The sequence below is a fragment of the Ambystoma mexicanum genome, chromosome 14 (assembly GCF_040938575.1).
Source record: "Ambystoma mexicanum isolate Mex_15411 chromosome 14, UKY_AmexF1_1, whole genome shotgun sequence".
NCBI lineage: Eukaryota > Metazoa > Chordata > Amphibia > Caudata > Ambystomatidae > Ambystoma > Ambystoma mexicanum.
Window position 1 is genome coordinate 587,299,220 of NC_090940.1, and position 144,179 is coordinate 587,443,398.

A 144,179-nucleotide genomic window follows, 5' to 3' on the forward strand; every position below is an offset into this window, starting at 1 on the left:
AATGGAGGGGGTGATTCTGTAGTGATAATGGCACGATTTTATCCAACTAAGCTTCTCTCTATTCTCATGTATGGAGCCAAGAGTTGTTTTTTTTTGTTGTAATAACCATCCCGACGAAGACATTTGTTGTTTCTACTGGAGTGAACTCTGTTCTTAAGCCAGGAAGAGCTGGAACAGTTTATTTCTTGGTGAAACCAGAAGTTGTGATACCCACACTGAAAAACACATGTGTTGTCTCGACCAAAGTGAACCCTGTTCTTACTCCTGGAAGAGCTGGAACAGTCAATTTCCTTTTTGAACTCGAAGTGTGGTAACCATCTTGACACTTGTTATTTCTACAAAGGTGAAACCTGTTCTTACTCTAGGAAGAGTGGGAATAGTTTGTTTCTTTCGGAAGCCAAAACATTGTGACAATTATCCTGACAAACACAGAGGCTGTTGCTGGCTTGAAGGAGACAAATGTGAAATGGTTCTTATTCCCAGAGGAGTGGGAACTTGTGATTTCTTGAAGCACTTTAATGAAGCAACAGAACTGTGTGTGATTGAGTATCAAACTTTAAAATCTGTGTTGGAACTTTTCCTTGTTTCCTTTGGACTGCAGGGAAAACCCTTTGGTTCAGATCTGGGGAAGGGAAACTCTCCCAGGTTATGATAAGGGATATTGATTCTATAATGATTCAGATCACATGTAATACATTGCTATTGAATTGAATTGCCATATATTTCCTTTTTGCTTTATTTGTTGTACTAGTTTGAGAGGGTGTCCAGACATTTGGTCGACCTAAAACTGGTCGAATGACATTTGGTCGACGCAATTTGGTCGAAAACCAAATGGTCGAATTTTTTTTTGTAATTATATATTTATTTTTCGGGTTTTCGTTTTTTACAAAAATGGGTTTTTAGAAAAAAGGGGGTTGGGGAGGACCCCTCCCCCCCAAAAAAAAGGTGAAAATAAAAAAATAAAAAAATTCGACCATTTGGTTTTCGACCAAATGTCTGGTAACTGTTTGAGAGTTAGATATCCCTTTGTCAGAGTGTTTCCTTTAGTTTATTTTAGGCAGGGAAATCCTCGGCAGGATAGCGATAGTGAGGCGTTTATTCAACCTGTTTGTTTAATAAAATGGCTACAGTTGAAAACTCTTTACAAAGTTGTCTGCCTCATCTCTCTAACCCATTGTAGAGGAGCAGGTGGATATGTCATCCCTAGTGCCTGCCCCCTCACCTCCATCATACTGGAATAGCAGGAAAAGAGCCCTACGTGGGACACCAGGTATCATCCCAGTACCCCATGGAGTGAATGAGAGACGATATGCACTCAGACAACTGTATTGAATCTACCCTCACATTGAAAGGGTGTTAGGATGTCAGCATGTACCATTGGACATCATAGAACTATAAGTGAAATCTGACAAGGGCAAAGTGACGTCACAAAGGAAAGATACTGAGACATACAGAAACAATATAAAAATACTAAAGAATAAAGATGAAACTGAAGTAACAAGAGAAACATGTCATCAAATAGGAAGAAATTATATATTTAAAGAAGAGAAGTAACCTGCTGCCTAATAAGTGTATATATGCAGTAACACAAGGTAGACAACACATATAGAAGCTTGATGCAGAGGATAACTTAACGTGGGTAGAGTGGCCATGATGGAAAGATGGATGCCGGACTCGAATTAAAACCAATCCAATTACCTCAGAGACAGACCAGGGATGCAGAGTCAGGAGACACTGGCAAAACAGTTTTGTGTGAGGAATAAAAAGGAGTCTACTGGCCTGGGATCAAACATGCTACTTCAAGGAATAATTGCAAGGCATTAGGGGAGTCAAAATGATAAGCGATGCATGTAAGACATATTTCTCTTAGATTAAGCAAAGAGGAAAACATTAGTAAAAGCCAAATATTGGACCATTAATGATGCACAAAGCCTATGCAAGGTGGTGTGAGCAAGTCTCTGCAGGCCGAGAAGAGTAATGACACTGTGTACATTTGAATCAAATAGCAGTAAATATAAGGTTGAGATGGAAAAATTCATGGTCCCTTCACACGTGATTCAGAAGTCGAAAACAAGGGCTATTCATTAGGCTCTGGACGAAGATAATGGTGTACCTACACGCCTTTAAAAAATCCCAGAAAAGATAACAGGCTGCACAGTCTACTACAAAGGAGAAGCCTTTGATTAGGGCTGGACCGATGAGAGATGATGGACTAATTGGGAAAGTGGGGAGTGGTCTTACATTAATCTTAGCCCCTGGCGTGCATTTTGCTTACATGCTGCTAACAAGCCGAAAGTACATGGTTGGGAAAGCATGCCAATCAATCAGAGGGTCTATGTAACAACATGCTATACAATGGTACTAACACCAACCTGCTGCCATTTTTCCGCTATAATCAGTATTATATGTACTTATTTAGGGGTAGTTCGAGGAGTGCCTAACAGAAAAGGGGCAGCCAATGAAGTTATTAAAAGTTATACATACTATAAGTATATATGTTCCTTTAAACAATCCCTCCCTTCAGTAGGTCTTACAGTTTGCCACGTAGGATGACATCAAAGCTGATGTACATTGAAAAATCTTAGTATAATCAAATGTGTGTGTGAGTGTGTGGACTACCGCTTGTTGTTCACCAGATTGCACTATTTTATTTTTGCGCTGATAATAAAGTAGTACTCTACCATATTCTTTGAGTATGTCCGGTTATTTAGGTCTGAGATTGTTATTGTTAATTCCATCTAGCACATGAGATGCTTCAAGGTGCTAGAGCACATTTTGGTAGCAGAGGATGGTTTTGGTCTAATCGACCCAGGCCCAGATCGAGACTCTCGGACTCTCTGTTGCTTCCCCCATTACCCAGAAGACCGTGGAGCTTCCTGTGGAGATCGGCGCAAAAACACACATGTGAAAAGAATTGGTTGGCAGGTGCCCCGATGATGAAATTCCTGTCTGGCCCCACTGGTACCATGCGGACTAAAGTCAAACTGGTCTAATGGGGCAGAGTCAATGCCGAGGGACTAGAGCTCAGTCACAGAAGTAAGTAGAACATGTAAAGTGGAAAAAATAGAGGGAGGGACTGTATTGTAAATATATATATATATATATATATATATATATATATATATATATATATATATATATATATATATATATATATATATATATATATGTATATAGCAGTAACGAGATTCTGGGGGATTAGAAAGAAGAGAAATAGGTACCTCGTTTTCCTGGTTCCAAGAGGGGCGGAAGGGTATGCACTAACAAAATTCCAAGTAGGAGTATTGAGGATTCCTGTGGCTGGACCAAAAAGAAGAGTGTGTATCAAACTCCAAAATGCGGTAAAAAGTGAGATGAGATACATTTACTAGAGATAGTAAAGGAAGGCGTACACAGAAAATTTAAAAGTGCGCATGTGTATGGGGTTCTAAATATGTCAGTATGCCATTTATATTGTGTTTCGATTAGGAGTTATAAAACGATAGTAAAAAATTAAGGTGATCATCAGATTTTTTAATCAGGAGGGTAAAAATCAAAGGAGAATAATAAATAAATAAATAAATAAATAAATAAGAGATTTGTAAAATATCAATAATAAAACAACGAGACTGATAAAATTGACATAAAATGTAAACGAAGGAACAAAAAGAACATCATTGCATGGATTTTAAAAGTGGTTAAAACATTTTCTTTTTTAATAATATGCAACAATTGATGGTGCCTGCTCAAATTAATCAATGTGGTATAATTGATAAAACAAATAAAGGAATAAAAGATCTGGTAAGTATTGACAGTCGAGATTGGCTTGTCATCATGGGGGACTCTCCTATTTTACACCTATGTGGGACACTGCCAAGATATACACCCAAGATAAGACAGTATCACCTGGAGTCGGTTAGAGACACGACTAATAAAAGACTCATGCCGTGGCCTCAAGAGGGCTTATTGTCAAAAACAATATTGTGACATATGACAACAAATTTGCATGCTACAAAGATCAACAATGAATCAGCGTAAAGAGGATGATACAATGCCTTCAGCTTCTCTTCCCACTTCTGAAAAAACTCCTCTTTCCCCCTCTGAAAACAAGAGCGCAGATACTGAGGAGCAGGAATTTTATCCTTTAAAGGAATTGAAAGCAGCAGCAGGCTATGTTAATGCGACATATGAGCCCCCCGCTTATAACAGTGAAGATAATGCGGAAGAAAGCAAAAGTAGAGAACACAAATATATATCGACAGGCAAAAAAAAGTATACAGCATTATGAGAAAAAGGACAGACAGATGGAGATATAGGAAGAAGCAAGGAGACAAAGGGAAGTGAAAGGCAAGTCTAAGGGAGCAACAATAGTACAGAATTAATGGATGGGAGGTGTTAAGGATTTCAATCAGGCAATACACCTGGGTCTCGCCTAGCATGTAATGCAGAGATAAAATACTTATTTATTGGGTCTATAGGTTCAATATTCTGAGTGATACCACTCATATCACACCCTTCTCAGAATACCCCCCAGGTCAGACTGGACCAGGAATCAGTCTGGTTGGTAAAGGTACATTTTTATTTATTTATTTAAAATTCAAATCAAACACAAATTTTAATATATGTATATGGGACAGTAATTACCAATGTGGTGACAAAACAATTCAGAAAGTAAGTAAAGCAATTGAATTCACTTATAGTAATACAGAATAGAAAACACAGGAAAAATAACAGTTTTGGTTTGTGAAAAATAGCGCTTAGGTTAAGGTTTCCCCTGCCAAGTCCTTAATTCACAAATGAACAATTCTACACAGATGTAAGTAAGCAGCAGGTATTCAGGAATAAAAACAGAGTACAGTGTTTGAATATACTCTTCCCTCCCCAAACAAGAGAGAAAAGCGTGTTTGGGATATTTACACTTTTTAAAATGACAGTTGAAAATGGCTTTGTGAAACAATGAAAAGTGTGCAAAAATCCTTAATTTGATAGAAATTCCTATGGGAGCAATACTGAACAGGTTCTAACAAACATAAGCTACAATATGAGCAACAGAACACCCTTTAAATTAGAATGGAAGTTTAAGAAATACTTTGAATGGGATGCGACAAGTGTAAAACATTTGCAAAAATGCAAATTTGCGCATACATTTCACCATGCGATTTTTAATAAAAATACATGCGGTTTTTGATTGTGGATGTAGCTACCGGTCTTAGGTTTAAGTGAGAGTTGAAATTAAGTCTCTAGCTATAAAATTGAAGACGTCATGTAAGTTTTAATGAGAGGCGTTTTTAAAAAAAATAGAACAGAGAAAAGCCGAAATTTGGTTTTAAAATGACAGATTGGTTTTATTTAAACTATATTAATGACTAAGAAAAAAAGAATGCCACCCATGAATCTCCACAGTTACGCATGGCTGATTGTAACACTTTACGTGGCGTATACTCTGTTTTTCAGGATGGGAATGTCTTTATTTAATCCTAATCACTAATGGCTTATGGTCTAGTAAAACAAATGAGAAAAATCAGCGCTGATACTAGGGATTACAAACAGGGTTGCGGAAATGGTTCTAACAATATTAGAGGTGCTTAAGTTAAAGAGAGGATGGGATATAGCTTGGGATAGGACAAGGCTAATCTAATATGAGTTATTATGATTCCTGTTGATACTCGGGGGGGTAATTCATAGAATTCAGCGCACAAGTGGTGCACGCGGCTGGCGCACAGTGTGCGCGTGCGTATCCCTGCACCAGCCGCGTGCGCTAAAATACATTTCCGCGCACAGCGTATTCATGGATTCCAGCCACCAAAACCAGCCGTGGCGCACAGTGGTGCAGCGAGCCTGCAGTAGCGCCAGTTACGCCCCCAAGGACGCCCCTTGCGCAGGGAAAAGCCATCAAAATCCCCAATCCAGCGCAAAGGGCTGCGCTAACCCTGTACCAGCACGGAGGCGCCAGTTACGCCCCCAACAATGCCCCTTGCGAAGGGAAAAGCCATCAAAATCCCCAATCCAGCGCAAAGGGCTGCGCTAACCTTGTACCAGCACGGCAAGCAGGGTACGTGTATCACTGGGGTGCGCGGGAAGTTTCTCATGTGATTTCAGCTGGGTACGTGTATTACTGGGGTGCGCGGGAAGTTTCACACGAGATTGGTCCGGTGCGAGCGGGGTACGTGTATTACTGGGGTGCGCGGGAAGTTTCACACGCAAATTCAGCAGGGTACGTGTATTTCAGGGGTGCGCGGGAAGTTTCAACGCGATTCCATCAGGGTACGTGTATTTCAGGGGTGCGCGGGAAGTTCCACATGCGATTCCATCAGGGTACATGTATGTCAGGGGTGCGCGGGAAGTTTCACACGCGATTTCAGCTGGGTACGTGTATTTCAGGGGTGCGCGGGAAGTTCCACATGCGAATGTCCTGGGTACGTGTATTTCGGGGTGCGCGGGAAGTTACACACGCGAATTCAGCAGGGTACGTGTATTTCAGGGGTGCGCAGGAAGTTCCACATGCGATTCCATCAGGGTACGTGTATATCAGGGGTGCGCGGGAAGTTCCACACGCGAATGTCCTGTGCACGTGTATTTCGGGGTGCGCGGGAAATTTCACACGCAATTTCAGCAGGGTATGTGTATTTCAGGGGTTCCGTGGAGTACTACACGTGAATTGGCCGTGTGGGTCCTCCCAGGTGTTCGCTCTACAACCTCCACGGCCCCAGCAGGCAGCCCACACCACAGAGGACTACCCTGCACCCCTGCTCATGTCCCGCAGGCAGCCCATCCACCATGGGCATGCCCCCCAGCCAAGCCACATGTCACCTTGCACTACTGATCAACAATGCATGTCTCCCAGCACCCCCACCCCCCAGCAGTGCAGGGCACCCTCCACCAGGCCCCCACACATGTCTCCCAGCACCCCCACCCCCCAGCAGTGCAGGGCACCCTCCACCAGGCCCCCACTCCTGTCTCCCTGCACCCCCACCCCCCACCAGTCAGGGGCACCCTCCACCAGGACCCCACTCCTGTCTCCCAGCACCCCCACCCCCCACCAGTCAGGGGCACCCTCCACCAACCAGGCCCCCACTCCTGTCTCCCTGCACCCCCACCCCCCACCAGTCAGGGGCACCCTCCACCAGGCCCCTACTCCTGTCTCCCTGCACCCCCACCCCCCACAAGTCAGGGGCACCCTGCACCAGGCCCCCACACATGTCTCCCAGCACCCCCACCCCCCAGCATTGCGAGGCACCTGCCAGCAGGCCCCCACTCCTGTCTCCCAGCACCCCCACCCCCCAGCATTGCGAGGCACCTGCCAGAAGGCCCCCACTCATGTCCCACTCATGTCCCCCTGCACCCCCACCCCCCAACATTGCGAGGCACCTGCCAGCAGGCCCCCATTCATGTCCCACTCATGTCCTCCTGCACCCCCACCCCAGAGCATTGCGAGGCACCTGCCAGCAGGCCCCCACACATGTCTCCCAGCACCCCCACCCCCCAGCATTGCGAGGCACCTGCCAGCAGGCCCCCACACATGTCTCCCAGCACCCCGATCCCCCAGCATTGCGAGGCACCTGCCAGCAGGCCCCCACTCATGTCCCACTCATGTCCCCCAGCACCCCCACACTCCAGCAGTGCAGGGCACCCTCCACCAGGCCCCCACTCCTGTCTCCCTGCACCCCCACCTCCCAGCAGTCAGGGGCACCCTCCACCAGGCCCCCACTCCTGTCTCCCGGCACCCCCACCCCCCACCAGTGAGGGGCACCCTCCACCAGGCCCCCACTCCTGTCTCCCAGCACCCCCACCCCCACCAGTCAGGGGCACCCTCCACCAGGCCCCCACTCCTGTCTCCCTGCATCCCCACCCCCACCAGTCAGGGGCACCCTCCACCAGGCCCCCACTCCTGTCTCCCTGCACCCCCACCCCCACCAGTCAGGGGACCCTCCACCAGGCCCCCACTCCTGTCTCCCTGCACCCCCACCCACCACCAGTCAGGGGCACCCTCCACCAGGCCCCCACACATGTCTCCCAGCACCCCCACCCCCCAGCATTGCGAGGCACCTGCCAGCAGGCCCCCACTCCTGTCTCCCAGCACCCCCACCCCCCAGCATTGCGAAGCACCTGCCAGCAGGCCCCCACTCATGTCCCACTCATGTCCCCCTGCACCCCCACCCCCCAGCATTGCGAGGCACCTGCCAGCAGGCCCCCACTCATGTCCCACTCATGTCCCCCTGCACCCCCACCCCCCAGCATTGCGAGGCCCCACACATGTCTCCCAGCACCCCCACCCCCAGCATTGCGAGGCACCTGCCAGCAGGCCCCCACACATGTCTCCCAGCACCCCCACCCCCCAGCATTGCGAGGCACCTGCCAGCAGGCCCCCACTCATGTCCCACTCATGTCAGCCTGCACCCCCACCCCCCAGCATTGCGAGGCACCTGCCAGCAGGCCCCCACTCATATCCCACTCATGTCCCCCTGCACCCGCACCCCCCAGCATTGCGAGGCACCTGCCAGCAGGCCCCCACTCATGTCCCACTCATGTCCCCCTGCACCCCCAACCCCCAGCATTGCGAGGCACCTGCCAGCAGGCCCCCACACATGTCTGCCAGCACCCCCACCCCCAGCATTGCGAGGCACCTGCCAGCAGGACCCCACACATGTCTCCCAGCACCCCCACCCCCCAGCATTGTGAGGCACCTGCCAGCAGGCCCTGACACATGTCCCCCAGCCAACACGTCATCCCTGGCCCTTATGGGCAGCCTCCACATGCCAAACACCCACCCAAGTATTGCATCCACCCACTCAGAATTGCCAATTACATGATACAACCCCAATGGCAAGTATGTAAATGAACACATGTCCCTCACATACACAAAATGGGTGTAAGTGAATGTCAAAACCCATATCATGACATGTATGAAACCAATGATATGATACTACACATTGAAGTTTGATGGAAAAAATGTATTAAAAGCAACATAAATGGGATTAAAAATAAACAAACGACAATGGGAATTAAAATCAAAAAAGCAGCATGTCCGTAAAATAATGAAAAACCACAAATCATAATCCAAAGGAAAGGTGTCCAAAGTCACAGTTAAAAAAAGTACATCCAAGGGAAAAACAAAACCAAAAACCATTGCTCCATGGGTAAATCAAAAAAAAATCCATAATCCAACAGTCAACTATATACAGATAAACAATCCAGGGTCCATGATCCCAACTGAAGAAATGAAACCTATCTAAAAATACTACGTAATAAAAAAACTATATACAAAAATGTTGGCCATTGTCCAAAAGGTCCAAAATCAAGAAAAAAGCAAAGGAAACCTAACACTAACTACATAACTATTTACAAGGGCAGCGGGCTAGTCCAACGGCTCACTGGATGTTGTCATGGGCCAGGGCATCATCAAACTCCTGTCAATGGCTTGGAGGCGGGCATTTTCCCTGGCCCCGAGGTCTCGCAGGGATAAAGCAGTGTCCAACTCCAACTCCCTGCGAAGACCCTCGAGGCACTCAGCCCGCCTCAGCGCCCTCCGCATGGAGTTCTCCACCCTGACCATTGTGAGCCGTTCATCCTCTGCCCGCTGCCGCTCCGCACCTATCTGCTGGCCCAACCGCTCCCACACAGAAGCCACTCCCATTCCAGGGTTCTCCTGCCCTCTGGCCGATGCCTGCACCCCTGATGTTGATGGCCCCGAGCCATGATGCCTCCCACGTCGAGCCTGCCGCTGCCTCCGACGCAACTGCCTGTGATGGAATCCACCGACGCCGTCGTGCACGTGCCCTGCCCGATGATGCCGTCACATCCTCCATCTGTTGGGGTCCAGTTGCTGGTGTGTCCAACCCTGCTGGACCTACGACTCTCGACTGTGGCAGGGATGGGATCCCCACCGAGTTGGCTGCATTGGTCGGGGCAGGTCCACAGGGGGCCCTGGTGGCATCTGGGCCGGAAGACGGCATGGAGAACGACTGGCGCATAGCCTCCACAGAGGAGGAGAGGGTCGCCAAAGTGCCCGACACATGTATGAGAACCCCGACCACGACCGCTCCCAACTGGGCCACGTTGGCACGGTGCTCTTCTTGATGACGTGCGTGCTCCCCCCGGGAAGCACGCACCTCATCACGAATGACACCCGTGCGCAATGCGACACCAATCAGGACCTTCTCCATACGGCCAGGGGTCCCCTCGTCCGCAGGTGGAGGGGAGTCAGATGACATGGATATCCCCCCTACCTGTGGACGGGCCTGGGATGGGGCATCCCTGCTGGTGCATGGTGGTGCAGTCACAGTGTCAGGGACAGTGACATGCACAGGCACCTCCACGGCGACCTGTGCTGCCTCCTGCCCCTGCCCCTGGACTGCACCACTTGCACCAGCAGGGATGCCCCCACCAGGCCCCATATGCGGCTCAGTAGCGGCCTCCTCCTCCTCTGTGGAAACCACCAACCTGGATGGCTCCACACCGTCTTCCGCCGTTGCAAGACCCTGTGGGGGCTCACCCACCCCTTCCGCTGCAGCCGTGGGGGCATCCCCACCGCTTGGCTCCACAGCGCCGTCTCCGCCCTCTTCTTCACTTTGCGCTGCGTAGAGGGAGACATAGAACACAGGCATCAGGATACTGTACAATGGTCCCCTAGACAGGAAGAAATAGCAGATGAGTGGCACTGTCAAAGATCACTTCCATCATGTCCCTCCACAACACATGGGTTAGTGCAGGCAAAACACATGCAGGAACAGGCATGGCGCATTCTATGGACATAAGCAAACATGTCCAAGGGACTCTTGAAACATACAATGTTGTTTTTGAACTCACATGCATCATGGGTCATGCCTATCACATTCACACACTTCACCGTACTTTCATCCATCTGGACTCGTACACCCCAGACACAGTGGATGCAAGGATCGCTAGGCTGCATCAGTGGATCTGAACATTGACACAGACATGTGTCATGCATGCATGGCATTCACAAGTCACAGACACGCAGGTCAGACACACAGACATGGACAGCATACATGTACATGGCATCAGCACCCATCCCTCACCCATGTCCAGGAACAGAGACTGGCATGTTCTCATGTGTCCATTCCGCATAGGGCTCCCATGTAGCATTTAAACACATACACCAACCGTGTGCTTCACACATTACTGGTCTCACATGCATGACCATGATGTCCCTGCACACACACACGCGTACATGGACTATGTCACACATACAGGCAAGTGTCAGACAACCAGCACACTACAACATGCCCTGTCTCACACAGCAATGCCTGGCCACTTACCGCTCGACTCCAGACGGGTCTGCCTCTCAAGGACCTGGACGTGGAGCGCTGGGGATATGCGTTCCAGGACCCTCATCTGATCTTCCGACAAGTGGCCCCGGCGCCCCTTAGCATCCTCTGCCTTCAAGAGGCGCCGGGCCTTGTTGAGGGTCCTGGACCTGAGGTCCTCCCAGCGCTTCTTGACATGTTCGAAGTCACGGACTGCCACCCCCTCTGCGTTGATGGCAGTCACGATGTCCGTCCAGATCCTGTCCCGTCCATCCTTGTCGGCGCATGATGATCCGAAGAGGGCATCATAATGCCCCAGGACATGCTCCACCAGGACACCAACTTCCTTCTGACTGAAGCTTGTGGCCCTCTGCCCCTCTGGCTGGGGGTCGCCAGTGGTCTCGGATGGTGTTTGCCCCGACATGGCGACCCACAAGGCAGGCGTGGGTGGGCAACTGGGTCCTGGGGCTGGGCTGTGGAGCGATGGTATCCCAGTCGGGAGTCTTCTGTTCCAGCAGGGGTGGACACAGCAACTGGACCCCTGCAGATGGCTGATGTGCAGGCACCAAATGGCAGGGCACGGTGGCAGCAGGCAGACAGGCAGGCAGCAGCAGATGGCTCGTGGGAGTCTGCTCGGGGCTCTGGGGGGCAGTAATTCGGCCTTTTGGGCAGGAGCATGGTCTTCCGTGTGCTTACGCGTGGCCAGCTTGATACGGAGTGATTTGGCACGTGAAAATTCTGCATGTCAGCGTGTAATTCGAGGAAAGGCCCTTAGCCCGTAAGCGCGTCTGCACGTATATGCAATTTCATTGGACAGAAGGCCCTTCAAGCGCAAGCGCCTCTGTGACGTGACGCGCACAGGCATACATGGGCGTTTCAGCGCGCGTGAGAAACTGCATGTCCGCGTGTAAGCCGAGGAAAGGGCCCATGCGTGTAAGTGACGTGACGCGCACAGGCGTTTCCCTCAGCACAGGTTAAAGGTGAGCGGGGCCAGAAGTTCGCTGTACGTGCCTTTCGTGGAGACCGACGTGTGTTGCTGCTTCCTGTTGTTTCGCGCGCCATCACAACTTCACAGCTATCAAGGACGTATCTCTTCTTTTGGCGGGGGTATTGGCTACGCGTGTTTTTCTGCATCGCGCTAGTCAGACGGTGAGTCGCACACGCTATTTTTCCCACTGCGGGTGCCCCTGTGTATCGCACCCATTTTCGATGCCATAGTAGCCTGCGTGTCCCACGCGTATGCGTTATTAGTGTTACTGGGTGCCATCGCGTACTGCGGGAGGTTGATTCCACGCACGTAGGCTGCAGGGTTGCGTGCAAGGTTTTACTGCAGTTTTGGGGTGCCTGAGCATTGCGTGACCCGTCACTACATCACCGGGGTCACATACAGCCTTGCAGGTGCAGGGGGGCTGTTAACATCTTGCTTCCCACCCCCTTCACTCCAATTGCCCAGGTCAATTGTGGTGTACACCTCCCATTGGCACTACTCCATCTGTGCCGGCACCTCTACATCTGTGCCATGGTTGGGAGGACACCAAAGGTGAGGGGCGCCTCAGCTGGGCGTACTCCTCGTGGCAGGCGTGGTCGGGGACGTGGCCGTGGTGACCAGGGAGTAGGGGGACTCCAGGGTGTCCAGGGCGGCCACAGAGGGGGAAGAGGCAGGGGTGCGCCACTTGAGCACAATGTTGTGCCATGTGTCGGTGCAGTCATGCTTCCACCCCCTGTGGTTCCGGGGATGCAGCTTCTGCATCTGGCACTGGCGCCCGTGTGACCCGGTAGTCCGTTCAATCGACTGCCACAGGCCCAAGGGTAGTGGTAGCTGCAGGTGCAGCTGTGGACACTGCCACCCAGGCTCAGGGTCTCCCAGCGCAGGCTGCGTTGGCACTTGAGGATCCCTTGGTAGATTTCCAACAGGCCAGGAGGGAAACCATAGGGGCAGGCAGGGCTGCTCAGACCAAGACACGTGTCCCTGGGGCAGTTATGTCATCTGCTGCCCCGAACAGCCGGGTGTTGGCAAGTGCAGGGGCAGATGCACCCAACAACACCCCGGTTGTGAGTCTGCCAACCAGGACCGTTGCGGTCAATGACCCTGCCACAGCTGATGTTGCTGCGCAGGGTCCATTAGAGGGCACCCAGATGCCACTGACACAAGTCAGGCCTTTGGTCGTCCCTCCACCTGCCACTCCCTTGGCTCAATCCACCAAACCCACTGGCCATACTGGTCAGGGCGGCATTAGCCAGCCAGGGTCTGCGCCACAGTCCAAGAGGAGGAAGGTTGCACCTGTAGCACAGGCTGGGACCCCACACACAGCCACGACCTCCTGCACATCGAGTAAGAAGCCTTTCTGCAAGCAGGAACTGGACTTCCTCGTGGGCTACGTGCGGGGCCACAGCCGTGACATGCTAGTGGGTGCCAATAGTCAGACTACGGCTGCCCAACGTGACACCCACGGGAAGCATGTTGCGGAACATGTCAGTTCATTCGGCCATGAGGTGCGCACGGCGCAAGAGTGCAAAAAGCGTTGGAATGACATCAAACGCAGCACTAAGGCTAAGCGTGCCTCTAATTACAACTTGACTCTGGAGACTGCGGTGGGCCTGCACCAGAGGAGGAAGAGCTCACTCCGCATGAGGCACTCGTTGCGGAGTTCATACCACCTGAATTGGTCAAAGGAGTGGGAGAGATGCTGGACTCTGATGCCCAGTCCAGTGAGTGTTGATGTGTGTTTGTTGAGGATGTGTGTGTTTCACTTGTGGGATGTGTTGTGCATGATTGTCACTACATGTGACGTGTACATGGTTCTGATGTGTAAGTAATGCAATGCTTCCGTGATGCATGTCTGCTCTGCTGGATGGTGGACATGTGGAGCAGACGGGGACTGTCCGCATCACCACTATTGCACCCTAAAGACATGCTGGTTACAAGTATGCCCCTACGGTCCATGTTCCAGCTCACTGGCCCTTCTGCATGTGGCGTGGCGTGACCTTCCTCTCAGCCCAGGCACAATGTCATTGCATGACTGACGTGCATGTCTCCACTGCCTTCATGCGGGGACTCCATGTAGGCATGCTCCCTTGCCCCTCCTCCGCCACTCTGCACCCCAGTTCCACCTTTGCACTGGCCTGCTTCAATCTTGCCAATGTGTACTTTCCTGTTCATGCATCCTGTGTAGATGCTAACTTCCAGCGTACAATCTGCCAGACATATGCCGTGTGGTACAGCCTTAGTACTTGATGCAGGGTATCTCACTTGTACTGTGCATAGATCAGATGTCCCGCAGGGACATGAGTGCCCATTCATGCTCCATGTGCATTGCACGCATTCCCCTATGTGTCCTTGACTGGATGATCACTGTAATACAAGTCCTGGGTGACATACATTGCATGGCATCTCATCAGCCTTCCCATGTCAACTGTGGGTCAGTACTGCGTTGCACACATGTTTAGGGTCTGACAATCTGTGTGGCTCACAGGCCTCAGCCTGTTCAATGGCCAATGACTCTGTCAAACTGTTGTTGTGTCTTCTTCACACGTAGGCGGCCTCCAGAGTTTTCATCATGTGTCCTGCTTACTGTCCCATTATCATTTGCAGTGTTGTCACTTGAATCACATTAAGCTGTTGATGCCAGTCAACACTGCCTGTCAATACACAGGTGTATGGTCAGCCTTTTGATACCATGCTAGGCATCCCTGCTTTTGTACTTGGGTCGAGGGGTGCTTGGTTTCTAGATATGGTACACATTGAATGCACAATGCACGTGATGCCTGAATTTGACCTTGCACTGCCTTCACATTTCCTGACACACACCATGGAGTCCTTGTACATGTAGGTAGTGAGTGGCGTACACATTTTCTGCACTGCATAGACCCACTTCCATGTAAACTGCCACCTTTCAACAGGTCTGATCACAGAAGCAATTCAAAGTTGACCCAGCATGCATGCCAGGTTATATGTTGTGTGTCACATGTCTGCCTGATGCGTTTGTTGTCGGTGTGTGTGTGTGTTGTGTGCTTCTGACATGTGTAGTGACCTTTTTTCTCTCTGTTTTTCAGGTGATGACGCAATGGAGGCGGAGGATGGTGTTGTCATGCCAGACACAGGGTTGTTACCACTACATCAACCCGGCAAAAGTGGGGGTCGTGGGGTGGTAGGCCACGAAAACCCCCAAGTGCTACAGTCCATCTTGTCTCTGGCTGCCTATGAGTCCAGCCTTGATGACGACTCTGACGTCCATGTTGAGTTGGATGAGCATCAAGTCCATGTGTCAGGGGTGAGTGATTCTGATGTGGACACTCCTCTGTCCGCGACACCTGCACTGAGGGATCAGACAGTCTTGGTTCCTCTGCCCGTGGTGGATCGGGACGCAGGAACCACTGTAGATCATAAAGTTCAGAGGCCATGCCCACTCGGAGAGAGGCAAGGCGATGTGTCCCAAAAAGTATCTTAGTGGAAATGCATTCGAGTCTTTGTAGCAAATTGTTATCGGCAGATTGGACCAGTTCAGAACAACACGCTAGAGAAAGCTTGGAGGCGACCCTATGGAGAGGCGAGGATTAAGACACCTCACTCTATCCGGCAACAAGGGAAGCCAGGCGGACACAGTACCTTGATTGTGGAGAGACAGCTCCGGCGGGGGCAGTTGTTCCTGGTGTGGATGCACGTCCGGTCTTTGCCAAGAGAAGAGATGATCTCGTCATCGAAGGAAAGTTGAAGATCGTTGCACCACCAGGGAAGAGACCAGCCGCGGAGTGCTCCGTCACAAGGCACCACCTTTTGGTCGCGGTACAGGGGTAGTGGCTATCCGGTTGCCGAGGTGCTCTGCACGGGCAATTCGACCACTGCGTCCTGAGGTGAAGAAAAAGCAAAGGGGACTGGTTGTTCCCACCAGTCAGGGGAAGAGACTCTCCGGCAGGGAGATCTCCTCTGTCGTCGGGAAGTGGTGAGTCGGTTCAGCAGGGCTCCACCGGAGGTGTCGTCGTTGCAGGTCGGCTCAGCTTTACCCTCGTCGGATTCTTAGGTCCTGTGGCGACTTCTGAAAATCCAGTCCCAAAAGCCCTGCTTTTATGCAGAAAACCCCCATTCATTCAGCCTAGCTGTCACTCATAACATGCTAAGTGGTGAGCGGGGAGGCTCACCACTTGGGCCAATCACACCAGAGTGCGACCGGAGTTGGCAAGGCAACTCGGTCCAGGGTGCCTAAACCCCCTCCCACACCCCCTGTGGTAACCCAGACAGAATGGCACCACTTTGGAGGGTCCCTGTGCATGAGCCCGCCAAAAGTGGAACAAAGGGCTCAACCTTTGGTTTAGGAGTCACAGAGACGAACACAGACGCCATTTTAGAAAAGCAGAGTTCTGGCAGAAGATACCATCCGATAGACTTATTTAAGATAAGTAGACCGGTGGTATGTTAGAGATTAACGGGAAAAAGTATCAATCTCCAACAATGGGACGAATTCCATAGGGTTACATTCGGGGTCGAATATAACAAGTAGTTTCCACTGCCACCAGCCAAAACTCGACGAGGGGGGACGGGACAGTGCCCCCTCGAATAACAGACCCAGGAGTAATCGAATTACCCCTACTAGTACGTCCACAATAGGATGGTTTATACTAGTTCTGTTAGTAAATTTAGGTCTAGTAAAGCCAATGGTGACTTTACATGCCCGGGGAGACAGTAGTCGGTCCCCGGGTATGGAGTCCATGAGGGAGGTCCGCTAGGACGCCCCAGTGCTACGGCATGGAGGGTGCGGTGTAACACACAGAGCAAAACAAATGAGACCCTATGGAGTAAAAGACACCATAGCCCATAGAACACATTGACATTCAAAGGAATTACACACATTCATGTCCAAGAGTGGGAGAAAAAGAGTCTCATTCTTGGCAGGATGGAAACAACAAACTCCAGAAATCCAGCAAAGCTGCTGGGGGACTCACTAGGTTAGGAAATTCAGCCTAAACAGAGAATTCTCCCTAACACTCGCCTCCCCAGACTAAGGGACAGGAGGATTTAATCCACTCCTGGATGAATCTCATACCTCTAGTCGATGACATACATCCTAGAGAGACCATCAGCATTTTGGTGGTGACACCCTGACCTATGCTCAATGGTGAAATCAAACCCTTGCAGGCAGATCGACCATCTCAATAGTTTTGGGTTTTCCCCTTTCATTTGCATTAACCATCTCAAGGGTTGGTGGCCAGTCTGAATGACAAAAGTAGAACCATACAAGTACGGCCTAAACTTCTTCAGAGCCCACACGATAGCAAAGCACTCTCTTTCGATTGTTGCCCACCTTCTTTCAGGATCCTTCAGCTTGTGGCTGATGAAGCAAACGGGGGGATCCCTACCTTTCCCATCCAGTTGACTGAGTACGGCACCTATCCCGACATTGGAAGCATCTGTCTGCACAATGAAGTGTTGGGGGTAATCAGGAGCTCTGAGTACTGGGGCTTGGCAAAGAGCCTTTTTCAGGTTTTCAAAAGCCTGATTGCACTCCTCGTTCCATCTAACCTTTTTAGGAAATTTGGGCGAGGAGATGACATTCAGTGGAGAAGCTATGGTCCCATAGTTCTCTATGAAATTCCTGTAATACCCAGTGAGGCATAGGAAGGCTCTCACTTGGGTTTGAGTAGTAGGTGTTGTCCAATTTTGCACAGCTTCAATCTTACTGAGCAAAGGCCTTATTTCTCCACCTCCTACCTCATGTCCAAGATAGACTACCTTACTCTGTCCAATTTGGCATTTACTCGCCTTTATGGTCAGATTGGCTTGTCCAAGAGCCTGCAAAACATTTCTCAGGTGGGTTACATGTTCTTCCCAGGAATTGCTGAACACTGCTATGTCATCCAAGTATGCCATGCAGAAGTCTTCCATCCCATTCAGAACCTGGTTTACCATCCGTTGAAACGTAGCAGGTGCATTCTTCAATCCGAAAGGCATTACCTTAAACTGGTATAAGCCAACGGGGATAGAAAATGCAGTTTTCTCCTTGGCATGGTCTGTCAGGGCTATTTGCCAATAGCCTGACGTCAAGTCAAATGTGCTGAGGAACTTGGCGGCGCCAAGTTTATCCACCAACTCATCTGTTCTTGGCAAAGGGTGGGCATCAGTCTTGGTGACTGCATTAAGAGCTCTATAATCCATGCAGAATCAAAGCTCTTTAGATCCGGCCTTTGGTACTAACACAACTGGGCTAGACCATGGACTAGTAGAGGGCTCTATTACCCCGAGATCGAGCATCTTGCTGACCTCACCTTTGATGTGGAATCGTACGTTCTCTGACATTCGGTATCCTCTGCTTTTGACTGGCAGACAGTCACCAGTGAGTATGTCATGCTGGCCCCAAGGGGTCAAGCCTGGTGAGAGCGAGAACAGAGAGGCAAACTGATTCAACATAGATTTGCACTCTTCTTGTTGCTCGGGTGTCAGATTTGAAGAGAGATTTACTCGTTCAACTTTTTCGTCCAAAGGTAAGCCTCTGAGGAGATCCGGAAGAGCTTCACTCTCTTCTTCTTCCTCGGATGATGCTAGAAGCAAGGCTCCTACATCAGGTCTTGAGACATACGCTTTGAGTCGGTTGGTGTGAAAGACTGTCGGAGCCTCCTTGGGATTGCCCAAGTCCACCAGATAGTTGACCTCTCTGAGTTTACCCACAACTCTGAAGGATCCCATCCATTTGTCTTGCAAGGCCCTCTGCCTTGTTGGATCATAACGAGAACGAGCTGGTCTTGAGCGAACTCAACCATGTTAGCCTTTTGATCGTGCCAGTGCTTGACCAATGCTTGTCCAGCTTTCAAGTTATCGCTTGCTTCCGTCATCATGTGCGACATTCTCCTGCGGAGACCTATCACGTAGTCAGTCACTCTGACTGGCTTGGGGGAAGGAGCACTCTCCAACCCCTCCTTAATCAGGGCCAATGGACCTCTGAGGGGATGACCATAGAGAAGCTCGAAGGGAGAGTAACCTACTCCCTCCTGAGGGACTTCTCTATAAGCAAAGAGAAGGCATGGCAGTAGAAGGTCCCACTTACGCTTAAGGGGTTCCTCTAAAGCACCTATCATGCTCTTCATGGTTCGGTTGAACCGTTCTACCAACCCATTGGTTTGTGGGTGGTAAGCTGTTGAGAACTTGTAAGTAACTCCACAGGTTTTCCACATGGCTTTCATGTAGTGGGACATAAAGTTTGACCCCCTGTCAGAGATTACTTCCTTCGGAAACCCAACCCTAGTAAAAATACCAAGGAGGGCCTTAGCCACAGCCGGAGCTGTAACAGTCCTCATAGGAATGGCCTCAGGATACCTAGTAGCATAGTCTACTACAACAAGTATAAACCTGTTGCCTGAGGAGGTTGGAGGATCAAGGGGACCAACAATGTCAATCCCTACTCTCTCAAATGGGACTCCCACAACTGGGAGAGGCACTAAAGGTGCCACATTCTTGGAGCCAACGTTACCAGAGGTCTGGCAGGTGTGGCAGTTCCTGCAGTGTTTTTCCACTTCGGCCCCCATCTTCGGCCAATAGAAGTAGAGAGAGAGCCTTTCCTTAGTCTTCTTGAAACTCAAGTGACCAGCCAAAGGAATCTCGTGGGCTAACTGCAAGAACTGTGGTCTGTTCTCTTGGGGTACTACAAGTCGTTTGTAGTCTCCAGGTGCAGACTCGGTCGGTTCACTGTAAAAGAGGCCATCTTCCCAGTGCATCCCGTATTTCCCAGGCTCTTGCCCTTCAGCCTGAGCTTCTGCCTGGTGGCGAAGACCTTCCAGAGTTGGACGTTCTCTCTGTCCCTTACTGAAGTCTGCCCTGCTGGGTCCACCTTCTGCCAGTAACGACTGCAGCTCAGGATGGTCAAAAGGATCCAGATCTCCAATGAGTTCCTGGCCTTCCATTAGCTCTTCCTCAGAGTCTAACTCTACCACACAGGGTTGTACCTCCCTCTCAGCCTCAGCTGGAGGTGGAGTTACGGGTTTAGCGTTGGACAACCGCGGGGAAGTCCTCGTTGGCTGCACTGAAGTGCTGGCTGCTGGTTTCGGGGTAGAAGTTTTAGGTTTCCCTTTCGCTTCTGGTTTCTTCGAGACAGCTGCCGACAATTCCAGTGCAGCAGGAGTGATCTCTTTCTTCATCATCTCCTGGAGAGTACCGCGCATGGTCCTCTCTCTTGCAGGTCTGGTTAGCTCCTGTAACCGTTTACTAGGAGGTCTGGGAGTATGCGATACAACTCCAAGAGTTTTCAAATCGTTACCGAACAGTACGCGTCCTGGTACCTCATTCTGTATCCTGACAGGTATCTTCACAGTCATGTCGTTACACTGGATGAGAACTGGTAATTGGGGAAGCATCTGCACAGGCCCTCCAGCTAACTTGGTGAGGCGTTTGGGTGCCTTATCAACATCCTCAGCCTGAAAAAACGATTTGTCCAACACAGTTATACTGGCCCCAGTGTCCCTAATGGGAGGAGTCCCCTGACCATTCACCTGGACACTGTCCTTATAATACTCTTTAGTATTATCGGGGATAGAATTATAGACATCTAAATTCTGTTGTTCCCACAACCCCAGAGATACTAAAGAAACGCTGGCTGAGACTCCGATGGGTTCATCAGCTAGCAGTAGAAAGTTTCCACTTGCCATTTGGACTTCCTCCTCTGGAGCGAAGGCTAAGGAGACAAGCTGGACCCCTGAAGGTTTACCCTTCCATCTGGGATCTCCTTTCACATGGTCAGTCGAGCCACAAACAAAGCATTTACCGAATGCTTTCTGGAATGGCGGCTTGTTCTGGCCTCCTTCCGGTTTAGCACCAGAAGACACACTATTCTGCTGCGGTTTTCCTTGTGGCTTACCCTTCTGGTTTTGTTTGGGGCCCTCTTTGGACTCTTTTGAGTCTATTTTAGGCTGTTTTCCCTCATCCTTTTTCTGAGTTGCCCCAGAATCCTTATGAGTAGCCCGGTTGGCAACCCATAAGTCAGCAGCCTTAGCCAGCTTCCGGGAATCCAATTCCTTCGAATCAGCCAAGTGCTGTCTGAGCTCTGGAGAACAGGCATCATAAATAGACTCCAACATAAAAAGATTCTTCATACCCTCATAAGTGTTCACTTTTTAACCCTTAATCCATCCCTCTAAGTTTTTCAACCCTTCACTCACCCAGGTAGCCCAAGGGGTACCATCATGCTTTTTGAGGGTACTAAACCTCTTAAGATACTGGGAAGGGGTCTTCCCGAACCTAGCTATCAAAGCTAGTTTCACACTTTCGTAATCCGTCTTATCCGCCTCCCCCAACTCCATTACCACATCAGTCGCAACAGGGGGGAGCCTAGAGAACAACCAGGGAAGTAAATCATTCCCGGTGATGTCCTGGAGCCCATGATTGTACTCAAACAGTTTTAACCAATCCAACACATCCAATCTTGGTTCAGACATACCCACTAATTCCTTCGACATCCGGGGTCTTTTGGGACTGGAGCTCCTAGAGGAACCAGAGGAGAGAGAAGCATTTTCCACAGACAACTTTTTCATCTCTAACTCATGATTAAGTTCTATTTCCCTGAGTCTTAACTCAGCTTGCTTCTGCTCAGCCTGGGCATTCATCCGTCTGAACTCGAGCTCTTGGTTTCGTTCAGAGCCAAGAACCGTTTGTATTCTAATTCGAGCTTCATTTTTTCAAGTTCAAAATAAGCAGGGTTACATGTGGGACCTGGTATGGGCCTCGTAGGTACAGCTGGTAAGGCAGGTAGAGGAGCAGGGGAGACAGTTTCGTTAGCCTCTGCTTCCTCTTCAGCCTCTTCATCACTATCATCAGAATTATGATTTAGATCAACACCATCACTGTTATCTACATTTGCTGGAGAAATTGGTTCCTCTGAACCAGTACCCAGACTTTGGTTCACCAGCAATCTCTCTATTAGTTCTAACTTCTTGCCCCTTACAGGAAGATTTTCTTTCCTACAGAGAGCTCGTAAACTCTCAGTATTTTCACCTGACAAGGATTCTTGACTGTAAGCTTCCATAGTAGATATGTTTTTGAAAGTTTCTTTTTAGTGCTAAGCTTTGTGGTTGGTTATCCTAAAGTGTCGAAAAGCAGACTAAACTGTATACTCGATACAAATCCCACCGCTGTACACCAGTGTTAGGCGGAAACCTGTGCAGTTCCCTCTGGGACCACTGCAAAAGATTTAGGACTACAGGTGTTTGGCAGTAAACCCACTTGGTAGCAGTCTGTACCACACAGATTCACTTGGTAGCTGTGGCTAAGCAGTCAGACTTCCCTCAAGAAGAGTTAGGCAGTATGTGGAGTATACAAAATAGGGCAATCTACACAGTAGAACAAGTAAACACGGAACAAAGCTTCAGTGTAAAGGTATTAAGGTATTTATTTCTAACGACACATCTATATAAAACACTCTGGCACTAATACGGCAAACAACTTCAATTACAATTACTATACAAGAAAAAGATCAATCCCCCTAACAATAGTCTAGGTTTACCAGCATCACTTATTTGCAGACAGAGGTGTATGCGTTACCCTAGATGGCACTCTAGTATTCGTTAGGATGGGAGAGAAAAAGAAGGTAGGTTATGAAATCAACACGGTACCAATACTTTACGGACAAATGCAAGGCAAGAAGACAAGAACCACTATAGATCATAAAGTTCAGAGGCCAGGCCCACTCGGAGAGAGGCAAGGCGATGTGTCCCAAAAAGTATCTTAGTGGAAATGCGTTCGAGTCTTTGTAGCAAATTGTTATCTGCAGATTGGACCAGTTCAGAAAAACATGCTAGAGAAAGCTTGGAGGCGACCCTATGGAGAGGCGAGGATTATGACACCTCACTCTATCCGGCAACAAGGGAAGCCAGGCGGACACAGTACCTTGATTGTGGAGAGACAGCTCCGGCGGGGGCAGTTGTTCCTGGTGGTGGATGCACGTCCGGTCTTTGCCAAGAGAAGAGATGATCTCGTCGTCGAAGGAAAGTTGAAGATCGTTGCACCACCAGGGAAGAGACCAGCCGCGGAGTGCTCCATCACAAGGCACCACCTTTTGGTCGAAGTACAGGGGTAGTGGCTATCCGGTTGCCGAGGTGCTCTGCACGGGCAATTCGACCACTGCGTCCTGAGGCGAAGAAAAAGCAAAGGGAACTGTTTGTTCCCACCAGTCAGGGGAAGAGACTCTCCGGCAGGGAGATCTCCTCTGTCGTCGGGAAGTGGTGAGTCGGTTCAGCAGGGCTCCACCGGAGGTGTCATCGTTGCAGGTCGGCTCAGCTTTACCCTCGTCGGATTCTTAGGTCCTGTTGCGACTTCTGAAGATCCAGTCCCAAAAGCCCTGCTTTTATGCAGAAAACCCCCATTCATTCAGGCTAGCTGTCACTCATAACATGCTAAGTGGTGAGCGGGAGGCTCACCACTTGGGCCAATCACACCAGAGTGCGACCAGAGTTGGCAAGGCAACTTGGTCCAGGGTGCCTAAACCCCCTCCCACACCCCCTGTGGTAACCCAGACAGAATGGCACCACTTTGGAGGGTCCCTGTGCAGGAGCCTGCCAAAAGTGGAACAAAGGGCTCAACCTTTGGTTTAGGAGTCACAGAGACAAACACAGACGCCATTTTAGAAAAGCCGAGTTCTAGCAGAAGATACCATCCGATAGACTTATTTAAGATAAGTAAACCGGTGGTATGTTAGAGATTAACGGGAAAAAGTATCAATCTCCAACAATGGGACGAATCCCATAGGGTTACATTCGGGGTCGAATATAACAAGTAGTTTCCACAGCCACCAGCCAAAACTCGACGAGGGGGGACGGGACAGTGCCCCCTCGAATAACAGACCCAGGAGTAATCGAATTACCCTACTAGCACGTCCACAATAGGATGGTTTGTACTAGTTCTGTTAGTTAATTTAGGTCTAGTAAAGCCAATGGTGACTTTACATGCCCGGGGAGACAGTAGTCGGTCCTCGGGTATGGAGTCAATGAGGGAGGTCCGCTACGACGCCCCAGTGCTACGGCATGGAGGGTGCGGTGTAACACACATAGTAAAACATATGAGACCCTATGAGTAAAAGACCCCATAGCCCATAGAACACATTGACATTCAAAGGAATTACACACATTCATGTCCAAGAGTGGGAGAAAAAGAGTCTCACTCTTGGCAGGATGGAAACAACAAACTCCAGAAATCCAGCAAAGCTGCTGGGTGACTCACTAGGTTAGGAAATTCAGCCTAAACAGAGAATTCTCCCTAACAAGGGTCACCCTCCACACCAGTCACTGATGTGCCTGGGACATCACGTCGACGGGGGCATGTAGTCGTGCAGCCGCGGGCGGTGCCAACACAGCGAGGACCCCCGGTCCTTGGGTCCCAAAGGGGTCAATCCCGGCAACGCGGTCGCCGCGCGCAATCGCAGTATACTGAGTGGGAGCAAGACATGACTGCCAATTCAGAATGGCAGGGGGCAGCAATGGAGAACATCGCTGAGAGCATGGAGCGTGTGGCCCGATCTGTGCTCCCCCCTGCTAGGCAGGTGCTTCTCCAGCAGCAGGCGGCACGGTCCACGGCCCGCTCGCTCAGGCTGGGCATGGCGGCCTCAGACAGGGCACGCCAGGCTGAAATGTCGTCTCTGCGTCAAGCAATTGCTGCTCACGCAGAGGCGCACATGGATGCCCTGAGGGAGGAGTATGCTTCCCTCAAATCCACTCTGGGTGTCCATATGATGTCCCAGAGGCAGCGGGCAGAGGAGAGGTTTGCACAGGTTGAGCGTACCATCTCGGCTGACCTACAGGCTTGCCGGGAGGTGGAGCGGTTGTCCAGCCAGGCCTTGCAGCAGGAACTCCGTGTTACACGTGCTACCTTGCAAGAGGAAGCACGTGTATCACGTGAGGTTCTGCATGCAGACCAACGTCATATCGCCACACAGAACCAGGCTCACCCGTCCGGCAGACTTACTGCCGACGAGGGGCAAGCTGCGGCTAGGCGTGGCCAGGCTACTGTGCCATCTCCTCCTTTCCAGGATGAGCCAGACTCAGACGACCATCTATCTCCCACATAGGTCGGGCTGTGCAGGCGTTGAGCCCATGGAGTTTTTTTTTTTTGGCTCAGCATCATCGCATGTGGGTGTTGAGCAGCACCCTGTACCTCCCCCCTCGTGGGTGCCTCCCCTCCCCCCCGGGTCGTATGTGGCCATTTTTGATTTTTCTTTTAGTTTAGTTAGTTAAGTTTCTGTTTGATAGTTAGTTTAATTAGGTAATGTAGGTTTTTCATAGTTAGTGTAATTAGTTAATATCGTTTAAAATTGCTTGTCTATTGTGCTTTCATGTGACGGTGCGGTGCTTTGTGGCTTTTGAAGGCATCCACTGTCTGTTCCAGCTGGGCCCTTCAGGCTTGTCTTGTGTATGTGTTTGCTGCTTGGGGTCCTTGACTCACATATGCCACTCCTGCCTCCCTTATCCATGGGCTCGCAAGGATGGTTCGGTGTGACAGCCTATCACACAAGGGCTTTGGACTGTCATATCTGTGGCATGTCTGGTGCTGTGTGACTTGTGTTGACACCCCTAGTGGGGATGATTGCGGTGTTATTGTCCACTGTTCAGCTTTTGCTAGATGGGGTGTTTCATGATTAATGTGTACATTCATTGCTATGCATTGTGTAGTATGTTTCTTACCTTTACTGTACACGTGCTTGTTGCAATTCATGCCGTAGATAGTGTGTTCCACACTTTGGATGTGAAAGACGGATTGATGGTGTGATTTCTGATGTAAGTCTCTGACATGGTCGAGTAATGAGATGCCTGAAGAGACACACACAGATGACTTTAAAGCATTAATCATGTGTTTCATGCCCTTTCTGCAGGGGGATGAGCCTCCAGACCACCTTTGCCAGCAGACATGGCCCATTGGACATCTGCATTCTGGACACGTTTGTTGGTGCCCACATGCACATGTGTGCACAAGCAGAGGCACAGGAATTGCAGACCTACATCCTAGAACTGCTGACGTGTTCCAAGGAACTCCAGGCAAGGTGAGCAGCACAGGGGGGCCACAACACAGCAAAGCTTGCACCAGGCGAGTTGCACATGCAGGCTTAGTTACAGCACTGAGGGTGAGCTTGGAAGAATATTGGTGTTGAAGCACACACTGCAGCTCACATGTGTTGGTGGACTGATGGCTGTTGATTGTAAGGTTGTCTGGGACACCTGCAGGGGCAGTGGCACATACCCTCCGGTACACCAAGGTCCATTGAGGCACTTGTATCAACCATGTAGCCTTCCGAGACATGGAAAGGCGCAGCTCACAGGGACATACAGCAAGGGACATACTCGGGTGCAGTGCATTTCAATTCCATGTACATTTTGATACATGCACTGCCTACTTTGTTTCGGTCATGGTGGAACACGACTTTTTCTGAAGTTATGCCTTGCTATATGGGTCTGTCTGCTTACCCAGGGAACATTGCATGTTGTGTGAATTGTGACACATTGGTGTTCCATTTGCCATGCACCCACCGGCGGCTGACTTACTGCATTGACTGTGTATGACCCATCACAGGGGTAATGTTACATATGGGTACGAAGCATCTACACCAGATTGTCTGTTTGTAGAGTAGTTTGTTGCTATGGGGCATGTTTGGTGGTGTGTTTTTGTGTTATGGGCACGGACAGATTATTAACTGTGGCTCTCTTTGCAGCATTGCAGTGCTCCTGTAACCGGACCTGAGAGTGCGCAGGCAGGAGGCCAGCACTCAAAACCAGAGCTAAGTGTCTTGTTGTTTTTCTTTCAAACTGCTCTGCATAGGCTTGCTGGGGGGTGCACTAATGCATGGATGAATGTGTAATTCAATTTGGTATGTTTGTTTTCCCCTAATTACTCGGAGTCCTATCCAATTTTAAAACCTGTACCCTCTACCCGCTGTTCCTGCTTCCCGTACCTATCCAAGCAACGTTCCCTAACCCTCTTTCCCCGCTGGGGTTGTGGATGCCTGTGTAAGCCCCAAACTTGCAGGCGCCAAAACCTTAGAGGGGGTGGTTGGTTCGTGCCACTCCTAAGCCTGGACTACAGAAGGCCATGACAATGATGTCCAAGTTTGTTCGGATTGTGTATGTGTTCATGCAGGTAGTACATTTTCGTGCATTCCCTACTTTCATGTGTCATTCCTCCTCCCCTCTCCTGCCACTCATTCCAGTTATCCAGTGTGCCAACACCTGTCCCGACTGCATATCCCTGACCCTCCTTCCCCACCAGGGTCTCAGAGGCCTGTGTGAGTTTGACCTTGCAGGCACCCGGGACACGCTGGGGGTGGTTGTTCCGTGCCACTCATGCGCCTGTACACGGGACCTGTGACAGTACACATCCGTTCATGGTGCATCATTCTATGTTATGTACCACACATGGTTCACATCCTGTTGTGACATTGTTTTACTGTGCTACCTTGGTTGTTACATCATTGTGGTAGTACTTGGCGTTTGTGAGGTACTGCTACGTCAAGTCATCTACTGGAGGGTGTTCTGGTTCGTTTTTCTGGCTCGGATTTTGTGATTTTGCAAATGAGGGTGGACTCTGAGGGTGCAGGCACCTTTTTACACACAAGGTGGGAGATGGTGACAAAGGGGAAGGGTGATCCTGTGGCCAGGTGAAATTGAGTGTTGAAGGCTCCATGACCCAGGTGCAGTTTTTCAGTGGGTCATGGTCATTTGTGAGGGAGGGGGGGGTTGTTGTTGATATTTGCCTTGCCCTGCAGTGTGATGGGAACCCTGAAATTGTAATTGTGGTATCCTATGTACATGTTGAGTTCTGCTGATCAATGCCGGTTCATGTGTTGTGTTTACCTTTCAGGTGTGACGGGATAGTTGTGGTTTGACATGCTGGGGTTTACACATGGTGAATGTTCACATGTGATGTGTAGAGGACACTGATGGTCACTTGATTGCACATGCATATGTTGAGTGCATGTCCTTACTGACCCACACACTTGCACTATGATGCACTACATGTACAACCACCCTTGCATATCCACGTGTACACTCTGTTTGCCTTCTGGTGCCCACAGTGTCCCTGCAGCACATGTTCTGTGACCAATTATGGATCCTGTACATGCCTAATTTGCTTTTTGATGTGGTTTGTCGCTTAGATGTGATGCTCAGGGTGTGCATCACACACAATGGCTGTTCACTGTGCTGTGCGCTGAGCAGTGTGTTGCAGGAGTTGGACACAGAACACAGAAGCTGCAGTGTTGATTTTGCAATGCACAATGTGCATGTAGACAGGCATTAATTGTTATGTTACGTCTACAACTTTTGTAATGCATTTGGGAATGACTTATTTTGCGTGGGACGTTGTTGGTCAGTCATTTCATCTGATTCCATGTCAGGCATCATTGTCTGATGCCACTGTACATTTTTGACATGGCAATGTGTACCTTATTGGTACTGTGTTGGTGTATGGGTATTGCTTGCCATGTCATGTTGTGGTTTGGGAGGGCTTGAGTGACATAACAGTGATGGTCATGGCCTGTTTTGCAGGTGTGTGTGATTCACACCTTGCATGTCAGGGTCATCCGCTTCTCAAAGCAACTAGCTGGGGGTAGATCTCTCTACGTGCCTGTGTGCGTCTTTTGCCGTGCGCGGGTTTCCCGTATTCGAATCCATGAATACGGGTTGTTCGCGTGCGTGTGGGCGTTATGTGTAGTTCCCTGCAGTACTTCCCCAGTTACACCTTCTTTTTCACGCGTTATTCCCCATTCCGCGTGTTATGCCCACTGTTCCGCCCGCTTTTGCTATGCGTGTAGCGCATGCCGTGTGCGCCCGCGTGCGCAATGGCAGGATTTGGTGCACGGACAGCGGGAAACACGCGCAGCGTCTTCCTTGAATCGCACGCGTGCACGTGCGCTGGGTTTCTCACGCTTGCGCCACCTTGCGCCTGCTTGCGCTGCGATTTTCAGCGCACGTTTGCTCCATGAATCGACCCCTTACAGTCCACTGTAAATTAAGATTGACCGTCAGGTTCTGGTCATCAGGGATCGGTCTACAGGTAGCAGGGCACCTCTGGTGCATTGGATCAGTTGGGCCGTTCTGGTCAATTAAACTGCACCTCAGGCTGGATTGGGTTGGATTGGACCTTCTGGTCACTGGACACTGTAGATTAGCGGTATGGCAATTTTCAGCAGGTAAGCATACATGGTAGCAAGCCCGACTGGATCAGAATTATTTCCCTGAAGTTTTTTTTGGGATCGTTTCAGGATTTGGGCCTAGCTGAAAAAGAGTTCAGCAAATGCTGAGGCTTGGGTTTTGCAAAGTAGCCTGGAATCAGGACAAGATGAAAAGTTCTGGAACAGGATAAAGAAGTCAGGAGCAGGGTGTCACACGGAAATCAGGATGTAGTCAGGAATAAGTGTGTGTCTGTATGTGGTGAATTTCCCATATTTATCATGCCAAATTACATCACTAAGTTTATGGTAGGGGCAGAATTTCAAACCACACCCCCACGGCTGTGATAGGTCAAAGGCACTTGCCTTTTTCTAGTTGGAAGCCAGAAAGAGCTGTCATATTTTATGATGTGATTTGGGAACTCCCACAATGATTTGGACCACAATTTAACCTTTGCACAAATACACATGTCTATAATTATGCCCTCTAATAAAATCGGACACACAAATTACACATTTTGTGGGTTATCCCTACATCTAAATCCCATCTCAGGGAGAGCTAGTTTTGTCGTTCTGTGTAATTTTGTCAATTTTAATCAAAACGGTTTGGCCTAACAATTCCTAATTCAGTACATACCTGTGCAATTACCCCTAGAACACGGTTATACAATATTAAATTTGCAGCAGCAATAGTTTTGCCACAATCAATCTTTTTCTGTAACTTGTGTTCCTTATGTAGTACAGGATTCACTCGCGTCTTCACAGAAAGAGCAAACAATTAGATTTACAACTACCAATTTTTAGATTTGTCCTCCTTCATGTTGCAAAGTTAAAGGTTTTCAAAGCTTAATCACAAATAGGCATTTTAAACAACAAATGTCTTTTAGCAGTTGTTTATTTTTTTCTTCTTTCAACTGGCAACAGCTGTCAAATTCCTTTGATCAGGGTGGGGGTCCAGAGGGAAGTTTCCTGCCCCTCCCCTGAAGGGGTCAGTGTTCAGCCTGCCATTGTCCTTGGCTGGTCCCCAGACAAATGTCTAATGAGTTCATTGTTCTAAGTATGCGAGAACCTACAGCAGAAATTAAGCCTTCCTGCTAGCAGTGGAGTGTCAACCTGAAGTGTCAATCTTTCCCAGGCTGAACTGTCAGCGCAGAATTAATTATTTAATTAACTCCAGACTGGGTTTTGACTTTAAGATTCACCTAAATCTTTCATTTAAAACATATAAAAATGAACACAGTTTAAAGGGGATTTTGACATTTAAAGAATTAGGCCTTTCACAAACATGCATTTAAACAGGCGTTTATGCACTGCTTCATGGAAAAGCACATTTAAACTGAATTCTTAACATCAGAGTTTCCTCTGCGGCACACACATTTTATTCAGCACCAGTTCTTCTCTTAAGTGCTGAGATTTGTTTACAGTCTGGAAATAAGTATCCAGCATTTGCTTGGAGTTTTCTCTGCACAGCTGAAGTTGTTACATGTTTTGCCATTTTTAGCCGCATTTTTCCTGTGGAACTGAAAGAAATGTTGCTGGGCTACCTTTTTCATGAGATACATTTCTTAGCTGCTGTCAATCAATGAGGCTCGGCTTCTCTGGCCACATTGGATGATCTGTACCCTTTTAATTTCAATGGTTCACTGAAAAATGAATGGATCTACCGCCAAAACAGCACTTTGAAGGTTGCAAAAGCTGAACTTTAAAAAGCATTTTCAGTTTTTAGCCTCTATTATGTGGCCTTGCTTCATGTTAAGTGTAACAGCACCCCATGGCATGCTCCTGCAGTGAGAATTCTGTTTCCCCCCACTTTGACTGTGTGTGGCAGGGGTGTGCAGCCTTTTGTGATTGTGACCAATATGCAGTTTTGCAGATTTTTGCGTGCACAGGGGTTAGCGCATCCATTTTTGGCTGTTTCTTTCCCCATTTGTAAATTGATGCAGTGGGGCACATCGGCATGGGTAAAAATATCCCACAGAGGACAGATATTACTTAAGCCAGATGATAAGGGCATTGGTGAGGTTCGAGAAAGAGAACAGCATGAAAAGAAAGAAAGAAAACACGAGAGAGCATACAAATAAGGAAAAAGAGAGGAAAAAGAAAGGAAGTGAAAGAAAGAATAAAGAAGGTATGAGACAAGGAAAGAAAAGGAGAGATTAGAAGAGAAGAAACGAGAGGTGATAGAAACACGAAGATTGAAAGTACATAGGTTGCAAAGAAGGCAAGAGGCAGAAGAGTTGAGAGAGATGAGTAGAAGGGAAGAAAAGATGAACAGAAGTAGGGGACTAAAGGATGAGGAGATAGATTATCCATTTCATAGAAGAATACTGCGGATTGATGCACAAGAGCAATCTGAGGAAGAGAGAGGGTCACAACAGCCCCGCAGGGAGCTGCAAGGAATACCGAGAATGCAAACATGGGCTAACGAGCATGAAACATAAGATATAGGGAAATGGATTGGGGATTTATATAGACAAATGAGGAATAAGGATGGGTATAAGACCAAAGAGAATAACCAAGCTTCTTTATCGAGGGAAACATGAGGTAGGTCAGATGATGTCATAACAGACAAGCATAGAATGCTGTCTTTAAGTAGATTAGATCTTGATGATGCAAAAAGGGATGAAAGCCATACACGCATGATGTCAGATGAAGAAAGGGAAGGCAATGAAAAAGTGCAAAGAGAGGCCGTAGGTTGTTTTTCGAAATATTCAAGTGTAGAAAAAGGGTAAAATGGTCAGACTTAAAGGAACCTAAAGAAAATATACCAGAACCAAAACCATAAATTGAGCAACCACAAGCACGATCGCACAGTTCAGGGGATGTAGCTTCGCCTTATGTAAACAGATTAAGGTCACTACCAGGACGGATACAAACAGGCGTGACTAGCCCCACCTCGAAAACACAAAGCATAGGTGGGTGTGATTATGGATCAGGGTATTCACAATTCCCATTATTAGACAAGGGGGAGGATGACCACAATATTTGTGTGGCCCAAGTGGAAAAGGATCATTTGAAAAGTAATTTACCTAGTTTGACTTCAGGTGTGGGAAAATGGATTTACAGGTTAGAAAGAATGACATCAGGAATGACATTAGTAATAGGTGACATAAAAGGCCTGTTGGCAGCCATTCTAGGAGAGAGGGCTGATGAGATTCAGAAATGAGCAGATTATGCAGGTCTGACTGCACAAAACACGACACACGATGCAGCGCCATTTAATAATAGCAGAGCAAATGTATGGCAGGCGCTCAGAGTACAATATCCTGATACATCAAATATGGGTGCAATTATGACTTGGAAAATGGGCGAGGATGAAGATTCTGTTACCTTTGTTCAAGATATTTAAGAGAGATGGCGTCTTGAGACGACAGAACCGTGGGATGAAACAGTGCCATTATTTTACCATATTTTATGCCAGGGACTGCCCATGCTAGTGCAAAGGCAGATGAAGGTAGGGATGGAAGCAAAGCCTTGGCTAAAATGACATTTAACTATTGTATACCTTTGCCGATTGTTACAGGAGAAGAACAAGAAGAAAGCTGAGAGTAGAAAGCAGGAGGAAAACAAACAGTTCCAAAAAAAATATTAGAACTTGCCATCGAGAGAGAAATATTGATGGGTAATGAAGGTGTGGCGACACAAGCAATGTGACTATCACATCAAAGTAGTGTAGTATACCCTATGGATCAGAGTGGATACAATTTTTGGCCAAGTGAAAGAGGGAATGGATCTAGGGTAGGAGGATGAGGTGGATTTCAGAACCCTCAAGGAGGAGGAGGATTTAATGGCGGACAGCAGCAACAATGTTGGAATTGTGGAGGATAGGACACAAAAGCAGAACAGGTAGAAATAGAGGGGACATGCAGTATAAATAGCAAGCTCCAAGAGGGAGGATGGGCTATGTTCCACAATATAATACAGAACCACAGGAATATTATGCCGAACATCACACACAGGTCCAGTCGTGTGCGCCGCAATCACAGCAAACACAACAAGCTCCATTACAAATGCAATTGCCACAAGGGCAACCACAGCAAGTGCCTATGCAAACACAACAGATACAAACTCAGCAAGCGCAGACACAAAAGGCTAGGGTACCACAATGGAATACAAATGCAGGAGTCCCACAAATACCCACACCTAAATGTGGGGGTTTGACCGTGTTAGGAGAAAATTCTTTCAAAGGTACAGAAATGAATTTATATCCCATGAGCCAACAGAGCGACCTGATGTTTTCAGTACTATCAGTGACAACGGACCCCCAAGAGGAACTAAGGATCCAAGGAACATTTTTGTTCCTTGTAGACAATGGAGCAACTTGTTTCTGTGTCTGTGAGGGGAAATACCCAATGTCAGGCATTGCCATGAATGTGCAGGAATTCTCTAGGGCAATGAGCTTAGCTCCTTTTACAGATGAATTACCTATCTTTATAGGAGAACACAACATATCGGTATCATTATCATATTCTCTGCAGAAAACAGTTAACATATTAAGACGTGGCTTGATGACAAAACTTAACATGATGATGTCTTTTACTTAAGAAGGAATAGTGTGCCCCACTCCAAGGACACATTACATGATGGTGAATGAGTTTATATTAGCCTTTACAGGCCAGAAGTCATTTTTATGAGTTCCTTTGGATCCAGAAGTATGTGTGCAAGGTGTGACTGTTTTATTATCATGTTTACCCACGTTGGAAGGTAAAATATTGAGAATACCTGAGTATTTGTTTAGATCAGAGATACCTATGGATGATGAAGAAAGACAATTGATCCCCTTATAGATAGAAGCAGGAGTGGTCAGAGAGGAAAGGGCAGTTGTCAATGGAACAGATGATGAGGGGAGAGGATGGAGAGCAGTGCTATCCCTCAGTGAAGTATACAGGTTGACAGACTTGACAGACAAAGAGCTTTTTAAGGGTGATTATTTGAATGATAAATTAATATTTTTCATAAGTCTCACTTATTGGATTCAAGTGGAGAATAGGGAAATATTGCAGAGAATGGCCATGGTACAGTATAAACTGTCACTTTGCCAGGAAGACTTAGAGGTATTGCCAAATGTTTAATGGACTAGCAGTCCATATGATGTGGACCTATTGAAAGGAGTAGGAACCGTATAAATCAAGCTTAAACTAGGAGCAGTTTATTTTTATGAGAAAAATAATATCCTATGTCCACAGAAGTGGATGAAGGTTTATTCTAGACCTTGTCTACTTTAATGAAACAAAGAGTATTGGTGCCATCTGAGTCCCCATGTAACATGGCTGTTTACCCAGTGAATACATCAACTGGGGAGTCATGGATATTTATTCAGGATCTCTCGAAGGCCAAATATTTCACAGTTCTACATTTAAAAAAACGTGTTCCTCTCAATTCCCCTCCATGAGGACTCACAAGACGTGACCTCATTTTCATATAGAAATATCTGACTGAAACATACACGTTTGCCCCAGGGGTACTGTGAGCCCCCCTCAATCATTAACAGGGTTCTTCAGATGGATTTGGGTAATGTTCAGTTTGAAAGTACAATAATTCTGTACGTGGATGACATTCTAGTGTGCTGTGCGACAGAAGAAAGATGCAGAGAAGACTCATTTCGACTAATGGGCATACTAGCTGAGAAAGGATACAAGTTAGACAAGGATATGTTACAATATTGTCAGGGAGAGGTGCTGTATATAGGACAGTTAATCTCTCAAGAAGGGCGAAAAGTGACACCTGAAATAGCAGAAGCAATTATAAAGCCTTCAGAGCCTAAAACAGTGATGGAAATGCAAAAGTTTTTAGGCCTATGTAACTATTGCAGGGCTGGGTTTTCGATTACAGCACATCATTTCAACCACTTTTAAAAGGACTTCAAGAAGCACAGGTGGACAAAAGTAAGATAACATGGACAGATGAAACGACTGACGGATTTGAGGAAAGAAAAAAGATAATCAGTACAGGCACTGTGTTAGGAATTCCAGACTATCATGAATAATTGTATCTAGTTTCTTTAGTTTATTCAGTACCATTGATTTTGATCATGCATTATTTGCTATTTTAGAAAAACCTAAACGTACATTGTCCAAACAAAGGGCATCAGAGTACAAGGTAACTATCTTAAACCCTGCGATTATGATTGTTATTGAATTTATATCCCATGAGCCAACAGAGCGACCTGATGTTTTCAGTACTGTCAGTGACAACGGACCCCCAAGAGGAACTAAGGATCCAAGGAACATTTTTGTTCCTTGTAGACAATGGAGCAACTTGTTTCTGTGTCTGTGAGGGGAAATACCCAATGTCAGGCATTGCCATGAATGTGCAGGAATTCTCTAGGGCAATGAGCTTAGCTCCTTTTACAGATGAATTACCTATCTTTATAGGAGAACACAACATATCGGTATCATTATCATATTCTCTGCAGAAAACAGTTAACATATTAAGATGTGACTTGATGACAAAACTTAACATGATGATATCTTTTACTTAAGAAGGAATAGTGTTCCCCACTCCAAGGACACATTACATGATGTTGAATGAGTTTATATTAGCCTTTACAGGCCAGAAGTCATTTGTATGAGTTCCTTTGGATCCAGAAGTATGTGTGCAAGGTGTGACTGTTTTATTATCATGTTTACCCAAGTTGGAAGGTAACATATTGGGAATACCTGAGTATTTGTTTAGATCAGAGATACCTATGGATGATGAAGAAAGACAATTGATCCCCTTATAGATAGAAGCAGGAGTGGTCAGAGAGGAAAGGGCAGTTGTCAATGGAACAGATGATGAGGGGAGAGGATGGAGAGCAGTGATATCCCTCAGTGAAGTATACAGGTTGACTGACTTGACAGACAAAGAGCTTTTTAAGGGTGATTATTTGAATGATAAATTAATATTTTTCATAAGTCTTACTTATTGGATTCAAGTGGAGAATAGGGAAATATCGCAGAGAATGGCCATGGTACAGTATAAACTGTCACTTTGACAGGAAGACTTAAAGGTATTGCCAAATGTTTAATGGACTAGCAGTCCATATGATGTGGACCTATTGAAAGGAGTAGGAACCGTATAAATCAAGCTTAAACTAGGAGCAGTTTATTTTTATGAGAAAAATAATATCCTATCTCCACAGAAGTGGATGAAGGTATATTCTAGACCTTGTCTACTTTAATGAAACAAAGAATATTGGTGCCATCTGGGTCCCCATGTAACATGTCTGTTTACCCAGTGAATACATCAAGTGGGGAGTCATGGATATTTATTCAGGATCTCTCGAAGGCCAAATATTTCACAGTTCTACATTTAAAAAAACGTGTTCCTCTCAATTCCCCTCCATGAGGACTCACAAGACGTGACCTCATTTTCATATAGAAATATCTGACTGAAACATACACGTTTGCCCCAGGGGTACTGTGAGCCCCCCTCAATCATTAACAGGGTTCTTCAGATGGATTTGGGTAATGTTCAGTTTGAAAGTACAATAATTCTGTACGTGGATGACATTCTAGTGTGCTGTGCGACAGAAGAAAGATGCAGAAGACTCATTTCGACTAATGAGCATACTAGCTGAGAAAGGATACAAGTTAGACAAGGATATGTTACAATATTGTCAGGGAGAGGTGCTGTATATAGGACAGTTAATCTCTCAAGAAGGGCGAAAAGTGACACCTGAAATAGCAGAAGCAATTATAAAGCCTTCTGAGCCTAAAAGAGTGAGGGAAATGCAAAAGTTTTTAGGCCTATGTAACTATTGCAGGGCTGGGTTTTCGATTACAGCACATCATTTCAACCACTTTTAAAAGGACTTCAAGAAGCACAGGTGGACAAAAGTAAGATAACATGGACAGATGAAACGACTGACGGATTTGAGGAAAGAAAAAAGATAATCAGTACAGGCACTGTGTTAGGAATTCCAGACTATCATGAATAATTGTATCTAGTTTCTTTAGTTTATTCAGTACCATTGATTTTGATCATGCATTATTTGCTATTTTAGAAAAACCTAAAAGTACATTGTCCAAACAAAGGGCATCAGAGTACAAGGTAACTATCTTAAACCCTGCGATTATGATTGTTATTTGCAGAATAGTGACCCAGCAACATTCATAGCCGAACCAGTTTTGGGAGGATGGTTATGTACATGATTGCACAAGGTATACTAAGTTCTCTGATGACATTTCTTGTGTTAGAGAAAATGCTACCGGGGTGGATTCTCTTTATTGACAGGTTTTCAAAAATGTATTAAACAACCTCCGAAATGCATACTGGATCAGCGGTAGTAAAGCTGAACCGTGAGGCTGAATTTGAGGTAGTCACAAGCACAAGATTGCCTTCAATTTGCTCAGCACAGGTTGCAGAATTAATGGCGCTATCACCGCACTCCAAAGATATGAAGATGAGGAAGTGATGGCGTACTCTGACTCCAACTAACTGTACACGCAGGTTTGTCACGCTGCAAAATGGACGTTTCCTCCATGCAGACTGCACACCAATGCAACATGATGCCCTATTGGATAAACTCATTGAGGCATTAAGTCTCCCATTGACAATCACAGTCGTAAAATGCGCAGTGCATACTAAAAGAAAAGACATGATTTTTCACGTAAACAATGCCACATATTTAGAAGCCAAAAAGGCAGCATATTTCCCAAATATTTCTGATTTTGAACTAAGAAGTGGTAAACAGATGACAGGACAATGCACAATGGTAAAGTAGTACTTTAAATATGTTCTCTATTGTTCAGTTAATTGAGATCCAAGGTCGAGCCTCACAGGATGAGCAAGGCCTATGGAGAAAACGGGCATGTTCTTTATCCCCCACTGAGGCAATCTAGAGGTAGGCTAGCACTGGAAAGCCAGTTATGCTTCTAGCATTTTTGAGGGTGGCACTGGAGAAGATTCACTACTCCGCTCATATTCTCAAGAGTGAGTCTTGCTTCTCTGACTGCAGAATATTGTTTTTCACCAAATTTGTTAGACCTTGTGGCACAGTTTATTGTGAATTGCATTGTGTGCCCGAAATGTACTGCAGGGCACACTTTGCAAACAGTGCGAGAAACAATTCCTAGACCCAATGGCCCAATTCAGCACCTACATATAGATTGTGCAACAGCTACACGTATATGCTGATTGTGGTATGTCCCTTTTCCAGATGGATTGAGGCAGGTCCATGAACTCACCTTGATGCCACATGCACTGCCAGGGTTCTTGTGCATGAGGTGTTTCCAAGATGGGGTGTGCATGAGGTCTTGCCGTCTGACAATGGACCGCATTTTGTAAATGAACTATTTGAACAGGTCACTCTTTTATTAGGGATAAAACGCGAGTTCTCTTCTGCCTATCACCCACAGGTGAATGGAATTTGTGAAGGTTTAAATGGACTACGTAAAGAGAGGATAACTAATATTAAAATCACTTTAAAGAAGGAGTGGTTACGCTACCTACCTCTTGTGCTATATGCGCTGCAAAATCAGCCTGGCTCAGATCACCACTCAACTTCTCATGAGTTGGTGAGTGGACACTGAATGAGAACACCTCTTGCTCCTCCAACTAGGTTAGAAACGGATGCCCACAGTGTAGCAAAGACATTAGGTGATGGGTTGCATGATTATCAGGCCACTATGACCGCTATGTTTCTTTTATTTCTCAACAGATTAAGAACCAGAGGGGGGCATCAAATTGGATTGAAGGAGAAAGCCAGCCAACTACTCAAGATAGCCTGTTAGCATGTAAATGTGTCCGCTCTTGGACTAAACCCTGCTTTGAGGGACCCTACGAGGTGGAAAAAGTTACCCCCACAGCTGTTAAACTACAAGGAACATGAGCCTGGCTGCATCTGCACGACATCAAACCATACAAGGGAGAAACTTCAACCCCTCCTGTTTCTCCTGGCAGTGAAGCAAGAAAAGAAGTTCTGCACATGCAGACAAGATCAGCCATGAAAAAGAGTATATGGAATAACAAAACCCTTTTGAAATTAGAATTTGGCATTTTCGTAAATCTAATTAGGAATGAATGGACTTGCAGCTATGCTGGATCTTTTTTAGATTAGAAAAAGGAACACTGTGTTGATGTACTGGAGCCAAAATTCAAGGAGCACACTGCATTTCCTATGCTACCTATTGTAATAACATTGCACACATTGTTCTATGCCGTTTTACCTACATATACCAGTCTTACCCAGCTCTGATAAGACAAAATGTGGCCATTATAACATTTCTTGGTAATCCTAAAAACAATCATATTATTTTCAGAATCATAGTGCCATTTATTTTACATTTTCTTTTACATAAAGTGTGATTTATAACAAAAATAACAAAATTACATATTGAATCAAAGACAATATATAAGAAATGCATTGTCATTAAGAAAATCTATGAGTTGTTTTATGGAATGGTAATTATGATATCATTTTGTATTATGATTTGTCTATTTCTTTTTTATTTTTATGGCATTTAGAAACATAATGATTAAAAATGTAGTTTGTGTGAGAGTGTGTGAGAATGAAACATTTGTTATGATCCTTAATAAAAGCACAAGCAGCATCTTTCCTGATTTTAGTAAACAAATGGTTTGACTAAAAAAAGATGTTGGGGAGGATCATGAAGATATACATATATATCTTGATCATGTGGCTTTTTAAATAATAACCTGCGGTGTCAGCCCATGAAGGAGGTGGGAGAGAGAACGTCAGCTGAAGGTTGCTACGTATGTTCTCTCATTCTCTGTGCCATGAGCACAGCTAGAACATTGATTGCAACAACAAAAAATACCTACACATGATGTAAAGTGCCTTAGGTATCTAGATGCATACACAATCAGAGGGCAATTTGAAGGAAAGGGGAAAACCCTACCATGTCGATCAAGGAGAACATTTCCACATGAAGATACTCATGTGAAACCACAAAGGATGGAAAAAGGGATGGGTTGAACAAGCAAAACCTGTATGTATCCATTTCAGGTTGGAAAACGAATACAGGTTGTCAGAATTAAGAGGATGGAATGTTCAGAGATAGTGGAAAGATCAGGAGTACTAGGATGCTAGGAGAGACCTCAGCTATTGGTGTATGTACGAGATGCCACCAGTAGAGGATGGGAAGAAGGAATGTTATCCTGCTCTTTACACTTTTTGAAGAAGGAACCACTAAGCATAGTGCAAACATTTTAAATTACATGTGTTTAGAGTCATGGGCCAAGCAATCTAATCTACTAACATAGGTTGATAATGAAGCGGGACCAGTATCTATAATACCACTAAAAAATGTGACAACATGTTTCAGGAATAAAGTTCTGGTTCTGGTTGGAGAAAATAAAGGATGTCTCTGGGTGTGCAAAGTACCAGGAATGAATGAAGGAACTGCTGTTCTGATGGAACAATATTGGGCCTGTGGATCTAGAGCCTACATGCAACTGCATCAAAATTGGGAGGGGTATGCCCCATTGTGGTCATACACATTCCTACATTAGTGATTCCTCAAAGTGACTTCCATATTAATGAATTTCAAAACATGAAGGAACACCAGAGGAAGAAAAGGTTGCTCGAAAAGGGAGAACTCTTTCCCATTAAAGTCCATAGAGGCTTATGACGATATACGAGAGGAGCATACATTATTCAGCCAGATGGAAATGATAATGACATCTATATTTATGCCAGCACTTCAGACTTCAGTGAATGTCAAGTGGCTGCAGATTACCAGTTGGGAGCTGCTGCAAATGATCAATGCAACAATAAAAGGATTTAATGCAATCAGAGAAGAACTGAGTGCCAATAGGCTTATGACCATCCAGAACACGTATGTTCTGGACTTAATTGCAGCAATGGAAGGAGGGGTGTGTGTCAAGGTCAGGCCTTCTTACTGTACCACCATACCTTCACATGATGGAGAAAGAGGAACCCTGACAGAGGCAATAACTATGCTGACAACCCTGCATACTAAGATGGAAGATGAAGTTGATGAGACAGCAGGAGATGGCTGGTTTTTTCGTCCCTGTTTTCATGGATTCCAACCTGGCTGGCAAATGCCTTTAAACTACTTGGGCAAATTGAGTGTTGGTACTGCTTGGATTCTGTCTGATGAGGATCACTTTTGGAGAATGCCAGAAGACAACCAAAAAAGCTATTGGGATGAAAATAATGATTTATATAGATGCTGAAGCTGGTGAACACATGCACACTGAGGACAGTACCCATGAGAATATAAAGAAAAGTCCCTTGGCACCCACAGGAACAAAGTTCTATTACCCCCAAGGATAACAAGAAATATGTACGATGAAGGATATTCTGTCCACCATCTGCGGAGTGCTGCCAAATGACCGGGCGTGGAAAAGAACTTTTAAAGAATGCAGGTCAAATGAGGGGGGTGACAAAGATATGGATCCTTAAGAAACCAAAGTATGAAGAGAAGGCGAAGAGGATTGAAGAGGAGAAGGTGGTTGAGGATTCGACCAGAGGTTGGAATGTAGAGGAGCAGGTGGATACTTCATCCCTAGCTCCCGCACCCTCACATCTGTCATACTGGAATAGCAGGAGAAGAGCCCTATGTGCGACACCAGGTATCATCTTAATACCACATCGAGTGTATGAGAGACCATATGCACTCAGACAGCTGTATCAGACTTACACTCGCACTGAAAGGATGGAAGGATGGCAGCATACACCACTGGACATCAAAGAGCTATGCCTGAAATCTGATGCGATCAGAGTGACGTCACAAAGGGAAGATACTGAGATTTACCAACATGATAGAAAAATACTTAAGAATAAAGATGTAACTGAAGTAGCAAGAGAAACATGTAAACAAATGCAAAGAAATCATATATTTGAAGAAGGTAAAGTAACCTGTTGACTAATAAGTGTTTATACGCAGAAGTGCAAGGGAGATAAGACATATATAAGCTTGCTGCAGAGGAAAAGGTAAAGTGGCTAGAGTGGCCGTGATGGAAAGATGGACACTGGACTCATATTAAAACCAATCAAGCTACATCAGAGACAGACAACGACTGCAGAGTTTGAAAACACTGAAAAAACAGCTTTGTGTGAGGTATAAAGAGGAGTCTATTGGCCTGGCATCGTGGATGCAACTTCAAATAATAATTGCAAGGCACAAGGGGAGTCAAAAGGATAAGCCATGTACATAAGACATATTTCTCTTAGATTAATCAAAGAGAAAAACATCTGCAAGAGCCAAGTATTGGACATTTAAAGATGTGAAAAGCCTATGCAAGGTAGAGTGAGCAAGTCTCTAGAGACTGAGAGGAGTAATGACACCCAGTACAATTGAATCAAATAGCAGTAAATAGGAGTTCGAGACAGGCAAATTCGTAGTCTCCTCACACGTGATTCAGAACTCGAAAACAAGGGCTATTCGTTAAGCTCTAGATGAAGATAATAGTGTACCTACACTCACTTAAAAATCCCAGAAAAGAGAACAGGCTACAAGCTCAACTACAAAGGAGAAGCCTTTGCTTAGTGCTCGACCGATGAAAGATGATGGACTAAATGTAAAAGTCGGGAGTAGTCTTACGTTACTCTCGGCACATGGGGTCCATTTTGGTTACATGCTGCTAACAAGCCGAAAGTCCAAAGTTGGGAAAGCATGCCAACCAGTCAGAGGGTCTATGTAGCAACATGCTATACAATGCTGCTAAGACCAACCCATTACCATTGTTCCGCTATAATCAGTATTATACATATTCAGAGGTGGTGTGAGGCGGGCCTAACATGTGAGGCGCAGGCAATGATGTAATTAACAGTTATACATACTATAGGTATATATGTTCCCTTGACCAATCCCTGGCTTCAATAGATCTTACAGTTTGCCATATAGGATGATGTCATAGCTGACTTACATTGAAGTATAAAAGCTTTGTATAATCAAATGTGGGTTTGAGTGTGTGGACTACAGCTTGTTGTTCGTCAGATTGCCCTACTTTATTTTTATGCTTATGATAAAGTAGTTCTTTCCATATTCTTTCTGTTTGTCTGGTTATTTTGGGTCTGAGATTGTTTTGTTAATTCCATCTAGTACATGAGATGCTTCAGGTGCTAGAGCACACAATCACAGCAGGTAAATGCCTCTCAGCAATAGCAACAGATAGACCTTTTCCATTTTACCCCTTGAAATGTTAACCTCGAGTCTGACTCCTTCTTCTTGTCCTCCACAGACCTCAGTTTCACTTTTTGTTGATCTGTCCAAGAGTAAGAAGGCTATCCATTTGAGGGCCATGTCTGTGATCCCCGTAGCCACTTGAGTTGGAACAGCAGGATGGTGGTCGTACACGTCATAAGCTGCAGGTTGTTCAAGTTGGAAGAGTTCATCATGCTTTTTCAAGTTTTTCAAGCATTGTTTTCCTAGCACCCAGTGGGGTAGTTTCTGTGCTCCTAGATTAATATCTTTTCTATAGTCAGTGATTTGTTTGGTTAAGTACTGAAAGACTGAAAGACTGTGGACACTAGTGGAAGTTTGGGCATCAGTCTGTTGTTGGATAGAGTACCTTTGTCCTGGTCAGTTATTTTTTTACTTGTTTTGGTCATTAGAAGCTATATTCTGGTGACTGATTTTAGAGCGGAGGGCTGGGAAATTGACTCTGTTGAAAGAGAGAGAGATTACAGAAGTTTGCATTGTGTTGAATCGCATGGGGAAGCAAATCCAAGGTTTTTGAGTATGTATCCACTTCGGATTGGGGGGCAGTACATTATAATTATAATTGGTTATTTATAATGTGCTTAATACCCAGAGGTTTCTAGGCTCGGGCCGGTGGATCGAGCCTGTGGTGCTCCGCGTCCTTGTGTGTTTGGAAGATGTTGTTTGGAATTTTTCTTTGGAGGGATCAAGGAGGAGTTATGGATATATAATCTGATTTCCACATATTTATTCACCAAATAATTGATAGGTTATCAGTGAATCTTTGGATGTCTTTTGCTTCTGTGGTGTCTGGGAAGCTTTCTTGTAGGTTTTGATAAACCTTTGTTTAGTTTGTGGACATGTGAACGTGGCCAATTAGTAAGCTTGCTTTTTTCACCTGGATGGCATATTTGTAGTGTGGTTTGTTGGAGATGCTTTCCATGAGATTGTAAGTGAATTGGTCCTAAATGATTTCCAGTTTCTGACCATCAATCCTTAATATCGCCAGATGGATAACAAACCATTTCTTTGCAGCTATTGTGGTGTGTTTTGTTTTTTGGTGGAAGAGCATCTAGGGAAGTCGATATGTCAGCATGAAGTAGGTTTAGGGCTGGTAGGTCTCTGGATGTTTGGAGGCTCTGATGGTGAAGAAGGCTTCAAAGTCTGTAGGGGTGATGGGGATTCTAGTCTGAAGGAGATCATTGGTACCTGGGGCGAAGGAAAGTTGCTTTTTGCGTGAAGTTTAAAGTTGCTGCCCATTATGAGGTTGTGGTCTGAATAGAAAACTGATGTTTGAGACAATTGGGTTAAAGAAGAATATGATGTCTAGGTGTGGACTTTAGTGTATGTGTGTGTAGAAATATGGATTAGTTTGTTTCTAAAAGGAGAAGTCCATGGTTTCAGGTATAGAGATGTCTGCTTTGTTGTCAGGGATATGCACCCTTATGTTCAATTGGAAGGGAGCAAGGTATCTGCAAATACTAGGAAATCAATATTTTAGTTTTCCAGAAGATTGCAGGTGTAGGTACTTCTTCACAGCTGATATGGCATGTATGAGAGCCAGGCGGTGCGTCGGTGGATCAATAAGTAATGTGAAACACAGTTCTGATCTAATGATCATTTTTAGCTTCTGTGACTAGTAAATACCAGCAAACATATGGTGAGTTTGAAAAGAATTGAAACAAACTCTTGCAGGGCAGTGCTATTGTATTCTCTGTTTTCTCACCCTAATATATCTCAAGGCTGCAGACAACTGCATACCTGTTTCAGGGATCATCAGTGCAGAGCAGTGTAACAGCCTTGTGGGTGAAGTACTGGGTATGCATAGTAAACGCCAGCAAGGTAATGATTGGTCTAAAACGTGGTGTAAAGCAAAGACAAAGCTCAGCCCATCACTGATGACATCACTTAAACAAGCACATGCGCAGGTCAAAGCTGCACCAACCTCGTTGACTGAGCTTTCCAACCTGTCCAACAAGATCAAACATCTGATTCTAAATCAATGGTTGTCTTGTGGACACCAAGGATTTAACAAGCAGCTCCATCATGAACACACCTTCAGGTTCACTCTTAAATAGACTCCTGCTGATTCTATTTTTGGGGGACCCAAGGTCCATGCCCCAGAAACAAAAATGAGCTGTGTAAAAAGCCAGCCTATACATGTTTAGTGCTCTTAAGGAATGGTTAGACCATGCATGTCATAATATGGAGCCAGGAAATGTGTGATCTTTGATGTTAGATGTGGGTTTGTCACCTTCCCTTATCCATATGCCCATCCAACTCCACATTCTTCTATCACTTATAAATTAACTACCTTTAACCATGTTTAGGTGACTGTACAGGTGCAGGTTTCTCTGTTCCTTTGCACTCCTTATAACCATATTATTTTTTTTATTTTGACAAAAGAGAGAACAAAATAAAAAAAATAAAAATCCATTTCCATTTCATACATTACATCTAGTACATACATTTTAAAATGAGTTCATTAATAGAAAGTCGTCAGGATTCAAACAAAACCTAATGTGCATTACATTAGATTATTAATAATAAGCTGCATTATAAATATACTCATTTTAAGTGTCCAACAACAATTTACTTGCAAAATCTTATTTTTACAAATGTATCAATATTAAACATGTCAATACAGCAATTATCGTTGACATTGATGTGCCAGAGAAGATCTTTTGCCAGAATAAATCATCTTCATACATTCTAAAGTCACACATAATGTTCTGAGTCATTTCTGCGAACTGATAAATAATGTGTTTTAGTGATACTACAGTTGTCCATTTTTTACAGATCCTACACCAAGAACCAAGGGGTTCACTTTTATTTCTAATATCTCAAATGTCTTGTTTTAAAACCAAATTTAACCTGAGACTTGAAAATTGCAGTCTCCAGTGCATATTGGGAAATATGAGTAGGTCATGTCAATGTGTGCACTACCAAAGATGAAGACATTGCCCGTTTTCACCTTAGAGTTATGTTTTGAGTGTGAGGGCCAGAATAGGATTTCGGACACAGGACATTGTGATTTGGGCATCTTGACAACTGATAATTCCCTTAGTTTTTGTTCATGTGGAAAACCACCTCATAGCATAGGGATAGCAAAGCCTTTCTCAACCCCTTTTTTGTTAAATAACCGGTTATAGCCAAAACTATGAGCTCTCTGTGTTCGCCTCTTATTCCTGGCTCTTCACAGTACAAAGGTAAGCACCCACATTTTTCGTATTTTAGTAAAAGGTTTTCATGCAATCTGAATTTCCCAAGTGCCTCTCTAGTAGTGATCCAGCAGCTTCCCAGGGTTTCTTTTTTCACTAATTTTGGCATCTGCATCCCAGAGATTCATGATTGCATTCTAAACATTTTAGGGTCTCATCGTACTTGTAACACCAATTATTGAAATATCCATGACTTTTACTCAAATGAACGGCCATTAATTCCACAAACAAGAAAACTTTAGGGGAGATAGTCTCTTCTTGAAAAGTAATAGTGCCTTCCAAGTTAGTCTGGATCTCGTAGATATCAGGCGTAACTCATAACTCATGACTGCTCTCTGAAAGCAATTGGGCAGGCATAATATACCTTGCCACAATCTCGTCCCCCTCCATCTCAGTCCAATGCAGCCACAGGTAATCATCAGGATTGCCTTTGCGTTCTAGTATTTCATGAATGGCTCTGATGAAAACTGTCTATATCTAACCAGAACTGTCCGCATCTTGTGTCTAACTAGCTCAGTTTTTGAACATAGATAAGCAGTAATGGCTATTTTATTTGGACAACAAAAAATTGGTATTGCCAAATTTGTAAAGTGGTCAGTGACTACCATTGGTATCTCATTGAGCCTCCATGGGAATTTAATTGGTTTTAGTGTATGTGATAATCTCAGGATCTTTGTTGTATTTGTAATGATTATTAGATCATTTATTGCTGGATACTCATTCAACCCCTCTCTCAACCTCTTTAGACCAATTTGAATACAGTCAATTAGTAAGACATTAGCATGTGCTTGCCCATTGAAGTATTGCACTACTATTCTTGGTGAAACGAATGGGTGGCCCACAAGGTATTCACCAATGGCAGACACATAAATAGTAAATAGGCTGGGGGCCAATAGGCATTAAAGGACCCTCATAGAAATTGATGTCTTTAGATGGGGTCCCCTTTTGGTCCAGTCTCAATTATCTCAGCACCTCGATGCCTTTGGGCTGTTAGTGTGCTATACAAATAGAAATAAATAAATACATACATATAATGTTAGTATTGAAGCGAAAATAAATTGATATATTAAGCAAACTACTTGGGAGGCCCCACTTTAAGAGTTTACACCTATTTACCAGGTTGAACGCTGAATTAAAATCAACAAAACCCATTTTCATGCATGCCCGATTTGGAAGAAGGTTTAACATTGTCCCATTTAGGGAGGTAACAAGTGACCTTCTAAACTTAGACGGGAATGTATGTACATGTCCTGAAGCAACAGCCCAGCTCTCTAATTCGCATAGTACTAAAGTTGCAAAGGCTTCACCATCTACATCCAACAAGGCGATGGGTCTATAATTTGAAGGGTCTTCCCGGTTCCTTTTATTATATATTGGGACAACAAGGGAATGTTTCCAGGATGCAGGCACTTTCCTCAGAGCAATAATGTTGCCATATAGAACAAAGAGGTCTGAGGCCCACACTTCCAGTGCCTTTTTCAAACTGCATCAGAATATCCTCATATTCAATTAAGCACCCATCTAACTTCTGTTGATCTTTCTTCCATATTTTGCATGACTGCATCCTTAGTATATACTGTATAAAAATGTTGAACAAAACAACTTTCAAAATAGGGTTAGTGTGCACATCTCCTTGTGGGTGTTCAAAGTTATCGATTAGCGTCCAAAGGTTTCCATCTTGTTTGAATATTGCAATCTTTAACATTTTCTCAGCTTCTGTCTGTGCCATCAGGTATATTTACTGCCTCATCAAGTTTATGATACTTTGGTGCACTTGCTGAAAATGTTCAAATTCAATTTCTGCGGTCAGTTGCCTTTTTTAATACATATAAGCTCCCTCATCATTACCCTTTTTTCTGTTGTACATCCCAATCAAATGTGTGTGTGTGGTGATGCTTAAGCAAGGGACATCCCTTTTTAAAACCCTCTGTTGTATCAAGTTGAAAGCTATGTGCGAAGTTAGAAGCTGTCTTGGTGGGGCAGCTACTTCATAATGCACCTGAAACTACATTAATAGGTTTTACTGAACTACTACAGTTCCATGTAATTCTATTGCCTGCCATTTTGACTAACCAATTAGGCCAATCTACATTCAGCAACTTATGATGGAGAAAAAAGTATGCAGTGAACATTCTCTGGTCCCTATGCTCGGTATCAACGATAAGGAATTTGTCAAACTGTGGAAATAGACTGTTGTTTACCAACATTATAATCAATTCTTGATGAGTGGGGTCTACTATGCTAGGTGCTCTGTTTTTCAAGGTCGCCCACAACATTACCAATTAGACAAAACAATTCCCATTTTTGGAGGAAAGCTGCATATAGGGCCATCAACATTTGAACTTGCAACATGTAACAATGTCTCATCTTGTTCTATGTCCTTTTAAAATACATATTTAGAATCAAAATCACCTGCCAGCAAAACATAGCCCCCTCTGCCATCCAATTACCAAGTTGCTATAATTTGCGATAGATTGTTAAGAAATTGAACACTAGGACATTTAACCACATTTCAATAAATATTTACAATCAAAAAATCAGTTTTGACAAATCAGTCATCAATTAAATATTTTGATCTTCCAGGAGACCATTTGTGCTTGAATCTGAACCCCCAAGTGTCCACCCCAGTGATTTTTTTTATTGAATTAGGGGACCCCTGGAGGGGTGCCCTAGTGCTCCTTGAATTGCCAATTGTTGATTAATACTATTTCCATCCATGTAGATGTGAGAGGTTAACCCCACCTCTTGTAGGATAATAACTGGGCATTGCCTCAATTTAGTATATTCATCAATATTACATAGAAGATGCCCATTAACTCTAGTATACCAAGACAGGACTTCCAATTGGTGTCCCTTAGTAAAGGTATTGTGTTGTGCCACGTAATTGGCAAGGATTTTTACTGAACACTGTCAATAACCAAGACCAATCTAATTCACATCACTTGAAAGTGTTCTTTGTTTTCACAATCCTTCATGTGTTCAAGTCATCAACATAAGTGCTATACTTTTTCTTTAGAACTTGAATTGGATACTCCACATTCTGACTTCCCAAAAAATGTAACCTCCCTTTATGTGGGTACATTTCTGACTATAGCTCTGGCGCTGCATCGAAAACCAATCTGTTTAAAGCTATCCGTTTCTGACAATAACAATACTCATATTATTCATGATGGGCGATCTAGAATAACTAAATCCAATCTGGAGTCATCTACAAAGTCAGCCAAATCAATATTACATGAGGAGGTCAGTCTGAGCTTGGGAATATCATAAAATAATGCCAAGACATTTGATCTATTAAGCAGTGGCCCCTGTCTATCCGACAGTCAAAAATCCAGTGCGATTCTTGTTGATGAGGTATCCCTTTTTCCCTTCCTATTATGTTTGTGCATATCACTACTTGATTGTATATCTGAGAATGTTAGTCATCTTCTGTGAGTCACCCTGGGTACCTTTATAACAATCCAATATTGTGTGAGTTGTTGTCAGATTTTCTTCTAAAGGCTTCCAAGATATATAATTCATTTGTGTGTCCCATCCTTTGTAGAACAAAACACAAGTTTATCGTCTAAGTCGCTCAATTATTTATTATGCCTATCATTCATTTTTCTCCCTAGAGTCTCGTTCACCCGAGCCGTCTGGTTCTGTCTGATCCCACCTGAATTCCACAGTCAAAGAAGAACGACACACCCCTTTCGTTTGTGATGACATACATAAAGTCACAAGGGAGTTCGAATAGAGGAGAGTTAATCCTACGCTGATGGGTAGACGTCCTGGAGGGGTGGAGCCACGCTAGACTGTAGAGCCAATGGTAGTGTGGAAAGCAAACAAAATCACTCAAAAGATGCTGGAAGGCTGGCTTCCTAACTAGCAAAAAAGCCAAGATTGAGAAAGAGACAGAGACGGTAAAGTGACCGTCTCTCCTGGTGACGTGACACCACGAAAGCTGTGGTGGGCTTGGGCCCTGTTAGATGATGCTGAGACCAGACAGCAGTCGAGAGCCCAGATCCGGGAGCTGCGCACAAGAAGGGCATTAGCTGCCGAGCAGCAGAAGGGAAACGGAGAGACAATAATGGTGAAGGCTGGGAAAGCCACAAGGGTTTTGGGAAACAGATAATCCCGAACAGACAGACGCCCCACCAAAATTCAAGCTAAAGTAAGCCTATCAGTGGGCCTGAGGCTTTAGGAAGCCTAAGAAAGCATGATGAAATAGAGCAAATAGATCTGAAGAGAGAGGGGTCCTGGGGGTTCCAATCTTTAAGTACAAACCAAGAACATTGCCAAGTACCAAGTTAGAAATGGTGGAATTGTGTTATTATTAAGAAAAATGTTTCTTCCTGTGGTACGAGGGAACTATATGAAATTAAGATTTGGCATAGAGAACCTGCAGAGAGGTTCTGAACTGTGTTATGAAACATTGACAAACTTTTCAAACCTGTTGAACAAAGAGATCTAAGTGATTGGGCCACACAGAAGTCAAGGGCAGAGGCTTTTGTTCCCTATGTTTATGTTTTTATTTTGTCCTCAGTGGTAGGGCCAGTTTGCTAATAGGATTTGGACTAAGGACTATTTCTTTTGGACTTTGATGAGCAACCTTACTTTTAGTTGGTTAGGCTGTAACTTCTGTCATAGCAGTAGGGCTAGATCGGCATGTCTTTTCTATTTAAATAAACATCCTGTTAACATGGCACATCCTAGTCCCAGAGCTACTTCTGGTTCGCCACAAGCCTCAAAAACGTTGTCCCCCTTCACATGTTTTTACACTCCTAGCTGTACGCCAATAGAACAGTTTCAGCTTGTAGGTGGCGTTTAAGCACAGTCGATTTGCCAAAACTAAGCAAAAGGGGTGACACCAGCCTATGTAATATCATAAGGCAAGAGTTTAGATTTTGAAAAAAGATAGCAATCTCCTCCAGTGGTAGATCTGCTTGCATAAAAATCAACTTTCTACCCCAGCTTCTTCATCAGTTCCTGCGGTTGTTCCCAAACAAGGTGATAGCTAGTACACAAGGGTTTACTGGAAAGTTCTGGTTCCGCTCCCAGGAAGGCATGTCATATCCCCCTATAGTTGGACACTTTATGATGACTCAAACCCCTATATATTGAGGGAGTAGCAGATCCCACTGTCAACCAAGCACAGGACACCAACAGAAGACTAGGTCACTGGCAATGTCTTGCAATACATCATTCGGTTTCGCAAGAGACATAACACGTCAATAATCTATTTAATTAATGTTTACCTATTAAAAATGTAATTAACACCCTCATATACTGGTATTGCATGTTTTACAGAGCAGAGTTCTGTGTTGATGACATGGGTATGCACACAAGACTGCACAACCATATCTGTCACCAGTGTTTTAGATGAAGGAGCACCACGTCCCTGCTGCTGAGTTTAAGAACTGTTTGTGTTTACATCTCTCCCGGGTAATAAACAGGAGGCAATTAACTGATAATTATTTCCACCTGGTGAACTTTGTTTTAAGGAGTTTAGATTAATAAACAGCAAAGCATCCATCAGTGTTGCCTACTGGAGGGGAAAAAAAATCGAAAATTAGCATTCATCTGGAAGGAGCGCTGTGTCCATTTTCTGGGTCATTGCCACTTAAACTCATTACCAAAATAATTGAAAAAGCAGCCACTGTTCATCAGTTCAGCCAGTGTTATGATTTCTTTTATTAAGTTGCTGGTAATTATGGTGGAAGGAGCAGAAAACCATACATCTAGGAGGAAAGAAAACTTGCATTTTTGCAATATTAGATGCAGTTTTTCATTGTGACGCAGAGGCGTTGCTAGGGGGGGGGGCTGTAGGGCGGGGCTGGGGGGCTGAGGTTGTAGCCCCGTACAGAAGCTCAAGTACTGTAACTAAAAGACTAGCTAGCCCTGAGTCCTGCCAGTCCCGACATTACTGCAGCCCCGGATCTTTTCCAAACCTAGCAACACCCCTGTAAGGGTCCCATTTAACCCCTGTGTTCAAGCAACAGTTACTCCAGATGTATTTACAAGACTGGGGTGTGTTGTGTATAGAAGTATAAATGATGTTCAGAGAATGTACAGATGCTCAGGTTGGCTTATTCTTCACACTGGTTGCTGGTACTAATTCCCACCGGTAACACATCTACTTTTCAGGTACTTGCTGTGGCATGGAGGTGGACTAGTCTGCTTCCATCTGTTCTCTCCCGCTCGGTTACCTGATCTCTGCTTCTTGTGTGCACTTCCTGTTTCTAATCTCACGTGGGTATCCTAACGACGTCTGTCCCGCGTGCGTACGTGGCTAGAACACCCCCAAGACACTTGCTGAAGTTAATCTTAACTTCGTTGGTTTACTTTTAATAATCATCCATTTGGTGCAATGTTTGGAACGTCTGTGCCTCTTCGGTGCAGCGTTGGACTCGGACTAAAACTGCAGCTGTCAAAAAATAAAAATAAAGTTTAAAAAAAATGCTCAATAATGAGAACTTAGTCATGTTTCAGCACATACTGTTTAGTAAAATATGTTACAGTTTATAGTAGCTTCACATAAGGCTCAACACAGAGATTGACGTAACATATTTAATCACTACACATAAATCTGGCATGAACTGTAACAGTTTGGTTGCAGCTATCAAAGTCTCTGGACACAAACAGCAGTTGCTTCACTAGTGTGGGGATCTATCAATAAGACTCAGATTCTGTAGTTCCTTTAGTACAGTGCCATAGCTCTCAACTCACACGCTTATGGCAGGTGTCACCCGCCTTCTAAACAGCTGACTCACCCGCCAAGATTCCTGCATGCCCATTCATTTCAATGGGCCTCTCACCCGCCAAAAATAAAATCGTGTGTTTTCACCCGCCTTTGTGACACAAATAGTTGAGAGCTATGCAGTGCCTGCCGTAGCGGCCCTGTAGTTATGGTTAAGTAGCTCAACCTATGGAAAGAGCACTTTTTGGGTGGCTTATAACTTTGACCCCGCCCTGAACGAATCCTCACCAAACTTGCAAAAAAAAGTATATGGCCCCTTCAGAATGATTCTTCAAAGTTTGGTGTGGTTTCGTCTAGGGGGAGCAACATGATTGGCTGGGTCCCAAAATGTGTAGAAATCTTCATAGAAGCAATGGAAAAAGAATTTTGCACGCGCCTACAGTCCAAACCGCTGGACATTTTTTTCCAGAAGCGGAGGCTTTATCTTGAAAGAGTGCTTTTGTAAATTTGGTGTAAGTCTGTTCAGTATTTTATTTTTAAAATGGCCAAAAAGTAGGTACAAAATAATTAGTGATATCTGTGTGCGGTCCTTGGACTCATTTCCTGATTTGGAGTCCATAGACGCCTCAGGACCAATCAGAGAGCAACGTGATGCTCGCAGACATCATACGTGCTCACTAATTTGTCAATTAAAAAACATGAGGTGCATCCAAACGTTTGAAATGGACGTCATGTTGTATTCGTGAGCAGCGCCCGTAGTCCACGGACATCGAGGTAAAAACATATTAAAAAACACAACATTGCACTTGTCAAAGTAATGAAATTATATCTGGGGAGGTGAGGGGTGCTCAGGATGGTATAGGATATGGCCATAAAAAAGCCAAAAATCGGGTGTGTTTTGCCCGAGGGGGAATCCTGTGATGTTCGCCAACTTCTCAGATGTTCAGTGATAATACATTTGTATTTCTGCAGTACAGGGTTGGTGAAAATAAGGTTTTGGATGGCTTATAACTTTAACACCAATCAATGATACTGCATAAAATGTTGCAATATGATTTTAGACCCGACCCTGAATAACTGCACATTTGGGTGCTGTTTCCCCATGAAGGTGCAAAATTAGAGGGGGGTGCCAAAATATTTGAAAGGCTTATACATTTGGTGTTCTTTAACGAATGTGCATAAAAGTTTGCAAAAAGATCTCCGACCCAGATTTGAATGTTTTTTTTTTTTTAATTCTGGTGGGATTTTGTCAATAGGGGCAACGTTAGGAGGGGTCTCAACATTTTTAGATGGCTTATAACAGTGTTGCTGTTAGACAATCTGCACAAAAGTTTTCAGAAAGATTATAGACACAACCTGTTTGTGCAAGGTCTGAATGGATTTTGTCGAGTGAGGGTAAAGTTATATGACTATTTTGTTTACATATAGTTTGATACTTTTCAAAAAATATATATAGACGGATTTGCAGCAAACTCGTGCAAGGCGCATTGGCAAGGGCCCGAAAAAAAGGTTATGCAAATGGGTCAGTGTTTTATTTTTTGAAAAGTGTCGTAATGCAGCTACAAAAAATAGTGATTATTCCGTTGGTGACTGAGTTATAGCCTGTGGCCATGGGCAGTGGCCAGATTAGTCGGGTCCTGGACAAAAGCCATTACCCGAACTATCTGGCTACTGATCATGACCATGAGGGACCGGTAATGGGGTGATGTCATCCTTGATGTCCTGGGTGTTAGTCTTAGCAGTACACAGTGATGGCACAAGTTATGGTTACTCAGCTTACCATAAGTGGTGAATTACTGGGGTTTTTTGGTTCTACTTGTAACCATAAAATCCCTTTAACAAAGATTTTTGACTGAATTTCATAGGTTTTTATTAGTGCAACTTAACCATAACGTCCATTTAACAAAGTTGTTTCAATATATATATATATATATATTACATGGCCACGGTAGTGGCCATGTATTTATGGTTAAGTTGATGTTTCCATAGGAAGAGCACTTTTTGGGCGGCTTATAACTTCGCTCTCCCTGGACGAATCCTCACCAAACTTTGCAAAAAAAGTATTTGGGTCACTCTGATTTTTCTTGCAAAGTTTGGTGAGAATTCGTCCTGGGGGGGCAAAGTTATAGGGGGGTCCCAAAACTTTTTTTTTTCCCATGGACTGAATGGGGATTTTTTTTGCTCGCGTCTACAGCCCAAACCGCTGGACGGATTTTCACAAAATTTGGACCAGGAGCAACGGCTTGGTACCGAAAGCGTGCTTTTGCAAATTTGGTGAAAATCGGTCCGTAGTTTTTTAAAAAATGACCAAAAAGAAGGTAAAAAAAAATTAGTGATATCTGTGTCAGCTTCGCGGACACACTTCCCTGTTCGGTCCGCGGACAGGACGGTGATTGGGCAAGCAGCTTGCGTGATGTACGCCGACATCTGACGTGCTCTCTCAATGGATGCGGTGAAAGCATGCAGTGCGTCGTGGCTTCAGAGACGCCAGCCATCTTTGTTCCTCGCATGAGAGGATTTGTCAGGTCAGCAGGAGCGGGATCTGCCGCCTGCACAGTAAGTCCCCCACCCCCGCTTATGCCCATGTCTGTCTCCTGTTCCTCCCACCCCTGCTCATGCCCCGTGTGTCCTTCTTGTCCCCCCACCCCCACTCATGCTCCGTGTCTCCCCTGTTCCTCCAGCCCCCCGCTCACGGCATCGGCACACAGTGGCCAGCGGAGGGATGAGGAGCGGGATCTGCCGCCTGCACACAAACTCATGTCTGCTCATGCCCCGTGTATCTCTCTCCTTCCTCCCCACCCCCCGCTCATGCCCTGTGTGTCTCTCTCCTTCCCCCCCACCCCCGCTCATGCCCCGTGTGTCTCTCCCCTCCCCCCCACCCCTGCTCTTGCCCCGTGTGTCTCTCACCTCCCCCCCACCCCTGCTCATGCCCCGTGTGTCTCTCCCCTCCCCCCACCCCCGCTCATGCCCCGTGTGTCTCTCTCCCTCCCACCCCCCGCTCATGCCCCGTGTGTCTCTCCCTCCCGCCCACCCCCCGCTCATGACCCGTGTGTCTCTCCCTCCCACCCACCCCCCGCTCATGCCCCGTGCATCTCTCCCTCCTGCCCACCCCCCGCTCATGCCCGTGTGTCTCTTCCTCCCGCCCACTCCCCGCTCATGCCCCGTGTGCCTCTCCCCCCACCCCGCTCATGACCCGTGTGTCTCTCACCCTCCCGCACACCCCCCTTTCATGCCCCGTGTGTCTACCCCTCCTGCCCACCCCCCGCTCATGCCCCATGTTTCTACACCTCCCGCCCACCCCCCGTCATGCCCGTGTGTCTATCCCTCCAGCCCACCCCATGCTCATGCCCCGTGTGTCTCTCCCCCACCCCCGCTCATGCCCCGTGTGTCTCTCTCCCTCCCGCCCACACCCCGCTCATGCCCCGTGTGTCTCTCTCCCTCCTGGCCACCCCCACTCATGCCCCGTGTGTCTACCCCTCCTGCCCACCCTCCGCTCATTCCCCGTGTGTCTACCCCTCCCGCCCACCCCCCACTCATGCCCCGTGTGTCTACCCCTCCTGCCCACCCTCCGCTCATGCCTGTGTGTCTACCCCTCCCGCCCACCCCCCACTCATGCCCACTCTTCCAGCCCAATCCCCGCTCATGCCCACCCCTCCCGCCCACCCCCCACTCATGCCCCATGTGTCTACCCCTCCTGCCCACCCCCCGCTCATGCCCACCCCTCCCACCCACCCCTCGCTCATCCCTCCCGCCCACCCTCCGCTCACTCATGCCCCGTGTGTCTACCCCTCCCGCCCACCCCCCGCTCATGCCCCTCCCGCTCACCCTCTGCTCATTCCCCGTGTGTCTACCCCTCCCGCCCACCCCCCACTCATGCCCCGTGTGTCTACCCCTCCCGCCCACCCTCCGCTCATGCCCCGTGTGTTTACCCCTCCCGCCCACCCCCCACTCATGCCCACTCTTCCAGCCCAATCCCCGCTCATGCCCACCCCTCCCGCCCACCCCCCGCTCACGCCCTGTGTGTCTCTCCCTCCAGCCCACCCCCCGCTCATGCCCTGTGTGTCTCTCCCTCCCGCCCACCCCCCGGCTCATGCCCCCTGTGTCCTTTTTGTCCCCCCCACCCTCACTCATGCTCCGTGTCTCCCCTGTTCCTCCAGCCCCCCGCTCACGGCATTGGCACACGGTGGCCAGCGAGGGCCGAGGAGAGGGATCTGCTGCCTGCACACAAACTCATGTCCGCTCATGCCCCCTGTGTCTCTCTCCCCTCCTGCCCACCCCCCGCTCATGCCCTGTGTGTCTCTCCCCTCCCTCCCACCCCCCGCTCATGCCCCGTGTGTCTTTCCCCTCCCGCCCACCTCCCGCTTATGCCCCGTGTGTCTCTCCCCAAGCGCCCACCACCCGTTCATGCCCTGTGTGTCACTCCCCTCCTGCCAACCCCCCACTCATGCCGCGTGTGTCTCTCTCTCCCACCCACCTCCCGCTCATGCCCTATGTGTCTCTCCCTCCAGCCCACCCCCCGCTCATGCCGTGTGTGTCTCTCCCTCCTGCCCACCCCCCGTGTGTCTCTCTCCCTCCCCCCCACCCCCCGCTCATGCCCCGTGTGTCTCTCTCCTCCCCCCACCCCTGCTCATGCCCCGTGTGTCCTTCTTGTCCCCCCCACCCCCACTCATGCTCCGTGTCTCCCCTGTTCCTCCAGCCCCCCGCACACGGCATCGGCACATGGTGGCCAGCGAGGGCCGAGGAGCGGGATCTGCCGCCTGCACAAAAACTCATGTCCGCTCATGCCCCGTGTGTCTCTCTCCTTCCCCCCACCCCCTGCTCATGCCCCGTGTGTCTCTCTCCCTCCCCTCCACCCCCCGCTCATGCCCCGTGTGTCTCTCTCCTCCCCCCACCCCTGCTCATGCCCCGTGTGTCTCTCCCCTCCCCCCTCCCCCGCTCATGCACCTTGTGTCTCTCCGCTCCCGGCCACTCCCCGCTCATGCCCCATGTGTCGCTCCCCTCCCGCCCACCCCCCGCTCATGTCCCATGTGTCTCTCCCCTCCTGCCCACCCCCCGCTCATGCCCCATGTGTCTACCCCTCCAGCCCACCCCCCCGCTCATGCCCCGTGTGTCTACCCCTCCCGCCCACCCTCCCGCTCATGCCCCGTTTGTCTACCCCTCCCGCCCACCCCCCGCTCCTGGCCCTCCCGCTCACCCTCCGCTCATGCCCCGTGTGTCTCTCTCCCTCCCCTCCACCCCCCGCTCATGCCCCGTGTGTCTCTCTCCTCCCCCCACCCCTGCTCATGCCCCGTGTGTCTCTCCCCTCCCCCCTCCCCCGCTCATGCACCTTGTGTCTCTCCGCTCCCGGCCACTCCCCGCTCATGCCCCATGTGTCGCTCCCCTCCCGCCCACCCCCCGCTCATGTCCCATGTGTCTCTCCCCTCCTGCCCACCCCCCGCTCATGCCCCATGTGTCTACCCCTCCAGCCCACCCCCCCGCTCATGCCCCGTGTGTCTACCCCTCCCGCCCACCCTCCCGCTCATGCCCCGTTTGTCTACCCCTCCCGCCCACCCCCCGCTCCTGGCCCTCCCGCTCACCCTCCGCTCATGCCCCGTGTGTCTACCCCTCCCGCCCACCCTCCGCTCATGCCCCGTATGTCTACCCCTCACGCCCACCCCCCGCTCATGCCCAAAATGCCCAAAACCTTCGGCCCACCCCCGCTCATCCCTCCCGCCCACCCCCCGCTCATGCCCACCCCTCCTGCCCACCCCCCACTCATTCCCCGTGTGTCTCTCCCTCCAACCTAACCCCCGCTCATGCCCTGTGTGTCTCTCCCTCCCGCCCACCCCCGCTCATGCCCTGTGTGTCCTTTTTGTCCCCCCACCCCCACTCATGCTCCGTGTCTCCCCTGTTCCTCCAGTGCCCTGCTCACGGCATTGGCACACGGTGGCCAGCGAGGGCCGAGGAGCGGGATCCTGCACACAAACTCATGTCCGCTCATGCCCCGTGTGTCTCTCTCCCTCCCCCCCACCCCCCGCTCATGCTCCGTGTGTCTCTCTCCCTCCTCCAAACCCCCCGCTCATGCCCCGTGTGTCTCTCTCCTCCCCCACCCCTGCTCATGCCCCGTGTGTCTCTCCCCTCCCCCCACCGGCTCATGCCCCTTGTGTCTCTCCCCTCCCGCCCACCCCCCGCTCTTGCCCCATGTGTCTCTCCCCTCCTGCCCACCCCCCGCTCATGCCCTGTGTGTCTCTCCCCTCCCTCCCACCCCCCGCTCATGCCCCGTGTGTCTTTCCCCTCCCGCCCACCTCCCGCTCATGCCCCGTGTGTCTTTCCCCTCCCGCCCACCCCCCGTTCATGCCCTGTGTGTCTCTCCCCTCCTGCCAACCCCCCACTCATGCCGCGTGTGTCTCTCTCTCCCACCCACCTCCCGCTCATGCCCTATGTGTCTCTCCCTCCAGCCCACCCCCCGCTCATGCCGTGTGTGTCTCTCCCTCCTGCCCACCCCCCGTGTGTCTCTCCCTCCCGCCCACCTTCCGCTCATGCCCTGTGTGTCTCTCCCTCCAGCCCACCCCCCGCTCATGCCCCGTGTGTCTCTTGCTCCCGCCCACCCCCCGCTCATGCCCCGTGTGACCTTCTTGTCCCCCCCACCCCCACTCATGCTCCGTGTCTCCCCTGTTCCTCCAGCCCCCCGCACACGGCATCGGCACATGGTGGCCAGCGAGGGCCGAGGAGCGGGATCTGCCGCCTGCACACAAACTCATGTCCGCTCATGCCCCGTGTGTCTCTCTCCCTCCCCCCACCCCCTGCTCATGCCCAGTGTGTCTCTCTCCCTCCCCCCACCCCCCGCTCATGCCCCGTGTGTCTCTCTCCTCCCCCCACCCCTGCTCATGCCCCGTGTGTCTCTCCCCTCCCCCCTCCCCCGCTCATGCACCTTGTGTCTCTCCGCTCCCGGCCACTCCCCGCTCATGCTCCATGTGTCGCTCCCCTACCGCCCACCCCCCGCTCATGTCCCATGTGTCTCTCCCCTCCTGCCCACCCCCCGCTCATGCCCCGTGTGTCTCTCCCCTCCAGCCCACCCCCCGTTCATGCCCCATGTGTCTCTGCCCTCCCGCCAACCCCCCACTCATGCCCCATGTGTCTCTCTCTCCCGCCCACCCCCTGCTCATGCCCTGTGTGTCTCACCCTCCCGCCCACCCCCCCGCTCATGCTGCGTGTGTCTCTCCCTCCTGCCCACCCCCGTGTGTCTCCCCCTCCCACCCACCCCCCGCTCATGCCCTGTGTGTCTCTCCTTCCCACCCACCCCAGAGAGACACACGGGCATGAGTGGGGGGTTGGCGGGACGGGAGAGACACACGGGGCATGAGCGGGGGTGGGCGGGAGGGGAGAGACACACAGGGTATGAGTGGGGGGTGGGCGGGAGGGGAGAGACACACGGGGCATGAGCGGGGGGTGGGCGGGAGGGGGGAGACACACGGGGCATGAGCAGGGGTGGGGGGAGGGGAGACACATGGGGCATGAGCAGGGGTGTGGGGGGAGAGAAACACGGGGCATGAGAGGGGGGCTGGGGGGAGGGAGAGAGACACACGGGGCATGAGCGGACATGAGTTCGTGTGCAGGCGGCAGATCCTGCTCCTCAGCCCTCCGCTGGCCATCGTGTGCCGATGCCGTGAGCGGGGGGCTGGAGGAACAGGGGAGACGCGGAGCATGAGTGGGGGTGGGGGGGACAAGAAGGACACACGGGGCATGAGCAGAGGGTGGGCGAGAGGGAGAGACACACTGGGCATGAGCGGGGGTGGGCGGGAGGGAGAGACACACGGGGCATGAGCGGGGGATGGGTGGGAGGGGTGGTCATGAGCGGGGGGTGAGCGGGAGGATTGAGTGGGGGGTGGGCAGGAGGGGTGGGCATGAGCGTGGGGTGGGTGGGAGGGGTAGACACACGGGGCATGAGTGTCCCCAGTTTCTCCCCCTACCCCCCACCCCCTGTTCATGCCCCGTGTGTCTACCCCTCCCGCCCACCCCCGCTTATGCCCCGTGTGTCTATCCCTCCTGCCCACACCCCGCTCATGCCCCACTCATGCCCCGTGTGTCTACCCCAATCCCGCCCAACCCCCGCCCCCCCCGCTCATGCCCCTTGTGTCTCCCCCTCCCACCCACCCCATGCTCATGCCCCGTGAGTCTCCCCCTCCTGCCCACCCCCCACTCATGCCTTGTGTGTCTCCCCCTCCCGCCCACCCCCCACTCATGCCCTGTGTGTCTCCCCCTCCCACCCACCCCCCGCTCATGCCCCGTGTGTCTCTCCCTTCCGCCCACCCCCCGCTCATGCCTCGTGTTTCTCTCCCTCCCGCCCACCCTCTTCTCATGCCCCGTGAGTCTCTCCCTCCCGCCCACCCCGGCTCATGACCCGTGTGTCTCTCCCTCCCGCCCACCCCCCACTCATGCCCCGTGTGTCTCTCCCTCCCGCCCACCCCCAGCTCATGCCCCATGTGTCTCTCCCTCCCGCCCACCCCCCGCTCATGCCCCGTGTCTCTCTCCCTCCCGCACAACCCCCGCTCATGCCCCGTGTGTCTCTCCCTCCTGCCCACCCCCCGCTCATGCCCCGTGTGTCTCTCCCTAACACCCACCCCCCGCTCGAGCCCCGTGTGTCTCCCCCCTCCCCCCTACCCCTGCTCATACCCCCCTTTCTCCCACCCCCCGCTCATTCCCCGTGTGTCCACCCCTCCCGCCCACCCCCCGCTCATGCCCCGTGTGTCTACCCCTCCTGCCCACGCCCCGCTCATGCCCCGTGTGTCTACCCCTCCCGCACACCCCCCGCTACTGCCCCGTGTGTCTACCCCTACTGGGGTGTGGCACACAGAGCAGAATTGATCTGCTGGGCTCACGAGGGTGGGGGCTGTGCTGCTCGGAGCAGACTGCTCCAAGCAGCACAGCCCCCAGCTTTGCGGGCCCAGCTGTGTACTCTACTTTGCTGTGGTGCCTGTACGAATAACTTGTAGGACATTTATGTGCGGCCAATTCGACGCGGTCTGTCGCACCGTGCTGCGCCGAACCGGCTCCTGCACCGAACCGGCCGCGCCAAATCATCCTAGGCCTAACCGGCCGCCCCAAAATGTCCTGCTCCGTGCCCCGTGTCTCTCTCCTGTTGCCCCCCACCCCCCGCTCATGCCGCTTGTCTGTCTCCTGCACCCCCCACCTCCCCCCACTCATGCCCCATGTCTGTCTCCTGTATCCCCCCACCCCCCGCTCATGCCCCGTGTCTCTCTCCTGTTGTCCTCCACCCCCCCCGCTCATGCCCAGTGTCTGTCTCCTGTACCTCCCACCCCTGCTCATGCCTCATTTCTGTCTCCTGTTCTCCCCACCCCCCGCTCATGCCCCGTGTCTCTCTCCTGTTGCCCCTCACCCCCTGGTCATGCCCCGTGTCTGTCTCCTGTACCCCCCCACCCCTCGCTCATGCCCCGTGTCTTCCTCCTGTTCCCTCCCACCCCCTGCTCATGCACCGTGTCTTCCTCTTGTCACCCCTCCTATGATGCCCCTTGTTCACCTCTTCTTCCCCCACCCCCTGCTCATGCCCCGTGTCTCCCTTTTTTCCACCCACCCCCGCTCATGCCCCGTGTCTGCTCTGTTGGAACAGGGCAGACACGGGGCATGAGCGGGGGTGAGGGCCCCACCTTGCCCTACCCCCGCTCATGCCCCATGTCTCTCCTGTTCACCCCCACCCCCACTCATGCTCCATGTCTGTCTCCCTCCTTTTCCCCCCGCTCATGGCACGTGTCTCCCCTGTTCACCCCCACCCCCCGCTCATGCACCGTGTCTGCTCTGTGCTCTGTTGGAACAGGGCAGACACGGGGCATGAGCGGGGGTGGGGGCCCCACCTTGCCCCACCCCCGCTCATGCCCCATGTCTCTCCTGTTCACCCCCACCCCCACTCATGCTCCATGTCTGTCTCCCTCCTTTTCCCCCCGCTCATGGCTCGTGTCTCCCCTGTTCACCCCACCCCTCGCTCATGCCCCGTGTCTCCCTTCTTTCCCGCTCATGCCCCGTGTCTCCCTTCTTCCCACCCACTGCTCCTGCCCCGTGTCTCCCTCGTGTTACCCCCCACTCATGCCCCGTGTCTTTCTCCTGGTCTTCCCGACCCCCTGCCAATTGTTAGGGAGAATTCTCTGTTTAGGCTGAATTTCCTAACCTAGTGAGTCCCCCAGCAGCTTTTCTGGATTTCTGGAGTTTGTTTTTTTTCCATCCTGCAAAGAGTGAGACTCGTTTTCTCCCACTCTTGGACATGAATGTGTGTAATTCCTTTGAATGTCAATGTGTTCTATGGGCTATGGGGTTGTTACAGTGCCGTAACACTGGGGCGTCCTAGCGGACCTCCATCATAGGCTCCATACCCGGGAACTGACTACTGTCTCCCCGGGCATGTAAAGTCACCATTGGCTTTACTAGACCTAAATTTACTAACAAAACTAGTACGAACCATGCTATTGTGGACGTTCTAGTAGGGGTAATTCGATTACTCCTGGGTCTGTTATTCGAGGGGGCACTGTCCCGTCCCCCCTCATCGAGTTTTGGCTGGTGGCAGTGGAAACTACTTGTTATATTCGACCCCGAATATAACCCTATGGGATTCTTCCCATTGTTGGAGATTAATACCTTTTTCCTGTTAATCTCTAACATACCACCGGTTTACTTATCTAAAATAAGTCTATCGGATGGTATTTTCTGCCAGAACTCGGTTTTTAAAATGGCATCTGTGTTCGTCTCTGTGACTCCTAAACCAAAGGTTGAGCCCTTTGTTCCACTTTTGGCGGGCTTCTGTACAGAGACCCTCCAAAGTGGTGCCATTCTGTCTGGGTTACCACAGGGGTGTGGGAGGGGGTTTAGGCACCCTGGACCGAGTTGCCTTGCAAACTCCGGTCGCACTCTGGTGTGATTGGCCCAAGTGGTGAGCCTCCCCGCTCACCACTTAGCGTGTTTTGATTGATAGCTAGTCTGAATGAATGGGGGTTTTCTGCATAAAAGCAGTGCTTTTGGGACTGGATCTTCAGAAGTCGCCACAGGACCTAATAATCCGACGAGGGTAAAGCTGAGCCGACCTGCAACAACGACACCTCCGGTGGAGCCCTGCTGAACCGACTCACCACTTCCCGACGACAGAGGAGATCTCCCTGCCGGAGAGTCTCTTCCCCTGACTGGTGGGAACAACCAGTCACCTTTGCTTTTTCTTCGCTCCAGAACGCAGTGGTCGAATTGCCCGTGCAGAGCACCTCGGCAACTGGATAGCCACTACCCCTGTACCGCAACCAAAAGGTGGTGCCTTGTGATGGAGCACTCCGCGGCTGGTCTCTTCCCTGGTGGTGCAGCGATCTTCAACTTTCCTTCGACGACGAGATCATCTCTTCTCTTGGCAAAGACCCGACGTGCATCCACTACCAGGAACAACTGCCCCCGCTGGAGCTGTCTCTCCACAAACAAGGTACCGTGCCCGCCTGGCTTCCCTTTCTGCCGGATAGAGTGAGGTGTCTGAATCCTCGCCTTTCCATTGGGTCACCTCCAAGCGTTCTTTAACTTTCTGTTCTGAACTGGTCCAACCTTTCCATAACAATTTGCGATAAAGACTCGAAGCGCATTTCCACTGAGACACTTTTGGGACATATCGCCTTGCCTCTCTCCGAGTGGGCCTGGCCTCTGAACTTTGTGATCTGCAGTAGACCCTGCCTTACTTGCCTTGCAGTTGTCCGTAAAGTATTGGTACCAAGTTGATTTCGTAACCTGCCTTATTTTTCTCTCCCGTCCTAACGAATACTAGAGTGCCATCTAGGTTAAAGCATACACCTCTGTCTGCAAATAAGTGATGCCGGTGAACCTAGAATTGTCGAACTATTGTTAGGGGGATTGATCTTTTTTTTCGTATAGTAATTGTGATTGAGTTGTTTGCCGTATTAGTGCCAGAGTGTTTTCTATAGATGTGTTGTTATAAATAAATACCTTTATATCTTTACACAGAAGACTTGTTCCGTGTTTGCTTGTTCTACTGTGTAGATTGCCCTATATTGTATACTCCACATACTGCCTAACTCTTCTTGAGGGAAGTCTGACTGCTCAGCCACAGCTACCAAGTGAATCTTTGTGGTACAGACTGCTACCAAGTGGGTTTACTGCCAAATACCTGTAGTCCTAAATCGTTTGCAGTGGTCCCAGAGGGAACTGCACAGGTTTCCGCCTAACACTGATGCCCTGTTGTGTTCTCTTTATACACCCTGCCTTCTCTGATGTCCATCTTGGTAAAAGAGTTTCCTTCCTACACCGAGACGCCTGCCTGCGGTGTCCTGGTTTGGGAAGAAAAATATTTTTTTTCACCACCCCGGGTTCCCACTTTGAGAACCTAGGATGCTAGTGGTCTTCCTCCATTGAAAAGGACGTTATGGTTACGTTGCACTAATAAAAAACTATGAAATTCAGTAAAAAAGAATGTGTTAAAGTGACTTTATGGTTAAGTTACACTAATAAAAACCTATGAAATTCAGTAAAAAAACTTTGTTAAAGGGACGTTATGGTTAAGTTGCGCCACTAAAAACCTATGAAATTCAGTGAAAAAACTTTGTTAACGGGACGTTATGGTTCAAAGTAAAACCGAAAAACCCCTGAAATTCACCAGTTATGGTAAGCTAAGCAACCATAACTCGCGCCACCACCGTGCACTGCTAAGACTAACACCCAGGACATCAAAGATGACATCACAAATGTCATTGATGACATCACTGATGAAATCACATGTCTGGCTCCCCCTTTTTTCCTTTACTAAAATATCTAGGCCACATGGAAAATTGAAAACTTACTATACTTGTATACTTATCCTTCAAGTATGTTCTTACAGTAATTCCCTTAGGGTCCAGTCATATCATATGAAACATATACATAGGGGAAGACACAAGCTTGAAAGACAGCAATCCTTTCTGTGCATGAAGATAATCAGTAGAGTTATCAGCACTTTCTGATAGATCTGTTGTTTTTGTGTAACTGTACTTTCCCTGTATATGCTCATATTTGTATACATTGTACTCACACTACTTTCCTTAGGGTCCTGTCACATCATGTGATACATATACATAGGGTATATAACAGCTTTAAAACAGAGTAATCATTTCTCTGCATGAAGATAATCAGTTAGGTTATGAATTGTTTCCGCTACTACTTCTGCTTTTTTTACTTACTTCACTTTCCCTCTATATACCCATATGTGTATGTGTTCTTTTGTCTTTGCGTTTTGTCTATAATAATGCAAGTATGTAGTAAGTGGGTTTTATTACCTACTTATCAAATGTTTCACAGTACGCAAAACTCTAATAAGAAAACAGTTATCATTTCACTATTCAAAATGGCAAGCTTTTGAATATTGCACCTCCATCATGTATGCTGCACACAATGCCTATGTTTCTACATGAGTACCTTAGTATACTGGATGGAACTTCATAATAGAATGCTATTTATATCAATGCATTGCTTAATGCACTAATTAGCACTTGATATTTATTCCAATGATCCTTGACACTTTTTTTATTAACATTACAATAAGAATCCCTTGTACAGACTTTTCATGAAAGGTAAATGCACATGTGATGTCATCAGTGATGTCATCAATGACATTTGTGATGTCATCTTTGATGTCCTGGGTGTTAGTCTTAGCAGTACACAGTGGTGGCGCGAGTTATGGTTGCTTAGCTTACCATAACTGGCGAATTTCAGGGGTTTTTCGGTTTTACTTTGAACCATAACGTCCCTTTAACAAAGTTTTTTCACTGAATTTCATAGGTTTTTAGTAGCGCAACTTAACCATAACGTCCCTTTAACAAAGTTTTTTTTACTGAATATATAGATATATATATATATATTCACTACAAAAAAACTTGGTTGAGGGGACATTAAGGTTAAGTTGCCCTATGAAAAACCTGTGCACTTCACTAAAGAAAAATGTTCGCCCTCCCCATTGTGGTTCAAATTAAAAATGAAAAACCCCTGAAATTCGCCAGTTATGGGAGACTGAGCCCCCTTACTTGCCATCGCCACTGTGCACTGCTAACACTAACACCCAGAACATGAAAGCTGTCCTCTGAAATGTCACTGATGACATCACTGACGACATCACATGTTTAGCCTATTTGTTTTTGTTGCCTGCCATATATATATATGTACATTCAGTAAAAAAAAACTTTGTTAAAGGGATGTTATACTTCACAGTGAAACCAAAACACACTGCACATTCCCTAATTATGGTAAGCAAAGCAACCATAACTGCCCGCACCACTGTGCACTGCTAACACTAACACTCAGGACAAGAAAGATGACATCACAAATGTCATTGATGACATCACTGATGACATCACATGTGCAGCGCCTTAGTTTTTGTCTCTGTATTAAGTTTGCCTCTTTGGTCGACATTGACAATGTTAAAGGTCACATTGTTTATTTCCTCACACAGAAAGTAAGCATTGCCGCCACAATAGTCGTTTTCCTCCCACATTGATGTGCAAGACGACCTCAACCGCTGTGATCTACAGCACCAGAAAGGATGGAATGTTACTTCTTATAGCGACAGCTGCGTAAGGACACAAATGGCCCACACGATCATACCAGTGAATGATGATGCTGAGACAGCCGGTTATAAACAGTTGCATTTGACGGTTAAAAAACCCGTCACTTGGCATCTGTAATCCGTGACAATCACAATAGGGAAGAAAGTATCTGAGGAGGAAATGGGAATTAAAAGATGTATGAATACACAACCTTTGGATAAACCACAGTTGTAGTACATAACATTTTCAGTAAAAAATGTATTCAATAGGAGGAAATGTAGTGGGACCCTAGTAACGACGACAATGTGCAAAGTCCATAATGGGAAAAATAAATCGAACGGCACAGAAAGCTGGAACGTCGTTATTAATAATACATTTTTCTTTGGAAGTAGCTGCGCGGTGAAAGTGGAAATAAAACGTGTATCACTGCACAACCTCTGCACAAAAAAAAATTGTAACACATACCTTTCTTATTAAATATTATTTTAATTTGGGGAAATGTAGTGGCACCCTACAAACGGTGACAATGTGCAATGTCCATAATAGGGAAAAAATTGCAACGGCACATAAATCTTGTAAAATATTAGGGAAAATATATGTATTTTTTTTTACAAACTAAAACATAATGTCAATTCAGAATTTAGATGGCAAAAATACACTTACATGATGTGGAGCGCCTCCATTGCGTTAGCTGTAGTCAGACACTAGTGTATCTGGAAGACTGCCTGTTCGGGAACTAATTTGTCATGGTCGGTGCAAACATTTTTGAAGCATAACCTTATCAAACAATATGTTTTTCAAACTGTTACTCCCTACATTCTTTCTACTCTTTTCCTGTACTTCAAGTTTAAAAAACAAGGGACCCTTATGGGTGTCGACAAATATGCGGCCGTGCTGAGCTTGTGTTGAAAAGAGAAAATGCAGTGGCCTTCACTCCGAATGCAAATACATTCTCATTTTGCAACAACATATCAGCGTCTATTTATGAGAACCGCTACTGGCGTACACGTGCAGAAAGGCTGTGTATACGAAATAGAGCAGGTGGCTGCCTCAGATTCCCGCCACTCTGACCGCAGTAATGTTGTTTATAGCAAGTCCCACTGTACCGTATGCCAGTGCTAACAGGAATACTTCAATGTTTGACTTTCTACTACCACGTCTCATTAACGCTCACCTTTCAAAACAGTGTTCCCTAAGTGTTATAAGTGAATTGGTGCCTTCTTCATTTACGTATGTTAGCACCGATATTCGCGTTGAACAGAAAATGAAGTAAACATGGTGGAAATATCGAAAGATTACGACGCACTTCACGCTGTGCCACAACCAATCTGTGAAAGCGCAACATGGTCACGGGCAGCACGTCATGGAATAGCCAATTGCAATGTTCTCCACGGAGCGAACAGGGAAGTATGACCGCAGAGCGGACATAGATATCACTAATTTTTAGAGACATACTTTTTGATTGTTTTTAAGGGAATTACTGGATGGATTGGCACAAAATTTGCAAAAGCATGCTTTCACGCCCAAGCCCCTGCCTCAAATTTGGTGCAAATCCGTGCATCAGTTTTCCCCATTCAGTCTATGGGAAAAGAAAACGTTTAGGGATCCCCCCTATAACTTTGCCCTCCCTGGACCAAACATCACCAAACTTTGCAAAGAAATACAAAGTGGGCCATATACTTTTTTTGCAACGTTTGCTGAGGATTTGTCCAGGGGGCGCGAAGTTATAAGCCGCCCAAAAAGTGCTCTTCCTACGGAAACAGCAACTTAACCATAACTACATGGCCACTACTGTGACCGTGTAATATATATACCGAAAAACCCCTGAAATTCGGCAGTTATTGTAACATAAGCAACCATAACTCGCGCCACCGTGCACTCACACTCATCAGTGATGTCATCAATGACATTTGTGATGTCATCTTTGATGTCCTGGGTGTTATTGTTAGCAGTGCACGGTGTCGCGAGTTATGGTTGCTTATGTTCCCATAACTGCCGAATTTCAGGGGTTTTTCGTTTTTTCTTTGAACCATAACGTCCCTTTAACAAAGTTTTTTCACTGAATTTCATAGGTTTTTAGTAGCGCAACTTAACCATAACGTTCCTTTAACAAAGTTTTTTCACTGAATTTCATAGGTTTTTAGTAGCACAACTTAACCATAATATCCCTGACTTCATATACATGTAACATAGAACATACTAACACCCTCATAGTGATTTTCATGTCCGCGGACTACCGCCATGTCCGCGGACATATCGAAAATCTGAGCGTGGTGAATGTAAATTTAAATAGTGTGCCCCATTTCCCCTTTGAAGTTGGCTCTGAAAAGAGCCGTTTTTCTTTTTTTTTTTTTACAGAGGCTTGACAGACACCTGTTATTTTGTATTTTTTTTCCTTGTTTTTTTTTCTTACTTTACTCCTAAAATCTTCACATAACCTTCTCCAAAGCAACCCTTACATTCCAAAATAGAAAGGCATTTCACGTAAAAGATAAAGAAATGCCATCTTCTTTAAAATTAACAGCATTACTGGCATCAATATTCTCATTGTTACAGAAGAACATACCAGCTCTAAGCATGATGGCACACATGCCTCGGTTGATGACACACCTAGCAATGTTTTGCTGAGGACAAAAAACTGAACTATTGTCCCATATTGCCCTAGGTAGTAATCCAGAAAAAATTACTTTAGCATTTGGAAGGATCTTCATTACGGCTTGAACCAAGCATTCCAAATCAGTCAACAAAGTAGGGGCATTGACGTTGCCCAAATGGAAAGCACCATAGTGCAAAACTACCACATGCGGACTGTTCATCGTGGCCATATTCTCACAAACTTGTACAATTCCCTGTACATTGCAATCAGGCACAGTGCTCCACACCGCCTCCACTCCTTTCACATCAAAGTTCTTTGCAACATGCCTGCATTCAGCGTACTGCTGTAAATCATGCACAAACATATCTCCGAGCACCAACACCCTGACTTTCTCCACTTCTGCCATCTTCACCACACACAGTCTCTTTCAACACAAATCCACAACCTCGACATCTGATTGGCTGATCCGTACAGTCTTCTTTCCATATTGGATTTCCTGGAAAAACCCGGATGTAGCACGCCCTGTCCACGAACAGCCGTGGTGTCCACGGACGGCGTCCACTTTACTCTCTGTGCCATTCCCTCATTGCATACAGCTAAGCAATCACACAATACGAATAACGTCCTCAGAACACCCCCATTTTGTGAATTTTCGAACATTTCAGGACAATTATCACTTCATTATTCATCATATTAACATTACAAATATTATACTTTCATCTTGTACTCTGCACACAAAGCTATGTTTCTCCATTAGTAGCTCAGTATACGAGATAGAATCCCATAATACAATGCTATTTATATCAATGCATCGTTCAAAGCACTAATAACGGTATGATATTTATTGCAATATCCTGGACACTTTTTTTGCAACATTATAATAAAAATCCCTAGTACACAAATTCCATGAAAAGTACATACACATGTGATATCATCAGTGATTTCATCAATGACATTTGCGATGTCATCTTTGATGTCCTGGGTGTTAGTCTTAGCAGTGCACGGTGGTGGCGCGAGTCATTTTTCATAGCTTACCATAACTTGCGATTTTCAGGGGTCTTTCGGCTGTACTTAGAACCATAACATCCCTTAAACAAACTTTTTTTAATATCACACAAACAATATACAAACATGGCATGCAAAACCCAACTTCTCACAGATGGCTTTACACAGAATGTTGCAAAGTAAGAATTTATGCTCGTTCACAGTGAAGGTCAGCTGCTTCCATTTTTTTCTCGGGCCCCGGAGAGGCTCACGAAGCGGACTATAAGGTTGTATTGTGTTTTGACCTTGACAGACAGACATTGTGATGAAAGACTTCTCTTGAAGGAGTGTTGCTAAAACGTAAGAGAAGATAAGGATCACATTTCTGAAACGAAACCACTTTTATATATTATATCACTATGCAAAAGATCGTTGGCACACGCAGAGTCGTATTTTGGGACTGCACCACTCGTAGACAATGGAAATTGCAATTGTACTGTAAGTAACCCTTTAGATTATTTTATACCAAATATAATTACAATAGCGTAGCATTAAAGACCGCTCAAGTTGAACTTGTTCGTTGAAAGTGGCATAATGTTTTCTACTGCGCACTATCACCGCCAAAATGATCCCCTGTTGTTTAGAGGGCTCTGAAAAAGGCAGATGACACAGGGTGGGTTAATAGAAATAATGTAACCGGTCTATAGGCGGTCAAGCGCTCTACTCGCTGTGCCACTTCACTGTAGCCTGTCAAATGGCACAGTGAGTACAACGCTCGCTTTGACATCCGTGCACAGCTTGCTAACGCAAGTTTGAATCCCGGCAAGGCCAAACTCAGCCTTTCATCCTTCCGTGGTCGATAAATGAGCACCACACACTGTGGTTAATAATAAGCACCGCTTAGATACCTCACAGTTCTTAGCGCCATATGAATGGGAAAATATGATTATTTTATTATTAACATACTCTGTTGCACTATCTTCGATAGCAAATAGTTTCACGCCCTAATAAATAAAATGATGATTTTTAATGAAGATCGGCTGGTGAGACTAATTTATGTTTTTTAAAAGAGGTATGTGGCCCCATTTTGCCTATGTCACGATTTACAGACTCCAGTGGATGGGGTCTTCAACTGCCAGGTTCAGGTCCAAATATACAACTTCATGACCCTCACCATTTTATGGGACCATCGCCAAGGACCTACGCAGTACTAGCGGCTACAAACAACATACCAACCAATAGGGTGGTCTAATGGCTCGTTTTTGGAGCAACCTTCTGATTATCAGAGCAACCATTTACTGCTTTTATCATAAACCAACAGCCTATCTACCGCAAAGGAACAACGCGTGGCTCCAAATAAACTTTTGCTGATCGACAGCAGAGACAACAGCAAATCGCTGAATATTCACTAAACATTTCATGTGAAATAAATGTACTTTACCAAATGTACAATCCTGCTGTTTACTTTTAAAGCACAGTTTCATATTCCGAATTGTGGCGCACTGAGTTGTAAGCTGATCTAACACCCTCTGTACCGCAAAGGAACATCGCGTGCCTCAACATGAACTTTTGCGGATCGACAACAAAGACAAATGCAAATTGCTGAATATTTGATGTCAAATAAATGTACTTTACAAAATTTACAATCTTGCTGTTTGCTTTTTAAATCACTGTTTCATATTCCGAATTGTGGTGCGCTGTGTTGTGACATAATATGTGTTGTCTTCCGGGTTCTGTGTAAAGTCACTTAGGACTGGAGAGGACTGGGCGCGTTTGATGACGCACCCTGTAACGTCACGGAGAGAGGTGGGGAATATGAATGCTTTGATAATATCAGGCTTAGGGGCGGGAGATGTGATTTAGTGTCGCAAAAGCAAGTCAGCCAGGTCAATAGCGCCAGTCATAGGATTATCACATAATGTCGGCGCACACCAGCCGGCTTTATCGTTTCTTTAGTGGACATGACGCCCATATGAAATTGTACTATTAGCGGACAAAAGGAGTGGTCTTAAAACACTTTCACCCTGACAACGAACAATACAAACAACGTTCTCAGAACACCCCCATTTTGTGTAATTGCAATCATTTCGGGACACCGCGAGTGTTCTTAGAACACATTCAACTAGACAGATTACAATACGGACAGCGTCCTGAGGACACCCCCAGTTTGTGTATTTATGAACAATTAAGTACACCACAAGTTTTCATAGCTCATTTTTACCTTCCTTGCCAACAAAAATGACACATACTCTGCCCTCTAAACACCCCACCACTTAGTTTATTTACAAAATGTCAGAACAGCCGTGTTCTCCGCGGACAAATCGAATGCAACAAAAACGTCTAGCACATAAAAAAACAAAACATTGAACCTATCTCATACTCCCCCACCCTCCCCAAACACTCTTACACACCAACACAGGGCACTAAATACAATTTTTTATCCACGTTTCACCGCGCTGTACGCGGTCGACGGCGAATACAAGATGGCGGGCGCCACAGAAAATCTGACGCTATCCACGCCCCTCGCTGTCCAATCAGCGAACACGTCACATGTCCGCTGACATGAAGCAAGGCCATGGGCCAATCGGGGTGCTGTCCGCGGAGCGAACAGGGAAGTCCGTCCGCGAAACGAAGACAGATATCACTATTTTTCTTGCCTTACGTTTTGGTCATGTTTTTTAAAAAACTACTGGACAGATTTACACCAAATTTGCAAAAGCACGCTTTCGGGACCAGGCCGCCGCTCCTGCCACAAATTTGGTGTAAATCCGTCCAGCGGTTCGGGCTGTAGCCGTGCGCACAGTTTTTTCCCATTCAGTCTATGGGGAAAAAAAAAGTTTTGGGACCCCCCCTATAACTTTTCCCCCCCTGCACGAATCCTCACCAAACTTTGCAAAAAATTTCAGAGTGGGCCATATACTTTTTTTGCAAAGTTTGGTGAGAATTCGACCAGGGGGAGAGAAGTTATAAGCCGCCCAAAAAGTGCTCTTCCTATGGAAACACCAACTTAACCATAACTACATGGGCGCTACCGCGGCCATGTAATATATATATATATATATATGTATATATATATATATATATATATATATATATATATATATATATATATATATATATGTTAGGGCCTTAGCCCATATTCAAATACACCACACATAGCCAATACACAGCTTCAACCTTCTTTATTCACGTACATATAAACACTGACTTCCATTCCTCTGGCACTCCCTTTCCTCCGCACTTCCATGTGCCATCCCATTCCCACTGGTCCCTCTCTCTAAGGGGCCAGTGTTATTTTTGGTCCATGACAATACAATATATATATATATACATAGACCTGCGGTAGCGGTCGCCAAACTTTGCAAAAACAAGTATATCGCCTGCTCTGAATTGTTTTGCTAAGTTGGGTGAGGTTTTGTTAAGGGGGGGCAAAGTTATAGAGGGGGTCCCAATTTGTTTTTTTCCATAGACTGAATGGAGAAACACTTTGCTCACACCTACAGCCCAAACTGCTGGACGGATTTTCACCAAATTTGCGGCAGGAGCAGCGGCTTGTTCCCGAAAGTGGGCTTTTGTAAATTTGGTGGAAATCCGTCCAGTATTTATTTTTAAAACAGGAAGAGTGTAGGTAAAAAAAGAATTTGTGATATCTTGGTTCGGTCCGTTGTGACGTGATATTCGCGGACATAGGTCTCGTCTACTGATTGGATGCTGAACAGTGTGAAGTGCTTCAGATTTTTGGAAATGCCCGAAATGTTGGATTCGCAGACTTTTGCCCATGTCCGCGGACATTGCGGTAAAAACATATAAAAAAACACAGCATTACACTTTCAAACTTATCAAACAATCTCTGGGGATGTGAGGGGTGATGTGGATAGGATGGGGTATGGCCATAAGAAGCCAAATAATTGGTGTTTTTCACTGTAAAAGTCTGCAAACCGTCCGGATGTTCGCAAACAGTCCTGTGAAGTTCGTGGACACTTCAAATGTTCGAGGGCAGTTCTTGGATGGTTTATAACTTTGGCATCACTCAATGAAACTGCATGAAATTTTGTGATTCAGTTCTAGACCTGGTACTGAAAGGCTTTGCAAAGTTTGGTGGAACTCTGTAAAATGGGGGTGAAATTAGAAGGGAGGCCCCAAAATAATGTAAAGGCTTATAAATGTGGTTCCATTTGATAAATCTGCACAAAGGTTTGCAAGGTGATTTTAAATCTAGATATACATGTTCTTGCAATGTTAGTGGGATCCTGTCAAGAGGGGGCAAAATTAGAGTGGGGGTCCCAAAGTATTGTATTGGCTTATAAATGTGGTGCCATTTGACAAATCTGCACAAACGTTTGCAAAACAATTTTAAATATAGATATAAATGTTTTTGTAAAGTGTGATGTGACTTTCTCAAGATGGGGCTAAATTAGAGAGGGTCTCAAAATTATTAGATGGCTTATAACTTTCTTGCCGTTTGACGAATGTGAACAAAAGTTTCAGAAAGATTATTGACCCAACCTTAAATGTTTGTGTAAAGTCTGAATGGATTTTGTCAAGTTGGGGGCTTTTGTATGTACATACATTTTCACACTTCTGAGGAAAAATAAAAACATTGGTGGATTTCAAGCAAACTCGTGTAAAGAGCATTGGCAAGGACCTGAAAGCATGGTGTTGCAAACGTGCCTGTGTTTTATTTTTTGACAAGTGTCATAGGGGCCGATTCATGGAAGAAATGTGCGCCGCAAATCATAGCGCAAGCTGGCGCAAGCGTGAAGAAGATTGCGCATGCGCACGTGTGTGATTCAAGGAAGGGCCTGTGCGAGATGTGCACCAAATCCATGCGTGGTGCACATGGGCGTACACGTCATTGCAACATCCCGAATGCCGTGCATGACGCGCACAGGGAAAGTGCACAACGTCGGCACACACACCAAAAAGGGGGCGGGACATGGGGCGTAACATGCGGAATGGGGAACAACGCGTGAAAAAGAAGGCGTAACTGGGGAAGTACTGCAGGGAAATACACGGAACGCCCACACGCACGCGAACAACACGTATTCATGGAGTCGAATACGGGAAACCCGCGCATGCCAAATGACGCGCATAGGCGTCAACACGTCCGCCACATGAAGGCAGGTGGAAGCTTCCCCACGCACAGTATAAAAGTGCGCGCAAACAACAAACACGTATATTCAGCTACGATGAATGCCCCATTTGTCGCAGCACTGATCATGGGACACCGCAGGAGGAGGAGAATAGCTAGGGCCCGCATTTTTTTTTCCCTGGACTAGCCTTTTTGGGATGCCTGATGACCAGGTCTGTGGCAGGTATAGGTTTCCACCCCGTATCATCCTAGACCTTGTCAGGGAGTGGGAAGATGACCTTACATCTCCCACCCTGTGCTCCCAAGCATCGAGCCCCTTGGAGAAGGTGCAAAATGTCCTGAATTTTTTGGCCACTGGGTCATTTCAGCAGACAACTGTCATAGTGGGGGGGGTCTCACAGACCACACAGTCACGCTGCCTACACCAGGTGTTGGAAATTATCACTGCGCGCCCCTCAGTCCGCAGGCACATATACATGCCCAGAACACACGCAGAAAGGCAGGCCGTAATCCAGGACTTTTAGAGGGTGGCACACTTTCCCAAAGTGCTTGGTGCCATAGATTGCACCCATGTGGCCCTACGTCCACCTAGGGCCACTGAGCACATCTGTCGAAACCGCAAGCACTGGCATTCCATCAACGTGGAGGTTGTATGCGTTGCAAAGGGAATCATCACCTCTGTCTACGCAAACTTCCCTGGCTCTACCCATGACATTTTCATATACAGAATGTCCGCCCTGAGCCGGGCCCTGGAAGCTGGGCAGCATGGCGACACATGGCTCCTAGGTGAGTACAAATGCCTGTGCACATGCATGCATGTCACACACAGCCAAATACACAAACCCCAATAATCACAACCATTATCACTTCCCCAGGGGACAGTGCCTACCCTCTGAGCAACCACATGATGACGCCAATCCGGAACCCCCACCACACCACCCCAGGTAAGATAAAATGCTGCTCATATAGCAACCAGGGGCATAGTGGAGCACACATTCGGAGTGCTCAAGTTACGCTTCCACTCCCTTGACCGCTCTGGCGGCCAGCTACTATATGCACCCCCAGTAGTGTGCAGGATCATTGTGGCAGCATGTGTCCTGCACAGTGTTGCAAAACGGCACGACATAACGGCGGACATGGTGGTGTCCCCACATCCCCAACCACAGGCACAGGCACTGGCCATGGGAGGGGAAAGGACACGTGGCGAGGCGTCCCGGACCCAGCTTGTGGCCACATTTTTCACCTAAACTCCCACCCCTGCGGAGTGCACACAGACCTGGCACATACCAGGTGACAATCGATGATGACAAAGAGACAGTCAACTGTCACAACCTTACCACCCTGAGAATGTTGCCACGGAAGTGCCACATTGTGTGCATCCCTAGCTACTGAAACATAACCAATCCTGTGTGACCATAAGGAACACATGGAAGGTGTGTATCGCCCCCCACCCCACGCAAAACAGGCAATCACAATCCCTGGTATGTCACCCAAACCATCCCAACCACATCACCTTGTCTGCCACACCATGACATGGCATGCAATAGCAAATGGCCAACACATGACCAATAAGATACAAAGTGACATGTCATAAATGAAAACTGGCACGAGACAATGATGCCTGACATGGAATCTGATGAAATGACTGACCAACAACCTCCCACACACACAAAGTCATACACAAATGCTTTCCACAAGTCGTAGCATGAACAGAACACTGAATGCCTGTTCACATGCACATTGGGCATAGCAAAATCCCTACTCCCGAACCTGTGTGCTGTGTGTGTCTCCTGCAACACACTGCTCAGAACACAGCACATTGATCAGCCATTGTGTTGCAGATACACCTTGAGCATCACATGAAAATGACAAATCAAATCAATAACCAAATGACGCATGTACAGGATACCCACATGGTAATAGATCATGTGCTGCAGGGACACAGCAGGCACGAGAATGCAATCTGTGTGCACCTGTGGCCATGGAAGGGTGGTCGTACGTGTGGTGGATCATTGTGCAACTGTGTGTGTCATTATGGGCATGCACTCTATATATGCATGTGAAATAAAGTGACCCTCAGTGTCCTGTACACATCAAATGTGAACATTGCCCATGTGAATACCCCAGCGTGTCAAACCACACCAATCCCCTGACACCTGAAAAGTAAAGACAACACAGGAACAGGCATTGACCAGCACAAAACATCATGTACATAGTACCCCACAATTACAATGTCAGAGTGCCCAAAACACTCTAGCCCAAGCCATGAGCGGGGGGTGGGCAGGAGGGAGAGACACACGAGGCATGAGCGGGGGGTGGGCGGGAGGGACAGACACACGGGGCATGAGTGGGGGGTGGGCGGGAGGGGTGGGCATGAGCGGCGGTGGGTGGAAGGGGTAGACACACGGGGCATGAGAGTCCCCTTTGTGTCTCCCCCTCCCCACACCCCCTGCTCATGCCCCGTGTGTCTACCCGTCCCGCCCACCCCCCGCTCATACCCCCGTGTCTATCCCTCCCGCCCACCCCCCGCTCATGCCCGTGTGTCTACCCCAATCCTGCCCAACCCCCGCCGACCCCCCGCTCATGCCCCTTGTGTCTCCCCTCCCACCCACCCCACGCTCATGCCCCATGAGTCTCCCCCTCCCTCCCACCCCCCACTCATGCCTTGTGTGTCTCTCCCTCCCGCCCACCACCCGCTCATGCCCCGTGTCTCCCCCCCGCTCATGGCCCATGTGTCTCTCCATCCCGCCTACCTCCCGCTCATGCCTCGTGTTTCTCGACCTCCCGCCCACCCCCCGCTCATGCCCCGTGTGTCTCTCACTCCCGCCCACCCCCCGCTCATGACCCGTGTGTCTCTCTCTCCCGCTCACCCACCACTGATGCCCCATGTGTCTCGACCTCCCGCCCACCCCCCGCTCATGCCCCGCGTGTCTCTCCCTCCCGCCCAACCCCTGCTCGTGCCCCGTGTGTCTCTCCCTCCCACCCCCCGCTCGTGCCCCCTGTGTCTCTGTCCTTCCACCCACCCCCGCTCATGCCCTGTGTGTCTCTCCCCTGCGCACACCCCCGCTCATGCCCCGTGCATCTCTCCCTCCTGCCCACCCCCCGCTCATGCCCCGTGTGTCTCTCCCTCCCACCCACCCACCCCCCGCTCGTGCCCCGTGTGTTTCTCCCCTCCCCCCACCTCCGCTCATGCCCCCCTTTCTCCCACCCACCGCTCATGCCCCGTGTGTCCACCCCTCCCGCCCACCCCCCGCTCATGCCCTGCGTTTCTACCCCTCCCACCCACGCCCCGCTCATGCCCCGTGTGTCTCTCCCTCCCGCCCAACCCCTGCTCATGCCCCGTGTATCTCTCCCTCCCGCCCCCCGCTCTTGCCCTATGTTTCTCTCCCTCCCACCCCCCGCTCATGCCCCATGTGTCTCTCCCTCCCACCCTCTGCTCGTGCCCCGTTTGTCTCTGTCCTTCCGCCCACCCCCCGCTCCTGCCCCCTGTGTCTCTCCCTCCCACCCACCCCCCGCTCCTGCGCCGTGTGTCTACCCCTCCCGCCCACGCCCCGCTCATGCCCCGTGTGTCGACCCCTGCCACCCACCCCCCGCACATGCCCCGTGTGTCTACCCCTACTGGGGTGCGGCGCACGGAGCAGAATTGATCTGCCGGGCTCACGAGGGTGGGGGCTGTGCTGCTCAGAGCAGACTGCTCCAAGCAGCACAGCCCCCACCTTTGCGGGCCCGGCTGTGTACTCTGCGTGGCTGTGGTGCCTGCATGAATAACTTGCAGGACATTTATGTGCGGCCAATTCGACGCAGGCTGTCGCACCATGCCGCGTCGAACCGGCTCCTGCGCTGAACCGGCCGCGCCAAATCGTCCTAGGCCGAACCGGCCGCCCCGTAATGTCCTGCTCCGTGCCCCGTGTCTTTCTCCTGTTGCCCCCCACCCCCGCTCATGCCCCATGTCTGTCTCCTGTACCCCCCACGTCCCCCCCGCTCATGCCCCGTGTCTGTCTCCTGTATCCCCCACCCCACGCTCATGCCCCGTGTCTCTCTCCTATTGCCCCCCCACACCCCCTGCTCATGCCCAGTGTCTGTCTCCTGTTCCCCCCACCCCCTTTCATGCCCGTGTCTGTCTCCTGTTCTCCCTACCCCCCGCTCATACCCTTGTCTTCCTCCTGTTCCCTCCCACCCCCTGCTCATGCCCCGTGTCTTCCTCTTGTCACCCCCTCCTATGATGCCCCTTGTTGACCTCTTGTTCCCCCACCCCCTGCTCATGCCCCGTGTCTCCCTTCTCCCCCCCCACCCCCGCTCATGCCCCGTGTCTGCTCTGTTGGAACAGGGCAGACATGGGGCTTGAGCGGGGGTGAGGGCCCTATACTTTGTTTGCAACGTTTGGTGAGGATTTGTCCAGGGGGCGCGAAGTTATAAGCCGCCCAAAAAGTGCTCTTCCTATGGAAACAGCAACCTAACCATAACTACACGGCCACTACTGTGGCCGTGTTATATATATATATATATATATATATATATATATATATATATATATATATACATATGTTAGGGCCTTAGCCCATATTCAAATACACCAGACATAGCCAATACACAGCTTCAACCTTCTTTATTCACGTACATATAAACACTGACTTCCATTCCTCTGGCACTCCCTTTCCTCCGCACTCCCATGTGCGATCCCATTCCCACTGGTCCCTCTCTCTAAGGGGCCAGTGTTCTTTTTGGTCCATGACAATACAATATATATATATATACATAGACCTGCGGTAGCGGTCGCCAAACTTTGCAAAAACAAGTATATCGCCTGCTCTGAATTGTTTTGCTAAGTTTGGTGAGGTTTTGTTAAGGGGGGGCAAAGTTATAGAGGGGGTCCCAATTTGTTTTTTTCCATAGACTGAATGGAGAAACACTTTGCTCACACCTACAGCCCAAACTGCTGGACGGATTTTCACCAAATTTGCGGCAGGAGCAGCGGCTTGTTCCCGAAAGTGGGCTTTTGTAAATTTGGTGGAAATCCGTCCAGTATTTATTTTTAAAACAGGAAGAATGTAGGTAAAAAAAGAATTTGTAATATCTGGGTTCGGTCCGTTGTGACGTGATATTCGCGAACATAGGTCTCGTCTACTGATTGGATGATGAACAGTGTGAAGTGCTTCAGATTTTTGGAAATGCCCGAAATGTTGGATTTGCAGACTTTTGCCCATGTCCGCGGACATTGCTTTAAAATCATATAAAAAAACACAGCATTACACTTTCAAACTTATCAAACAATCTCTGGGGAGGTGAGGGGTGATGTGGATAGGATGGGGTTTGGCCATAAGAAGCCAAATAATTGGTGTTTTTCACTGTAAAAGTCTGCAAACCGTCCCATGTTCGCAAACAGTCCTGTGAAGTTCGTGGACACTTCAGATGTTCAAGGGCAGTTCTTGGATGGTTTATAACTTTGGCATCACTCAATGAAACTGCATGAAATTTTGTAATTCAGTTCTAGACCTGGTACTGAAAGGCTTTGGAAAGTTTGGTGGGATTCTGTAAAGTGGGGGTGAAATTAGAGGGGAGGTCCCAAAATAATGTAAAGGCTTATAAATGTGGTTCCATTTGATAAATCTGCACAAAGGTTTGCAAGGCGATTTTAAATCCAGATATACATGTTCGTGAAAAAGCAAGCGCATGCGCACGTGTGTGATTCAAGGAAGGGCCTGTGCACGTTTTCCCCAAGATGTGCACCAAATCCATGCGTGGTGCCCACGGGCGCACACGTCATTGCAACATCCCGAATGCCGCGCATGACGCGCACGGGGAAAGCGCACAACGTCGGCACACACACCAAAAAGGGGGCGGGACATGGGGCGTAACATGCGGAATGGGGAACAACGCGTGAAAAAGAAGGCGTAACTGGGGAAGTACTGCAGGGAAATACACGGAACGCCCACACGCACGCGAACAACACGTATTCATGGAGTCGAATACGGGAAACCCGCGCATGCCAAATGACGCGCATAGGCGTCAACACGTCCGCCACATGAAGGCAGGTGGAAGCGTCCCACGCACAGTATGAAAGTGCGCGCAAACAACAAACACGTATATTCAGCTACGATGAATGCCCCATTTGCCGCAGCACTGATCGTGGGACACCGCAGGAGGAGGAGAATAGCTAGGGCCCGCATTTTTTTTTCCTGGACTAGCCTTTTTGGGATGCCTGATGACCAGGTCTGTGGCAGGTATAGGTTTCCACCCCGTATCATCCTAGACCTTGTCAGGGAGTGGGAAGATGACCTTACATCTCCCACCCTGTGCTCCCAAGCATCGAGCCCCTTGGAGAAGGTGCAAAATGTCCTGAATTTTTTGGCCACTGGGTTATTTCAGCGGACAACTGTCATAGTGGGGGGGTCTCACAGACCACACAGTCACGCTGCCTACACCAGGTGTTGGCAATTATCACTGCGCGCCCCTCAGTCCACAGGCACATATACATGCCCAGAACACACGCAGAAAGGCAGGCCGTGGTCCAGGACTTTTACAGGGTGGCACACTTTCCCAAAGTGCTTGGTGCCATAGATTGCACCCATGTGGCCCTACGTCCACCTAGGGCCACTGAGCACATCTATCGAAACCGCAAGCACTGGCATTCCATCAACGTGCAGGTCGTATGCGTTGCAAAGGGAATCATCACCTCTGTCTACGCAAACTTCCATGGCTCTACCCATGACAGTTTCATATACAGAATGTCCACCCTGAGCCGGGCCCTGGAAGCTGGGCAGCATGGCGACACATGGCTCCTAGGTGAGTACTAATGCCTGTGCACATGCATGCATGTCACACACAGCCAAATACACAAACCCCAATAATCACAACCATTATCACTTCCCCAGGGGGCAGTGCCTACCCTCTGAGCAACCACATGATGACGCCAATCCGGAACCCCACCACACCACCCCAGGTAAGATACAATGCTGCTCATATTGCAACCAGGGGCATAGTGGAGCGCAAATTCGGAGTGCTCAAGTCACGCTTCCGCTCCCTTGACCGCTCTGGCGGCCAGCTACTATATGCACCCCCAGTAGTGTGCAGGATCATTGTGGCAGCATGTGTCCTGCACAGCGTTGCAACACTGCAGGACATACCGGTGGACATGGTGGTGTCCCCATAACCCCAACCACAGGCACAGGCGCTGCCCATGGGAGGGGAAAGGGCACGTGACGAGGCATCCCGGACCCAGCTTGTGGCCACATTTTTCACCTAAACTCCCACCCCTGCGGAGTGCACACAGGCCTGGCACATACAGGTGACAATCGATGATGACAAAGAGACAGTCAACTGTCACAACCTTACCACCCTGAGAATGTTGCCACGGAAGTGCCACATTGTGTGCATCCCTAGCTACTGAAACATAACCAATCCTGTGTGACCAAAAGGAACACATGGAAGGTGTGTATCACCCCCCACCCCGCGCAAAACAGGCCATCACAATCCCTGGTTGTTAGGGAGAATTCTCTGTTTAGGCTGAATTTCCTAACCTAGTGAGTCCCCCAGCAGCTTTGCTGGATTTCTGGAGTTTGTTTTTTTCCATCCTGCCAAGAGTGAGACTCTTTTTCTCCCACTCTTGGACATGAATGTGTGTAATTCCTTTGAATGTCAATGTGTTCTATGGGCTATGGGGTCTTTTACTCCATAGGGTCTCATATGTTTTTCTATGTGTGTTACACTGCACCCTATGTGCCGTACCACGGGGGCGTCCTAGAGGACCTCCATCATAGACTCCATACCCGGAGACTGACTACTGTCTCCCCGGGCATGTAAAGTCACCATTGGCTTTACTCGACCTAAATTTACTAACAGAACTAGTACAAACCATCCTATTGTGGACATGCTAGTAGGGGTAATTCGATTACTCCTGGGTCTGTTATTCGAGGGGGCACTGTCCTGTCCCCCCTCGTCGAGTTTGGCTGGTGGCAGTGGAAACTACTTGTTATATTCGACCCCGAATATAACCCTATGGGATTCTTCCCATTGTTGGAGATTAATACCTTTTTCCCGTTAATCTCTAACATACCACCGGTTTACTTATCTTAAATAAGTCTATCGGATGGTATTTTCTGCCAGAACTCGGTTTTTAAAATGTGTCTGCGTTCGTCTCTGTGACTCCTAAACCAAAGGTTGAGCCCTTTGTTCCACTTTTGGCGGGCTTCTGTACAGAGACCCTCCAAAGTGGTGCCATTCTGTCTGGGTTACCACAGGGGTGTGGGAGGGGGTTTAGGCACCCTGGACCGAGTTGCCTTGCCAACTCCGGTCGCACTCTGGTGTGATTGGCCCAAGTGGTTAGCCTCCCCGCTCACCACTTAGCGTGTTTTGATTGACAGCTAGGCTGAATGAATGGGGGTTTTCTGCATAAAAGCAGGGCTTTTGGGACTGGATCTTCAGAAGTCGCCACAGGACCTAAGAATCCGACGAGGGTAAAGCTGAGCCGACCTGCAACGACGACACCTCCGGTGGAGCCCTGCTGAACCGACTCAGCACTTTCCGACGACAGAGGAGATCTCCCTGCTGGAGAGTCTCTTCCCCTGACTGGTGGGAACAACCAGTCACCTTTGCTTTTTATACGCTCCAGGACGCAGTGGTCGATTTGCCCGTGCAGAGCACCTCGTCAACCAGATAGCCACTACCCCTGTACCGCGACCAAAAGGTGGTGCCTTGTGACGGAGCACTCCGAGTCTGGTCTCTTCCCTGGTGGTGCAACGATCTTCAGCTTTCCTTCGACGACGAGATCACCTCTTCTCTTGGCAAAGACCCGACGTACATCCACCACCAGGAACAACTGCCCCTGCCAGAGCTGTCTCTCCACAAACAAGGTACCGTGTCCGCCGGTTTCCCTTTCTGCTGGATAGAGTGAGGTGTCTGAATCCTCGCCTTTCTATTGGGTCGCCTCCAAGCGTTCTTAAACTTTCTGTTCTGAACTGGTCCAACCTTTCCATAACAATTTGCGATAAAGACTCGAAGCGCATTTCCACTGAGACACTTTTGGGACATATCGCCTTGCCTCTCTCTGAGTGGGCCTGGCCTCTGAACTTTGTGATCTGCAGTAGAACCTGCCTTACTTGCCTTGCATTTGTCCGTAGAGTATTGGCACCGAGTTGATTTCATAACCTGCCTTATTTTTCTCTCCCATCCTAACGAATACTAGAGTGTCATCTAGGTTAAAGCATACACCTCTGTCTGCAAATAAGTGATGCCGGTGAACCTAGACTTGTCGAACTATTGTTAGGGGGATTGATATTTTTCTTCGTATAGTAATTGTGATTGAAGTTGTTTGCCGTATTAGTGCCAGAGTGTTTTTTTATAGATGTGTTGTTATAAATAAATACCTTTATATCTTTACACCGAAGCCCTGTTCCGTGTTTGCTTGTTCTACTGTGTAAATTGCCCTATATTGTATACTCCACATACTGCCTAACTCTTCTTGAGGGAAGTCTGACTGCTCAGCCACAGCTACTAAGTGAATCTGTGTGGTACAGACTGCTACCAAGTGGGTTTACTGCCAAACACCTGTAGTCCTAAATCTTTTGCAGTGGTCCCAGAGGGAACTGCACAGGTTTTCGCCTAACACTGGTGTACAGCGGTGGGATTTGTATCGAGTATACAGTTTAGAGTGCTTTTCGACACTTTAGGATAACTAACCACAAAGCTTAGCACTAAAAAAACAACTTTCAAAAACATGTCTACTATGGAAGTTTACAGTCAAGAATCCTTGTCAGGTGAAAATACTGAGAGTTTACGAGCTCTCTGTAGGCAAGATAATCTTTCTGTAAGAGGCAAGAAGTTAGAACTGATAGCGAGATTGAAGGAAAACCAAAGTCTGGGTACTGGTTCAGAGGAACCAACTTCTCCAGCAGATGTAGATAACACTGATGGTGTTGATCTAAATCATAATTCCGATGATAGTGATGAAGAGGCTGAAGAGGAAGGAGAGGCTAACAAAACTGTCTCCCCTGCCCCTCTACCTGCCTTACCAGCTGTACCTACGGGGCCCATACCAGGTCCCACATGTAACCCTGCTTATTTTGAACTTGAAAAAATGAAGCTCGAATTAGAATACAAAGGGTTCTTGGCTCAATCCGAAAGAAACCCAGAGCTCGAGTTCAGACGGATGAATGCCCAGGCTGAGCAGAAGCAAGCTGAGTTAAGGCTCAGGGAAATAGAACTTAATCACGAATTAGAGATGAAAACGTTGTCTGTGAAAAGTGCTTCTCTCTCCTCTGGTTCCTCTAGGAGCTCCAGTCCCAAAAGACCCCGGATGCCGAAGGAATTAGTGGGTATGTATGAACCAAGATTGGATGTGTTGGATTGGTTAAAGCTGTTTGAGTACAATCATGGGCTCCAGGACATCACCAGGAATGATTTACTTCCCTAGTTGTTCTCTAGGCTTCCCCCTGTTGCGACTGATGTGGTAATGGAGATGGGGGAGGCGGATAAGACGGATTACGAAAGTGTGAAACTAGCATTGATAGCTAGATTTGGGAAGACCCCTTCCCAGTATCTTAAGAGGTTTAGAACCCTCAAAAAGCATGATGGTACCCCTTGGGCTACCTGGGTGAGTGAAGGGTTGAAAAACTTAGAGGGATGGATTAAGGGTTACAAAGTGAACACTTATGAGGGTATGAAGAATCTTTTTATGTTGGAGTCGATTTATGATGCCTGTTCTCCTAAGCTCAGACAGCACTTGGCTGATTCGAAGGAATTGGATTCCCGGAAGCTGGCTAAGGCTGCTGACTTGTGGGTTGCCAACAGGGCTACTCATAAGGATTCTGGGGCAACTCAGAAAAAGGGTGAGGGAAAACAGCCTAAAAAAGACTCAAAAGAGAATTTGAATAACTCAAATTCCAAAGAGGGCCCCAAACAAAACCAGGGTAATCCCCAGGGTAAACCACAACAGAATAGTGTTCCTTCTGGCCACAAAACAGAAGGAGGTCAGAACAAGCCACCATTCCAGAGAGCATTTGGAACATGCTATCTCTGTGGGGCAACTGACCATATCAAAGGAGATCCAAAATGTAAGGGTAAACTTACTGGGATCAGCACAGTCTCCTTAGCCTTCACTCCTGAGGAGGAAGTCCAAATGACTAGTGCTCACTTTGAAGTCTTTTCTGAAGAACCTTGGGTTCTCCAAGCAAGTGTATCAGTAGAGCCAATGGATCTGGTTAGTAATCAGAATCGGAGTGTGTATGACTCTATACCAGAAAACTCTAAATGTTATTATGTGGACAGTGTTCTTGTCAATGGCCAGGATACTCCTGCCAGGCGAGACTCTCGGGCCAGCAGAACAGTAGTGGACAAAAGCTTTTTCAGGCCTGAGGATGTTGCTAAGGCACCGAAAGGTCCCGCTAAGATGTCGGGAGGCCCTGTCCAAATGGTTCCAATTCTACCAGCCATCATTCAGTGTAATTACATGACAGTGTTGATTCCTGTCAGTGTTCAGGCTGAGGTGCCTGGGAGAGTCCTGTTAGGGAATGATCTAAAAACTCTAGGAGTAGTATCCAATACCCCCAGGCCTCCCAGTATGGTGACCTAGAACCAAACCAAATTGGCTAGGGAGGCCACCTTAAGGAATCACTCTAAGCCTGTGGGAACCTCTACTGAGAACCCCACGACAAGCCCTGGTGTTAGTAAGTTGACCTCTGACCCAGGCAAATTTCAGGCTAACATGTTAGGGACATGGGAGCCCCAACCAAGCTCCATCATTGTTCCCCCAGTTATAGAGTCTGTGACTCCCCCTGCTTCTGAGGAAGAGGTGGATAGACCTACTGGAACCCTAACTAGGCCTAAGAGAACTGGTAATTCTCAGTGGTGGTGGAAAACCAGAAAAGAAAAGTCGAAGGCCAAAAACCTTCAGACTGTTGGACCTTCCACAGAAGACTCCAACCCAATTCCTAGACTTAAGGGGGAAACTCCTAAAATAGGTAAGGTAAGATCTCAGAGGAAGGAGAAGCATGTACCCTGCTTATCTCCATCCCCTCCAACCAAGAGGCCTAAAACACAACCTTCTCTCACAAAGAGGTAGGGAAAACCTCTGGAGGCCCCTCTCGATCTAAAGAGTTTCTTTATAAGAACTCCTTGAAAAAGCCTATCATAGGTTCAGTAGTTGTATCAACTTCTGAGGGACTGGTCAACCAGATCCCCTATAAACTTAAAAAGAATGATGTTCCTAGGAAGGTTTGTAGGTCATATAGCTTACAAAGGAAAACCTTTGAACCCATAGAACATAGGTCAAGGTGTCACCACCAAAATGCTGATGGTCTCTCTAGGATGTATGTCATCGACTAGAGGTATGAGATTCATCCAGGAGTGGATTAAATCCTCCTGTCACTTAGTCTGGGGGGGGGGCGAGTGTTAGGGAGAATTCTCTGTTTAGGCTGAATTTCCTAACCTAGTGAGTCCCCCAGCAGCTTTGCTGGATTTCTGGAGTTTGTTTTTTTCCATCCTGCCAAGAGTGAGACTCTTTTTCTCCCACTCTTGGACATGAATGTGTGTAATTCCTTTGAATGTCAATGTGTTCTATGGGCTATGGGGTCTTTTACTCCATAGGGTCTCATATGTTTTTCTATGTGTGTTACACCGCACCCTACGTGCCGTAAAACGGGGGCGTCCTAGCGGACCTCCATCATAGACTCCATACCCGGGGACTGACTACTGTCTCCCCGGGCATGTAAAGTCGCCATTGGCTTTACTAGACCTAAATTTACTAACAGAACTAGTACAAACCATTCTATTGTGGACCTGCTAGTAGGGGTTATTCGATTACTCCTGGGTCTGTTATTCGAGGGGGCACTGTCCCGTCCCCCCTCGTCGAGTTTTGGCTGGTGGCAGTGGAAACTACTTGTTATATTCGACCCCGAATATAACCCTATGGGATTCTTCCCATTGTTGGAGATTAATACCTTTTTCCCGTTAATCTCTAACATACCACCGGTTTACTTATCTTAAATAAGTCTATCGGATGGTATTTTCTGCCAGAACTCGGTTTTTTAAAATGGCGTCTGTGTTCGTCTCTGTGACTCCTAAACCAAAGGTTGCGCCCTTTGTTCCACTTTTGGTGGGCTTCTGTACAGAGACCCTCCAAAGTGGTGCCATTCTGTCTGGGTTACCACAGGGGTGTGGGAGGGGGTTTAGGCACCCTGGACTGAGTTGCCTTGCCAACTCCGGTCGCACTCTGGCGTGATTGGCCCAAGTGGTGAGCCTCCCCGCTCACCACTTAGCGTGTTTTGATTGACAGCTAGGCTGAATGAATGGGGGTTTTCTGCATAAAAGCAGGGCTTTTGGGACTGGATCTTCAGAAGTCGCCACAGGACCTAAGAATCCGACGAGGGTAAAGCTGAGCCGACCTGCAACAACGACACCTCCGGTGGAGCCCTCTGAACCAACTCACCACTTTTCGACGACAGAAGAGATCTCCCTGCCGGAGAGTCTCTTCCCCTGACTGGTGGGAACAACCAGTCACCTTTGCTTTTTCTTCGCTCCAGGATGCAGTGGTCGAATTGCCCGTGCAGAGCACCTCGGCAACCGGATAGCCACTACCCCTGTACCGCAACCAAAAGGTGGTGACTTGTGATGGAGCACTCCGCGGCTGGTCTCTTCCCTGGTGGTGCAACGATCTTCAACTTTCCTTCGACGACGAGATCACCTCTTCTCTTGGCAAAGACCCGACGTACATCCACCACCAGGAACAACTGCCCCCGCCGGAGCTGTCTCTCCACAAACAAGGTACCGTGTCCGCCTGGCTTCCCTTTCTGCCGGATAGAGTGAGGTGTCTGAATCCTCGCCTTTCCATTGGGTCACCTCCAAGCGTTCTTTAACTTTCTGTTCTGAACTGGTCCAACCTTTCCATAACAATTTGCGATAAAGACTCGAAGCGCATTTCCACTGAGACTCTTTTGGGACATATCGCCTTGCCTCTCTCCGAGTGGGCCTGGCCTCTGAACTTTGTGATCTGCAGTAGACCCTGTCTTACTTGCCTTGCATTTGTCCGTAGAGTATTGGTACCGAGTTGATTTCATAACCTGCCTTATTTTTCTCTCCCATCCTAACGAATACTAGAGTGCCATCTAGGTTAAAGCATACACCTCTGTCTGCAAATAAGTGATGCCAGTGAACCTAGACTTGTCGAACTATTGTTAGGGGGATTGATCTTTTTCTTCGTATAGTAATTGTGATTGAAGTTGTTTGCCGCATTAGTGCCAGAGTGTTTTTTTATAGATGTGTTGTTATAAATAAATACCTTTATATCTTTACACCGAAGCCTTGTTCCGTGTTTGCTTGTTCTACTGTGTAAATTGCCCTATATTGTATACTCCACATACTGCCTAACTCTTCTTGAGAGAAGTCTGACTGCTCAGCCACAGCTACCAAGTGAATCTGTGTGGTACAGACTGCTACCAAGTGGGTCTACTGCCAAACACCTGTAGTCCTAAATCTTTTGCAGTGGTCCCAGAGGGAACTGCACAGGTTTCCGCCTAACACTGGTATGTCACCCAAACCCTCCCAACCCACATCACCTTTGTCTGCCACACCATGACATGGCATGCAATAGCAAATGGCCAACACATGACCAATAAGATACAAAGTGACATGTCATAAATGAAAACTGGCATGAGACAATGATGCCTGACATGGAATCAGATGAAATGACTGACCAACAACCTCCCACACACACAAAGTCATACACAAATGCTTTCCACAAGTCGTAGCATGAACAGAACACTGAATGCCTGTTCATATGCACATTGGGCATGGCAAAATCCCTACTCCCAAACCTGTGTGCTGTGTGTGTCTCCTGCAACACACTGCTCAGAACACAGCACATTGATCAGCCATTGTGTTGCAGATACACCTTGAGCATCACATGAAAATGACAAATCAAATCAATAACCAAATGACGCATGTACAGGATACCCACATGGTAATAGATCATGTGCTGCAGGGACACAGCAGGCCCGAGAATGCAATTTGTGTGCACCTGTGGCCATGGAAGGGTGGTCGTACGTGTGGTGGATCATTGTGCAACTGTGTGTGTCATTATGGACATGCACTCTATATATGCATGTGAAATAAAGTGACCCTCAGTGTCCTGTAAATATCACATGTGAACATTGCCCATGTGAATACCCCAGCATGTCAAACCACACCAATCCCCTGACACCGGAAAAGTAAAGACAACACAGGAACAGGCATTGACCAGCACAACACATCATGTACATAGTACCCCACAATTACAATGTCAGAGTGCCCAAACACTCTAGCCCAAGCCATGAGCGGGGGGTGGGCGGGAGGGAGAGACAGACGGGGCATGAGTGGGGGGTGGGCGGGAGGGATGAGTGGGGGGTGGCGGGAGGGGTGGGCATGAGCGGGGGGTGGGCGGGAGGGGTAGACACATGGGGCATGAGTGTCCCCTGTGTGTCTACCCCTCCCGGCCACCCCCGGCTCATGCCCCGTGTGTCTATCCCTCCCGCCCACCCCCCGCTCATGCCCCGCGCGTCTACCCCAATCCAGCCCAACCCCCGCCCACCCCCTGCTCATGCCCCTTGTGTCTCCCCCTCCCACCCACCCCCCGCTCATGCCCCGTGAGTCTCCCCCTCCTGCCCACCCCCCACGCATGCCTTGTGTCTCCCCCTCCGGCCCACCTCCCGCTCATGCCCCGTGTGTCTCCCCCTCCCACCCACCCTCCGCTCATGCCCCGTGTGTCTCTCCCTCCCACCCACCCCCTGCTCATGCTTCGTGTTTCTCTCCCTCCCGCCTACCCCCTGCTCATGCCCGTGTGTCTCTCCCTCCCGCCCACCCCCCGCTCATGCCCCATGTGTCTCTCCCTCCCGCCCACCCCAGCTCATGCCCCGTGTGTCTCTCCCTCCCAACCAACCCCTAGCTCATGCCCCATGTGTCTCTCCCTCCCACCCCCGCTCATGCCCCATGTGTCTCTCCATCCCACCCCCCGCTCATGCCCCATGTGTCTCTTTCTCCCACCCCCCGCTCGTGCCCCGTGTGTCTCTGTCCTTCCGCCCACCCCCCGCTCATGCCCCGTGTGTCTCTCCCTCCCGCCCACCCCCTGCTCATGCCCTGTGTGTCTCTCCCTCCTGCCCACCCCCCGCTCATACCCCGTGTCTCTCTCCTGTTGCCCCGCACCCCTGCTCATGCCCCGTGTCTCTCTCCTGTTGCCCCCCACCCCCCCGCTCATGCCCAGTGTCTGTCTCCTGCTCCCCCCACCCCCGCTCATGCCCCGTGTCTGTCTCCTGTTCTCCCCACCCCCCGCTCATGCTCCGTGTCTCTCTCCTGTTGCCCCTCACCCCCTGGTCATGCCCCGTGTCTGTCTCCTGTACCCCCCACCCCCCGCTCATGCCCCGTGTCTTCCTCCTGTTCCCTCCCACCCCCTGCTCATGCCCCGTGTCTTCCTCTTGTCACGCCCTCCTATGATGCCCCTTGTTGACCTCTTGTTCCCCCACCCCCTGCTCATGCCCCGTGTCTCCCTTCTTTCCCCCCCACCCCCGCTCATGCCCCGTGTCTGCTCTGTTGGAACAGGGCAGACACGGGGCATGAGCGGGGGTGAGGGCCCCACCTTGCCCTACCCCCGCTCATGCCCCATGTCTCTCCTGTTCACCCCCACCCCCACTCATGCTCCATGTCTGTCTCCCTCCTTTTCCCCCTGGTCATGGATCGTGTCTCCCCTGTTCACCCCCACCCCCCGCTCATGCCCCGTGTCTGCTCTGTTGGAACAGGGCAGACACGGGGCATGAGCGGGGGTGGGGGCCCCACCTTGCCGTACCCCCGCTCATGCCCCGTGTCTCTCCTGTTCACCCCCGCTCATGCTTCGTGTCTGTCTCCCTCCTTTTCCCCAGCTCATGGCTCGTGTCTCCCCTGTTCAACCCCACACCCGCTCATGCCCCGTGTCTCCCTTCTTTCCCGCTCATGCCCTGTGTCTCCCTTCTTTCCACCCCCTGCTCATGCCCCGTGTCTCCCTCGTGTTACCCCCCACTCATGCCCCATGTCTCTCTCCTGGTCTTCCCAACCCCCTGCCGATGCCCTGTTGTGTTCTCTTTTTACACCCTCCCTTCCCTTTCCCTGATGTCCATCTTGGTAAAAGAGTTTCCTTCCTACACCGGGACGCCTGCCTGCGGTGTCCTGGTTTGGGAAGAAAAATCTTTTTTTTTACCACCCCGGGTTCCCACTTTGAGAACCTAGGATGCTTTTGGTCTTCCTCCATTGAAAAGGATGTTATGGTTACGTTGCACTAATAAAAAGCTATGAAATTCAGTAAAAAAGAATGTGTTAAAGTGACTTTATGGTTAAGTTGCACTAATAAAAACCTATGAAATTCAGTAAAAAAACTTTGTTAAAGGGATGTTATGGTTAAGTTGCGCTACTAAAAACCTATGAAATCCAGTAAAAAAACTTTGTTAAAGGGACATAATGGTTAAGTTTCGCTACTAAAAACCTATGAAATTCAGTAAAAAAACTTTGTTAAAGGGACGTTATGGTTAAGTTGCGCTACTAAATACCTATGAAATTCAGTGAAAAAAACTTTGTTAAAGGGACGTTATGGTTCAAAGTAAAACCGAAAAACCCCTGAAATTCACCAGTCATGGTAAGCTAAGCAACCATAACTCACGCCACCACCGTGCACTGCTAAGACTAACACCCAGGACATCAAAGATGACATCAAAAATGTCATTGATGACATCACTGATGACATCACATGTCTGGCTCCCCCTTTTTTCCTTTACTAACATATCTAGGCCACATGGAAAATTGAAAACTTACTATATTTGTACACTTATCCTTCAAGTATGTTCTTACAGTAATTCCCTTAGGGTCCAGTCATATCATATGAAACATATACATAGGGGAAGACACAAGCTTGAAAGACAGCAATCCTTTCTGTGCATGAAGATAATCAGTAGAGTTATCAGCACTTTCTGATAGATCTGTTGTTTTTATATTACTGTACTTTCCCTGTATTTGCTCATATTTGTATACATTGTACTGACACTACTTTCCTTAGGGTCCTGTCACATCATGTGATACATATAATTTTAATTTAATTTAATTTAATTTAATTTAATTTAATTTAATTTAATTTAATTTCTTTAATGTGATATAGAATGAAAATAAATTCAATCTTTACACATAAAACTTTTACAAATCATAAACACATTATAATCAATTCACACAATATAAACATATATAAAAAATAAAGTCATAATTCGCTATCAACTAAAAACTTCTGCACATATAACTCAAGCTACTTGTGCTCCTCAATCTTGAGGTGCTTCCAGTCCATCCTTCAGATCAAGTTCAACTTGTTGCCAGATGTTATAAAGTGCAATTAAGAGATGCATATTGTTACTGTTGGTACAGTGAAGCCAAAAAGACTTTTCACGTATTGTTTCCAGATCGTGTACAAAATCCCCCAGATGGCATATAATTGTAGCTCTCAATGTCTGGCATTCGGTGAGAAGATGTCTGGCTGTCTCTCAACAATCTGGGGATTTGCAAAGACGGCATATGCGCTCATCCCTCGGGGTTTTCTCCCAGGCCCCTTTCCTATATAGAGTGGGTAATTGTTCTAATCTGAACAAGATGATGAAACGTCTAAGTCTTCTAGAGGGGCACAGTGATAAATAGGCTTGAGGCTTCATAAAATTATACAGTCGATATTTAACAAACTGATATGTCTTGAGAGTGCTTATATGCGAAAAATTCTCGAGCCAATCCCATAGCTCTATTTTTTTACCTAACGCATATAAGGTTTCCTTTGTTACATGCTTCTCTCTGTGTGTCCATCCAATGTCTGCAAGGAGTTTGACCATATCTTTGTGGAAGGGTGAGGTCGAAGATTTTTTGAGCACCTCCTTTTGGATCACAGCAAGCAGGGGATTGGCAGAGTCGCCAGTCATCTTGAGGTAAAAGCCCACCCTTTTCTTCAATACCATAGCTTTAAGGGAGAGGAGACCCAGTTCGAGTCGGATCAGGGCCATTGGGACCCCCGGCGGTAACCCCAAGATCCGTCTCCAGAACTTACCCTCCAGTATTTGTAACCACCCCAATTCCATAGTATGCAGGGACTCAAGGCCATAGGTGATCATAGGTGCAAATACTTGAATATAAAGCTGACGTGTCCCCCACAAGGTAAAACCACCCTGCTTATTTGTGAACGATACTATAAGGGAGATAACTTGTAAAGCTCTTAAGGTTCGCCCTTGTTTGCAAAGGACATAATCGCCTAGGGGCTCAATGTCTACACCCAGATAATGATAGGTTGGAGCATAAGGGATTAAGCTGCCATGTACCATCAGATTCACGCGCGTTACTCTTCTTCTCGTGAATCTTAGTACTTTGGTTTTGTCCAGATTGATGGTCAAGCCATTTTTACTGGCATAGACCCATAGGGAAGTTGCGGAACGTCTTAGGCCGCCTATGGTGTTATCGAATATCACCAGATCATCCGCATATGCTAATACTGTGCATGAGGCTCCACCCACTTTAGGAGGACAGTTATCGACCTCGGCTAGGACTATTGGGATGTCGTACACATATAAATTATAAATCAGGGGAGCTGTAACGCATCCCTGTTTTACCCCACCATCTTGAGTCACATTATGCGTTCGATCTCCTTCCTTATTTAATCTAAGACACGCCGTGGTATTATGGTGGAGTAATTTTAAATAATATAGCAGTCCAATTGGGCATCCCAATTTCTCTAGCTTAGTCCATAGCCTTGCTCGAGGGATGGAGTCAAAAGCGGCCTTAAAATCAATATAGAGCGCATATAATGGAGGTTGGCCCTTACTAAGTGCCCGAGTACGGAGAATATCCATAACCAAGAGGTTGTGTGCAGTGGAGAAATCCCGCCTAAATCCACATTGAAATCTGCTAAGTATGTTGGAACTATCAACCCACTTCTGGAGCTCACTAAGTAGCAAGGAGGCAAATAATTTGCCCGAGATGTCCAACATAGATAGCAGCCTATAATTATTCGGGTCCATACAATTACCTTTTTTGAAAACAGGAATCAGGATAGCAGTTTGCCATGAGCGGGGAATAAATCCCTGCTCTAGGATTTTGCTAAAGAGTAATGAAAACAGCTCAGCCCAGAATAAAGGGTAACTCTTGATCACAATATTGGCTAACCCGTTAGGACTGGGGGCTCTGGAGGACTTAAGAGCCACGATTTTCTTAAATACTGCCTCAACTGAAACATCAAAAGGTGCCTGGGCCGGAACCTGTCCCTGGAATCTATTCATGGTTTCTTTACCTCCTGCATTCTGATCTAACAGGAATTTTTCCCACACCTCTTTACTTATTGGGTTGATTAAGTGTCCTTTTGTCTTCTCTCTATTCTCGTTAAGTAGTGACCATATACTGCGAGAATTTCTAGTACATATTGTCTGTATTAACTTCTGGTACCTAGCATTTTTCTCAGTGTTCTTAATGTTTTTAATAACTACTCTTTATTGCTTTTTAATCTTTCTTACTTTCTCGCAGTACAGGACTCCCGTGAGGTTCATCTGTTTCAACTCACGGGTGGCCCTTCTTAGATCTCTCTTTGCATCTCTAATTTCCCTATTGAAAGGGAGTGAGCTTCCCCCAATTTTCAACATAGGGCCTTTTTTGGCCGTAGCATGCTGATCGGAGAATCTATATATCCACTCCTCGATCTCATTTACTGTCATGCTTTGAAACTCGTGGTAATCTAAGGCAGTAATGGGTTTAAGTGCTTCAATAGCTAAGTTTATATTTCTCTCCGACCACACAATTCTGGATCCTGTAAGATTAGTTTGGATATTACCAACATTAGTAGATACCAATGTGGGAATGGGGATACTTAGTGTACACTGCAAAGAAGCGTGGTCACTCCATTCATTCTGCCTCACGGTCATCTCAGCTACTCTTGTCTGTAACTCCGGGCACATAAATATATAATCTAAGGTACTAACAGAAACTCCGTTAGACCACGTGTGTTTCCCCGGCCTGTCTCCCAAAGCTCGACCATTAATCAATGCCATATCCCAAGCACCAAACAATTGCAACCAGCCCAGCCCATCAATACCCCTCTTTTTATGGGCCATAATACATCTTGAGCTCAAATCAGGATTGGCAGGTATACAAGTTTCATCAGTCATGTGGCAATTAAAGTCGCCCATCACGGCCACGGCGAGATTTCCTGTTTTCAACCACCAGGAGGACAGCAAGTCCTGTATAGCTTCCTGTAATGAATCGTGGGCCAAGTCTCCTGGGGGGCTATAAAGATTAATAAATAATAACCTTCCCAGACCTCTTTCATCATATAGATCAACTTCTACTGCCAGGAGCTGTTCCTCCGCTTTAGACTGTACCTTACGAGATACATTCGAGTTCACTACCCCAGTTAACAATCCACCATAAGGGCGGCCTTCGCTGCCTCGTTTAGCAGCTGCTTGGTATATAACAAAACCATCCAATAGTAGTGGGTCAATGGACCATGTCTCTTGGAGGCAAATGCAACTGTGTTGTGATAGTAGCTCCGCAGAACCCTCAGCTCTAAGTAGGTGGGAAAAGCCTCTACAGTTCCAAGAAAGTAGTGACATACATCAATGGTTCTTTAACAGTTGCGAAATATGCTCTAGAAGTGACTTTAGAGCTTGCTGTATTTCAGCCAGAGTGGAATTTTCTCCTTCCCCAATTTGAGTGGCAATATCTATCGCCACCTTTGATGCACAAGCTTCTGGATCTGGTAATGTGCCCTTCTCCAATGGGTCTACATCAATATCAATGTCAACCGCTATCAATTCTTCTTTGTATTTTCTGAGTAACTGTGCCGTAGTCGCGAAGACACAGTGTACAGCTGAGACATTAGGGTTGGGACATCCAAGTGGTTCTACAAAAAAGAAGTCCTCGGATTTCAAGACATGCAACTGAGGAACATGATATAATCTTGCAAACAGCTCTGAGCGTGCCAACCATGGATTTTTTCCATTGGGATATAAGTTCTTAATGAAACAAATACGATTCAAAGATGTATTAGTTACTACTTTCCCCAGGGCCGGAGAGGGCGGTTCTCCCAATTCCTCTACCGCCTGTCTCCCGGGTCCTTCGTTCGGCTGTATCTGGATACTGATTTCCAGATCTGTCTCATCAAGTAGCTCAGGTGCTTCCTTTTCCTCCGTTTCCGTTGTCTTTTCTTCCGGAATCAGCCAGTCTGACAATGAACCCTTTACCATCTTCGCCCGTTGTGCTGCTCTCGCCATTCTTTTCCTTGCCTTTTTTGACCGTGTCTCGGGTGCTGGTTTGGGTTCAGATATCGGGGGTTGGGTGTCTGTCACGGCTGGCTTATTCTTCAGGGCTTTCTTTGCCATTCTGCGTTGTTTACGAGTGAGGGGGGACCAGATGTTACACTCTCGTTCTTGTTCTTCCACCTCCTCGGGAGATATTACAATAATGCTATTACTATTGGGTGCCTGTATCTCCTCGTTTCCTTCCAACCCTGCTTCCTGTTCTTTGATCTCTTCTGCTGTAATTAATGCAGCTGATAGATTGGTTTCTGCTTCTTCTCGCGGTAGATCTTTAGGTTCTAGTGCCATAGTGATGGTATTAGTGATGGCCAAGATACGTCCTGTCATTTGTAGGAGTATCTTGAGGGCAAATTGCAGAGCTGCTACTGACGATTGTAGCTCAGTTATCTTAGTTGAACTGGGATGCAATTCGCTGTTGTCTTCTATCACTTTTTCTGGATCGTCCTCCATCAACGTCAAAATTAAATTAGGAGAGGGAGACAGTCGTTCACTCCTTCCCATGACATTGTATTCCTCCGTGGCACTATTCATAATATTTTCTTCAAGGGACATTATGCCACTAATATGCCTCGATGTGCTTTGAGCTCGCATCCCTCTCTGTATAGACAAACATAGATCTAGTAGAGAGTTATTGTCTATGTCGTCGAGGTTAGAGGTGTTTAGAGAACTGCCGCCCACGTGTACCTGTGCCACCGTTTCCTCAATTAATGTGGAATTGATGGTAGGGGGTGGGTTCACCGGGAAAAACTCTGTTATAGTCCCTTGCATCACCGGTCCAGCCTGTTTAGTGTTCTTTTTATTTGTGCCCCCTTGCTTTAGGCACTCTCTGGGATCCTTAGTAGGTAAACACTTATTTTTACGTAGATTATACATTGAATGAGAGGCTCTTCTGCCCCGCTGCATACTTGCGTTATACCTCGCTTCCTTTCTAAGTCTAGCGAGTATGAATCACACCCAGCTGAAATACCGTACAGTATGCAAGTCCCGCAAGCTTCTAGGACTCGATGCCGCACGGTAAGCCGGCCCAGCCTCCAGGCTTTCCAAACTTTCCCTGCGCGGCTCTCACCTGATGTTCTGTCTGCGCCGCTTCAAACGGCCAGGGCCGTTCTTTCTTCTTACTTCTTCTCCCCCGCTTTCCGACTATGATGTAAATAACCCTGCTCCGCTCCGCTCAGCGCTTACAGCGTTTACAGCTGCTGTCTCTCCGCTAGTGCGCCAACCGGTCGAACATGACGGGGAACAGCTGATCCACGGCGGGGGACGGAAAGCCGGATTCGAAGAAAGGACTCTGCAGAGCGTCAAGCCTCCGACGTTCGACGTGTCAAGCCGCACCTCTAGCAATGGCACTTCCCATAGAGGCCGCCTCCGACAAACATACAATCCAGCCAAATAATTGGTGTTTTTCACTGTAAAAGTCTGCAAACCGTCCGGATGTTCGCAAACAGTCCTGTGAAGTTCGTGGACACTTCAGATGTTCGAGGGCAGTTCTTGGATGGTTTATAACTTTGGCATCACTCAATGAAACTGCATGGAATTTTGTGATTCAGTTCTAGACCTGGTACTGAAAGGCTTTGCAAAGTTTGGTGGGATTCTGTAAAGTGGGGGTGAAATTAGAGGGGAGGTCCCAAAATAATGTAAAGGCTTATAAATGTGGTTCCATTTGATAAATCTGCACAAAGGTTTGCAAGGCGATTTTAAATCTAGATATACATGTTCTTGCAAGGTTAGTGGGATTCTGTCAAGAGGGGGCAAAATTAGAGTGGGGGTCCCAAAATATTGTATTGGCTTATAAATGTGGTGCCATTTGACAAATCTGCACAAACGTTTGCAAAACGATTTTAAATCTAGATATAAATGTTTTTGTAAAGTGTGATGGGACTTTCTCAAGATGGGGCTAAATTAGAGAGGGTCTCAAAATTATTAGATGGCTTATAACTTTGTTGCCGTTTGACGAATGTGAACAAAAGTTTCAGAAAGATTATTGACCCAACCTTAAATGTTTGTGTAAAGTCTGAATGGATTTTGTCAAGTTGGGGGCTAATTTATATGACTATTGTATGTACATACATTTTCACACTTCTGAGGAAAAATAAAAACATTGGTGGATTTCAAGCAAACTCGTGTAAAGAGCATTGGCAAGGACCTGAAAGCATGGTGTTGCAAACGTGCCTGTGTTTTATTTTTTGACAAGTGTCATAGGGGCCGATTCATGGAAGAAATGTGCGCCGGAAATCTCAGTGCAAGCTGGCGCAAGCGTGAAAAAGCAAGCGCATGCGCACGTGTGTGATTCAAGGAAGGGCCTGTGCGAGTTTTCCCCAATATGTGCACCAAATCCATGCGTGGCGCACACGGGCGTACACGTCATTGCAACAACCCGAATGCCGTGCATGACGCGCACAGGGAAAGCGCACAACGTCGGCACACACACCAAAAAGGGGGCGGGACATGGGGCGTAACATGCGGAATGGGGAACAACGCACGAAAAAGAAGGCGCAACTGGGGAAGTACTGCAGGGAAATACACGGAACGCCCACACGCACGCGAACAACACGTATTCATGGAGTCGAATACGGGAAACCCGCGCATGCCAAATGACGCGCATAGGCGTCAACACGTCCGCCACATGAAGGCAGGTGGAAGCGTCCCCACGCACAGAATAAAAGTGCGCGCAAACAACAAACACGTATATTCAGCTACGATTTGTCGCAGCACTGATCGTGGGACACCGCAGGAGTAGGAGAATAGCTAGGGCCCGCATTTTTTTTTCCCTGGACTAGTCTTTGTGGGATGCCTGACGACCAGGTCTGTGGCAGGTATAGGTTTCCACCCCGTATCATCCTAGACCTTGTCAGGGAATGGGAAGATGACCTTACATCTCCCACCCTGTGCTCCCAAGCATCGAGCCCCTTGGAGAAGGTGCAAAATGTCCTGAATTTTTTGGCCACTGGGTCATTTCAGCGGACAACTGTCATAGTGGGGGGGTCTCACAGACCACACAGTCACGGTGCCTACACCAGGTGTTGGCAATTATCACTGCGCGCCCCTCAGTCTACAGGCACATATACATGCCCAGAACACACGCAGAAAGGCAGGCCGTGGTCCAGGGCTTTTAGAGGGTGGCACACTTTCCCAAAGTGCTTGGTGCCATAGATTGCACCCATGTGGCCCTACGTCCACCTAGGGCCACTGAGCACATCTGTCGAAACCGCAAGCACTGGCATTCCATCAACGTGGAGGTCGTATGCGTTGCAAAGGGAATCATCACCTCTGTCTACGCAAACTTCCCTGGCTCTACCCATGACAGTTTCATATACAGAATGTCCGCCCTGAGCCGGGCCCTGGAAGCTGGGCAGCATGGCGACACATGGCTCCTAGGTGAGTACAAATGCCTGTGCACATGCATGCATGTCACACGCAGCCAAATTCACAAACCCCAATAATCACAACCATTATCACTTCCCCAGGGGACAGTGCCTACCCTCTGAGCAACCACATGATGACGCCAATCCGGAACCCCACCACACCACCCCAGGTAAGATACAATGCTGCTCATATTGCAACCAGGGGCATAGTGGAGCGCACATTCGGAGTGCTCAAGTCACGCTTTCGCTCTCTTGACCGCTCTGGTGGCCAGCTACTATATGCACCCCCAGTAGTGTGCAGAATCATTGTGGCAGAATGTGTCCTGCACAGTGTTGCAACACGGCAGGACATACCGGTGGACATGGTGGTGTCCCCACATCCCCAACCGCAGGCACAGGCGCTGCCCATGGGAGGGGAAAGGGCACGTGGCGAGGCATCCCGGACGCAGCTTGTGGCCACATTTTTCACCTAAACTCCCACCCCTGCGGAGTGCACACAGGCCTGGCACATACCAGGTGACAATCGATGATGACAAAGAGACAGTCAACTGTCACAACCTTACCACCCTGAGAATGTTGCCACGAAAGTGCCACAATGTGTGCATCCCTAGCTACTGAAACATAAACAATCCTGTGTGACCAAAAGGAACACATGGAAGGTGTGCATCACCCCCCACCCCACGCAAAACAGGCCATCACAATCCCTGGTATGTCACCCAAACCCTCCCAACCCACATCACCCTTGTCTGCCACACCATGACATGGCATGCAATAGCAAATGGCCAACACATGACCAATAAGATACAAAGTGACATGTCATAAATGAAAACTGGCACGAGACAATGATGCCTGACATGGAATCTGATGAAATGACTGACCAACAACCTTCCAGGGATGAGTGGGGGGTGGGTGGGAGAGGTGGGCTTGAGCGGGGGGTGGGCGGGAGGGGTAGACACACGGGGCATGAGTGTCCCCTGTGTGTCTCCACCTCCCCCCCACCCGCTGCTCATGCCCCGTGTGTCTACCCCTCCCGCCCACCCCCGCTCATGCCCCGTATGTCTATTACTCCAGCCCACCTCCGCTCATGCCCCGCGTGTCTACCCCAATCCCGCCCAACTGTTGCCCACCCCCCGCTCATGCCCCGTGTGTCTCTCCCTCCTGCCCACCCCCTGCCCCGTGTGACTCTACCTCCCACCCACCCCCCGCTCATGCCCCGTGTGTCTCTCCCCTCCCCCCACCCCCGCCCATGCCCCCCTTTGTCCCACCCCCCGCTCATGCCCCGTGTGTAGTAATGGATTACTACCTAGGGCAATATGGGACAATAGTTCAGTTTTTTGTCCTCAGCAAAACATTGCTAGGTGTGTCATCAACCGAGGCATGTGTGCCTTCATGCTTAGAGCTGGTATGTTCTTCTGTAATAATGAGAATATTGATGCCAGTAATGTTGTTAATTTTAAAGAAGATGGCATTTCTTTATCTTTTACGGGAAATGCCTTTCTATTTTGGAATGTAAGGGTTGCTTTGGAGAAGGTTATGTGAAGATTTTAGGAGAAGTAAGAAAAAAAAAAGAAAAAAAATACAAAATAACAGGTGTCTGTCAAGCATCTGTAAAAAAAACAAAAAAACGACTCTTTTTAGAGCCAACTTCAAAGGGGAAATGGGGCACACTATTTAAATTTACATTCACCACGCTCAGATTTTCGATATGTCCTTTTCAGTACCTTTTCAATTTTTACTTCCTGACTGTTACTGAAGAAAACTATGTGGCTTCGATATGTCAGTAAAGGATAAAAAGGGAGAGCCAGCCATGTGATGTCATCAGTGATGTCATCAATGACATTTGTGATGTCATCTTTGATGTCCTGGGTGTTAGTGTTAGCAGTGCACGGTGGCGCGAGTTGTGGTTGCTTATGTTACCATAACTGACGAATTTCAGGGTTTTTCGGTTTTACTTTGAACGTCCCTTTAACAAAGTTTTTTCACTGAATTTCATAGGTTTTTAGTAGCGCAACTTAACCATAACGTCCCTTTAACAAAGTTTTTTTTACTGAATATATATATATACATATATATATATTACACGGCTACAGTAGTGGCCGTGTAGTTATGCTTAAGTTGCTGTTTCCATAGGAAGAGCACTTTTTGGGCGGCTTATAACTTCGCGCCCCCTGGACAAATCTTCAACAAACGTTGCAAAAAAAGTATATGGCCCACTTTGAATTTTTTTGCAAAGTTTGGTGATGTTTGGTCCAGGGATGGCAAAGTTATAGGGGGGGTCCCTAAACGTTTTCTTTTCCCATAGAGTGAATGGGGAAAACTGCTGGACGGATTTGCACCAAATTTGAGGCAGGGGCTTGGGCGTGAAAGCATGCTTTTGCAAATTTTGTGCCAATCCATCCAGAAATTCCCTTAAAAACAATCAAAAAGTATGTCTCTAGAAATTAGTGATATCTATGTCCGCTCTGCGGTCATACTTCGCTGTTCGCTCCCTGGAGAACATTGCAATTGGCTACTCCAAGACGTGCTGCCTGTGACCATGTTGCGCTTTCACCGATTGGTTGTGGCACAGCGTGAAGTTCGTCGTAATCTTTCAATACTTCCGCCATGTTTACGTCATTTTCTGTTCAAATCGAACATCGGCGCTAACATACGTAAACGAAGAAGGCACCAATGCACTTATAACACTTATGGAACACTGTTTTGAAGGGTGAGCGTTAATGAGACGTGGTAGTAGAAAGTCAAACATTGAACTATTCTTGTTAGCACTGGCATACGGTACAGTGGGACTTGCTATAAACAACATTACTGCGGTCAGAGTGGCGGGAATCTGAGGCAGCCACCTGCTCTATTTCGTATACACAGCTTTTCTGCACGTGTACACCAGTAGCGGTTCTCATAAGTAGACGCTGATATGTTGTTGCAAAATGAGAATGTATTTGCATTCGGAGTGAAGGCCACTGCATTTTCTCTTTTCAACACAAGCTCAGTACGGCCGCATATTTGTCGACACCCATAAGGGTCCCTTGTTTTTTAACCTTGAAGTACAGGGAAAGAGTAGAAAGAATGTAGGGAGTAACAGTTTGAAAAACATATTGTTTGATAAGGTTATGCTTCAAAAACGTTTGCACCGACCATGACAAATGAGTTCCCGAACAGGCAGTCTTCCTGATACACTAGTGTCTGACTACAGCTAACGCAATGGAGGCGCTCCACATCATGTAAGTGTATTTTTGCCATCTAAATTCTGAATTGACATTATGTTTTAGTTTGTAAAAAAAATATATATATTTTCCCTAATGTTTTACAAGTTTTATGTGCCGTTGAAATTTTTTCCCTATTATGGACATTGCACATTGTCACCGTGTGTAGGGTGCCACTACATTTCCCCAAATTAAAATAATATTTAATAAGATAGGTATGTGTTACAATTTTTTTTGTGCAGAGGTTGTGCAGTGATACACATTTTATTTCCCCTTCCACCGCGCAGCTACTTCCAAAGAAAAATTGTATTATTAATAACGACGTTCCAGCTTTCTGTGCCGTTCGATTTATTTTTCCAATTATGGACATTGCACATTGTCGTCGTCACTAGGGTCCCACTACATTTCCTCCTATTGAATACATTTTTTACTGAAAATGTTATGTACTACAACTGTGGTTTATCCAAAGGTTGTGTATTCATACATCTTTTAATTCCCATTTCCTCCTCAGATACTTTCTTCCCTATTGTGATTGTCACGGATTACAGATGCCAAGTGACGGGTTTTTTAACCGTCAAATGCAACTGTTTATAACCGGCTGTCTCAGCATCATAAATCACTGGTATGATCGTGTGGGCCCTTTGTGTCCTTACGCAGCTGTCGCTATAAGAAGTAACATTCCATCCTTTCTGGTGCTGTCGATCACAGTGGTTGAGGTCGTCTTGCACATCAATGTGGGAGGAAAACGACTATTGTGGCGGCAACGCTTACTTTTTTTTTTTGTGGATATAAACAATGTGACCTTTAACATTGTCAATGTCGACCAAAGAGACAAACTTAATACAGAGACAAAAACGAAGGGGCTACACATGTGATGTCATCAGTGATGTCATCAATGACATTTGTGATGTTACCTTTCTTGTCCTGGGTGTTAGTGTTAGCAGTGCACAGTGGTGCGGGCAGTTATGGTTGCTTTGCTTACCATAATGGGGGAATGTGCAGTGTGTTTTGTTTTCACTGTGAAGTATAACATCCCTTTAACAAAGTTTTTTTTTACTGAATGTACATATATATATATATATATATGGCAGGCAACAAAAACAAATAGGCTAAACATGTGATGTCGTCAGTGATGTCATCAGTGACATTTCAGAGGACAGCTTTCATGTTCTGGGTGTTAGTGTCAGCAGTGCACAGTGGCGATGGCAAGTAAGGGGGCTCAGTCTCCCATAACTGGCGAATTTCAGGGGTTTTTCATTTTTAATTTGAACCATAATGGGGAGGGCGAACATTTTTCTTTAGTGAAGTGCACAGGTTTTTCATAGGGCAACTTAACCTTAATGTCCCCTCAACCAAGTTTTTTTTGTAGTGAATATATATATATATATATATATATATATATATATATATATATATATATATATATATATTCAGTAAAAAAACTTTGTTAAAGGGACGTTATGGTTAAGTTGCGCTACTAAAAACCTATGAAATTCAGTGAAAAAACTTTGTTAAAGGGAAGTTATGGTTCAAAGTCAAACCGAAAAACCCCTGAAATTCGCCAGTTATGGTAAGCTAAGCAACCATAACTCGCGCCACCACCGTGTACTACTAAGACTAACACCCAGGACATCAAAGATGACATCACAAATATCATTGATGACATCACTGATGACATCACATGTGCATTTACCTTTCATGAAAAGTCTGTACAGGGGATTCTTATTGTAATGTTAATAAAAAATGTGTCAAGGATCATTGGAATAAATATCAAGTGCTAATTAGTGCATTAAGCAATGCATTGATATAAATAGCATTCTATTATGAAGTTCCATCCAGTATACTAAGGTACTCATGTAGAAACATAGGCATTGTGTGCAGCATACATGATGGAGGTGCAATATTCATGAGCTTGCCATTTTGAATAGTTAAATGATAACTGTTTTCTTATTAGAGTTTTGCGTACTGTGAAACATGTGATAAGTAGGTAATAAAACCCACTTACTACATACTTGCCTTATTATAGACAAAACACAAAGAGAAAAGAACACATACACATATGGGTATATACAAGGAAAGTGAAGTAAGTAAAAAAAGCAGAAGTAGTAGCGGAAACAATTCATAACCTAACTGATTATCTTCATGCAGAGAAATGATTACTCTGTTTTAAAGCTGTTATTTACCCTATGTATATGTATCACATGATGTGACAGGACCCTAAGGAAAGTAGTGTGAGTACAATGTATACAAATATGAGCATATACAGGGAAAGTACAGTAATACAAAAACAACAGATCTATCAGAAAGTGCTGATAACTCTACTGATTATCTTCATGCACAGAAAGGATTGCTGTCTTTCAAGCTTGTGTCTTCCCCTATGTATATGTTTCATATGATATGAGTGGACCCTAAGGGAATTACTGTAAGAACATACTTGAAGGATAAGTGTACAAATATAGTAAGTTTTCAATTTTCCATGTGGCCTAGATATGTTAGTAAAGGAAAAAAGGGGGAGCCAGACATGTGATGTCATCAGTGATGTCATCAATGACATTTGTGATGTCATCTTTGATGTCCTGGGTGTTAGTCTTAGCAGTGCACGGTGGTGGCGCGAGTTATGGTTGCTTAGCTTACCATAACTGGTGAATTTCAGGGGTTTTTCGGTTTTACTTTGAACCATAACGTCCCTTTAACAAAGTTTTTTCACTGAATTTCATAGGTTTTTAGTAGCGCAACCTAACCATAAGGTCCCTTTAACAAAGTTTTTTTACTGAATTTCATAGGTTTTTAGTAGCGAAACCTAACCATTACGTCCCTTTAACAAAGTTTTTTTACTGAAATTCATAGGTTTTTAGTAGCGCAACTTAACCATAACATCCCTTTAACAAAGTTTTTTTACTGAATTTCATAGGTTTTTATTAGTGCAACTTAACCATGAAGTCACTTTAACACATTCTTTTTTACTGAATTTCATAGTTTTTTATTAGTGCAACGTTACCATAACGTCCTTTTCAATGGAGGAAGACCACTAGCATCCTAGGTTCTCAAAGTGGGATCCCGGGGTGGTAAAAAAAAAGATTTTTCTTCCCAAACCAGGACACCGCAGGCAGGCTTCCCGGTGTAGGAAGGAAACTTTTTTACCAAGATGGACATCAGGGAAAGGGAAGGCAGGGTGTATAAAGAGAACACAACAGGGCATCGGCAGGGGGTCGGGAAGACCAGGAGAGAGACACGGGGCATGAGTGGGGGGTAACACAAGGGAGACACGGGGCATGAGCAGGGGTGGAAAGAAGGGAGACACGGGGCATGAGCGGGAAAGAAGGGAGACACGGGGCATGAGCGGGGGGTGGGGGTGAACAGGGGAGACACGAGCCATGAGCGGGGGAAAAGGAGGGGACAGACACGGAGCATGAGCAGGGGTGAACAGGAGAGACAAGGGGCATGAGCGGGGGTAGGGCAAGGTGGGGCCCCGTGTCTGCCCTGTTCCAACAGAGCAGACAGGGGGCATGAGCGGGGGGTGGGGGTGAACAGTGGAGACACGAGCCATGAGCGGGGGTAAAAGGAGGGAGACAGACATGGAGCATGAGTGGGGGTGGGGTTGAACAGGAGAGACATGGGGCATGAGCGGGGGTAGGGCAAGATGGGGCCCTCACCCCCGCTCATGCCCCGTGTCTGCCCTGTTCCAACAGAGCAGACACGGGGCATGAGCGGGGGTGGGGGGGAAAGAAGGGAGATACAGGGCATGAGCAGGGGGTGGGGGAACAAGAGGTCAACAAGGGGCATCATAGGAGGGGGTGACAAGAGGAAGACACGGGGCATGAGCAGGGGGTGGGAGGGAACAGGAGGAAGACACGGGGCATGAGCGGGGGGTGGGGGGTACAGGAGACAGACACGGGGCATGACCAGGGGGTGAGGGGCAACAGGAGAGAGACACAGGGCATGAGCGGGGGGTGGGGAGAACAGGAGACAGACACGGGGCATGAGCGGGGGTGGGGGGAACAGGAGACAGACACTGGGCATGGGCGGGGGGGTGGAGGGCAACAGGAGAGAGACATGGGGCATGAGCAGGGGGTGGGGGGATATAGGAAACAGACACGGGGCATGAGCGGGGTGGTGGGGGGTACAGGAGACAGACATGGGGCATGAGCGGGAGGTGGGGGCAACAGGAGAGAGACACGGGGCACGGAGCAGGACATTTCAGGGTGGGCGGTTCGGCCTGGGACGATTTGGCGCGGGTGGTTCGGCGCAGGAGCCGGTTCGGCGCGGCACGGTGCGACAGCCCGCGTCGAATTGGCCACACATAAATGTCCTGCAAGTTATTCATGCAGGCACCACAGCCAGACAGAGTACACAGCCGGGCCCGCGAAGGTGGGGGCTGTGCTGCTTGGAGCAGTCTGCTCCAAGCAGCACATCCCCCACCCTCGTGAGCCCGGCAGATCAATTCTGCTCTGTGCGCCGCACCCCAGTAGGGGTAGACACATGGGGCATGAGCGCGGGGTGGGCGGGAGGGTTAGACACACGGGGCATGAGCGGGGGCTGGCGGGAGGGGTAGACACACGGGGCATGAGCGGTGGGTGTGCGGGAGGGGTAGACACATGGGGCATGAGCGGAGCGTGGGCGGGAGGGGTAGACACACGGGGCATGAGCGGGGGGTGGGCGGGAGGGGTGGACACACGGGGCATGAGCGGGGGTGGGAGAAAGGGGGGCATGAGCGGGGGTGGGGGGAGGGGAGAGACACACGGGGCACAAGCGGTGGGTGGGCGGGTGGGGTAGACACACGGGGCATGAGAGGGGAGTGGGCCGGAGGGGTAGACATACGGAGCATGAGCAGGGGGTCACCGGGAGGGGTAGACACACGGGGCATGAGCGGGGGGTGGGCGGGAGGGGTAGACACACGGGGCATGAGCGGGCCGTGGGCGGGAGGGGTAGACACACGGGGCATGAGCGGGGGTGGGCGAGAGGGGTGGACACACGGGGCATGAGCGGGGGGTGGGACAAAGGGGGGCATGGGCGGGGTCGGGGGGAGGGGAGAGACACACGGGGCATGAGCGGGGGGTGGGTGGGAGGTAGAGTCACACGGGGCAGGGGGTGGGCAGGAGGGAGAGACACACGGGGCATGAGCGGGGGGTGGGCAACAGTTGAAAATTACTTTCGCATTTGGAAGGATCTTCATTACGGCTTGAACCAAGCGTTCCAAATCAGCCAACAAAGTAGGGGCACTGACGTTGCCCAAATGGAAAGCACCATAGTGCAAAACTACCACATGCGGACTGTTCATCGTGGCCATATCCTCACAAACTTGTACAATTCTCTGTACATTGCAATCAGGCACAGTGCTCCACACCACCTCCACTCCTTTCACATCAAGGTTCTTTGCAACATGTCTGCATTGAGCGTACTGTTGTAAACCATACACAAGCATATCTCCAAGCACCAACACCCTGACTTTCACTACTTCTGCCATCTTCACCACACACAGTCTCTTTCAACACAAATCCACAACCTCGACATCTGATTGGCTGATCCGTACAGTCTTCTTTCCATGTTGGATTTCCTGGAAAAACCCGGATGTAGCACGCCCTGTCCACGAACAGCCGCGGTGTCCGCGGACGGCGTCCACTTTACTCTCTGTGCCATTCCCTCATTGTATACAGCTAAGCAATCACACAATACGAATAACGTCCTCAGAACACCCCCATTTTGTGAATTTTCGAACATTTCAGGACAATTATCATTTCATTATTCAACATATTAACATTACAAATATTATACTTTCATCTTGTACTCTGCACACAATGCTATGTTTCTCCATTAGTAGCTCAGTATACTAGATAGAATCCCATAATGCAATGCTATTTATATCAATGCATTGTTCAAAGCAGTAATAACGGTATGATATTTATTGCAATATCCTTGACACTTTTTTCGCAACATTATAATAAAAATCCCTAGTACACAAATTACATGAAAAGTACATACACATGTGATGTCATCAGTGATTTCATCAATGACATTTACGATGTCATCTTTGATGTCCTGGGTGTTAGTCTTAGTAGTGCACGGTGGTGGCGCGATTTATTTTTCATAGCCTACCATAACTTGCGATTTTCAGGGGTCTTTCGGCTGTACTTAGAACCATAACGTCCCTTAAACAAACTTTTTTTAACGTCACGCAAACAATATACAAACATGGCGTGCAAAAACCAACTTCTCACAGATGGCTTTACACAGAATGTTGCAAAGTAAGAATTTATGCTCGTTCACAGTGAAGGTCAGCTGCTTACATTTTTTTCTCGGGCCCCGGAGAGGCTCACGAAGCGGACTATAAGGTTGTATTGTGTTTTGACCTTGACAGACAGAGATTGTGATGAAAAACTTCTCTTGAAGGAGTGTTGCTAAAACGTAAAAGAAGATAAGGATGACATTTCTGAAACGAAACCACTTTTATATATTATATCACTGTGCGAAAGATCGTTCACACACGCAGAGTCATATTTTGGGACTGCACTACTCGTAGATAATGGAAATTGCAATTGTACTGTAAGTAACCCTTTAGATTATTTTATACCAAATATAATTACAATAGTGTAGCATTAAAGACCTCTCAAGTTGAACTTTTTTGTTGAAAGTGGCATAATTTTTTGTACCGCGCACTATCACCGCCGAATTGATCCCCTATCGTTTAGAGGGCTCTGAAAAAGACAGACGACACAGGGTGGGTTAATAGAAATAATTTAACCGGTCTATAGGCGGTCAAGCGCTCTACTCGCTGTGCCACTTCACTGTAGCCTGTCAAGTGGCACAGCGAGTACACTGCTCGCTTTGACATCCGTGAACAGCTTGCTAACGCAAGTTGAATCCCGGCAAGGCCAAACTCAGCCTTTCATCCTTCCGTGCTCGATAAATGAGCACCACACACCGTGGTTAATAATAAGCACCGCTTAGATACCTCACGGTTCTCAGCGCTATATGAATGGGAAAATATTATTATTTTATTATTAACATACTCCTTTGCACTATCTTCGATAGCAAATAGTTTCACGCCCTAATAAATAAAATGATGATTTTTAATGAAGATCGGCTGGTGAGACTAATTTATGTTTCTTAAAACAGGTATGTGGCCCCATTTTGCCTATGTCACGATTTGCAGACTCCAGCGGATGGGGTCTTCAACTGCCAGGTGCAGGTCCAAATATGCAACTTCATGACCCTCACCATTTTATGGGACAATCGCCAAGGACCAATATGCCCTTACGCAGTACTAGCAGCTACAAACAACATACCAACCAATAGGGTGGTCTAATGGCTCGTTGTTGGAGCAACCTTCCGATTATCAGAGCAACCATTTACTGCTTTTATCTTAAACCAACAGCCTATCTACCGCAAAGGAACAACGCGTGGCTCAAAATAAACTTTTGCTGATCGACAGCAGAGACAATAGCAAATCGCTGAATATTCACTAAACATTTCATGTGAAATAAATGTACTTTACCAAATGTACAATCCTGCTGTTTACTTTTAAACCACAGTTTCATATTCCGAATTGTGGCGCACTGAGTTGTAAACTGATCTAACACCCTCTGTACCGCAAAGGAACATTGCGTGCCTCAACATGAACTTTTGCGGATCGACAACAAAGACAAATGCAAATTGCTGAATATTCTCTAAACATTTGATGTCAAATAAATGTACTTTACAAAATTTACAATCTTGCTGTTTGCTTTTAAATCACTGTTTCATATTCCAAATTGTGGCGCGCTGTGTTGTGACATAATATGTGTTGTCTTCCGGGTTCTGTGTAAAGTCACTTAGGACTGCAGAGGACTGGGCGCGTTTGATGACGCACCTTGTAATGTCACGGAGAGAGGCGGGGAATATGAATGCTTTGATAATATCAGGCTTAGTGGCGGGAGATATGATTTAGTGTCGCAAAAGCAAGTCAGCCAGGTCAATAGCGCCAGTCATAGGATTATCACATAATGTCGGCGCACACCAGCCGGATTTATCTTTTTTTAGTGGACAAAAAGTCGGTTGACGCCCCTAGGAAATTGTACTATTAGCGAAAAAAATGAGTGCTCTTAAAACACTTTCACCCTGACAACGAACAATACAAACAACGTTCTCAGAACACCCCCATTTTGTGTAATTGCAACCATTTCGGGACACTGCGAGTGTTCTTAGAACACATTCAACTAGACAGATTACAATACGGACAGCGTCCTGAGGACACCCCCTGTTTGTGTATTTACGAACAATTAAGTACACTGCGAGTGTTCATAGCTCATTTTTACCTTCCTTGCGAACAGAAATGACACATACTCCGTCCTCTAAACACCCCACCATTTAGTTTATTTACAAAATGTCAGAACAGCCGTGTTCTCCGCGGACAAATCGAACGCAACAAAAAGGTCTAGGACATAAAAAAAAAAAAATTGAACCTATCTCATACTCCCCCACCCTCCCCAAACACTCTTACACACCAACACACGGCACTAAATACAATTTTTTATCCACGTTTCACCGCGCTGTACGCGGTCGACGGCGAATACAAGATGGCGGGAGCCACAGAAAATCTGACGCGCTCCACGCCCCTCGCCGTCCAATCAGCAAACACATTGCATGTCTGCGGACCATGGGCCAATCGGGGTGCTGTCCGCGGAGCCAACAGGGAAGTCCGTCCGCGAAGCGAACACAGATATCACTAATTTTTTTGCCTTACGTTTTGGTCATTTTATAAAAAACTAGTGGACGGATTTACAACAAATTTGCAAATTTGGCGTAAGTCCGTCCAGCGGTTTGGCCTGTGGCCGTGCGCAAAGTTTTTCTCCATTATGTCTATAGGAAAAAACTCAAGTTTTGGGACCTCCCCTATAACTTTCCCCCCCGGACGAATCCTCACCAAACTTTGCAAAGGTATTCAGAGTGGGCCATATGCCTTTTTTGCAAAGTTTGGTGAGGATTCGTCCAGAGGGAGCGAAGTTATAAGCCACCCAAAAAATGCTCTTCCTATGGAAACACCAACTTAACCATAACTACATGGACGCTACTGCGTCCATGTAATATATATATATATATATATATATATATATATATATATATATATATATATATATATATATATATATATATATACATATATATATATATACATATGTTAGGGCCTTAGCCCATATTCAAATACACCACACATAGCCAATACACAGCTTCAACCTTCTTTATTCACGTACATATAAACACTGACTTCCATTCCTCTGGCACTCCCTTTCCTCCACACTCCCATGTGCCATCCCATTCCCACTGGTCCCTCTCTCTAAGGGGCCAGTGTTCTTTTTGGTCCATGACAATACAATATACAATATATATTGTATATACGGTAGTGGCCATGTAGTTATGGTAAATTGCTGTTTCCATAGGAAGAGCACTTTTTGGGGGGCTTATAACTTCACTCTCCCTGGACGGATCCTCACCAAACTTTGCAAAAAAAGTAGTTGGGTCACTCTAAATTTTTTTGCAAAGTTTGGTGAGGATTCGTCCAGGGGGGGAAAAGTTATATGGGGGGTCCCAAAACTTTTTTTTTCCCATAGACTGAATGGGAAAAAACTTTGCGCACGGCTACAGCCCGAACCGCTGGACGGATTTACACCAAATTTGCGGCAGGAGCTGCGGCCTGGTCCCAAAAGCGTGCTTTTGTAAATTTGGTGTAAATCTGTCCAGTAGTTTTTTTAAAAATGACCAAAATGTAAGGCAAAAAAATGAGTGATATCTGCGTTCGCTTCGCGGACGGACTTCCCTGTTCGCTCCGCGAACAGCTCCCCGATTGGCCAATGGCCTTGCGTCATGTCCGCGGACATGCGACGTGTTTGCTGACTGGACGGCGAGGGGCGTGGAGCGCGTCAGATTTTCTGTGGCGCCCGCCATCTTGTATTCGCAGTCGACCGCGTACAGCGCAGTGAAACGTGGATAAAAATTGTATTTAGTGCCGTGTGTTGGTGTGTAAGAGTGTTTGGGGAGGGTGGGGGAGTACGAGATAGGTTCAATGTTTTGTTTTTTTATGTGCTAGAACTTTTTGTTGCGTTCGATTTGTCCGTGGAGAACACGGCTGTTCTGACATTTTGTAAATAAACTAAATGGTGGGGTGTTTAGAGGACAGAGTATGTGTCATTTTTGTTCGCAAGGAAGGTAAAAATGAGCTATGAACACTCGCGGTGTACTTAATTGTTCATAAATACACAAACTGGGGGTGTCCTCAGGACGCTGTCCGTATTGTAATCTGTCTAGTTGAATGTGTTCTAAGAACACTCGCAGTGTCCCGAAATGGTTGCAATTACACAAAATGGGGGTGTTCTGAGAACGTTGTTTGTATTGTTCGTTGTCAGGGTGAAAGTGTTTTAAGAGCACTCCTTTTGTTCGCTAATAGTACAATTTCCTAGGGGCGTCAACCGACTTTTTGTCCACTAAAGAAACGATAAATCCGGCTGGTGTGCGCCGACATTATGTGATAATCCTATGACTGGCGCTATTGACCTGGCTGACTTGCTTTTGCGACACTAAATCATATCTCCCGCCCCTAAGCCTGATATTATCAAAGCATTCATATTCCCCGCCTCTCTCCGTGACGTTACAGGGTGCGTAATGAAACGCGCCCAGTCGTCTCCAGTACTACGCGACTTTACACAGAACTCCGAAGACAACACACATTATGTCACAACACAGCACGCCACAATTCGGAATATGAAACTGTGATTTAAAAGCAACGAGCAAGATTGTAAATGTTGTAAAGTACATTTATTTGACATCAAATGTTTAGAGAATATTCAGCAATTTGCATTTGTCTTTGTTGTCGATCCGCAAAAATTCATGTTGAGACACGCGATGTTCCTTTGCGGTACAGAGAGTGTTAGATCAGCTTACAACTCAGTGCACCACAATTCGGAATATGAAACTGTGGTTTAAAAGTAAACAGCAGGATTGTACATTTGGTAAAGTACATTTATTTCACATGAAATGTTTAGTGAAAATTCAGCGATTTGCTATTGTCTCTGCTGTCGATCAGCAAAAGTTTATTTGGAGCCACGCGTTGTTCCTTTGCGGTAGATAGGCTGTAGGTTTATGATAAAAGCAGTAAATGGTCGCTCTGATAATGGGAAGGTTGCTCCAACAACGAGCCATTAGACCACTCTATTGGTTGGTACGTTGTTTGTAGCCGCTAGTACTGCGTAAGGGCATATTGGTCCTTGGCGATTGTCCCATAAAATGGTGAGGGTCATGAAGTTGCATATTTGGACCTGCACCTGGCAGTTGAAGACCCCATCCGCTGGAGTCTGTAAATCGTGACATAGGCAAAATGGGGCCACATACCTGTATTAAAAAACATAAATTAGTCTCACCAGCCGATCTTCATTAAATATCATCATTTTATTTATTAGGGCGTGAAACTATTTGCTATCGAAGATAGTGCAACAGAGTATGTTAATAATAAAATAATAATACTTTCCCATTCATATAGCGCTAAGAACCGTGAGGTATGCAAGCGGTGCTTATTATTGACCACGGTGTGTGGTGCTCACTTATCGACCACGGAAGGATGAAAGGCTGAGTTTGGCCTTGCCGGGATTCAAACTTGCATTAGCAAGCTGTGCACGGATGTCAAAGCGAGCGCTGTACTCGCTGTGCCACTTGACAGGCTACAGTGAAGTGGCACAGCGAGTAGAGCGCTTGACCGCCTATAGACCGGCTAAATTATTTCTATTAACCCACTCTGTGTCATCTGCCTTTTTCAGAGCCCTCTAAACGACAGGGGATCAATTCGGCGGTGATAGTGCGCGGTAGAAAACATTATGCCACTTTCAACGAACAAGTTCAACTTGAGCGGTCTTTAATGCTACGCTATTGTAATTATATTTGGTATAAAGTAATCTAAAGGGTTACTTAAAGTACAATTGCAATTTCAATTGTCTACGAGTGGTGCAGTCCCAAAATACGACTCCGCGTGTGCCAACGATCTTTCGCATAGTGATATAATATATAAAAGTGGTTTCGTTTCAGAAATTTCATCTTTATCTTCTCTTACGTTTTAGCAACACTCCTTCAAGAGAAGTCTTTCATCACAATCTCTGTCTGTAAAGGTCAAAACACAATACAACCTTATAGTCTGCTTCGTGAGCCTCTCCGGGGCCCGAGAAAAAAATGGAAGCAGCTGACCTTCACTGTGAACAAGCATAAATTCTTACTTTGCAACATTCTGTGTAAAGCCATCTGTAGAAGTTGGTTTTTGCACGCCATGTTTGTATATTGTTTGCGTGATATTAAAAAAAGTTTGTTTAAAGGACGTTATGGTTCTAAGTACAGCCGAAAGACCCCTGAAAATAGCAAGTTATGGTACGCTATGAAAAATAACTCGCGCCACCACCGTGCACTGCTAAAACTAACACCCAGGACATCAAAGATGACATTGCAAATGTCATTGATGAAATCACTGATGACATCACATGTGTATGTACTTTTCATGGAATTTGTGTACTAGGGATTTTTATTATAATGTTCCGAAAAAAGTGTCAAGGATATTGCAATAAATATCATACCGTTATTAGTGCTTTGAACGATGCATTGATATAAATAGCATTGTATTATGGGATTCTATCTAGTATACTGAGCTACTAATGGAGAAAGATAGCATTGTGTGCAGAGTACAAGATAAAAGTATAATATTTGTAATGTTAATATGTTGAATAATGAAATGATAATTGTCCTGAAATGTTCGAAAATTCACAAAATGGGGGTGTTCTGGTGGACGTTATTCGTATTGTGTGATTGCTTAGCTGTATGCAATGAGGGAATGGCACAGAGAGTAAAGTGGACGCTGTCCGCGGACTTCGCGGCTGTTCGTGGACAGGGCGTGGTACATCCGGGTTTTTCCAGGAAATCCAACATGGAAAGAAGACTGTACGGATCAGCCAATCAGATGTCGAGGTTGTGGATTTGTGTTGAAAGAGACTGTGTGTGGTGAAGATGGCAGAAGTGGAGAAAGTCAGGGTGTTGGTGCTCGGAGATATGTTTGTGCATGGTTTACAGCAGTACGCTGAATGCAGGCATGTTGCAAAGAACTTTGATGTGAAAGGAGTGGAGGTGGTGTGGAGCACTGTGCCTGATTGCAATGTACAGGGAATTGTACAAGTTTGTGAGGATATGGCCACGATGAACAGTCCGCATGTGGTAGTTTTGCACTATGGTGCTTCCATTTGGGCAACGTCAGTGCCCCTACTTTGTTGGCTGATTTGGAACGCTTGGTTCAAGTCGTAATGAAGATCCTTCCAAATGCGAAAGTAATTTTTTCTGGATTACTACCTAGGGCAATATGCGACAATAGTTCAGTTTTTTGTCCTCAGCAAAACATTGCTAGGTGTGTCATCAACCGAGGCATTTGTGCCTTCTTGCTTAGAGCTGGTATTTTCTTCTGTAACAATGAGATTATTGATGCCAGTAATGCTGTTAATTTTAAAGAAGATGGCATTTCTTTATCTTTTACCGGAAATGCCTTTCTATTTTGGAATGTAAGGGTTGCTTTGGAGAAGGTTATGTGAAGATTTTAGGAGTAAAGTAAGAAAAAAAACAAGAAAAAAATATAAAATAACAGGTGTCTGTCAAGCATCTGTAAAAAAAAAAAAAACGGCTCTTTTCAGAGCCAACTTCAAAGGGGAAATGGGGCACACTATTTAAATTTACATTCACCACGCTCAGATTTTCGATGTGCCCGCGGACATGGCGGTAGTCCGCGGACATGAAAACCACTACGAGGGGGTTAGTATGTTCTATGTTACATGTATATGAAGTCAGGGATATTATGGTTAAGTTGTGCTACTAAAAACCTATGAAATTCAGTGAAAAAACCTTCTTAAAGGGACGTTATGGTTAAGTTGCGCTACTAAAAACCTATGAAATTCAGTAAAAAAAACTTTGTTAAAGGGACGTTATGGTTATGTTGCGCTACTAAAAACCTATGAAATTCAGTGAAAAAACTTTGTTAAAGGGACGTTATGGTTCAAAGTAAAACCGAAAAACCCCTGAAATTCGGCAGTTATGGTAAGATAAGCAACCATAACTCGCGCCGCCACCTTGCACTGCTTACACTAACACCTAGGACATCAAAGATGACATCACAAATGTCATTGATGACATCACTGATGACATCACATGTGCATTTACCTTTCATGAAAAGTCTGTACAAGGGATTCTTAGAGTAATGTTAATAAAAAAAATGTCAAAGATTATTGGAATAAATATCAAGTGCTAATCAGCGCATTAAGCTATGCATTGATATAAATAGCATTCTATTATTAACTTCAATCCAGTATACTAAGGTACTCATGTAGAAACATAGGCATTGTGTGCAGCATACATGATGGAGGTGCAATATTCAGAAGCTTGCCATGTTAAATATTGAAACGATAACTGTTTTCATATTAGAGTTTTGCGTACAGTGAAACTTGTGATAAGTAGGTAATAAAACCCACTTACTACATAATTGCATTATTATACAGAAATCACAAAGAGACAACACCACATACAAATATGAATATATACAAGGGAATTGAAGTAGGAAAAAGAAACAGCAATAGTAGCAGAAAGTGTTCATAACCTAACTGATTACCTTTATGGAGAGAAATGATTGCTCTGTTTCAAAGCTGTTACTTACCCTATCTATATATATCACATGATGTGTCTGGACCCTAAGGAAAATAATGTGAGTACAAGATATAAAAATATGAGCATATACAGGGAAAGTACAGTAATAAAAAAACATCAAAAGTATCAGAAAGTGCTGATAAATCTACTGATAATTTTAATGCACAAAAAGGATTACTGTCTTTCAAGGTTGTGACTTCTCCTATGTATATGTTTCATATGATATGACTGGACCATAAGGGAATTATTCTAAGAACATACTTGAAAGATAAGTCTACGAATACAGTAATTTACAATTTTTAGTTCCTGACTGTTACTGAAGAAAATCATGTGGCCTAGATATGTCAGGAAAGGAAAAAAAGGGAGAGCCAGCCATGTGATGTCATCAGTGATGTCATCAATGACATTTGTGATGTCATCTTTGATGTCCTGGGTGTTAGTATTAGCAGTGCACGGTGGCGGCGCGAGTTATGGTTGCTTATCTTACCATAACTGCCGAATTTCATGGGTTTTTCGGTTTTACTTTGAACCATAACGTCCCTTTAACAAAGTTTTTTCACTGATATATATATATATATATATATATATATATATATATATATATATATATATATATATATATCTATATATATATATATCTAAATATATATATATACATAGACCTGAGGTAGCGGTCGCCAAACTTTGCAAAAACAAGTATATCGCCTGCTCTGAATTGTTTTGCTAAGTTTGGTGAGGTTTTGTTAAGAGGGGGCAAAGTTATAGAGGGGGTCCCAATTTGTTTTTTTCTATAGACTGAATGGAGAAACACTTTGCTCACACCTACAGCCCAAACTGCTGGATTGATTTTCACCAAATTTGCGGCAGGAGCAGCGGCTTGTTCCCAAAAGTGGGCTTTTGTAAATTTGGTGGAAATTCATCCAGTATTTATTTTTAAAACAGGAAGAATGTAGGTAAAAAAAGAATTTGTGGTATCTGGGTTCGGTCCGTTGTGACGTGATATTTGTGGACATAGGTCTCGTCTACTTATTGGATGGTGAACAGTGTGAAGTGCTTCAGATTTTTGGAAATGCCCGAAATGTTGGATTCGCAGACTTTTGCCCATGTCCGCGGACATTGCGGTAAAAACATATAAAAAAACACAGCATTACACTTTCAAACTTATCAAACAATCTCTGGGGATGTGAGGGGTGATGTGGATAGGATGGGGTATGGCCATAAGAAGCCAAATAATTGGTGTTTTTCACTGTAAAAGTCTGCAAACCGTCCGGATGTTCGCAAACAGTCCTGTGAAGTTCGTGGACACTTCAGATGTTCGAGGGCAGTTCCTGGATGGTTTATAACTTTGGCATCACTCAATGAAACTACATGAAATTTTGTAATTCAGTTCTAGACCTGGTACTGAAAGGCTTTGCAAAGTTTGGTGGGATTCTGTAAAGTGGGGGTGAAATTAGAGGGGAGGTCCCAAAATAATGTAAAGGCTTATAAATGTGGTTCCATTTGATAAATCTGCACAAAGGTTTGCAAGGCGATTTTAAATCTAGATATACATGTTCTTGGAAGGTTAGTGGGATTCTGTCAAGAGAGGGCAAAATTAGAGTGGGGGTCCCAAAATATTGTATTGGCTTATAAATGTGGTGCCATTTGATAAATCTGCACAAACGTTTGCAAAACGATTTTAAATCTAGATATAAATGTTTTTGTAAAATTTGATGGAACTTTCTCAAGATGGGGCTAAATTAGAGAGGGTCTCAAAATTATTAGATGGCTTATAACTTTGTTGCCGTTTGACGAATGTGAACAAAAGTTTGAGAAAGATTATAGACCCAACCTTAAATGTTTGTGTAAAGTCTGAATGGATGTTGTCAAGTTGGGGGCTAACTATTGTATGTACATACATTTTCACACTTCTGAGGAAAAATAAAAACATTGGTGGATTTCAAGCAAACTCGTGTAAAGAGCATTGGCAAGGACCTGAAAGCATGGTGTTGCAAACGTGCCTGTGTTTTATTTTTTGACAAGTGTCATAGGGGCCGATTCATGGAAGAAATGTGCGGCGGAAATCTCAGCGCAAGCTGGCGCAAGCGTGAAAAAGCAAGCGCATGCGCACGTGTGTGATTCAAGGAAGGGCCTGTGCGAGTTTTCCCCAAGATGTGCACCAAATCCATGCGTGGCGCACACAGGCGTACACGTCATTTCAACATCCCGAATGCTGTGCATGATGAGCACAGGGAAAGCGCACAACGTCGGCACACACACCAAAAAGGGGGCGGGACATGGGGCGTAACATGCGGAATGGGGAACAATGCGTGAAAAAGAAGGCGCAACTGGGGAAGTACTGCAGGGAAATACACGGAACGCCCACACACACGCGAACAACACGTATTCATGGAGTCGAATACAGGAAAACCGCGCACGCCAAAAGACACGCATAGGCGTCAACACGTCCGCCACATGAAGGCAGGTGAAAGCGTCCCCACATACATTATAAAAGTGCGCGCAAACAACAAACACGTATATTCAGCTACGATGAATGCCCCATTTGTCGCAGCACTGATCGTGGGACACCGCAGGAGAAGGAGAATAGCCAGGGCCCGCATTTTTTTTTTCCCGGACTAGCCTTTTTGGGATGCCTGACGACCAGGTCTGTGGCAGGTATAGGTTTCCACCCCGTATCATCCTAGACCTGGTCAGGGAGTGGGAAGATGACCTTACATCACCCACCCTGTGCTCCCAAGCATCGAGCCCCTTGGAGAAGGTGCTCAATGTCCTGCATTTTTTGGCCACTGGGTCATTTCCGCGGACAACTGTCATAGTGCGGGGGGTCTCAGAGGCCACACAGTCATGCTTCCTACACCAGGTGTTGGCAATTATCACTGCGCGCCACTCAGTCCTCAGGCACATATACATGCCCAGAACACCCGCAGAAAGGCAGGCCGTGGTCCAGGACTTTTACAGGGTGGCACACTTTCCCAAAGTGCTTGGTGCCATAGATTGCACCCATGTGGCCCTACGTCCACCTAGGGCCACTGAGCACATATATCGAAACCGCAAGCACTGGCATTCCATCAACGTGCAGGTCGTATGCGTTGCAAAGGGAATCATCACCTCTGTCTACACAAACTTCGCTGGCTCTACCCATGACAGTTTCATATACAGAATGTCCGCCCTGAGCCGGACCCTGGAAGCTGGGCAGCATGGCGACACATGGCTCCTAGGTGAGTACAAATGCCTGTGCACATGCATGCATGTCACACACAGCCAAATACACAAACTCCAATAATCACAACCATTATCACTTCCCCAGGGGACAGTGCCTACCCTCTGAGCAACCACATGATGACGCCAATCCGGAACCCTACCACACCACCCCAGGTAAGATACAATGCTGCTCATATTGCAACCAGGGGCATAGTGGAGCGCACATTCGGAGTGCTCAAGTCACGCTTCCGCTCCCTTGACCGCTCTGGCGGCCAGCTACTATATGCACCCCCAGTAGTGTGCAGGATCATTGTGGCAGCATGTGTCCTGCACAGTGTTGCAACACAGCAGGACATACCGGCGGACATGGTGGTGTCCCCACATCCCCAACCACAGGCACACGCGCTGCCCATGGGAGGGGAAAGGGCATGTGGCGAGGCATCCCTGACCTAGCTTGTGGCCACATTTTTCACCTAAACTCCCACCCCTGCGGAGTGCACACAGGCCTGGCACATACCAGGTGACAATCGATGATGACAAAGAGACAGTCAACTGTCACAACCTTACCACCCTGAGAATGTTGCCACGGAAGTGCCACATTGTGTGCATCCCTAGCTACTGAAACATAACCAATCCTGTGTGACCAAAAGGAACACATGGAAGGTGTGTATCACCCCCCACCCCGCGCAAAACAGGCCATCACACTCCCTGGTATGTCACCCAAACCCTCCCAACCCACATCACCCTTGTCTGCCACACCATGACATGGCATGCAATAGCAAATGGCCAACACATGACCAATAAGATACAAAGTGACATGTCATAAATGAAAACTGGCATGAGACAATGATGCCTGACATGGAATCAGATGAAATGACTGACCAACAACCTCCTACACATACAATGTCAGACACAAATGCTTTCCAACAGTCGTAGCATAAACACAACACTGAATACCCGTTCACATGCACATTGGGCATAGCAAAATCCCTACTCCCGAACCCGTGTGCTGTGTGTGTCTCCTGCAACACACTGCTCAGCACACAGCACATTGATCAGCCATTGTGTTGCAGATACACCTTGAGCATCACATGAAAATGACAAATCAAATCAATAACCAAATGACGCATGTACAGGATACCCACATGGTAATAGATCATGTGCTGCAGGGACACAGCAGGCCCGAGAATGCAATCTGTGTGCACCTGTGGAAATGGAAGGGTGGTCATACGTGTGGTGGATCATTGTGCAACTGTGTGTGTCATTATGGACATGCACTCTACATATGCATGTGAAATAAAGTGACCCTCAGTGTCCTGTACACATCACATGTGAACATTGCCCATGTGAATACCCCAGCGTGTCAAACCACACCAATCCCCTGACACCTGAAAAGTAAAGACAACACAGGAACAGGCATTGACCAGCACAACACATCATGTACATAGTACCCCACAATTGCAATGTCAGAGTGCCCAAAACACTCTAGCCCAAGCCAACTGTCCAACAACAAAAGTTCCTCCCTCATTTACACATCACCATGACCTTCTGAACAACTGTGTCTGGGGATCATCCTACCCCTTGGTCTCCATGTTCCAGCTTGCATGTAAATAGGGTCCAGCCCCCTCAGAGGCCACCTTGACTGGTAAAAATACCAAATCGCAGAGAACTCCAAGGAGCCAAACCCACAAACCAGGGAAAAAGCCTGTAGGCACCAAAAACCCAGGAAGAGTATCCAGTAGATGACTTGAAGTAGCAGGAAATGTCAAAGCACATGTACAAGCACAATGATAGAACAACGAAGGTAGCACAGTTGAACAATGGTCCTACAGGATGGGCACCATTTACGGTACATGACATACAATGAGGATGCAACAACTGATGGGTAGTGTCACAGCTCTGGTGTCCAGGTGCAGGAGTGGCACGAACTAACCACCCCCTCTGTGGTCTGGCCGCCGGCAAGGTCAAACTTACAGAGGCCTCTGCGACCCCACCGCGTAAGGAGGGTCAGGGATATGTTGTTTGGACAGGCATTGGTATGCAGGATAACCCGGAAAGAGGGGCAGGAGAGGGGAGTTGGATTGGCAAGCGAAAGCAGTCAAAGTAGTAAAAACTACTATTCACAATACCACATACTCAATCTGAGACAACATGTTCATCATGCACATTGTACCAAATGAGTCAAATGCAAGCCAAAGAGAGACTTATCTGTGGGGTGAGTGCTGGCCTCCGGCCTGCACACTCTCAGGTCTGGTAACAGGAGCAGTTCAATGCTGCAAAGAGAGCGTGAGTTACTAATCTGAATGTGTGTTAACAACACAAACACAACACCATCTATGCCCCAAAGTAAGTGACTCCTCCAAAAACAAACACTCCTGTATGCTGCTTTGTACCCATACGTTAGCTGGGCCCCCTCATGGTTCATACACTGTCAATGCAGTAAGGCAGGCGCATGTGGGCGTGCGGGAAATGGAAGACCAATGGATCAAGAATCACACATGATGCAATGGTCCCTGGGTGAGCTGCTACATGCGTATAGCGAGGTGCAACTTCAGTACAAGTTGTGTTCTGGCAGCCGCAGATTTCAATAAGTAGTGCAGGTGGCAATTTGCACATGCAAATGATATGCAATGCCCACGTTTCTGTGCCTCGCAGGGTGTCCCTGTGCGCTTTATCAGTATCTGGCTAGGAACGCTGCAGCCCTAATAACTCTGCTTCAATGGAGCAGGGGGTACTCGAGGATATGTCTGATGGCCCCTGCATGTGCCCCTGACAACTTGTAAAGCCACTTTGCATTTGGCCCTCAACGCATGTCAGCCCTACTATGCGCTTCTGTTTTTATATTTTAATTTTATTGGTTTATACAAACCTTTAAAATAATTTTCGAACAAACAAACAAACATGCATCAAACTTCACAAATTCCCGTCCCCATTCAGAAGTCCTCCATCCCCACTCCCTTGAGTGTACAAGCGTCAGGTTTCCCCATGTCCCCTTTAAACACTTTCGGGTACCTGTGTACCAAAGTCCAAGCTCAGCCGGTTTTCAATAATGGCTAAAAATTGCATCAGTGGGATCACAAGTTTTAAATCAGTACCATTGAACATAGCACCCCACCATTCGTCAGCGCACAGAGACTGGTGGCTTAGGCTCCAAGGGCCCAAGTACACTGTTCTCTCATTTCAAAGATTAGTGCAGAAAAGCACTAAATGCTTCAATGATTCCTCTTCTTTTGTGCATAATATACACATGGGGTTTAAGTTGTTGTTGCAGCTCCGAGTTCTTAGACTTTCTTTGGTTTTAAACAAGTTCAATCAAAACAACATGAAACGTCTACGAGCATTAGGGTCTGGGAACAGAAATGTAGCGTTGGACTTTATTAAAAGCGCAAGCTTCTGCAGGCGCATCTGTCATCATCTTTGCTGTTGTTCGTTCTGTGCAGGTTCGATCCCAATCAAGACACCACATTTTCAGCTTTGTGGCATTAGGGTTTTCGTGAAGCAAGGTTGGCGTGATGTTGAATTCTACCAGCAAGCGTTCACATCTCTGCATCCACAAAGATACCAATTTCTGCTCTGATTCGGTGTGTTGTAAAGAAATTCAAACTGAGGAATGTTTTCTCGGGAGCGGGTATTACGATACATGGATAGCAGGTTCCAGCTAATCCTTGCCTGGCTAGATATTAGGGCTAGTTCGTATCTTATGCAAGCGGTCTTTGTCCCTCTTGGCAAGCCTAGAACTTTCGTCCAAAATTGGTTCTCGAGGGAGGACCATACTTCATAGGAACAGCTCAGCGCGTTTTCAGCCCCATATATTAACACGGGTATGACTTTCTTTTGGTAGAACAGCCACAGCATTTCAAGAGAACATTTCCCAAATTTCCTTTTCATAATGAGGACTTGACTCGCCAACTGAACACATTTCCTTTTTGTGTCTGTGATCCATGGTCCGTCGGTGATACATACACTTATTACCATTCCCAGGTATTTTACGCTTGTTGGTGTCGACATTACGTCCCCATTTAGGAACCACCTCAGTTTTTTTCCCCCTTTCGAGACTCGCCCTCTCAAGTTCTTAAATACTAGTATCTCACATTTCTTGGTGTTGATCAGCAGCTGATTTTCTTTTATGTAGCGCTTCTCCAACAATGCCTGGCAAAGCTCCCCAGCACAGGTGCTACTTAGCATGCATGTGCAAGTGGCCTGGTGGAAGGTTGGCTGCGGTGTGGGCCCTTGTGCTGCTCACCTTGCCTGGAGCTCCTGGAAACACGTCTGCTTCTGTTGGACGTCTGAGCACAAGCCCTGTGCTTCTGCTTGCGAACACAAGCACACGTCTGCACCAACGAACGTGGCCAGAGGTCAGGATTACTCGTCACAGTGTCTGCTGGCAAAGGTAGTATGGAGGCTCATTTCCCTGCAGAAAGGGCATAAAAGATATTAATAAGGCTTGAAAGTTCCCTATGTGTGTGTCTTCATGTTGGTTGTCACTGGGCCCGGTTACAGACCTACATCCAAACTCCTCAAACTATCAGTGTGACTTTGACAGGCCAACGGAGCAGGCTACTGTCTACAGCATGAAGGGCATAAAGCACATATACTGGCAAGAAAATAACATACATCACAATTCACATCAATTAATGGAGACATCAATCACATACTCACCCAAATTGATTAAAGACATGGGGTGGATAAAACGCTACAAATCCCCACTAAGGGTGTTAACACAAGTAGTACCGCAGCAGACAGGCCACAGTTATGACAAAAGTCCAAAGCCCTTGTGTAAATGTTTGTTACACCGAACCATTCTGGCAAGCCCATGGATAAGGGAAGCAGGAGTGGCCTATGTGAGTCAAGACCCCAAGCTGCAAACACATACACGAGACAAGCTTGAAGGGCCCAGCTGGAACAGACAGTGGATGCTTTCAAAAGCCACAAAGCACCACACCATCACATGAATGCACAATAGAGAAAAAATATTAAACTATATTAACTAATTAAACTAACAATGAACAACCTACATATCCTAATTAAAATAACTATCAAATAGTCAAAATTAACTAACTAAACTAAAATCAAAAATCAAAAATGGCCACATACGACCCGGTGGGAGGGGCACCCAGGAGGGTGGAGGTACAGGGTGCACCTCAACACCCACATGCGATGATGTTGAGACAAAACAAAAACCTCCATGGGCTCAACGCCAGCACAGCCCGACCTATGTGGGAGATATCTTGTTGTCCTAGTCTTGCTCATCCTGAAAAGGAGGACGTAGCACAGGAGCCTGACCACGCCTAACAGCAGCTTGGCCCTCATCGGCAAGCAAGTCTGCCGGACGGGTGAGCCTGGTTCTGCGCGGCGATTACACATAGGTCTGCATGCAGAACCTCCCGTGATACGCGTGCTTCCTCTTGCAAGGTAACACGTGTAACACGGAGTTCTTCCTTGAAGGCCTGGCTGAACAACTGATGCACCTTCCGGCACGCACGTAGCTCAGCCGAGATGGTACACTCAAGCTGCGCAAACCTCTCCTCTGCCCGCTCCCTCTGGGTCATCATGAGCACATCCAGAGTGCATCTGAGGGAAGCATACTCAACCTCCATGGCCTCCATGTGTGCTTCTGCATGAGCAGCAATTGCTCGACACAAAGACACCATTTCAGCCTGCCGTGCCCTATCTGAGGCCGCCATGGCCAGCCTGAGCAAGCGGGCCGTGGACTTTGCCGCCTGCGGCTGGAGAAGCACCTGCCTAGCAGGGGGCAGCACGGATTGGGCCACACGTTCCATGCTCACAGCGATGTTATCAAGTGCTGCCCCCTGGCATTCTGAATTGGCAGTCATGTCTTGCTCCCACTCAGTATACCTCAGTGGCGCGCGGCCACCGCGTTGCTGGGCTTGACACTTGTGTGACCCAAGGACCGGCCATCCTCGTTGGGTTGGCACCGCCCGCGGCTGCACGACTACATGCCCCCGTCGATGTGATGGCCCAGGCACATCAGCGACTGGTGTGGAGGGTGACCCTGCATCCCGATCCACCACAGGCGGAGGTCCCACCACTGTCTGGCCCCTCAGTGCAGGTGTTGCGGACAGAGGAGTGTCCACATCAGAATCACTCACCCCTGACGTATGGACCTGATGCACATCCAACTCGACATGGGCGATAGAGTGGTCATCTGGGCTGGACTCATTGCCAGCCAAAGACAAGATGGTCTGTAGCACATGTGGGTTCTCATGGTCTACCACCCCACAACCCCCACTTGTGCCGGGTTGCTGTTGTGATAACAACTTTGTGCCTGGCATGACAACACCATCCTCTGGCTCCATTGCGTAATCATCGGAAAAGTGGAGAGAAAAAAACAATAGTACACATGTTAGAAGCACATAACACACACACACACACACATACACATCACACAGACAGCCAACACATGAAGCAGACATGTCACATGTCAAAAGAGAACCTGCCATGCATGCCAGGTCAATTTGACATTGCATCAGTGAGTAGGCATGTAGAAGGGTGTTATACGGCCCAGAAGTAGGTTGATGCAGTGCAGAACATGTGTACATTACTCACTATCTACATGTACAAGTACTTCATGATGTGTATCAAAAAACATGAAGGCAGTGCAAGGGCAAATTCAGGCATCACGTGCAATGTGCATGCAATGGGTTGCATGGCTACAAGCAAACACCCCCGCTCCCCTTAGTGAAAATGCAGGGATGCCTTGCATGGTAGCAAAAAGGTGACCAGAGACCTGTGTATTGGCAGACAGGTTGACTAGCATCAATTGCATCATCTGAGTCAAGTGACAACACAGCAGATGATGATGGGACAGTAAGCAGGACACACGATGAACCCTCAGTAGTACGCCCATGTGTGCAGAAGCAACTACACCAGTTGAACAGAGTCAGTGGGCCTGAAACAGGGGGGTGACTGTGCCCCCACACAGACTGTTATACCCTAAACATGTGTGTGATGCAGGACTGAGCCAGAGTGGGCATGGGATGGCTGAAGAAATGCCATGAAATGTAGCTCATTCTGGGCAGGTACTACAATGATCATCCAGTCAAGGACACATAGGGGCATGCATGGAATGCTCATGGAGCATGAATGGGCACTCTTGTCCCTGCGGAGCATCTGCCATCTGCACAGTCCAAGTGAGACACCCTGCCGGAAGTGCAGAGGATGTACCCCACTGCATGTGTCTGGCAGGTTGCCTGGTGGAAGTTAGCATGTACACAGGAGGCTTGAACAGGCCATCGCAATACGCCAAAATGATGCACACCAGTGCAATGTTGAAATTGGGGTGCAGGGGGGGGTGAAGGGGCAAGGGGGTATGCCTACGTGGAGTACCTGCATGCAGGCAGAGGACACATGCACGTCAGTTATGCAATGACACAGCCCCAGTTCATAGAGGAAAGACACTCTGGCTACATGCAGAAGGGCCAGTAAACTGGAACAAGGACCAGAGGGACATCTGGGTGACTTGCATGTGAGTAGGGTGCACGTGTGGTGATGAGGACAGTCCCCGTCTGCACTACATGTCCACCATCCTGCACAGCATGCACGCATCAGTGAAGCATTGCATGACTAGCACATGAGAACCATGTACACATAGCATGTAGTGGCAGTCAAGCACAACACATCACACAGGCAAACCACACATGGGCTGGACATACACAAAAATGGACAGGGCATCAAAGTCCTGCATCTCTCCCACTCCTTCGACAGATTCTGCCGGTATGAACTCCGCAATGAGTGACTCGTGCGGAGTGAGGTCATCCTCCTCAGGTGGTGGCCCACTGCCAGTCACCAGAGTCATGCTGTAATTAGAGGCATGCTTGGCTTTAGCGCTGCGTTTGAGGTCATACCAATGCTTCTTGCACTCGGCAGCTGTGCGCAACTCATGGTCGAATGCACTCACATTATCTGCAACATGCTTCCAGTGGGTATTCCGATGGGCAGCCGTAGTTTGACAATTCGGCCCCACTAGCATGTCACGGCTGTGTTCTCGCACGTATTCCACAAGGGAGTCCAGTTCCTGTGCACAGAAAGGCTTCTTCCTTGACATGCAGGAGGCCGTGGCTGTGTATGGGGTCCCAGCCTGTGTTGCAGGTGCAACCTTCCTCCTTTTGGGTGGTGGTGTGGACCCTGGCTGGCGAATGCCGCCCTGATCAGTATGGCTAGTGGCACCAGTGGATTGAACCAAGGGAGTGGCAGGTGGAAGGACGACCGAAGGCCTGACTTGCGTTAGTGGCTGCTAGGTGCCCTGGAATGGACCCTGCGCAGCAACATCCGCTGTGCCAGGGTCATTGACCGCGACTGTCCTGGTCAGTAGACTCACAACCGGGGTGTTGTTGGCTGCATCTGCCCCTGCACTTGCCAACACCTGGCTGGTCGGGGCAGCAGATGACATTACTGCCCCAGGGACACCTGCCTCGGTCAGGGCAGCCCTGCGTGAACCCACAGTGTTCCTCCTGACCTGCTGGAAATCTTCCATGGACTCTTCTAGTGCCAACGCAGCCTGCACTGGCAGACCCTGAGCCTGGGTGGTGGTGGCCACAGCTGCACCTGCAGCTACCACTACCCTTGGGCCCATGGCAGTCAATGAAAAGGACTGCCGGGTCACATGGGTGCCAGTGCCAGATGAATGAACTGCATCTCCCGGAGCCGCAGGGGGTGGTGACATGACTTCACCAACACGTGGCACAACATCGTCCCGAGATGCCGCACCCCAGCCTCTTCCCCCTATGCAGCCACCCTGGACACCCTGGAGTCCCCCTACTCCCTGGTCACCCCGGCCATGTCCCTGACCATGCCCGCTACAAGGAGTGCGTCCAGCTGAGGCAGCCCTCACCTTTCGTGGCCTCCCAACCATGGCACAGACGGAGTAGTGCCGGCATAGATGGAGTAGTGCCAATGGGAGGTGTACACGACAATTGTCTTGGGCAATTGGGGTGAGGGTGGTAGGATACAAGAAGTTAAAAGCACTCCTGCTCCTGCAAGGCTGTATGTGACCCCGGTGATGAAGTGATGGGTCACGCAACGCTTAGGCACCCAAAACTGCAGTAAAACCATGCACCTAACACCCGGTAGCCCACGTGTGTGGAATTAATCTCCCGCAGTACACGGTGGCACCCAGGGACACGAAAAACATGTACGCGGGGGACACGCAGGTTACTATGACCTCGAAAATGGGTAGTCGATACACTGGGCACCCGCAGTGGGAAAAATAGCATGCGCGACTCACCGTCGGACTAGCGTGATAATGAAAAACACGCGTAGCCAATACCCCGCCAAAAGAAAAGATACGTCCTTGATCCGCTGTGAAGTTGTGATGGTGCGCAAAACAACACGAAGAAGCAACACACACGTCGGTCTCCACGAAAGGCACGTACAGCAACCTGCTGGCCCCGCTCACCTTTAACCTGTGCTGATGGAAACACCCGCGCGCGTCACTTCACTTACGTGCTTAGGCCCTTTCCTCGGATTACACGCATTAACACGCGGATGTGCTGTTTTTTCACGTGCTGAATCACTATGCACCTGTCACGAGGGAAACGCCTGTGTGGGTAACGTCACAGGCGCGCTTACGTGCTAAGTGCCTTTCCTCGAATTACACGCTGACATGCAGTTTTTTCACGTGCCAAATCACTCATTATCAAGCTGGCCATGCGACAACACACGGAAGACCACGCTCCTGCCCAGAAGGCCATTTTCCTGCCCCACAGAGCCCCAACCACGGTCCCAACGGCCATCTGATGCTGCCTGCCTGCCTGCTCATGACCAGTCACGACTGGTATACCGTCGCTCCACAGCCCAGCCCCAGGACCAAGTTGCTCACCCACACCTGCCTCGGGGGTTGCCATGTCGAGGCAAACACCATCTGAGACCGCTGGTGACCCCCAGCCAGAGAGGCAGAGGGCTACCAGCTTCAGCGAGAAGGAAGTTGGTATCCTGGTGGAGCAAGTTCTGGGGCATTATGATGCCCTCTTCACACCATCGTGTGCCGACAAGGAAGGACGGGAGAGGATCTGGGAGGGCGTAGTGGTTGCCATCAACACGGAGGGGGTGACAACCCGCAACATCAAGCACGTCAAGCACGTCCGGAAGCGCTGGGAGGATGTCAGGTCCAGGACCCTCAGCAAAGCTTGGCGCCTCTTGAAGGCAGAGGATGCAGAAGGGTGCCGGGTCAGCCTGACCAACATCCATATGAGGGTCCTGGAATGCATTAGCCCAGCGCTCCACGTCCAGATCCTTCAGAGGCAGACCCGTCTGGAGCCAAGCAGTAAGTGGCCATGCGTTGCTGTGTGAAACAGGGCATGTTGCAGTGTGCTAGTAGTCAGCTACTTGCCTGTATGTGTGACATAGGCCATGTATGGATGTGTGTGTGCAGGGACATCATGGTCTATCATGTGAGACCAGTCATGTGTGAACCACATGGATGGTGCATGTGTTCCAATGCAACATGGGGAGCAGCATGCGGAATGCACGCATGAATGCATGCATGTCTCTGTACTTGGACATGGACGGGGTGTGAGAGATGGGTGCTGCTGTCATGGACATGTATGGTGTACATGTCTGTGTGTCTGAGTAGCGTGTGTGTGACTTTCAAACGCCATGGATGCATGACAAATGTCTGTGATGATGTGTTGATTCACTGATGCAGTCTAGTCATCCTTGTATCCACTGTGTCTGTAGTGTACGAGTCCAGATGCATGCCCCTCCGGTGATATGTGTGCATGGGATCAGTATGACCCATGATGCATGTGAGTTTGAAGACAACATTTATGTCAATAGAGGCCCTTGTACATGGATGCTAATGTTGATTGCATGTGCCGTGCCTGTTTATGCATGTGTGTTGCTTGCATTGAGCCATGTGTTGTGGAGGGACAGGATGGAAGTGACGTTTGACAGTGCCACTCATGTGCTATTGCTTCCTGTCTAGGGGACTATTGTACAGAACCCTGATGCTTGTGTTCTATCTCTCTCTCTACACAGTGTCAAGTGAAGAAGAGGGTGGAGACGGCGCTGTGGAGCAAAGCGGCGGGTATGCCTCCACCGGCCGGCGACACAAGGCCCAGCCACCCTCCCAGGAATTACCATCATCTGGGAGCGAGGGGACTGTTGTCGCGTCTGCCACTACGGCAGCAGTGGAAGGGCTGGGTGAACCCCCACAGGGGCTTGCGATGGCAGAAGACGGTTCGGAGCCATGCAGGTTGGTGGTCTACACAGAGGAGGAGGAGGCCGCTACGGAGCCGCACCCGGGGCCTGGTGGGGGTGGTACCACTGGTGCAAGTGGTGCAGTCCAGAGCCAGGGGAAGGATGCAGAACAGGTCGCAGCAGAGGGGCCTGTGCATGTCACTGTCCCTGACCCTGTGACTGCACCACCATGCACCAGCAGGGATGCCCCGTTCCAGGCCCGTCCACAGGTAGGGGGGAGGCCCACGTCATCTGGCACTCCACTACCTGTGGACGAGGAGAACCATGACCGTATGGGACCGTCCTGATTGGTGTCACGTTGCGCACGGGTGTCATTGTGATGACGTGCGTGCTTCCTGGGGGGACCATGCATGCCATCATGAAGAGCTGCATGCCAACGTGGCACAGTTGGGTGGGCCCATGGTCGGAGGGTTCCTACATGTGTCGGGCACTCTGGCGGCCCTCTCCTCCTCTGTGGAGACTATGTGCCGGTCGTTCTCCCTGCCGTCTTCCAGCCCAGATTCCACTAGGCCCCCTGTGGACCTGGCATGACCAACGCAGCCAGCTTGGTGGAGATCACATCCCTGCCACAGTCGGGAGTCGGAGGTCCAGCACGGGTGAACACCCCACCAACTGGAGACCAGCAGATGGAGGATGTGCCGGCATCATCGGGCAGGGCACATGGACAGCAGCAGCAGGCTCAAGGTGGGAGCGATGATGGCTCGGGGCCATCAACATCAGTGGGGCAGGCATCGGCCGGAGGGCAGGAGGATCCTGGAAAGGGAGTGTCTTCCGTGCGGCAGTGGTTGGGCCAGCGGATAGATGTGGAGCGGCAGCGGGCGGAAGAGGCACGGCTCACCATGGTCAGGGTGGAGTTCTCCATGCACAGGGCATTGAGGCAGGCTGAGTGCCTCGAGACAACTCGCAGGGAGTTGGAACATGCCATGACTGCATCCCTGCGAGAACTCGGGGCCAGGGCAGAGGCCCGCCTCCGGGTCATCGACATTGGAGTTCGATGATGCCCTGGCCCAGGACATCACAGAGTGAGCTGTAGGACTTGCCCGCCGCCATTCTATATAGTTAGTTAGTTAGTGTTAGGTTTCCTTTCTGTTTTTATTTCTTTTGGGGTGCTTGGACAGTGCCCCACCTTTCAATGGTTGGGCTCATGGACCCTGGATTTGTACTTTGTAAGTAGTTCTACACTGGATTTCACTTCTTATTTTTTATTTTTCCATGGATCAATGGTTTTGTCTTGTTTTTTCACTTTGGATTTTTTTTGCTGGACTGACACTTTGGCCACATGTGCTTTTGGATTGATTTGGATTCTGCTTTCACACATTTTTTTTTATATTTTGGACATGCAGATTTTTATTCATTATTTCCATTCTTGTGTGTTTCATTTCATTCCCTTGCTTTTGTGTTTAATACATTTTTTTTCCTACTTCAATATGTGGTATTCTCTCTTTGGTTTCATGCATGTCACGATGTGTGTTTTCTCAATCACATGCACCCATTGTGTGGGTGTGTCGGAAATGTGTTGATGTGCATTCCTGCCATTTGGGATGTATCATGTGATGGGGATTTCATTGTGGGGTGGATGTAATACCTGGTTGTGTGTTTGGACTGGAGTGGCATGGGGTGTGATTTGGGTGGCCATAAGGCCCATGATTGTGGATCGTCATAATGTGTTGGGGGGGACATGAGTTGGGGCCTGCTGGCAGGTGCCTGTCACTGCTGGGTGGGTGGGGGTGCAGAGACATGAGTCGGGGCCTGCTGGCAGGTGCCTGTCACTGCTCGGTGGGTGGGTGAGTGGGTGGGGCACATGAGTCGGGGCCTGCTGGCAGGTGCCTGTCACTGCTGGGTGGGTGGGGGTGCAGAGACATGAGTCGGGGCCTGCTGGCAGGTGCCTGTCACTGCTTTGGGTGGGTGAGTGGGTGCAGGGACATGAGTCGGGGCCTGCTGGCAGGTGCCTGTCACTGCTGGGTGGGTGGGTGAGTGGGTGGTGGGACATGAGTCAGGGCCTGCTGGCAGGTGCCTGTCACTGCTGGGTGGGTGTGGGTGCAGGGGGACATGTGTCGGTGCTCACTTGTGCATGGTGACATGTGGACTGGCTGGGGGGCATGGCCAGGGTGGATGGGCTACCTGCGGGGCATGGCCGGGGGTGCAGGTAGTCCCCTCTGTTGTGGGCTGCCTGCAGGGCCTGGGGAGGGGGAAGAGGGCACACCTGGGAGGACACACACTGCCAATTTGCATTGGGGCACCTCAGGAATACATGTACCCCTCCCGCGGCAGTGAAAATGCATGTAAAACTCCCTGCGCACCCCTCTGAATACACGTACCCTGCTCGCCCAAGGCCTATCGCGTATGATTCTCCCCGCGCACCCCTCAGAATACACGTACCGCGCTCGCCCTGCGAAATCGCATGTAAAAGGTCCTGTGCACCCCTCAGAATACACGTACCCGCTCGCACAAGGCCTATCACGTGTGAAACTTCCCGCGCACCCCTCAGAATCCACGTATCCTGCTCGCACATTGCCTATCGTGTGTGATACTTCACGCGCACCCCCGAAATACATGTGCCCCACTTGCAAAAGGTCTAGCACGTGTAAAACGTCCTGCGCACCCCTCAGAATACATGTACCCCGCTCGCCCAAGGCCTATCGCGTGTGATTCTCCCCGTGCACCCCTCAGAATGCACGTACCCCACTCGCCCAGCGAAATCGCATATAAAATGTCCCGCGCACCCCTCAGAATACACGTACCCTGCTCACACAAGGCTTATCGCGTGTGAAACTTCCAGCGCACCCCTCAGAATACACGTACCTCACTCGCACAAGGCCTATTGTGTGTGAGACTTCATGCACACCCCCGAAATACATGTACCCCGCTCACACAAGGCCTATCGCATGTAAAACGTCCCGTGGACCCATCTGAATACACGTACCCCGCTCGTCCAAGGCCTATCGCGTGTGATTCTCCCAGCGCAATCCTCAGAATACACGTACCCCTCTCGCCAAAGGCCTATCACATGTCATTCTCCCCGCGCACCCCTCAGAATACACGTACCCTGCTCGCCCAGCGAAATTGCATGTAAAACGTCCTGTGCACCCCTCAGAATACACGTACCCCACTCGTACAAGGCCTATCGCGTGTGAAAATTCACGCGCACGCCACAAATGCACTGTATCGGCCCTGTGGACTGGTGCAGGGTTAGCGCGGCCCTTTGCGCTGCATTGGGGATTTCAATGCCTTATCCTTGCGCAAGGGGCGTTCTTGGGGGCGTAACTGGCGCTGCGGGATGTTCTCTGCGCCAGCGCTCAAAATGGCTTTGATATTCCGTGAATATGCGGTGCCCCAGAATGCTGTTTGGCGCACACGGCTGGCGCACGCTACCTCTCTGTGCTGCTCGCGTGCGCTGCCTCTGCACTGAAATCTATGAATTACCCTGATTATGTTCCCGCTTTCGGAACCAGGGGTACTAATGGCCTTTATCCCCCATTGCAGGCACGGCACACGAATGAGTCAACATTGGACCTGGCCAGGAAAATCTTTTGAATTTAAGATTTCCATTGTGCTACAAAAACTACACCCATTGAAATGGACGGTATACTTCATACATGGTTAGAAACTATCTATATGCCCTGTGAACTTAAAGAGGAGGTTTGGAGTGATCTTCCCTAACGTACAGGAAATCGACCCTTCCAACACCAATTTTTTGGTTTCAGACTTTGGATTCATTTACCACACTCTAAAAGGGCTTGCCATTTTATGAAGAATTGGTAGAAAGAAAGTGATAGGAAAAGAAATACCATCACCGTTGTAAACACAATGCATTTTCACCCCTGATGAATGTCCTACATTTGTCTGTGTTTTATGGACAGAAACTTGTACAAGTTGGGTTTGAAAATACACTAAAAACATCTAAGAATACGAGAATTTACTCCAGTGTGAAGTTACACACGGAGATGTGTTGTAACAAGGCGTCCCGATGTAGGGCAACAAATCTATTTTTTAGCACCCCGGGTTCTCACTTTGGGAACCAGGGGTGCTGTTAGCCTTTATCCACCGTTGCTGGGGCTGCAATGGAGGATATTGGACTGGAGATCTCATTATTTATTTATTTATTTATAACACGCCTTAGCCCACAGGCATCAGGGCGCACACAGACACACTTTGCTTGGGCCGATAACTTGGGCTGCCGGGCCGTTATTCGCAGGGATGAATGCCACATTATTCCCATTATCAAAACACAAAATGCTAATGGAATTGTTGGAAAACACTTATTGAGTATATGTATGGTCACATGGAACTGTCTGGAAGGTCCACAGTGATGTCAGATGCTCACGGACGTCGACGGAAGCAAAAACAGTGGAAAAAGTATAGAAGTGTTAAAAATGATGCTAGAAGGTGGGAAATGGCAGAGTTTTAAGGTGAAATGTTGTAAATGGGGCGCAAGTGTTGCTATATTGGGGTAAGTATGATATTAGTAAGTTGCAGGAAAATTGCATGCACTGATTAACACCCATGGAATTCTCTGAAAAAACGTTGTTAAAGAGACGTTATGGTTTACTTGCACCAATAAAAACCTATACAATTCAAAGAAAAAACTGTGTTAAAGGGACTTTATGGTTAAGTTGCACTAATAAAAGCATATGAATTTCAATGAAAAATCTTTGTTAAAGGGATTTTATGGTTAAGTTGCACTAGTAAAAACCTATGAAATTCAATGAAAAAACTTAGTTAAGGGGACATTATGGTTAGGTTGCCCGAATAAAAACCTATGAAATTCAATGGATAAACGTTGTTACAGGGACGTTATGGTTAAAGGTAAAATCGAAAAACCTCACAAATTCGCCAGCTATCCAACCATAACTCACGCCACCACCGTGCACTGCTAAGACTAACACCCAGGACATCAAAGATGACATCACAAATATAATTGATGACATCACTGATGACAGCACGTATCTAGCTCACTTATTGGTGTTCACTGAAATATCTAGGCCAGGTGGTTTTGTTAACTGACATTCAGAATATTAAAATTCAAAAGGTACTGTATTTCTTGACGTTAACCTTGTCATTTTTTCTTCAAGTACTTTCCTTAGGGTTTGGTCTCAGCTCATGGTGCACGTTCATGGGGCAATAGCAGGCCTCAAACACACAATTCATTTGTATACATGAAGACAAAATGTAATGCTATTACCATTTTCCGATTATGCTGTTTCTTTCTTCCTTACTTTAGTTTCTCTGTATGTGCCTCTAATTTGTATATGTTGAGGGTCTTCATATGTATTGTTTGTACTAGCACAAGTTTTTAGTGAGTCTAAAATTGATAGCTAGTTATTACATGTTTAACATTACCCAATCACCCCTGACATCTTGTTACCAACAGTACAAACACAAACCCTTGTAAGAACTTTACATCAAAATGATTTTCACATGTGTTGTCATCAGTGATGTCATCAATGACATTTGTGATGTCATTTTTGATGTTCTGAGTGTTAGTCTTAGCAGAGCACAGTTGTGGCACGAGTTATTGTTCCTTAGCTTACCATAACTGGCGAATCTGTGAGGTTTTTTTTGGTTTTACCTGTAACCATAACGTCCGTTTAAGAAAATGTTTTCATTGATATATATTACACGGCCTGCGGTAGCAGCCATGTAGTTATGGCTACGTTGCTAATCCCACAGGAAGAGCACTTTTTGGGTGGCTTATAACTTCGCTCTCCCTGGACGAATCCTCACCAAACTTTGCAAAAAAAGTACCTGGCCCACTCTGAATTTCTTTTGCAAATTATAGTGAGGTTTGGTGCAGGGGAGGCAAAGTTATAAGGGGGGTCCCAACATTTCTTTTTTCCCATGGAGTGAAGGGGGAAAAAACTTTGCTCATGCCTATAGCTCAAAACGCTGGACGATTTGCACCAAATTTGCGTCAGGAGCAGCGGCTTGGTCCTGAAAGTGTGCTTTTGTGAATTTGGTGGAAATCCGTCCAGTATTTTTTTTTAAATGACCAAAAAGTAGGTCTCAAAAAATGTATATCTATGTCCGCTCCGCGGACACATTTCCCTGTTGACTCTGCGGACAGAACACCAATTGGCTAATCGGCTTGCGTCATGTCCGCGGACATGCAATGTATTTGCTGATTGGCTGGGGTGAAGCGTGAGGTGCGTCATATTGTTTTGATGCGCCCGCCATCTTGGTTCCGCGGATATCCGCGGACAGCGTGGCATCAAACGGAGGAAAAATACTATTTTGGGGAGTGTATTGTGTGTAAGAGTGCTTGGGGAGGGTGGGGGAGTAAGAGATGGGTCAAATGCTGTATTTGTTTAGGTGGCGGTTCCCCTGATGTGTTTGTCATGTCTCCGGTCTTCACGGCTGTCCGCGGACATAATAAATGCACTACTGGCTATTTTACTTTAGTATGATGTTGGTTTTGGGTTGTTAGTAGAGCATTGATTGTAATTAATATCCCGTATAAGTAGCCCATATACCACAGTTAAAATATTTGATTCTCTGGGTGTGTTATGCTGCAGTGGCCAGGGCCTAGAGTCTTGGGTGCATGGACCAAGGCCATAGACCATAATCTGCCATGGTTTGCATTTTGTACAAGTTTCTGAAATGGAATGGATTCACAGTTAGGTATGGATACATACACAAAGCATTCATTAGGGATTTGTTCCTATGCCACATGGCTGCAGAGAGTGCATGTATGTTTCCACACGTATGAAATCTGGAAGATTTCATTTATAGGAATGTGTTTGTTTTCCAGTACTTGTAGTAAGTACATTAGCAATTCTTGTGGATCTTTTGGTGAGTTTATAGTGAATCTGACCATTCCAGCACAGTAGTCAATTCTTGTTTTATTCCATGAACAATGTAGGTGTTGTCAGGATTGTTGGTTGCATTTCTATGAAGGACTAACATTTGCAAACACAATCGGTCTGTATTGTGTAAGTAAATGTTGTCAATAATTGGTGGCATTTGGAATAGAATATTTATTGCTACATTTGCGTGGTAATTTAGAGCAGTTATATTTGAAAATTTGAATGGACCTGATAGTTCTTTGTACAAGTCATTTGTTCGGAGTGTGTGTTGCTTCTTTGAAGAAGTACTTGAGTTACTTTGAGCAGTAGATTCTTCTTTGATTGTGGTAATTGATGAAGTATTAGCTTCTTTTACTTTCTTTGGAGGAATTGCAGTGAGATCATGTATCGTTTATGTTTGAAGAAGTTTTCTTTTACCACACTTTGCGTTTTGTGGAACCTGATAGGTTTTTAGATTGGGGTGTACAGTGAACATAGTCTATTGTATTCTAGAATGCAAGGAATATCAGCAGTTACTTTACTTGCATCAAAGTTGATTAGAAATAGTCCATCAAGTGTACATAAGCGTGATAATGCTACATAGCTTATGCCTTCTTTAAAGACTGTGCTCCCAGTATCTATCAATGCTTTATCTAGGGTAAGACTTTGTGATTTGTGAATGGTGACTCCGTATGCTAGAGTTAGAGAAAATTGTGATCTGCGTACATACATGTCTTTGAAAAGAAGGAAGTGGGCTGTTGATTGTCCCATCCTTTTATCTTCTGATAGTTTGTCAAAGAGAATAATGACAAACTGAATGTTGTTGTCACGTGGGTATGTTTGAAAGCTAACAACTCCACCAAGTGCTCCATTAACTAGTCCTTGCTCCAAGTCAAGGTTATGTTTAAGCATTACTCTACAGTTTAAAGATCATTTTAATATTTTCTCCAAACCAGCTGTGTTGGAGATAGAGTTTTGTAACTATTTAGTCTTGTTGTGGCTTGTTGACACATGGATAGTGTCATAACATGTACGTCCAGTTTGTCTGTGGAGCAAATTTTAATTATCGGTTGCATTTCTTTTTTCAACATTGTTTAATTGAATTTTGAACAGCTTGTAAGAGTTGGCATCAAGGACATACAATTGACATTTTTGTGTGCTAATTTTTCCATGACATCAGTAGCACATGAGTTATGGCCATACAGTGCATGGATGTGCTGGGTTTTTAATATTGCTTGTGCTTCTTGAGATAGTGCAGCAACTCTAATACTTTATAAAATGTTGGCGAATGTGAGGTCTCCAGACTGGCGCATGTTTTCTGTTAATTCTCTATATTGGAAATGTTGCCAAAGGTTGACATTTCCTAAGCTGCCAACAGTTTTACGGCAGAGTGTGTGCCGTAAGGTTTTAAAAATAGGTTACCTTTCACTGGTGTTAATTGAAGAAGATCTCCAAAAGCAATAATGGGTTTTCCTCCAAAGAGCTCTTCATAGTCTCTTTTGAGTATTTCTTGTAATCTGAGGTGAATCAAAACCAACAATAGGTTGGAGACCATGCTCACTTCATCTATTAGTAGCATTTTCATTTGTTTCAGAACTATGCATAGTTCCATTGCAGCTTCTGTAGAAAGTTTGTAATAATCTAATTTGTTTTGGTGTTCTACTGGAAGGAGTAGTAACCGGTGTAAAGTGACACCGCCTATGGTGTAGGCAGCTAAACCTGTGGGGCCAGTTACAACAGCTGACAGTTTGTTGTTTGTCAATTGTTGAAGGAACTTGCTGATGATTTTGGATAAGAATGTTTTTCCTGAACCAGCTTGACCACTGACGTTTAGCAGTATAGGTTTGTAGTTTTGGCAGGTACAGTTTTTATTTTCATGTTGTACACCATGTTCTTTTTGTTTTGTTACTTCTTGGAAAATGCAACGCTGTTCATTGTTCAGTTTTGATTTCAGTACAGTGAAGTCTTCTGTATCTTGTTCATAGTGAGATTTGATATTTCTACTCTGTCGAAGATAATTCTGCCACCTTTGCTATTAGTGGTTGTCCCAGTCGTTCTTGGATTCCGGTTACAGAAGGTTGACTGCTGTCAGGAGTGTCCTTATCTAGTTGGGCCTGGAGTTCTTCTTCGTGTTGCTGTTCATTATGCAACATTGTTTTGTACTGTGTAAAGTTTACATCTGTTATAGTACTTTCATTTTCTTTGAAAGCGTCTTCATAGGAGTCATTATATCTAGTAACTCTTCTTCTTCTTCTCTCCATGGTTCAAAACGTTGTAGCAGGGACATGTAATATAATTCTTTATGTTGAGGAGTTTTTAATGACAATTTGATATGATTAATTAAGCTTCCTTTGGTAAGTTTCACTAAGCTGCCTGCACAGTTTGTCACTCTGTATCTACCTTTGTTTTCATCTGGTTTTATATTATTTTTGTATGTGAAGTTTTGGGCTATGTGGTATAGATACATGGTTTCCAAAGTGGTACTCCTGTTTGGGTGGTATGTGTCCAGTAAATTGTTTTTCAAAATGTCTTGGCTGTTGGAATCATTTCTGGCTATTGTTTCTATATCCTCATATAATTTGAGAACTCTTTTTCTACATTTAGCAGGGCCAAGACTTAGCCATACTATGTTTTCTGATTTTCCATACAAAGCAGTACCGGTTAAACGGTCTGCAGCTTCATAGCCGCCACATTCTCTATGAGAGAGCATTTTTATGCCTAAGCTGTGCAATTTCTGTGACAGTGTTTTGTCAGACGATAAGTCATTACAGAGGTCTTCAAGTTCTGTTTATTCTGCTTTGGTTAAGTAGGCTGTGACATATCGTGCA